Source organism: Panthera tigris, chromosome A2 (genome assembly GCF_018350195.1).
Source record: "Panthera tigris isolate Pti1 chromosome A2, P.tigris_Pti1_mat1.1, whole genome shotgun sequence".
Taxonomy (NCBI): domain Eukaryota; kingdom Metazoa; phylum Chordata; class Mammalia; order Carnivora; family Felidae; genus Panthera; species Panthera tigris.
Window position 1 is genome coordinate 26291445 of NC_056661.1, and position 141609 is coordinate 26433053.

The 141609-nt window shown below is 46.8% G+C and overlaps 4 protein-coding genes across 17 annotated transcripts in view; 1 reads left to right on the forward strand and 3 right to left on the reverse strand.

The window, feature by feature from the left end:
* The first annotated feature begins 2470 nt into the window (after positions 1-2470).
* On the forward strand, positions 2471-30092 carry KCTD6 (potassium channel tetramerization domain containing 6). 4 transcript variants are annotated; one of them, XM_042979285.1, is made up of 7 exons: positions 2471-2627; positions 8366-8538; positions 13636-13779; positions 16682-16845; positions 19295-19492; positions 27299-27368; positions 28637-30092. In XM_042979285.1, exons 6-7 carry the CDS (start codon positions 27342-27344, stop codon positions 29321-29323), a joined length of 714 nt encoding a protein of 237 aa, XP_042835219.1. In that variant the 5' UTR covers positions 2471-2627; positions 8366-8538; positions 13636-13779; positions 16682-16845; positions 19295-19492; positions 27299-27341; the 3' UTR covers positions 29324-30092. The 4 variants fall into 4 exon arrangements, with proteins under 4 accessions (XP_042835219.1, XP_042835220.1, XP_042835222.1 ...); XM_042979286.1 differs by having other exon boundaries at positions 8366-8441; XM_042979288.1 differs by lacking the exons at positions 2471-2627; positions 8366-8538 and adding an exon at positions 12594-12638.
* A 2315-nt stretch (positions 30093-32407) lies between these two features.
* ACOX2 (acyl-CoA oxidase 2) lies at positions 32408-62761 on the reverse strand. The gene is made up of 15 exons (XM_007084382.3): positions 62737-62761; positions 60171-60353; positions 59610-59772; positions 59244-59395; positions 58722-58829; positions 56599-56718; positions 56170-56285; positions 55328-55500; positions 52936-53098; positions 51589-51779; positions 49969-50148; positions 48377-48482; positions 43321-43538; positions 35792-35924; positions 32408-32617 (listed from the first exon to the last, which is right to left on the reverse strand). Exons 2-15 carry the CDS (start codon positions 60328-60330, stop codon positions 32555-32557), a joined length of 2046 nt encoding a protein of 681 aa, XP_007084444.1. The 5' UTR covers positions 60331-60353; positions 62737-62761; the 3' UTR covers positions 32408-32554.
* Positions 62762-73386: 10625 nt separating this feature from the next.
* Positions 73387-95230, reverse strand: FAM107A (family with sequence similarity 107 member A). 3 transcript variants are annotated; one of them, XM_007084386.3, is made up of 4 exons: positions 95064-95230; positions 78211-78385; positions 76484-76640; positions 73387-75967 (listed from the first exon to the last, which is right to left on the reverse strand). In XM_007084386.3, the coding sequence occupies exons 1-4, from the start codon at positions 95140-95142 to the stop codon at positions 75860-75862; spliced, it is 519 nt and encodes a 172-aa protein (XP_007084448.2). In that variant the 5' UTR covers positions 95143-95230; the 3' UTR covers positions 73387-75859. The 3 variants fall into 3 exon arrangements, with proteins under 3 accessions (XP_007084448.2, XP_007084445.2, XP_007084447.2); XM_007084383.3 differs by lacking the exon at positions 95064-95230 and adding an exon at positions 94592-94713; XM_007084385.3 differs by lacking the exon at positions 95064-95230 and adding an exon at positions 86665-86844.
* A 39823-nt stretch (positions 95231-135053) lies between these two features.
* FAM3D (FAM3 metabolism regulating signaling molecule D) overlaps positions 135054-141609 on the reverse strand; it is a 22251-nt gene continuing 15695 nt past the window's right edge. For 6 of the 9 annotated variants that reach the window (XM_042979294.1, XM_042979295.1, XM_042979297.1 and 3 more), the window contains 4 exons: positions 138753-138837; positions 137926-138052; positions 137087-137225; positions 135372-135447 (listed from right to left, as the gene is read on the reverse strand). In XM_042979294.1, coding sequence (XP_042835228.1) covers positions 137091-137225; positions 137926-138052; positions 138753-138837 — 347 coding nt within the window. In that variant the 3' untranslated portion in view covers positions 135372-135447; positions 137087-137090. Of the gene's footprint in view, positions 135448-136803; positions 136887-137086; positions 137226-137925; positions 138053-138752; positions 138838-141609 lie in introns of all 9 variants that reach the window. The other 3 variants (XM_015538539.2, XM_042979292.1, XM_042979293.1) reach the window with 2 other exon arrangements.

Consider the following 141609-nt stretch of genomic DNA (forward strand, 5'->3'; position numbering starts at 1 on the left):
ACAGAACAATTCTATGACCTCAAAAAGTGCTTCCTACTGTCTTTATGAAGCCTACTCCCTCCTTCCATCCCTGATAACCACTAATCTTTGTTTCTATTGCCATACTATTGTCTTTTCCAGAATGTTATATAAATGAAATCATACAGTATATAACTTTTTGAGACTGCTTCTTTCACTCAACATAATATCTTTTAATTTTTTTTTTTAAATTAATGTTTATTTGTGAGAGAGAGGGAGGGAGAGGCAGAGAAAGAGGGAGACACAGAATCTGAAGCAGGCTCCAGCTCCAAAATGTCAACACAGAGCCCCATGTGGGGCTCAAACTCATGAATCATGAGATCATGACCTGAGCCAAAGTCAGATGCTTAACTGACTGAGCCACCCAGGCACCCCTCAACATAATACCTTGGAGATTCATTCAAGTTGTCTTGTGTATCAATAGTTCATTCTTTGTTCTTGCTGAATAGCACTCTATTGTATGCATGTACTACAGTTGGTTTCTCCATTCACTTGTTGAAGGACATTTGAAGTGTTCTCAGTTTTTGGCAATGATGAATAGAGATAATACAAAAAAATTTTTTACAGAGTTTTGTGTAAGCATATGTTTTTATTTGTCTCTGGTGTGGGATAGAGATTGCTGGGTCATATGGTGTGTATATTTAACTGTTTTCTGGAGTGGCTATACCATTTTGTATTCTCACCAACAGTGTTTCAGCTGCTCCATATCCTCACCAATGCTTGGTATTATCATTTGTTTGTTCTTTTTGCTTTTTTTTCCTTTCTGTTAGGTGTGTAGTGATATCATCATGGTTTTAATTTTCATTTCCCTAATGGCTAATGATGTTGAACATCTCTTCAAGTACTCATTGGCCGTTCATATATCATCTTTGGTGAAATGTCTGTTTAAATCTTTTGCCCTTTTTTTATTAGGTCATTTGAAATTTTCATACAGTTGAGTTATCTACATATTCTGGATACAAGTTCTATGTTGGATATTTAATTTTCAAATATTTTCTCACAGTCTGTGGCATATCTCTTCATTTTCTTAACAGTGTCTTTTGTAGAGAAAAAGGTTTAAATTTTGGTGAAATTCAGTTTACCACATTTTTCTTTTATGGATTATGTTTTGGTATCATATCTAAGAACTCTTTGCCTCACACCAGGTTGCAAAGGTCTTCCTTGATGTTTTTTTCTAAAGTTTTGTAGTTTTACATTTAGATCTATGGTCCACTTTGAGTTAATTTTTGTATAAGGTGTGAGGTTTAGGTCCCGAGTTTTCTTTTTTTGCATATGGTGTCCATTAGTTTCAACATCATGTGATAAAAAGACCATCTTTTCTCCATTGAATTGCCTTTGCACCTTTGCACAGAAATCAATTGGCTGTTTTGAGTGGGTCTATAGTTGGACTCTCTATTCTGTTCCATTGATCTCTGTGTTTATCCCTTCAATATTATTCTGTCATAATTACTGTAGCTGTGTAATAGTTTTTAAAATCAGATAATGTAAGGGCGCCTGGGTGGCTCAGTCAGTTAAGCATCCGATTGTTGATTTCATCTCAGGTCACAATGTCAAGGTTCTTGAGCTGGAGCCCCACTTTGGGCTCTGTGCTGACAGAATGGAGCCTGCTTGGGATTCTCTCTCTCCCTCTCTCTCTCTCTCTCTGCCCCTCCCTGCTTGTACTCTCTCTCTCAAAATAAATAAATAAACATTTAAAAATAAATAAAATAGTGTAAGTTTTCCAGCATTACTCTTCTTCTTCTTCTTTTTTTGATGTTTATTTATTCTTGAGAGAGAGGGCAACAGAGCATGAGCAGGGGAGGGGCAGAGAGGGAGGGAGACACAGAATCCAAAGCAGGCTCCAGGCTCCAAGCTGCCAGCACAGAGCCTGAAGTGGGGCCCAAACCCATGAACCGCGAGATTGTGACCTGAGCCAAAGTAGAACACTTAACAGACTGAGCCACCCAGGCACCCCTTCTTTTTATTTTTAAAGATTTTATTTTTAAGTAGTCTCTACACAACCAGTGCAGGCTGGAACTCATAACCCGAGATCAAGAGTTGTATGCTCCACTGACAAATGAGCCAGCCCTGCCTCTAGTCTTCTTTTTCAAAATTGTTTTACAATCAGCTCATCTGCGTCTCCAAAATAATTCTTGACAGAATTTCTATTGGAATAGTTTTGAATCTATAGAACATTTTGGGAAGAACTGGTATCCTGACTATACTGAGTCTCCCAACCACATTCACAGGATGTCTCTCTGTTTACATCCATCTTCTTTTCTTCATTGGCCTTTTGTATGTTTCGGCATTCACATCTTGCACGTCTTTTATTAGAGTTATGTCTTAGTGTTTCTATCCTTTTTAAGCTACTAAATGCTATTTTAATAATTTTCAGTTTCCAATCATTTACTGCTAGTATATTGAAATACAATGGATTTTCAGGTGTTGACATTATGTCTGCAACCTTGCTAAACACATTTTTTATTTGTAGAAGTTTTTTTTTGTAGGTTCCGTGGGATTGTCCACATAGACAATTTTTTATGTGGGTCTCCAATTATATAATCCAGGCAAAATAATATATAGATAAAGCAAATATGGCAAATGACAACAGCTGTGGAATCTTGAGTGTGGTGAGTATGTGGAAATTCATTGCGGTATTTCAACTTCTCTGTATGTTTGAAAGTTTTTCAGAAGTTTGTGGGGAGGGAAAGTGAGTGTCCCACATACCTGTCTGCCTTGTTACGTTCCCCTTCTGGAAGGTGTGCACTGTTATTAATGCCCTGCTCCTCTTTTATGGGTTTTAAAGGGGATTTTATGGGTGTGTACGCATGCACGCACGCACAGGCACACACATCGGTCCATCGGGTTATTTCCGGTACCGCATTTATAGAATTTAGTTTCTGGAAGCTTTACAAGGGTAGCTGTTGTGGAAAAGCCTTCCAGGTGAATTCGCCCAGTCCCTTTCCCAGGTGTTGGTAGCTATTTTATTCCCGCGGTTCAGCCCTAGAGGGCGCCCGCTCCACTTGACTGGCGGCAGCAAGCGGCAGAAGGCGCGGAAGCCACAGTGTCAGGGCGGCCACGTGACTCATGAAAAGTGGGGCCTCCAGAAGTATAAATACGTCTGTTCTCTGGCCTTAGCCACATTTTCTGTGGGTTGCAAAACTTAGACTAAGAGCCCACATTTTGGCTTCGCAGCAGGAAAGACTGAAAGAGTGAAAGGTTGCCCAGAAACCTTCACCCACACGCTGTACCATGAACTTTTGAAGGATGGATACAACGCCCCTTTCCAGGCACTGCATAGCATCCCAAACGTTTTGCTGCTGATTATGGGACTACATTAAAAAATGGTTTTTGGCTAAAGGAAAGCCATTTTATTTAATACGTTAGAACCTGTTTATAACGCTGGGGTTGGAAGATGTCTCTGAATTAATAACACCAGTCTTATTCTATGTGTAGTTGTTATATTTAGGTAGACAAGATTTCACATTTTCTCCGGATCTGTGTAAAAACGAGCTGTATTGTAATAGTGGGTGTATAGCTTTAAAAACGTATTTAAGTCGACACCAATGGATAAATGACTAGCTTAAGTTAGTCAGATAGAAATGTTTTATTATTAATGTTGAATATGTACAGCAACTTGAAGTAGACTAAAAACTTTTGCCATTAAGAATGTGTACATAAATATCTGTTTTCAGAAATGAGTCTCTTTGGAAAATTTATATTTTTCTTAAAATACAGACTAAATATAGCAATACAGCATAGTTGTTAGGAAAACCAGCTTTGCTACTTCAAAGAATTTGAGCTGCAAACATAGTCATAAAAGAAATGGGTGAAATGATTTATGTATAAGATGATTTGTGGTAACTATTTATAATAATATTTATAATGACTATTGACAATAGCAAAAAATGGAAATAAATATTCAGGTTTTAGATGAAAAAAATATGTGGCACAGACATGAAATGGAATATTATGAAGATACAAAAGGAGTAAAGAAGACTTTTGTATATGAGAGGCATATCCATCTTTCCACTTGACTAAAATTTCTTCAGAGTGGTGTTAAAGGGAAATTTGAGAAATCAGGTGATGTTTCAACCACAATTTTCTTTTCTTTTTTTGAACTTTCTATTTTGAAATAATTATATATCCCCAGAAAGTTGCAAAGATAGTACAGAGAGGTCCTTGTACCCTTCGTCTAGTTTCCCCCAATGGTTATGGCTCAGGGAACATAATACAATATCAAAACCAGGAAATTAATATCACTACAATGTGCATGTCTGCTATTTTATCACCTAGGTAGTATTGACTAACCACCAGAACTGTTCTGTCACCGCAGAGATCTCCCTGGTGCTACCTTGTTAGTACCTACCCTTCCCTACCCCTGGTAACTACTAGTTAGGTTTCCATTTCTAAAATGTCATTTTGAGAACTTTATATAAATAGAATCACATAGCAGGAGATTGTGGGGTTTTTTTCCACTTAGCACAATGCCCTTGAGATCCATCCAAGTTGCTTCCTGTATCAGTGGTTTGTTCTTTTTATAGTTTAATATTATTCCATGTAGTATGAGTGTACCACGGTTTTGTTTAATCATTCACCTGTTGTAGGACATTTTGACTGTTTCCAGTTGGGGGTTATTACAAATAAAGCTACTGTGAACAATCATGTACAGGTTTTTGTGTGAACATAAGTTTTCACTCCTCTGGGATAAATGCCCAGGACTGCAACTGCTGGGTTGTAGGATAAGTGTATGCTTAGTTTTCTAGAAACTGCCAAATTATTTTCCAGAGTGCTGTACCATTTTACATTCCCAAACACAGTTTTCTTTTTATACAAAATGTTATTGACTACTGTTAGCACATGGCACTAGGCCAAAGGCACATGAGAATCGAAGATACTTTTAGTTTCTAGAAAAAATAAATTTTATATATATTAAGTGAAGAGAAAAATACAGGTCAAAAGTAATCTCTGCTGGGCCATAGTCCTATGTTTATTGTGTCAGGTTTTCAAAATGAGTCTTCCCTTACCATCAAGCTAAGCTTTTGTTGGAAAGCTACAACACTTTGCACAGGCCACCTGGGTTTTCCCCGGATCTCTGACCCTTGCTTATATTCTGCCCCAAGGCTCCCCATGAAGCTTAGGCTTATTCTGGAACATTCTACCCCCAATAATAGTCATGTAGAGACCTTAGAGAATCATTTCAGAACCATACCCTGCCAGAGACCTCTGTATCTATACAACCTATCCCCGGTTCCCCAGCACTAAACATCATTAAAACTCTATTGAATAGTCTGTCTACCCTCACCCCACCCTTTAAGCTTTAGTTGTTAGAATACACAGGTGAGGTCACATTCCTCTGTGTTAGGAGCGCAGGCTCCAGGGTCATGCTGCCCTTCCTGATGTCCTTGGACAAGTAACAACTCCTGAGCCTGAATTTCCTCACTTTACATTTGAGGGGATAAAAACGGTACCAGCTAACAGGGCCATTGTGTTATCTGCAGATAGTCACAGAGTGTCTGCTATGGGCTGGGTGAGGATACAGTTAACAAAGGGAAGCCCTGACCTCAAGGATCATAACTAAAAGAGCAAATACAAGTACAGTGTTCAGGTATCAGTTAGGAAGGATGTTGGATGTCACTACCATGACTTCTAGTGCTTTGATTAAACCTCAGAGGTGAGGCCTTCTGGCCAAGTGTCTGCGATTTCATATTGTTAGAACATTCACTGTATCCCTGGGGGTTGCAGCTTTCTATATGTTTGCTATGGCCGAACCAAGAAAGAGGGCATATGCAGACTTCTACAGAAATTATGATTCCACAAAAGATTTTGAGGAGATGAAGAAGGCTGGTATCTTTCAGAGTGCAAGGTGATTTTTGGAATGTAAAGAATTTCTTTGGGTTGAGTTCCATGGAAGTTTGTTACTGACCTGTGTTCCTGAACTATGAAACATGAATACTGGGTTATGGAATAGTTTCTCTTGATTAATAAACAACTAATAAATACTGTGGACAGTAAAAAAAAAAAAAAAAAGAAAGAAAGAAAAACTACAGTGTTCAGCCTGGCTTTTGGCCTGTTGTTGGCCTCTGAGAAATGTTAGTTGTTTTATTATCATAGCCAAACTTAACACTTATTTATGTATTAAATAAGTATTTAATGGACTTGAATGGAATATGAACCCAGTATTACACATTTGCTCTAGTATATTTGTATTCATTGTAGTCAGACATTAATCACCTTTAATTGTAGGAGCTGTGCTTGTCTCATGCCCTTGCTAACGTCAAATCAATTGCTGATCAAGGGACTCCATTTTGTGCTTAAAACTTAGGATTATTCTGAATTTAATACCTGGAATATCAGATTCAATAAGGGTCTCTTGCTGAGCACACAACTTTGAAGGAAGAGTCTTTTTTTTTTTTTTTTTTTTTTTTAAATTCAAGTTAGTTAACATGAAGGAAGAGTCTTTATACAAACTTGTAAAAAAGTCCCTTACAGTGTGTTTGGAAGGTTCATACACTATTAAAAGACTCCAACAACAATAAAGAACACTTTTATTGTTTATAAAAGGTGGCCCATTTCATAAATACTTAATCAGAAATACAAACTTTATGGAGTGCCTGGCTGGCTCAGCTGGTAGAGCATGTGACTCAATCTTGGGGTCGTGAGTTCAAGCCCCACATTGGGTGTAGAGCTCACACACACACACAAAATTTAGCAGAGGAAAAAGAAACACTTAGAGGAAATTTTCATTTTTAAATCTGTAAAAATGCCAAATAATGTGGCCAAAAAAACCTCCAAAAACATGGCAGCCAATTGAATGCAAAAATAGTCCAAAGAGCCTTGAATTTTAGGTAAACTGCATAATGCAAATTGGTAAATGAGTGAACTGGTCACCAGGTAAGTTTATCAATAAAACACATGGCTCTGCTCAGTCTGTTCCTAGGGCAGAACCAACATGGTGGCCACAGGCAGGTTGAACATTATGATGTGCTGGATGAGAGTGTCCTGTTGGCTGAGCTTAGGTTATATCCCTGCTTCCAGGAAGTGGAAAGAGGGATTTGGGGCCTCTCTGACTTATAGGGAAAGTTGAGGCCCTGTTCCCCACTGTGACCCACACAACCACAGCGGTCTCCAAATACAGTTGACCCTTGAACAACATGAGTATGAACTACATGCACAGGTTCCGTGTTGCTTATACACGGATTTTTTTTTATAAATGTGGTACAATGCTGTAAATGTAACTTCTTTTATAATTTTCTTAACATTTTCTTTTCTGTAGCTTACTTTATTATAAGAATACAGTTATATATATAAATATATTATAAAATATGTATTATATATTTATAATGTGTTGATTTACTTTATGTTACCAGTAATGCTTCTGTCAACAGTAGGCTATTGTAGTTAAATTTAGGGAGAGGCAAAAGTTATACTCAACTGTGCAGGAGTCAGCACCCCCAACCGCTGCATTGTTCAAGGGTCAAATATAGTAACCAATAGATGTTCATTATAGTGAATGAATAGTCAGGTAACATGAATTCCAGCCACAGTTCAATGACCATCCAGTAATGTGACTTTGCAAAAGTTCTGTAACCTCTCCTCAGCTTGAGTTTACTCATGCATAAAGTGCCAGAGTGAACTTAAGATGGTCACTACCGTCCTGTAAGCGCTAAGATTTCCTGAGATTTCCTGCTGTTAGAGCTCCCCTCATGTTGTGACCTTTCCAGTAGACTCGAGGCTAGGATGGAGATAAGGAGTACCATTTTTTGTTAGAGGCTTAAGACAGCCAAGACTTCCTATAGCAAAGGTTAATGTTCTGTCTCAAAGATCCATTTCCCCAGGCTCTCTGAATGTAAATGTCAAGGCAATGAAAACAGTGAAATCTAGGCTCTGGTTCCTGTAGAGTCAGAGGCACTCACCTCACACGGTGCAGCCCTAGAGCGAAGGGCTGCCTCTGTGGCCTAAAGCTTCGTAAACTCAGGTTTAGGCTGTCAGCCCTGATTTAAAGAGATTTGGTGGTTCAATTTGCTTCTGGGAGAGAACTGACATTCACAGCAGGGCTTGGGCGGGGGGCTAATAGTGAAACCTGAGCTGGCTTCTTCCCTCTCTGGAGGGGCGGGCAGAGTGAGTCACCTGTTTGCACAGAAGGCTGTGGTAATCAAATCCACAAATTCACAGGCCTTATGCCTTCACCACTTTAAACCATAAAGGTGTCGCAACATAACAGTTTTAATTGCTAAACCGTAGCTGCAAACCCAAATTTCTGGATTTAATCAGAGCTGGGTGTGAAAGGCTGTGTGAATGGTGCCGTTTTTCTGCCAGGTGCATTTATTTGTTCCTCCTCTCCTTTGCTTCCTTGTTTGTCCTCAAGCTCAGACCAAAGGCCTCTGGACATTTGCCATCAGCCTGCTTTCCAACAGATGACGGGCCTATAGTGGCGATGACAGGTTTGCCTTCTTTCTATTCCTTGCTGGAATCTGTGGACCTTGTATCTACCCCAACCTCCTGGGAACAAGCAACTCTGAATTCTTCTTGCCATAGCGGGTATGAATCTCAGTCTACAACTTGGGTGGAAAAGAAATAAGGCTTTCTTTCCTAGAACTCCATTCAATGCATGCCTTCCCCCTCCTTAGCTGGTATAAAACCTCTATCTGCAGTCTTTTCTAGGCGTATATTCCCCACTTCTCAGCAATACAACCATACTGAGCATCACACTGCGCTGAGGGTTTAAGGAAGGCCAAGATAAGGGAGAGGGATGACTCTGGCTCTGAGTCATCAGTCACATGGTTGACGGAGGGATCTGTTGGCCCTGCCCACGTGGTCCCTTTGGCAGGGTCCTCTGCTCCTTTCTTGACATTATCAGTCTCCGGGAATCGTTCTGAGGTTGTCCCAGTGGCTGGCTGTACTACCTTCCACAGGCTTTCAGGTTCAGTCAGTATTCCTAGAATCCGTTCCTTTCTTGAATAGGAGGAAGGGAGAAAGGAAAATATAGGAAGAACCAACAGTGTGGTTTAACACCCTCCTGCATAATCCAGGCTGGCAGCCAGCTCTCCCTTTGTTCCAGCTCTGTGTTTGTACATGGGGTTGTACAAAATATAGATAGTTTTTCAAAAGGATTAGTAAAATGATAAAAAGTTAATATTCTGTAACCTCAACTGAGTAAGTTCTGAACCCAGCACCATCTGATTTAATCAGCATACTTGCCTTTTGAACGAAGTACTATTATTATTTCCATTTGACAGATCAGAAAACTGAGGCTCAATGAGATAGGAAACTTGTTCAAGGTCACACAGCAAGTTATAGGAGAGCTGGCATTTGAATTTCAGTCTTTTGACACTAGAATCCAAATCCTTATTTATAAGCAGTGCATATTAGATGGGGTTATTTTTAATGTCTATTTTTGAGAGAGAGGGAGAGAGAGAGCAAACAGGGGAGGGCAGAGAGAGAGGGGGAGACAGAGGATCCATAGCCGGCTTCATGCAGACAGCAGACAGCAGACAGCAGACAGCCCTATGTGGGGCTCAAACTCACGAACCATGCGATTATGCCCTGAGCAGAAGTCAGATGCATAACCAACTGAGCCAGCCAGGTGCCCCATCTTAGATGCTTTAAAAGAAAATGTCAGACCTGTGACGCTAGTGTAGCATTAGAAAAATCTATTTTCATGCAGTTTGTACCATAGTCCAGCCCTTCTCTCAGTGGGACTATAAAACAGTACCCAGCAGTTATTGTAGCTCAATAAATACTTGCTTGAATTGTATATCTCATAAGCATTTGCATTTTCAAATACTTTTGTGTTTGGTTCAGATGTGGCAAAAAAAATTGAGAGGTCACTGGCAGCATTGTCGTATCTAAAAAAATAAGAAAAACCCTTCTGGGGCAGGCATCTGGCTGGCTTGGTTGGTATAAAGCATGTGACTCTTGATCTTGGGGTGGTGAGTTCAAGCCCCATGTTAGGGGTAGAGTTTACTAATAAAAAAACAGAAAAGAAAAGAGAAAAAACCCCTTCTAGTTCTGCTTAAATTTTTGTTTGCCTACTGAGACTTCTTCAACTCTTCCTTTGACTTCCCAGCTCCCATCCAAACTCACTGAGGATAGGATGCCCTGTAGGGTTTTGGCATGTCTGACCTGGCTTTTAAATCCTGGCTCAGACACTTGCCGTTTGTGTGACCTGACCTGGTTTTCATGCCTCTCTGAGTCTCCACAAAATGTCCATAAAATGAGAGCAATAATATAAGTCTATGAAATAGTAGGCATTCAATGTCTACTTCCTATCTCTGTTAATTATATCAACCACATCAGAGTATTCTATCAATTTAAAGTTATACTTAAGGTCCTTCTGAAAACTCTTAAAGGATGCCATTCCTTTATTTATTATTTATTATTATTATTATTATTATTATCATTATTTATTTTAGAGAGTGTAAGCAGGGGAGAGGGACAGAGGCAAAGAGAGAGAGAATCCTAAGTGAGTTCTATGCTTAGCGTAGAGCCCAACATGGGGCTTGATCCTATGATCCTGGGATCATGACCTGAGCCAAAACTAAGAGTGGGATGCCCCATCAGACGCCCCTATCATTATTATTATTTTTTTAATGTTTGTTTTTGAGAGAGAGAGAAAGAGACACAGAGCACGAGTGGGGGAGGGGCAGAGAGAAAGGGAGACAGAATCCAAAGAAGGCTTCAGGCTCTGAGCTGACAGCACAGAGCCCCATGCAGGGCTCAAACCCACCAACTGTGAGATCATGACCTGAGCTGAAGTCAGATGCTTAACTGATTGAGCCACCCAGGAGCCCACGATTTGTCTTAGTCTAGGTCACAATTTTATTGGCTTTAATCATCTGCATATACCTTTACAATTTTTGTGTTTTCTATTTAATATCTGTGTTCTTACTAGTATGGTTCCTTAAATTGATTAGTTTTTAACTCTGTTCTAGACCTAAGGAATAGTATCTGTGACATCAGTGGCTTGATGTGTTAGGTGTTTTCATATATCTTAGAAAAAATACATAATTAAGATATCAAATAGTTGTCTATGTGCCACCTAAAGTTATTTCATGGGGCACACTTAAGAAACACTAATTTTGTCATATTTACATCTATATTTTAGGATGAAAAACCAGTAATAACACACAAAAAAACTGTGATGGCATATTTACTATTGTATGCTTCTACTTATATGAACATTTAGGAAGGGCAAAACTCTAGAGACAGAAAGCAGATCAGTGGTTGCCTGGGGCTAGGGATGGAAGTGGGGACTGACCTTGAACAGGAACCAGGGAAGTTTTCAGAGTGATGGAAGAATTCTAAGATGACGGTGGTGATGGTTGCACATCTGTATGAATTTAGACAAATTCATCAAGCTGTGTGTTTCAAATGAATACATCCTATGGTTTATAAATTATATCCCCAAGAAGAAAGAGAAAGAGAAAAAGAAAAGAAATGATCAACCAGAAGGGGGCCTGAGGAGGCTCCTGGAGTCCAGGTGATGTTTCGTTTCTTGATCTGGGTATTAGTTACAAGAGTATGTTCACTTTGTGAAAATTCATCAAGACATTCATTTATGCTTTGTGCACATTCCTACATGAACATTATATCCCAGTAACAGGATTTACTAAAAGAGAGAGAGAGAGAGAGAAGAAAAAATCAGCTAAGATGGGGGGGGGGGGGCGGGGGGCGTACCGTAACTTCCCAATAAAAAGTTGCTACTTTCTTATTATTTTTTGTAATGACATCATCCTGCCAACTTAGGTTTATGATGTGAAGGGTTTAGGTTTTATGTGTCTTAGTTCAGAAAGGGTTATGAAAAGATATATTTAGCTAATCACACCAGTGCTATAAGAATGTCAGCGGAATTCATTGTTTCTTAATTATTCATAGCAATTATCAATGTGGACAATATTCAACTTGCAACCAAAACAAATGGATGTTTGAAGAGGCCTTGGTGGAACAATCAAATCATCAGTCTCAAAATGTCCCCTCTCTCAGCCCAGTCCTGCTGCCTGCCAGTGTTTCAATTCTATATTTATCTTTTCAAATCAGCAGTGTAGCAATTAGTTATTATAATAGGAGCTACCAGTTTATTGTGTGCCAACTTCATGCCAGGCACTGCATTATCAGAGTTTTTCATACTTTAATTGCCTCATTTCACTGTCACAACAACCCTGCCAAGAAGTTTTTTTATACCATTTACAGATGAGGAAACTGAGGCTGGGGGCTCCTGAGTGGGTCCAAGCCCATATTGCTGGTGAGTGACAGAGCCAGAGGGCAAGCTGGAGTCCCACCCGTGTGCTTTGCTATGTCTTGGGACCTGACGTCAGTGACAGGAAATAAGTGACATGTGTAACAGAATTCTGAAGCCCGAATCATGGCTCTTCACGCGGTTACTATAGTTACTTCTCTACATGATGCTCTCGTTTTTGCTGGGATAACAATGGATCCACTGTTAGCCATTGAGGTGTTTGAACCCCTACCTTCATCATGAAACCCGAGGGACATTTTAATAGGTTTAAAATAGCATTCCTGCCTTTTAATCATACGCTTTTATTTCAGAAGCTCCTGGAACGTTAACAGATCTCGTACTATGGCAGCTTTACCAATATTATTTTTTTCCACTTTGTGTAAAACATAAGAGCTCTCTAAAGGTAATACAACCATATTTAGACAGAGACCTGAAAAACTCCATGACAAAAGTGATGCATTTGGCTGGGTGGGAGGTGCATGGATGCCCCCTCACTAGGTTGAGGGAGGGTGTGGGCATCTGGGCAGGAAGATGTATGGAAAGAGAGGCCTTGGATATGGTAGGAAGGAGAGGCCATAGGGCCTTGGGAGAGACAGCAGAAGAGGCAAGAGCTGTGTCTTACAAGTGGATATGGCTCTTGCTAAGCTAATAAACACATGCAGAGGACGTGGTTTGGATTAGGAATGAGGTGGGGGTGGGGGGTGTTAGATGGGCTAAATGGGTGATAAACATTAAGGAGGGCACTTGTTGGGATGAGCACTGGGTGTTATATGTAAGTGATGAATCACTAAATTATTACACTATATCTTAACTAACTTGGATTTATTTTATTTTATTTATTTTTTAATGTTTATTTTTGAGAGAGAGACAGAGACAGAGAGACAGAGCATGAGTGGGGGAGAGGCAGAGAGACACAGAGACACAGAATCTGAAGCAGGCTCCAGGCTCTGAGCTGTCAGTACAGAGCCCAACGCGGGGCTTGAACCCATGAACCGTGAGATCATGACCTGAGCCAAAGTTGGACGCTTAACCAACTGAGCCACCCAGGTGCCCCTTAACTAACTTGGATTTAAGTTAAAAATAAAATAAAATAAAATAATCATAATATCTAAAAAAAACAAAAAAGAATGAGGTGGGAAGACAACCAAGGCCTGAAATGTGTTATTGACAGGCATTCAGAGCACTGAGCTGTCAGGGAGAATGAGGACTCAGAATCTGGGGTTTTCTTGCCTCCTGCATGCCAGCTGCCCAGGCTATGGTCAGGCAGCTTTATTCCCTTTGGACTCGTAAGACCCATGAAATTCTCAGATGTGGCACATTGAGACACTCATGGGACTAAAGACAAAAGCCAGAGCTTCTGATTCCTGGTCTAATGTCAGATCCATTCTCTCTAATTACAGAGTCATAATGGTGAAGAGGATGGGGACATCCAAGGACCACAGGGCCTCTCTCTCAACACTGGTGAGAACCAGTTTCCTTCCCCTGGTTCTGTAGCTCCTGGCAGAGTTCTGGAAGCTGATTAAAGAGAAGATCAGAAATAATAGGTAATTAGAAACCTTATAAAAAGGAAAAATGCTCTCATCAAACTTACCAAAGCGTCTCCATGGCTGGAAGTGGGGGAGGCATTGTAAAGTACTGGCTTCAAGGGTCACTTGTGCCAAAGGGGTGGCCTAGAGGCTGCGGCAAGTGTTCAGAGGGACTAGGGCTTGTCCCCAGGGGCTGAGTGGGGAGAAGGTTTAGAAATGTATTTCTCAACTGGCCAGCCAGTGAGTAAAAGGCTAAGGAATGCCTTTTAGCAGCCTCAAGAGAACCTCAGCCCAGTGAAACCAGTGGTACAAGGACCAGAGGGGACTGAGGGCAAGAAAGGGAGACACACACACACACACACACACACACACGAGACTGGATTCTGTCAGCAAAACAGGCAGAAGGAGTGGACTTCTCCATTTGCCAGTTCCTCGGGTGTTCGGAATACTCTAGGAGGGGTAGTTGGAAGGAGCTCAGCAATGTTTTGGGTCCAGATGATCTATGCAATTAGCTGTGATAGGGTTCCTTACCTCTGGGGGTCCCTAGGGACCATCCCCAGCTTGGGAGGGGTGTGGGAGGTATACAGAATGCAACAGGTGGGCTGAGTGTAGGTTTGGCCCCCAGGTGGTCTGGTTGGACTTCAATAGCTCTCTGAGCAATGGAGCAGAACCCCTCAACTTTTGGGGGTAACTCTCTACCCAGGGGATCCTCACAGCCTCTTCCCAATTTAAGGTTGATGTATACACTCCCTCCTACCCCTTTTCCTATACCTTGCTGGCCCTCCCATTTGAAAGTTCAAGAGACTGTTTTGGAAAAACCCCTAAAGGGACACAGACTGTTTATTTTTGTATTTCTGCTCCCCCAATCCTAAGGCTCCCTTTAAAGCTGGGGGTGGGTGAGTAGGGGCTCTAAGTGACAGAGACAAGGCAGGGGGTGGAGGAGGGGTGAGAAGAGGAACTCCCCACTGTGGGTAATCATCCCAGAGATTCATCCTGCATTTTGGGCTCAGTTTCATTTGCTGGTTCCTTTTTTCCTCCCATCTTCTTTACCTTTATCTCCTCTGTGCCCTTTCATTTCTCCACTCAGTAAACCTTACTAGCCATTTCCTGTGGCAGGGCTGAAACTGAGAAAACTCACTTTGGATGAAGACTGAGACACAGTCTTCTCTGTCAAGGAGGTCACATTCGAAGTCAGTTTCAAAACAGAGTGAGCTTTATGCTTAGTGGGGGCAAACAGGAGGGTGGTTTGGGAGCCCAGTTTGTTGGGGGGTGAGCGGACCTGAGACGGTAGGGGTAGAGATCAGGGAGACCTCCCAGAGGAGGGTGGAACTGGTGCTGGTTCCTGCTGGGGCACTTGTATTTAATGCAATATTCACAACATACTTTTCCTAAAACAATTCTTTGTTGTTTATCTGAGATCCAGATTTAACTGGGCATCCTGCATTTTCATTTGCTGAATCTGACAACCCTAGTTTCCTCATGAACATATAGGAGTTAGCTGAATAAATAGAGGGACAGGAGAGAAGGGCACTCCTGCAGAGGGAACGGCATGAGCAAAGACTTGGAGGTGAGGGACCCCATGCTTCATTGAAGGGACTGAACATTGTCCAGTGGCTGGCGTGCAAGGGGGAAGAGAGGGTGTGGAGGAAATGCACCAAACCAGCACATAGTTGTTGAGTGTGTGCTAAGTACCAGGCATGCATTGTACTCACAGGGTGCCCTTCTGAGCCAGATGGACACAGCTTCTGCTCTCAGGGAGCTCACGGTTCAGCTGAGAGGCAGTGAGGTGGGGAGAGAGGACAGGCACTGTGGAAGTTACAGCTGGGGGAAATCAGCTTGGCCAGGAGGTCAGAAAAGGCCTCTCTCAGGAGATGACAATATGCTGAAGGGTGAGGAGACAGGCATGCTGAGGGCTGGGGGAAAAATGTTCTGGTCTAAGGGAATAGCATAATGGAGGGCCCAAATTAAAAAAAAAAAAAAAAAAAAAAAAAAGCAAAAAAAAAAGCACAGTGGGGTCCTGGATACTCAAATGTGACCAGAGGGGCAGAGGAAGAGACTGGATAAGTGAGCAGGGGCCCGATCACACTGGAGGGAATTTGGGCTGGATCCTGAAAGCAATGGGAGCCACTGAAGGAGTTTAAGGCAGGCAGGGTGACATAACCAGCTTTGTGTTCTTAAAGGTGACTCATGCTGGAAAGAAGAGGACGGATGGGTAGTGTGGAGGCAGAGATGAGGGTGATGAGGGAGGGGGCTCCTGCAGATGTCCAGGGCAGACAAGTCAGTGGCTTGGCCCAGCGTGATCGTGGTGGCGATGAAGAAAGAGAGAAGGAGAGGTGGATCCAGGCTGCTCTGAGGAGGAAGACTTGGCAGGGCTGGGTTATCCGGCACTGGGAAGTGAGTGGGTGGGAGGAGCAGGCGTGACTCAAAGCTTCTGGTTTGGACAGATGGGAGGACGGTGGCACCACTTGCTTAGCAGAGCTGGGGACTTGAGAGGTTTGGGGGTGGCAAATTGACAGAGTTGGGGTTTTCACAAGGAGAAGGTGAAAAAACTGGTGGTGGGCCATCAGAGAAGGGTGTGCAGAAGGAGACAACCAGGGGGGAACCAACCAGAGTTGTGTTCAAATCTCTTCTCTCACACTCGGCTGTGTGGCCTTGATCAATGACTTTACCTCTCCTTGCCTTAGTTTTCTCATCTGTATGTCAGGATGATGCGGGTAGTCTGTCCTCAGAGTTGTGAGAGTGTGGTGAGCAGCCTTGGAGGGGGGGAACCCAATGATCCCCACCTCCTGGTACTCACATCCTTGTGTGGTACCCTCCCACACTGTCCTAGAGTTGGTCTGTGAGACCAAGGGACTACATGTATGTCATTTTCAAGGCTATATTATAAAAGGCTTTGTGGCTTCTGTCTTTCCTCTCTTAGATCACTCATGCTGGGGATACCCCAAGCTGCCATGTTGTCAGGAGAGGCTCAGGTGAGGAGGAACTAGTGCTTCCTGCTAAAAAGTACCTGAGTGATCTTGGAAGTGGACTCACCAGCCCTGGCCAAGCCTCCAGCTGACTGCAGCTCCAGCTGACATCTAGATTGTAAGAGGGCTATCTACCTAATCTGCTTCCAAATTCTTGACCCATAGAAACTCTGAGATAAGAAATGCTTATGGTTTGGGGCGCCTGGGTGGCTCGGTCAGCTGAGTGTCCAACTCTTGATTTCAGCTAAGGTCATGATCTCACAGTTCGTGGGTTTGAGGTCTGTGTTGGGCTCTATGCTGGTGGTGCAGAGCCTGCTTGGGATTCTCTCTCTCCCTTTGTCTCTGTTCCTCTTCCCCTCTCCCCTGCTCGTGTTCTCTCTCTCTCTCTCTCTCAAAATAAATAAATAAACATTAAAAAGAAAAAGAAATGTTTAAGTTTGGGGATGATTTATTATGTGGCAACAGAGAACTGACCTGGAGAGTAAAAACACTTAGCACTGTACCTGGCACACAGTAGGGGCCATAGAATATGCAGCATCTGTAGGTCAAGTTCAGGAGAGGGGCCTGGGCTGGATATATGGATCTGAGAATCTTTTGGCTTAGAGACAAGGCTTAGAGACAATAATGGAATCATTGGAGGTGGCTGAGCCAGTCTACACAGATGGGTAGACAGGAGAGGATGGCCTAAGCAAGACACCTGGGCAGAGAGGGGCCATAAAGCAAGAGGAGGAGCATCTTCATGAGAGAAGGAGGATCTGCAGAGAAAGGAGGGAAACTAGAACAGGAAGTGGGAAGAGGCTGTCTCCTGATGGGGGTGGTCAACAGCATCACTACAGGGGTGCTGAGGGAGGGGGTGGGGGGTGGAGATCTGAGGAGGTTCTTTTGGATTCAGCAACAAAGAGATTCCTGCTGGTCCCACAAGAGCTATTTAGGTGGAGAGAGTGAGGCCAGATTGAATATTGTGGGTTGGGGTGTCAGTATAAACACTTTCCACCCCCAAGTCCCAAACCGAGATGGTTTACAGGAGAATCCTATAGAAAATCCAAACTACAGAAAATCCCAGTCTTATAGGAGCTGTAGAGTGAATAGGCACCCACTCCTTAATTTATTTTATGAACTCATGTAACTTTGATAACAAAACCAGACAAGGAGAGAATAAGGGAGGAAATTAATAGGCATATCTCATTCATATGAGATATGGATGCAAAAACCCTAAATAAAACCCTAAACAAAAACCCTAAATAAAATATTAGCAAATGCAATCCAGCGCTATATTGAAAAAATCATCACAAAATCATCACACATCATCAAAGGTATGTTCATTCCAAGAATGTATGGACAGTTTAATATAATAAAATCCACGACTAGATTTGGGGGAAAAGGTCCCACCTTAGATAAGATTCAACAACCATTCATCATAAAGCAGAATAGTGCTTCCTTACCCTCATAAAAGGTATCTATCAAAAATCTACAACAATCACTATTTCGAAGGGTAATATATTAGAAACAGTCAAGAACAAGATAGAAATGCCCACTGTCATCATTGCTATCCAACATTGTACTGAAGATTTTAGTGCAGTAATACAAGGAACAGGAAATAAAGACTGGATGGGGAGATACCAAATGTCATTACTTGCAGACTCTATGATTATTCAACAGAAAATTCAAGAGAGGCTATAAACTTATTAGAACTAAAAAAGAGTTCAAGTTTGCTGAATACAAGCTTATTATATAAAAATGAATCATATTTCAATAAATCACCAATATATTATAAAATACATATTTGAAAATGTAATTTATAATAGCAATAAAAATTTTAAGAGATAAATAGGAATGTTCTGAGAAAACATCTGACACAATTAGTTCCTCTGTTTTTAGTTGAGGAAATAGAAACCCTAAGAAGGGAAATGATTCCTCTAAGGATACCAGTAAGCCAGGGGCAGTTCTGGATTTTTAGCTGCATCGCATCCTAAAGAGCTGAGTGTTGGTTAATTTTGGCATTGTCTTTCTTTTTGTAAAAAAAATAAAATTCATTGTATTTTCTGATTATAAATTCAGTGTCTGTATATTCTAGAAAATACAGAAAATTCAGAAGTACATTAAGAAGTAATAAACCACTGGGGCAGCTGAGGGGCTCAGTCGGTTAAGTGTCCGACTTCTGCTCAGATCATGATCTCGGCATTCATGGATTGAGCCCTGCATTGAGCTCTGTGCTGACAGCTCAGAGCCTGAAACCTGCTTCAGATTCTGTCTCCCTCTCTCTCTGTTTCTACCTGCTCATGCTCTCTCTCTCTCAAAAATAAACATAAAAAAAGAATAAACTACTAGCATTCCCATCTTACCACGGAGAGAACTATAATCAATGTATTTTCTTCAAAAATTTTGTCTATGTATCTTTGTGTTTTTAAACATAAAATTAGGATTATACCACGTATACCATTTTGTGCATGCCTTATTTCATACACATTTCCCTGTATCCTCATCTAGTCTTTTTGAATATAATATAGCACGGAATCATATTGATTAGGCATATGCCATTTATTTAACCTATCGATTTGAATTTTCAGAGAAAAATGAAATCATGAGATATGACTGTGATGATCATGCTGATAAAAGTTAAACCCTAGAGCCAACTCAGGCACATGCAGACATGAAAGCAGGTGCGTTTCTAAGGCCAGAGGTTATCCCGCTGGAGAAGAGGAAAGGACAAAACCAACATTTACCTGGCAGGGGACATCCTGCCTGGCAGGAGACAGAGATCTCTGGTAATTACGCAGGAAGAGAATGGGATTTGGAAGGAGTCTATCAATTAGCTCTGAGCCTTTAGGCAATTCCCTACCCTCAGAAGCCTTGACTTCCTTAGTGGTGAACTGAGGACAATATGGGTGCCAGGCTCACTTAGGGCCAGCTCCTTCGCGCCTCAGAGCCTTTGCACCGGTCATTTTCTTTGCTAAAGTCAGCTCTGTCCTTCTCCTCGCCTGACTGCCCATGTCGACCCTTGGGGCCTGGCTGCCCTTCTCCACTCTGCCCAGCAGGCCGGTAGGGTGAACTTATCATCAGGTGGTTTCTCCCTCCCCACCCCACCTCCATGGACGGCAAGGCCAGAAGGTGCTCTGGCCTCAGGCCCAGCGTCCAGCCACTACGGAGTCTGAGGCAGAGACCCCCTTCCTTATTCTGCCATTCCTCTAATCCTATACCTCTCAACACTTAGACTCACAGCTTGTCATTTTTTTGTCTACTGGCTGTTTCCTTGGGTCTTGTCTGTTTTCTCCTCTCATTAGGACCCCCTTCTGTCTTGGTGGCCGCTGTACACGGTCCGGGCCCCATACACGTTCGTGAAACAAGAGAAACAGCTGTAGGGATCCTAGGTCGGAGGACACAGTGAAAACCGCCGGGGGCTGGGCTGATTCCAAACTGCGGGCGGAGGCGGGACGAAGAGGCGGGTTCTGGGCGGGGCCCAGGGTTTCAGAGGCGGAGCCTCGGGGGCGGGACTGAGGCTTCGGGGCGGGTTCTCGGGACTGCGGCGGAGCCAGCCTGACCGCGCGGCCCGGGCTGAGTTCCTCCGGCCTCTTGGTCCTCTGACCTCCCGCCCGCGCCGCCGGTAGGGGGCGCCCGCGCTCGTGGCGCCGCGGCTCTGCTGGGAAGGCGCCGCCCGCGCCGGGCGGCAGGAGCCGCAACTCCGGGCGCGGGCTCAGTCGTCCGCTCTGCCACCGCCGCCGCCGCTGCCGCCGCCGCCGCCGCCGCCGCCGCCGCCTCCGCCGCCGGGCGCAGGCTCGCTTGTCCTCAGGCTCCCGCTCTCCGGCCGCCGGCGTCTCCCGGCCCGGCCGCCACCGCCGCTGCCGCGCAGTGAGTGGGGGCGGGCCCAGAGCTTGGGGGCCCGGGGCTCGGGAGGGCCAGGCACCAGGAGAAGCCGGCGCGGAGCGGCCGGGGGAGTGGGGTTGAGGAGAATCCGGGCGGTGGCGGGGAGCCGGGCCGGCGCGCTCCGGGGCTGGCACGAGCCCGCGGCGGGCTACCCGCGGCCGAGCGGCCGGGCTGGGCGCAGATTCCCGGGCCCGCCCCGCGGGGACGTGCGGCTTCAGCGGACCTGCGTTCGCGACCTCGGGGCGCGCCCCCCCCGCCAGGGCCCCGAGCATTTTGTGTCCCACACCGGGTTGGGGTGGGGGGACTTTGCCTGTGGGGCAGCAGCGAAGCACGGCCCGGACGGGGACACCTCGAGTTTTGCGTGAAAATGATTGGTTTTTGGGGGGAGGGGGTGGTGGCGCTTATTGGCCACCGTTTGCCCTAATTTAAAGGCTATGACAGGGCTTCTGAGCCCTGCCTTAGGGGGGTTTTCCGCCCCCAAAGACCCACTCTGCAGCTGAGTTCTTTATGCTCAGATTTGTGTGTCTTGGTATTTTTAATGCTTGATGTCAGAGGTGATAAATGACTCTGGTAATGGGGAGCCCCTGAAGCACCTGCTGGGCTGACGGTGGTGGAGGTTGTGTCTAAGGGTGGGACGGGAGAAACGAAACAGAGATCCTCTTTGGATATTCTGCTGAAGTTATCATGTTTCTGTTCAAGTATAGCTGTTCTAGAACAAGTTGATAAATCCAATTTTAGGACTTTGTGGTCGAAGAGGTTTGAGCGGCAAACAGACCCGGGGTGACCTGGCTTGGCCAGGAATGTTGGGGTAGCCCGACTATCTCCTCCCGTTTCCCCTTGGCTTGCTTATTTATTTATTTATTTATTTATTTATTTATTTATTTACTGTCACAAATGCTCAAGTGTGATCACAGAATAGGAAAGAAGCTAGGGGACAGCATTTAGCACAGGCCCGAGCCCAAGATTGATGTTTTCACAGGAACAAATATGTAACGAGGAAAAGGAAAATCTTTTTATCTGCAAGGTTGGTAGTTTGAGACAACTTGCTCTCTGGTTGGGAACTACCAGCCCATACTAATAGTTCATTTTACGTAATGCCATAGATATTAAGGATTGAGTGGGGAGGACTGCCATATCTAAGATTTGTGTGATTGAAATTTTCACAAGTCATACTTTACCCATAGCATTACTAAATAAAGGAACCCTAGGGTGAATCCTTCTACAGATCCCTCAGTGTGTCTTGAATTTTGATATTGAGAGTCTGTTTAAAACGGAATGCACATATTTATTTGGTTTTGGCTCTACCTTGGAGATAATCCTGAGTCATGCTTTAGAGAAGTTCCTTCTGTGATCAACAGCTCGGATGTCTGGTGGTCTCTATAAAAGCCAGACGCTCCTCTACCTGTAATTTTGTCTTCTGGAGCTCCGGAGAAAGGAGGACCCGGGGAGGTGGGAAGCAGATTAAGAGGCCTTCTCTTCCATGTTTGCCTTGTTTCCACACCAGGGCTCTAAATTACTTGTGTTCACACACTCAAGTTTCTCAATTTACCACAGAAATCTTGTTTATGCTACTGCCACTAGTATTTTCACATTTGTTTAATACTTGCCAGTTTACAAATGGTGTTCTATTCATGCTCTTGCTTATTTTCTCCTTTTCTGCAAAGAAGCAGCTGGGTTTAAAGAGGGATTTATTCGGGGTCTTATAATTAGTAATGGAGCAGAAGTGGGATACATATCCTCTCTGGGGAGCAGTTCTCTTTCCTCTGCACTGGCCTGCGTGTGACTTCAGAACCCCTAGTCCTGATCTGTTACCCTGCAGGTCGGTTGTTGCCTTTGTGTTACGACTTGGTGGTAAAACTGTTTTGTGGAAGGCGGTATTATCCCATTTTATTTTGTAGAAACTGAGGGTAAGAGGTGTCTTCTGATTTTGTGACTATTTGTGATAGCTCTTTAGCTTTAAGGTCATGTTTTCAACGTAGAGCGCCTTTCCTGTAGACTGCATGGAGAGAGGAGAGAGAAGAAACAATTCGTTTTAGGAAAAAACCATCTATTTCTGTGTTGGTATGGTTAAGGATAACCTAACACCATAATCACATTCTCCTTGTGTGCCTGGCTACTTGTGTCAGCCTGTATGTGAACATCAACCCAAAGACTCCTTTAGATGTTGCTGAACTAGTTACTATAAAAAGTATTTCACTTTCAAACACCCATGTTTCAAGAACAGAGGAATTCCGTACAAAGGTAATTTTGAAGGTATGTGTAGATGGAATTTATTGGGTCTTTTCTGAATGCCAGACACAGAGATTTCAGTAGAAAGGCATTTTATAAGGGCTACCTGGGAACTTTGGGTAGGCAGTAGTTATAGGTTTTTATTATTTATTCAAGTTTGGAGGTGTGTGTTCTGATGTGTAAGTTGTAATATAGGAGTAGGACTTTTGCTTGGGAGAATTCTTAGTTGTAGTCTGTAGCAGAAATGATAAACTCAGAATGTTTATGTAAATTTAGTTCATCATGACCAAAAGCTTGATTGGAATTCTGCAGTGAGGAGGAGAATGGCTTTCAGGAGTTCTTAGGTTATTCTTTAAGTTATTAACTTGTTGAATTGTGCATTTTTCAGATTTGCAACTTTAGAAAATTCTTAGCAATTTCTTTTAAGGCCTTTAAAAATTCTTCAGTATGTATTTTCCGTAGTTTAATTATCTGCTAGCATTACACCTTCAGAATTTACACATTAGTCATGATTAACCTTTGAAGCTTAAATGTGGGTGAATTTCCAGTACTGCTTCCCCCTCTCCCACTCACTCTCTCTCTCTCAAAATAAATAAATAAACTTAAAAAAAAAAAAAAGTCCCTGAGGATAATCTTAAAAAAAAAAAAAAAAGAATTTTGTTTGCACCTACGGTCAGATATTTTCAGGTGGGACTGATTTTTAAGGGTCAGAAACCTTTTTTTGAACTTTACAATTGTTTGGGCTTGGTTGCATTCATTGTTGTTTAAAATGATCTTTAGTAAGGAGAGTCACTTTAAAGGAAAATTTTTTTCATTGTTACCCTCATAATCTCCATTCCTGGCAAGTATTCTGGAATATTAGATTTTTCTTTGTCTTCATCAAGTAAAACAGGCCCATTTGATGCCCATTTTAAGATCTTCCTTCTGCTGCCTGTCTTGTGGTCATTTAACTTCTCATTAAGCCCTCCACTGGAGATTGTGCCAGAAGGGGGAGAAGATGAAAAGCAAATGAATCATTTTCTAATAGTTAGCAGCTCTGAAAAAATGATTTAGTAGAAGGAATTGCCGCTATTCCAGAAATTCTTTCGGATTATGTTTTATTTCATTCATGTGTACTATATCTGAGATGTTCCTAATAGTCATCGATTTAGAGGCTGATTGTGCAGCTATTGGGTGACCAGGAATCTAACTGCTTGTTTTGGTTTGTTTCTTGCTGTATCTAAGCATCTCCACAGAGAATGTTTAGAAGTAAGGAGTAGGGATAAAATTTAAACTTTATCAATACTATTTTTTTTTCCCTTAGAGCTCTTTAGTGAACAGTGTGATTTTTTTGGACAGTTTAGTCATTGTTTTTGGAAGTGACTAATAATAACTTCATTTTATTTTGATGTATCTGCATCTTATACACAAATGTAGGGAGACTTTTGGGTGCTTTTTAAGAAACATGGGCTTATATAGGTTCCCATAATTGCTTTCTTGAATAATTAGGCTTGAGGTTTCATTACTTCTTTGTATTGGAACAGAACCTTGGCTTTTGCTGTGGAACAGATTCAAAGGCATCATCTAATTTTCTTTTTATGATTGCTAAAGAGTTACCTTGTTTTGGTTTAGCGGTAAAAAGGGGAAAGGGTTAGTAGTGGACAGACCTTGCACAACAGTTGTAACGTTGATGATATCTGATTTTTTCCTTTGTCTTTGGTCTCCCATTTCTCATTTAACCATTCGGATATTCCTGGTTTAAAGTTCTTTACTTCACTTAAGACAGAGGACACCAGTCTTCAGTCATGATAGTGAGTAGGTTCTTGTTATTTTTCCTCAGGGGAATTTTTACAAACCCATTGTGACTGCTCACTTAGACTCAGTTCCTATTAAATTTGTAAATAAAATCTACCTGTGAGGGTGTCTAAAATTAATCCTTTCAGCTTTTTGTTTCTTGGATTCAGTTCTTTCAAATTCCACCCAAAGAGGCGATTGATAGAAAGATCTAGACTAGGAGACAGAAAATCTAAGTTTTTAGTTACTTTCCAACTGTGGAAACTTGAGAAAGTCATTTAATCTGTTTCTCTATTTTGCATCTCTAAAATAGGTACAGTAATTCATGCACTACTTAATTGTATCAAGAATGTTGTGGGAGAAAAAGTTCTACCTCTTTTTATTTAAATTGTTTCTTCACATTGGAATCCCTTCTCTAAGGTTGTCCAAATATTCCTGCAGAGTTCTACTGAGTGAGCTCTTCCTGAAGTCCTCCCATTTGGAAGTGTTCTTGCTCTTTCTTCCCAAAGGCCTCTGCTAGTCCATCCATTATGTAGCACTTCTGAATTCTGTACAGTTGTTGCATGTTGCCTTTCTTCACAGATAGAAAGCTCCATGAAGGCAAGGATTGTATCTTCCCTATTTCTGTGTATCCGCATTGCACACTCCCCCTCCCCCCCGCCCCGCAGGGAACCTATAATAAATGTCTCAGTTGACTGAATTATTTTTTAAAATGTTTATTTATTTCGAGAGAGAGCAACAGTAGAGGAGGGGGGGGGGGGAGAGAGAGAGAGAGAGAGAGAGAGAGAGAGAGAGAGAGAGAGAGAGAGAGAGAGAATATCCCAAGCAGGCTCTGTGCTGTCAGTGCAGTGCAGAGCCTTATGTGGGGCTCAAACCCACAAACTATGAGATCGTGACCTGAGTTGTATGCTTAACCAGCTGAGCCACCCAGGTGCTCTGACTCATCTATTTTTGAGGCTGTCAGGAATAAATACTCTGGGTGATGGGAAGATGCCAGAGATGAGCCTGTTATCAGAACTTTTGGATGACTGGCCTTTTAAATCACTTCATTACTGGAGGGCCTGGATGGCTTAGTCAGTTGAGTGTCTGGCTCAAGTCATGATATCATGGTTCCTGAGATCAAGCCCCGATTGGGCTCTGGGTTGCATAGTGCAGAGCCTGCTTGGGATTCTCTCTACCCCTAACTTACTACTCCTGCCTGCCGCCCCCCCCCCCCCCCCCCCGCCGACTCTTTCTCTCTCTCTCTCAAAATAAATAAACATTAAAAAAAAAATCAGTTATTGCTCTGTCCACTGTATCATGTACTGAATCGGATGCACATAATGTAAATTGGTAAAGCCTGTTTTCTTGTTTCTATTTACTTCAAGTGCTATGAAGCAAGTCAGAGGAATGAAAAGTTGTCACAACAGCCCTGAATTTGACATTTGTTCCATTTCTCACCCTGTAGCATGTGGAGGCCTATCTATATCCAACTGCTGAGTATGGAGAATAAAACCTGACTGCACGTTGTCTGGTCCACATTTTAGCTTGTTTTCTTTGAAGAATGTGCAAGGTGGAAAAATAGATGCTTCAGGCTCTGATTTCAGCCCATGCTGTGCTATGCAAATGTTCTCTACATGCCTGAGTGACCTTTTTGAGAAAGAGCCTTTGTGATCTTCTGCAGCCAGGGCCTGTTCTGGGAATAGTGTGCCAGATTTCTCTAAAAGTGGGAAAAGTGAATCTGTTCAAAGACCATATTAAAAAGCCAGTGCTTTTCCTGGATAAATAACCGATAAGTTCGTGTTTCTGACTGTGTCTTGCCAGAGCTTTTGAAATTTGCTCTGCAGTTTGTTTTGCTGGTTGATTTGGAGAATGATGTGTGTGAGAGGGGACTGACTGAACCAATTCCATAGCTGGGAAAGTGTTTAAGTGCTTTTGAATTGTAGATAAAAATAAATTCAAACAGGCATCATTAGTGTCTGGGTGTTTATCAATGTCTTCAGGCTGCCTCTCCGTAAGTGCCGGCTGAGTAACTCGCAACCAGATTTGTGAGGTTCTTTTTGTCCCAAATTGTGCTCTAATGATTTGGCATTTACATTGGCTTCTGTTTGTTTTATTATTGTACCGAATGAAATATATCATTATTAAAAGTATAATTAATTTTTTTAATGTTGTAAAAGAAATACCATTCTGATATATTTCTCTTGGAAAGTGATACTGGTGTCACTTGAAGTCTTGGAGGTTCATGACTTTTAATACTTTTACTAAGATGTTTACTTTGTATAGCTGGATAGTTTGTATAGTTTGCCTAATGGATGAAAAAGAATTTTCTCTTTCTCCCTTTCTCTTAAACCAGCTTTTCGATAAGGATCATTATAGGTTTGCACCAGAATAAGGCTGTAGAGTTAATCGTAATATTCTCCTGTAGAAATTCTAAAAATTGAATTTTCAGAGAGCATAGGTAGAATTTGAATGACTGGTTTACTAACTAGGCTCTTCCTCCTTCCCTAAGCATAGGATAATTTTTTTCTCTAAAGATGGTCAATCTCTTAGGTATGAGTAGAAGTTCCAAAGGAATGCTTTCTTCTCCAGATCTTTGCCCTATAGCTGGTTTTGGTTGAGCAAAGATGAATAGTTCTCTGGTGGTTGGCCTGCTCTGTTGGGTGGAAAAATCCTTCGCTGTTTTCATGGTTAAATGCTCTATCATATGTCTTTTTCTCTTCCCCAAGTTTCCCTGGAACCTGGGCTCCCTGAGACGCAGCGCTGGAGCAGATGGATAATGGAGACTGGGGCTATATGGTGAGAGGCTTTTGCAGATGCATTTTGAAGGCTGGCAAATAATTTTTGTGTATCTTTTCCTTCGTCTGTATTCTTAGGTATAACACATCTTATAAGAATGAAAATTGTAAATTAGTGCAACCCCCCCTCCCCCCTTAATTAGTTTAGATTATTTTGGGGGTGTTTTTGTTTAGTTTGGTGTTTTTATGTAGGCAAAGTCAGTATGAACTCTCCAGGTCACTTTTTATAATCACTTGAGAAAGCTCATCATCATGAGCTTAGTTTAAGGACCTTTTGGTCTTTAAAGTGTGTTGTTCTTAAAACTCTTCCTTTGTAGAGTAGTGACTATTAAAATAGTCAAGTAGGTAATGGTGTAGAGGATATTTTCTTGTGTTAGGGAAGTTAAAGGTGGAGAATGTGCCACTTCTCCTATCTGTACTTTCTTGATGTGCATGTCTTCCAATTTTTGTTTTCCTTTGGTAAGAAATATTTCACTTGCCTGGTACCTGAAGTCTCTCTGTCTTTATTTTTATTTTATTTTTTTCTTAAATATAATTTCTAAAATGGAAGGTATGTATTATTTAGAAAAGCTGGTAAAGGTCAGATTGCAACGTTAATGTGCAAAAGTGAATATGCTATCAGGTTATAAAATTTGAAAGCTGCCTTTGAATATATGAGATTGTGTTGACTAAACTGTATTCTAATTTAGTATTTGGCACTGTTCTTTCCATGGCTAAATTATAAAGATTAGGACTGCACAAATTTTTATTTTTAAAATAAATGTTACAATTTCTTCTTTTTTGAGTGGGAAAAACAAAGTAAATATTTAAAGTAGGTATCTTTATATTGTCAAATCATTTTTATTATGTGTTAAATTGAGTTAAAATAAAGAAAGTCTCTTTTTTTTTTAATCAGAAAAAAATGAGTATATTTCAGTTTGGCCTTTCTCTTCCCATAGTCTGGTTTGACCTAAAAACTTCTCTGTAGATACTGGGCCTAAAATTAAATGGCTTTGGAAGTCATTTTTAGGGTAAGGCTTCATTACCGTCCATTTTTAGGGTAAGGCTAATGAATTAGATTTAGCCTTTTCCTACTGAAAAAAAATGTTAGATCCCTTTATCTGGGTAGGTTTATCATTAACAGTAAAGCTGTTTTGCCTTATAGGATTGGTAAGTACATTATAGCCTGAAGGAATCTTTTGCTTTGCTTGTTACCATTAATTTTCTTAATTTGTCAAAGTTAAGATTTAAGAAATTTCAGATGACTGATCATTTTTTTAAAAATTTCAGATGACTGACCCAGTCACGTTAAATGTAGGTGGACACTTGTATACAACGTCTCTCACTACATTGACGCGTTACCCGGATTCTATGCTTGGAGCTATGTTTGGGGGGGACTTCCCCACAGCTCGGGACCCTCAAGGCAATTACTTCATTGACCGAGACGGACCTCTTTTCCGATATGTCCTCAATTTCTTAAGAACTTCAGAGTTGACCTTACCCCTGGATTTTAAGGAATTTGATCTGCTTCGGAAAGAAGCAGATTTTTATCAGATTGAGCCCCTGATTCAGTGTCTCAATGACCCTAAGCCTTTGTATCCTATGGATACTTTTGAAGAAGTTGTGGAGTTATCTAGTACTCGGAAGCTTTCTAAGTACTCCAATCCAGTAGCTGTCATCATAACTCAATTAACCATCACCACCAAGGTCCATTCCTTACTAGAAGGTATCTCAAACTATTTTACGAAGTGGAATAAGCACATGATGGACACCAGAGATTGCCAGGTTTCCTTTACTTTTGGACCCTGTGATTATCACCAGGAAGTTTCTCTCCGGGTCCATCTGATGGAATACATCACAAAACAAGGTTTCACGATCCGCAACACCCGAGTGCATCACATGAGTGAGCGGGCCAATGAGAACACAGTGGAGCACAACTGGACTTTCTGTCGGCTGGCCCGGAAGACCGATGACTGATCTCTAAGCCTGGGAGAAGTTCCTGGAAACTGACTCTCCAGGACATGGAAGAGACTGATTTTTTTTTTTTTTTTTTTTAATCACAGTGTGGGAATTTTTTTTAAATATTTGTATTTATTTGAAGGCATTGAGGACCAGAAGGAAGTTTTGTGCTTTAGCAGACTCCTCTACGTTTTGTTCCCTTTACCTTGAGTATGCATGTGCCTGTTCAGAGCCTCCAGATACCTTTTTTATAAAAAGAAGTATGAAAATCATTATGGTATATAATCTACTCTTAACAGAGCTTTTTTTTTTTATTACAGTGCTACAATGATTTCTGATTAAATGGTCCCTAACTTAACTAGAAGGCTAAAAATGCAGGCATGAAAGAATAAACAGAGTACTCATGATGCCTTTGAGAAAAATCAAAACATCATGTAGGGTGACCTAGTTTCCAAACCAATAAGCAGTATTGTAATATTAAAGGAAAACTGTTCCAATCATTTAAAAGTACTTGTTAAGTACTGCTTTTTACAGTTATGACAACTGTTTCTTTCTATGCATATAAATCAAGCAACCAAATATCTGTAGCCATGGAAATGTCTGACTAGAAATATTTATATTGGATTCTGAATACAAAATGTCCCTGTGGTAGAACTCTTAATTCTATGCCTGGTGCAGTATAATTCCCAAGTGTACTGTCTATACCAGGAAAAAAAAAAAAAAAAAAAACCTAATAAAAAATGAAATATGAAAACTGGTTTGTATTTGTTGATTATTGTTACTTAAGGGGGGAATATTATATTCCTTGTGTAAAGTACACATTATTTGGTTTATGTCCCAGTGTATATACTGCCTGTAGCACATTTGTATTTGACTCAAGAGGATTCTGTAGAACCTTAGGATGCAGTCTACAGAACCGTACTGTGTTACTGGAGCAGGAATGGATGGAATTAGTAGTTTTATCTAAAATAATGCATACTTGAACAGTGAGCATAATAGGTTGATAAATTTTCTCAAATAGGACTTAGGTTGAAGATTATAGATTTTTCTTCAGTAAGCCACCAATTGTCAGCACTGAATATGACCCTTATTCTAGCTTCGTACTGAGCACAGGGACAGATTGCCTCTTTAGCCACTTTATTCTCATAGCGTTATGGTGGCCCACAAATATATTTTATTATTACAGTTAAGTCCGTTTCTGAGGAGAAAAACTGCAGTGAGTGGAGACTCTGGAGCAGTTGGAGATACATATGTACTTTTATTTATTTCACTGTAGTTTTATTTTGAATAGTTGATTTGATTGTCTTTCTTGGAGGTTACAGGAAGGATTAGTTTAGCTACAGCGTGACTTCCTAGTTTACCAGAACACCTTATAAGAGAAATCCTGTAATTTCTTCCCTGTTTTCCTTTTTTTTTTTTTAATTTTTTAAATTATTATTTTAGAGAGAGAGGGAGAGCGTGAGCAGAGGAGGGAGGCAGAGGGGGAGAGAGAGAGAGAGAGAGAAATCTCAAGCAGGAATGTGGAGCCCAATGCGGGGCTTGATCCCACAACCACAGGATTGTGACCTGAGCTGAAATCAAGAGTCAGATGCTCAACTGACTGAGCCACCCAGGCACCCCTTTCCTATTTTCTAGGGGAAGTATGGAGTTCTGAGGCTGTGTGCCCTCGAGTAGGGTCCTCCTTATGTCCTCTTTATGAGAACATTCTGAGATTCTGTCCCTAAGAGGATGAGAATACTTACCTATATCCATTTTTGCCCGTGTCTCTCTGAAAATTTATTTTAAGATTTGACAAATGACCAACATCCAGAAACCTATAATTACCCCTTTTTCACCATCTTCAACTAAACTGTCTTCAGTCTGATATCTCTTCATGTTATTGGCAGGTTGCTGTGGTTCCAGTAAATGTGCTAGGATGAGGTTATCTTTTTAGAAAATTGTCTCATACTTCAAGCTGATTAGAGGTTACCTAAAAAAACATATTCAGCCACTTATGTGTTGTTAGCTGAGGTAAATGCAAGACAATGATTTGAATTGAAAATAGATATAGAAATGGGAATAATATTAGTTGTTCCAGAATTTCAAAAGTTTAAAACTTACGAGGTTTCTTCCGTGACCATTTTACTGGGGAGAAGTTTGTTTTTGATAAAATTTCTCAGATTTGTTAATTATTAACAACTGAATGATTATTTTTATGAATAAATTAGAGAAAGTAGCCAGCTGAGATTTTTTGCAATTTTATGTGTCTGGTGGCATTTAATTTTGATTGTTTTATTTACTTGGGCAACATGAAAAATGTAGTTTGATTATATTTGGGTAATTTGAGACAATTATTATCTTCTTTTGGGAAATTAAAAATTTTTTCTAATGTTTATTTTTGAGAGAGACAGAGTGTGAGTGGGGGAGGGGCAGAGAGAGAGGGAGACACAGAATCCTAAGCAGGCTCCAGGCTCAGCTGTCAGCACAGCCTGACATGGGGCTCGAACTCATGAACTGTGAGATCATGACCTGAGCCAAAGTCAGAAGCTTAACTGACTGAGCCACCCAGGCTCCCCTGAGGAAAATTTAAGTTGTTTTCACTGTGAAAGAGTTGATTTTCAAAAACTGATATTTAGTTGTATTCTCAGGACTCTACATTTTATTTAGAGTATTAGGCACTTTCGGAGGATTGTGTGTGCACACATTGTGTATGTGCTTTTAAGCCTCAGATAAATGTGTGCTATAGACGTGATAACTAATAAGTTCATTGAGTTTTTTTAAAGACCTAAAACGCTGGTGTTTAACAAAATAGAAGCTACCAATGGATAGCGCTACTATTTTTTATTTCAAACATATTCAGAAGTAAAGAGAATAGTGCAAACATTCATGTACCCATTGATCATCTTCAACTATTTGCTCTTTTTTTCCCTCCCATGGATTATCTTAAAGTAAATCACAGATGTTTCATTCATTTCAGACTATGTCTCTAAAAGATAATGATTCTCTTTAAAAAAATACATACTTTATTGGGCGCCTAGCTGGCTGAGACGGCAGACTCTTGATCTTGGGGTCGTGATTTCAAGCCCTGTGTTGGGCGTAGAGCTTACTTGAAAAAATCAAAAAGATATGAATGTATATATACTTGAAAATATATAAAGTGTATATGAAGTGTACTTTAAAATTTAATGCTATATATGCCATTAATGCTATATATGCCATTAAATAGTGCCGTTATCACATGGTGGTGCCTCTTGAATGCTGCTGATTATTTCACAGCTTGGCTCTCGAACTTTGTAATAGTGGTCTTAAATACTTCTCATAGGCAGGGTTCCCCTGTTTGTAGAAAAAAGTGCATTGTTAGGATATATCTGTCAGGATTAATGACTTTTACCTTCAAATTAAGTTTTTCATTTCAAAAAAGTATCATTACATAAGATGCTTAATTTTAAAAATTATTTTTTAAACCTATTTTGTGTGAACATATGGGGAACATTTTTTCCAAAGGGCATCCTTCCTTTTCTCATGCAGATTTTAAATTGTATGCAGGTGGCCAATTAAGAAACAGCTTATCATTTGCTTTTGGAATTTAATACAAATAAAATGCTTGACTTTTTGAGGTTCTTTGAAATTGAACATTTACCCACAAAGCAAGGGGCCAGAAGGCGGAGCCAGGTGGGCAAGGTACTCTCAGATCACATTATCGCCCATTGTCCTCTAATGTATGTCTTGATTCTTTCCTGCCCAGCTCTAGCTTCATCTTTTATATTGTTTATTTAGTTTTTTGCTTGTCTAGGCTAAAAACTTTAAGCTCCTCATTGAAGACGGTGTTTGTGACTTTTTTGGCTCCCCTGTAGCCTTAGTACCAAGAATAGTTTCTGTCATGTGGCATATGCTCAACAAATATTTGTTGAATGACTGAATGAATGAATTGGTAAGTATGTTTAATGCATCTAGCAATTACTTGGACACATTTTTACAATAGAATAATTGGGGGAAATAGGATTCTTGTTTTGAAAATATCCCCAGTGATTTCTGCACTGTTTGTATCTATAGGGAATCACTTAAATATGAGTTCATGTACGGAGCAGGAACAACCTTTTGTAGCTCACTTTGGAGAACCTGGCTTGAAATAGCATCCAGATTAGGGGGGGAAAAAAAGCCAAAGAACACACCATGGCTAGAGTGAACCATGAGAGAGTGCATCATTCTGTCTAGGGATAAAGCTCAACACTCAACCTGCCCCAGCTAGAAGAGAGACTGTCTTATGGTTCTAAGACATTTAACTTAGCATAGCACTTTTCTTTTGGTAGAAAATATCAGTGAAATATAGTCCTGTTTGTACTTTTGTGTCTCCAAGGCAGGTTCAACGTAGTTGTTGTTTTAATGCATTTGAAATACCTGCAGTGTGCCATTTTCTACTAGTGCAGATGAGGAAAAATGTCTCTTACTGCAGCTTCAAAATTATAGCAGATTAGAAAAATATACCTTAAAGTGCTATTTTGGCGGACTCTTGAGGAGCCAGTAACATAAGATTATATATATATATATATATATATATATATATATATATATATATATATATTAGCAGTCAACTGGCTGTCATTTTAAATAACTGGAGACATTTCCCCAAGGTCATTTGTAATCTCACATTCCTAAATTGCTGTGCATGGAAGAGCCATGTTGCTGTACCTGTCACCTTTGTAGCAAGGTGATGTAAGCCAAGATGGTCAGAGTCTGCAGCAATGTGTGTGCAGCAGGTTCCTTCATCTTACTGTGTGGGTCATAAAACTATGTTCATTTATTCCATAAATGCAAAGTGTCTACTCTGAGCTAGATCCTGGAGTTAGGGAGAGGAAGAGTCCATTCTGTTCACAGTCCAGTAGCAGGAGGTAGGGAAAAGAGAAAAGTGAATGGGATGAAGTGCATAATGTTTTATCTGTTGGTGCTGTGGGCCAGTCATGCCCCTCATTTACTTAAGCCTGCCCTCATATAGTATCCAGATTAAATGCTTTTAAAATAAAGGTTAGAAAGGAAGTAAAACAAATAAGAACGCTCCCTATGTTCTTTAGTGAAGATGAGGAATCAGAAGAAGTGGCATATTTCCTTGTGTTGCTAGTTAAGCAGGTTTGAGCTAGATACGTCAGCATTTGCTGACAAGTGTTACAGCAGTCAGTTTTTCTCCGGAGCACCAAAGAGCATACACTTATCCTTAGACCACAGGAGCTAATCTGGAGTAGGAGGACTGCTGTCGTTTTATGACAGGATTTAAATATTAGAAAGTAGGGAGATGTAATTATTAGAAAAAGTAACACAGCACAAGTAGATTAACTGTATTAAGAAGTAAATGTATCATACGTTCTTTAGGTAAGTTCTTTATATTGTTGAGTTAAAAGGATGCCTTTTTGGAGACAGGGAATGACCAAAATGGATTGATTGGCCTTCTATCTGACAAGCCTCTTGGAGGTAACCAGTTCTGTTATAACTTTAGATAATTGTGTTAAATTAAGCCATGAGGTATGACAGGATGCAAAATGCAAAGAGCAAGTCTAACACCATGCTAAGTGTGAATGAAAGCCTGAGAGTTGCCAATTTTATAAGGTGTTAAGTAAGACACCTTTTCTGAAATTTGACCTAAGGGGTAAAAAAGTAAGCCTCACTATCTGAAAACATATTTGCACCATAGAGCTTAAAATAATCTGTTGTGTACCTATAGACTATTGTTTTGATCATCTGTATCAAATCTATTAAGTATTAGTTACTGAATTCTGAATATAGGGTTGATTTCTTTACTCTGCTTATTGTAGTCATTGACATTCATAACCTTTCCCAGTGAGGCTTACAGCAGAGAGTCTGGGACGCAGGCCCCAGACTGTTAGGATTTTATGAGTCCTCCCCTTCTGTTAATGACCTAGAGTTCTGGTATTCTCTCTTAGACAGCTGGGGATCTTTTTGCCATAACCCTTGTAATTGTTTATATGGCTTTCCTGGGCTGCTGATGGCAGTACAGCAGCCTTCTTTGTTCCTGGGATTGTGTTCCTCAGAATGGATAGGAAGGAGGCATCTCTAGCAGACAGATGTGAGAGTGATCTCCCCACCCCAAGTTTCCTATCACCCATTTTTATCACCACAAAACAGAGTTAAAGGCTGAAAATAAGACGGCTAAATCACTGCAATGATTTATCTTATTTTTGTGACTTAAAAGCTAGTTTGCCACTATGTGTATATGCTCTTGAGTATGTCAAGCCACGATTTAGATCTTGGGCCTTCCTCCTAATTCCCTTTACCAAATTCTGAGCAATGCATTTTGCTGATTGCAGTCCAGACTCAGAGTTCCTGCCAGACCACATCCCTACTCCTGGTTTCTTTTATGTATTCTCTTTTAAACACGTGCTATGCCAAGCAATTTCCAACCTAATGGGAATCAATTAAAATGAGAAAACATGGAAGTGTATTCACTGCTTGTTCTCCGCTCTCTTACATAATTTATAATGTGTTCTACTCAACTACCTGAGTATTGGTCGGTGACCTCTGAGCCCATTCGAATAGACGTTCATAGACATTGCCATCGTAACAGCCAAGTGCTGAGTTTAAGCTCTGATCCGTGAAGTCAAAAGCATCAGTTAACAAGATGGCATCCTTCCTGTGAGAGAAAACAAGAGTTTGTGAGTATTTTAGATTGCTCTTATGAATCTAATTAATCAGGGATGGTGAATAACAACACCTAATTAGAGGTTGCATCATTATTCACTTTTGAACAACTCAGCTTTAATTTTTTAAACGTTTTAATTTTTGATCAGTTATATATACCATAGTATAAAGAGTCTAGTAGTCTTCAAGGCTTGTTAGTTAAAATCAGTATATCCCTGTCCCACCTCTACTTCCTCCACCCTGCAATCAGTCTTGGTCTTTTAGCGGCTATTTTTGGTATTTACTTGAATATCTCTAAATGTCTTGTTTGGATTGCTACTTCTTGATTGTTCAGTTTTAGATATTGTCTGTTGAGTCTGCATTACAAAAGATGTTTTTAGTCCCCTCCCTTCACCCCTATCTCATCCCCGCTCTCTCCTGCTTCTTCCCCTTGGCCTTCCCGCTCCCAATATATAGTTTAAATACTGGTCAGACTTGCATTTGGTACTTACATGGTTATGACTATATGTCTGCATATTATTGTGACTTTATGTATCCTGCTCACAGTTGAGCTGTGTCCCCACCATGTCTCCTATTAAGAGGGATCTACTTCCTGGCCTGCTATTTCTCTCTCCAACACACATCATCCTTAGTGATTTCATTGTCTACCTGAATGTTCCTCTAAAACGTGGCTTCTCAGTTCATGGATCTTCTCCTTTGACCTTGTTCTACAGCCCCGCCTTGTGATTCTCCACCAGGATCCCACCCCAAGACTTGACGGCAACATCTGTACTTTCTCCGCGATGCAGATGGCATTCCTTTCACCATCCCTGCTCTTTTAGCTTACTCCCTCTAGTCTTTTGACTCTGATAACCCTTTTTTTAATTTTCTGGGTTTTTTAAAGGTTTTATTATTTATTTATTTATTTATTTATTTATTTATTTATTTATTTATTTTTGAGAGAGAAAGAGAGAGAGAGTGAGAGTGAGCAGGGGAGGGGCAGAGGAGAGGGCGAGAAGATCCCACGCAACTCTACACTCAGCTTGGAGCCCCATTTGGGGCTTGATCTCACCACTGTGGGATGATGACCTGAGCCGAATTCAAGAGTCAGATGCTTAACTGACTTAACTGACTGAGTCTTCCAGGCAACCCCCTTTTTTTTCTTTTTTCAAGCAACAAAATGTGCTTTATTTTAGCCTATTGAATGAAATATTTTTTAACCTTTTTTTTTTTTTAAGTTTATTTACTTATTTTTTAGAGAGCATGCACGCGTGCAGGGGAGGGGCAGAGAGAAGGAGAGAGGGAATCCCAAGCAGGCTCCGCCCCGGCAGCGCTGAGGCCAATACAGGGCTCCATCTCACCCATGGTGAGATCACGGCCTGAGCTGAAATCAAGAGTCCAGTTGCCCAATGGATTGAGCCACCCAGGTGCCCCTGAATGAAATATTTTAAAAAATTGTTCACATACTTCTCTTTCTTTTTTAACAAAGGGTAGAAAGCATAACATGCGATTTTTTATACTCTTCCCTAGCCCTCCTTTTGCAAGGCATTTGAGATGACTGGGATACTGTACCTACCTATTTTAATCCTCTCTGGATGACCCTTCATCATCGCTGTGAGGTGATTTTCATTTAGGGCTGTTTATACTTCCTTGACCTTCCTGGCACCTGCCACTTACGTAATGTCCCTCATCCTCCTGGTGGTCTCCCTTCCTTTCTTATTCAGCTGAAATTCCATGGTCTTTTATATTCACTTCCTCAAAAATATATTCCACATTTTTCACTGACTGTGTGACATCACCTTTGTGGCTCTATATGGCCGACCGGAAACCAGTACCGAGCGGTGTAACAGGCTCAAGTGGGCCCTTCCGGCTGCCTAGCAATCCTATGACATTGCTCTCATTCCTGTACTCTTTTATTCTCTTCGGGGATTATTTCACACCTTCTCTCTAATCCTTAAATCCATGCCACCTGCCTCCCTATCTCTCTCTCTTCGATGACTCTTCGTCCCATTTCACTGATAAAATGGAAGCAGTAAGAGCACATCCACAAGTTCTCACCTGTGCACCTATAGGTATGGTGCTTTCTCTATTTTTAGCACAGGTATGCAGTTCTGGCTCCCAGCTCTCGCCAGTCCCTCTCTGTCCAGTAGATGCCTTCTGCTCTTGCCTACCAGAAAACGATGTTCTAGAAATTCTCTTGCCTTTGCCTTACAATGTCAAAGTCCCCATCTCTACTGAATCGTTTTCGCACGTGAACATGGTGTGCTATCCCCCATCTTAACAATAAGCTTTGAGTCTGTTTCCTTCTCCATCATCTATTCCAGATCTTGACTCCCCTTTATGATAAAGCTCCTTAAAAGTGTTGTACTTGTTTATGCTTTGCTATTTCTTCTTCTCCACCTGTTCTTGTAGACTGGATCTGTTCAGGTTTTAACTTCTGCCACTCCACTGAAATAGTTCTTGTCAAGGCCTCCTCTTCTTCATCTTTGGAGGGTCCCAAGACTCAGTATTCCAGCCTCTTCTCTTTATCCAGTCACTCCATGGGATATCCTCATGGCTTTAAATACCAGCCATATGCTAATGACTTCCAAATTGATCTCTCCAGTCTCACTTAACCTGCATTTTAACATCTTCCTTAATTTCTAACAGGCTCTTCAAACTTAACATGTTCAAAACCAAACCCCTGGGGCACCTGGCTGTCTCAGTCAATAGAGTGTGTGATTCTTGATCTCAGCGTTGTGAGTTTGAAACCCGTGTTTGGTGTAAAGATTATTTAAATAAATAAAACTTAAAAAAATAAAGTGCCAAACTCCTGATCTTCTACAGCTTTTCCTGTGCATCCTGCCCAAGCCTGGCACATTTATAGTAAATAGCTACTCTGGCCAAAAACCTGAGCTCCTCTCTGTCGCATACATCCTGTACCTAATCTGTCAGCAAATCCTATTCTATCTTCCAAATATATCCAAACTTTAGTCACCTCCCACCACCTCCAGTGCTGGCACCCAGTCTAACCCATCGTCATCTTTCACTTGGATTATTGAGGTAGCCTCCTAGCTGGGCTCCCTGCTTTTTATTCGTCCCCTGCCCAGTTCCTTACTGTCGCAACTGGAGTGATCCTTTAGAAAAATACATCAGATGACTTCAGACTGTGTCTTATGCTATGTTGAAAACCGTCCCCTTCTCACACAAAGTAAAAGCCAAAGTCTTAAGTCTTTGTGATGATCCCTACCCCCATCGTACCTCCCACCCCCCGCCCCAGTATACCCTTACCTCTCTGCCCTCTGCCCTCACTCTCCACCTAGTCACATGGCTGTAGCCTCTGTGGCCTCTTCTGTGTTCTCTGGATGGATGTGCCAGGCATGCTCTGGCCTTCAACATTTGTACTTCTCTGCCTGGAGTGTTTCCTCCCTGCCCGCCCCCAGCCCATGGCTCCTCTCACCTCCCCTCCACTTGAGATCTTTCCTCCAACATCACCCTCTCTGGGAGGCCTTCTCTGACTTACTTAAAACCACTGTCCCTCCCACTGCACCCCCAGCATTCCTGATCCCCTTCCCTGCTTTCCTTTTCTTAGCAGTACCATTTTGCATACTGTTTGACTTATTTTTTCTGTGTTTGTCTCCTCTAGTCTGCAAGCATTTGTGGCCTTTTCAGTCTGAAACTTCATTTGAAGAGTATTTTCTTGAATTATTTAATCAATGGCTTGTTCCCTTCTGTTTTCTCTGTCTGCTCTTTCTAGATCTGTTTTTTAGATGATGGACAGTTAGGATCAGTCTTCTTACTACTTTAATGTTTTTTCTTAATTTCTATCTTTTTGTCTTTTTGCTTTCTTTTCTGTGCAATTTATGCAACTTTATCTTCCAATCCTTCAATTGATTTTTTTCATTTCCACTATCATTTAAAATTTTTTGTGTGTGTGTTTTATATATTTTTGCTAGAGAGAGAGAGACAGAGTGTGAGCGGGGCTGGGGCAGAAAGAGAGGGAGACGCAGAATCTGAAGCAGGCTCCAGGCTCTGTGCTGTCAGCACAGAGCCCAACGTGGGGCTCAAACTCACAAACTGTGAGATCATGACTTGAGCCAAAGTCAGACAGTCAACCGACTGAACCACCCAGGCGCCCCCCTGAATATTACTTTTTAAGAAATGACATTCTTGGCTTGTGGTTGGAATATTCCCTCTTAACTCTTTGAGGATATTACTTATCTTTTAAAAAAGAGTCCTTCTCCCAGAAGATTCTCTTCTACCCTCCAAGTTATTTCGTTCTTGCTTGTTTGGGCTCTGTTTTATGTCAGGGGCTTCCTGCAGGTGTCTGGTGATCCCTGAGTGTCTGACCATAGCTAAGAGTGGGGCATTAGCTAGCTGCTTAGAAGTCGGTGTGCTTGTACATATGTGGGATTCACTATGGGGTGAATTGGGGGACCGTGGGGTCAGTGCCTTTGGCTCTCTCTCCTTTGGGCTTGTCAGATTCTCCAGAGGAGTGTGCTATCATCTTCCTGTAGGCCACGAGCCTGGCTGCCAGCTTTCTGGGAACCAGGGAAAAGAGGGCTGGGGGAGGGGGCTGTTAGCACGGGGCCTACAAACATTTGTTCAGGCTGCTGTTTTCTGAAGGGTGGCCTCATTCTCACCTATGCCTAATGTTCCCTGGCCCACAGACCCTCTATGTACCCTTCTGCCGGGGTGAGGTCAAGGAAAAGGCTCAAAACCACTCATAGAGGAGGGGAACTGAGGGTTCAGATCCTTCTGAAACAGACTTCCAGCCCATCCTGTGGGTCTTACCTTCATCCCCATTGCCAGAGGTACACAGCACTACTAGTTCTTGGGGTTCTTTGGTATAACTTGTTTCCCACTTCTGATTTATGATCCAGTTTCCCCAGGTCTGCTAAATCACTGTCCATTTACTTTCTTATATTTAGGTTTCCTTTCCTGTTTTCTTTCTTTTTGTGGGTCTATACCTTTTTAAAAGTTTTAATCCCTTTGCTGGTGTTTTGTTGGGTTTCAGGAGAACAAAAGTAAATGCATATGTTCAACGTGCCATCTTCACCTGAACGTCCCCCAACTGAGATTTTACGACCTTACGACCCCTTAAACAACTATAAACTGGGTCAGCTAAGTACCATTGCACACAGAGCTGGTTCTTAGCATCACATGGAATAGCGTGCCATCCTTTATTTGTCATCTCAGAAATCAGGTTGATACCAAGTAATCAGGCAGAGAATTGTGACACAGAACTTTTGTAAGCATGGAGTCTGTAACATACCTGACAACCTTGCAATAATAGGAAGATTACTTAAGTACATATGTGAGTAAGTCAGTTTGTGGGTTCAGTGCATGCGTAAGTTGCCTATTTGTGTCAGTGCTGCTGGTCTTGTCCTAAGTTGTAAGTCTTTGGCACCAAGGCAAGCACTTAGAAATGCCGTTGCAGGTTAAGAACAATCATGCTTATGAAGTGTTAAGGTGATCTTTTGTGTTTCATCATCACTGCCAATCAGGGCTAGAATATTACTGTCTTCATGTACTTTAAATGCTGAGCATTTCCTGGGCTCCTGGGCGGTTCAGTTGTTTTAGCATCCAACTCTCGATTTTGGCTCAGGCCATGATCTCATGGTTGGGTTCTAGCCCCTCGTCGGGCTCTGAGCTGAGTGTGGAGTCTGCTTGGGATTCTCTCTTTTCTTCTCTCTCTGCCCCTGCCCCACTCATGCTTTCTCTCACAAAATAAGTAAACTATTAAAAAAAATGCCAAGCATTTCCAGATTAGATACACTTGGGCTGAACTGTGCAATACTCAGTTCTGCTATTAGTGGTTCCCACCACTGGAGTCTGTACATTAGGGAAAGTTTAATACCTGGGGCATAATTCTATAAAATGTATTTTTGACAGTTTTGATGATTTAATTGAGCATTTACCGACTGCCAAGTATCTGTTAGGTGCTTATGTGAAGCCATAAATGGTTTATAACATGTTGCATGTTGTTAGAAATAAAACTAATTTGATCTAGTCTTTTTTTTTTTTAAACTTTGTCATGAGTAGCTTATTTTTTTTTTTTTTATTTTTTTTTTCAACGTTTTTTTAAATTTATTTTTGGGACAGAGAGAGACAGAGCATGAACGGGGGAGGGGCAGAGAGAGAGGGAGACACAGAATCGGAAACAGGCTCCAGGCTCTGAGCCATCAGCCCAGAGCCTGACGCGGGGCTCGAACTCACGGACCGCGAGATCGTGACCTGGCTGAAGTCGGACGCTTAACCGACTGTGCCACCCAGGCGCCCCGAGTAGCTTATTTTTTAAATTTCAAATCTTTTTCCTTTTTATTATCTTAGTCTTGTAGATTATGTGAGCTATTGGAGGTCGTAGGGTAAGAGACACACACACACACACACACACACACACACACACACACACCATACCACCCCGTATAAAACGGCATCATATTTCCTCAGAAAAGGTTGCGTTCTCAAGGCAGCCCATTTTTCACTTATGGACAGTGGTGACTGCTCTGTATTATTTTAATTTCTTTCTTCCAGTGCTCTGTTCAGGTTGGGGCTTTGGTTTCAATGTGTTTAAAGTGATCATTTACATTATATATAATGTAACAGAATGAAAGTATTGCATTAATATGTCATGACCCTAAACTACACTGCATTATGTTGCATTTAAGAACTATTTGTATTATTGTTTTATGAATCAGTGTATGAATTGCTGAGTTTAAAAAAAAAATCTCACCTTGGAGATGAGGAAGGATTAAAATAAGTTTAGTCAACTTAGTAGGAACTCACTTAAACACATTCAACAAAGACCAGGATGCGTTTGAAATAAACAGTAGCCCCACCTTAACTTTCATACAGTTGAAAGCGCATACTCTGGGGTCAGACAGGCCCCAGATTGTATCTGGCTCCTCCCTGGCTGACTGTGAGACCCTGGGCAAGTTACCTAACTCCCCTCAGCCTGAATTTCCTCCCCAGTGAAATGGGGAGATTAACAGTATTTGTTTCAAAAGGCTATAAGGACTAAATGAGATGAGGTATGTGAAAGCTTTTGGCATAATGCCTGGCACACATAAATGTTCCTTAAATGTTAGTCATGATTCAGACTCATTAAAGTTTACATATTATGAATATGTGGTATGCTTCCTTTAGGTACTATTCCTATTTCCTTTACAATGTTGAAGAGTTCAATTGAGATAGTGAGATAATTTGTTTTTAAGCATTTTTATTCCTAATTTTTTTTCTTTCACTAATCCATAATGCTTTATGTTGATGTAATCATGCTAGAGTGTAAACCTCTCCAGAGTGGTTTGCTGCTTTTGCCAGACCCCACTTAGCAAGATTTTGGAGCTGAAGGTTTTGGAGTTTGAAGTGAACAAAGGGTCTAGGGCTAGTCTCTGAAGATCACCATGGTTTGAGGGCCAGCCACTTACCGGATGACGGGGAGCAGATCCAGGTAGGCTGTTCTCACCGCATCCACTTGGGCCCCAGATAGGAAGCCATCGTGAAGAAAGTCACCCGAGTTTGTCAGGATGCCATGTAAAGCATAGAGGTCACAGAGGCGTTTGAGCACCTGCTGAATTGCTGGTTCATTTTCTAGTTTGTCCAGAGCTTCTGTAAAATTCTTTACACTGACATAATGGCAGTGTGCCTAAAAGACACAAAGATACATTAGCTTCTGATTTCTGACCTCAGAAGTCCTGGAAGCTTAGGAAGACTGCTGGAATAAGCCCCCTGTGGCCATGTGTTTCCCAGCGGGCTGGCAGCTGCCTTTTCTCCTGGCTGTGGGTCTGACTGAGCCTTTTTGATGGTGTGTGTGTGTGTGTGTGTGTGTGCGCGCGCACGCAGGCGTGTGCTTATGTTGGGGGCTTGTGGGCTCTGGAGCTTGGCCCTTAGCTTCCTTATTTTATTTGGGGGAAATTTCAAATAGATTTGAAAAGTAGAAAGAATACAGGGGTATTGGAGGCTGGCCTGGAGACAGTGGAGGACAGTACCACTCTTCTTAAGAAAACAGCTATTTATTGTTTGCCATGTTCAAGGCAGTGGTGTGTGTGTGTGTGTATATGTGCTTGTGTACGTTGTGGAGGAGAGAAAGTAGAGGCTCAAGATAGACACAAAATTTATCCCAGCTAGAGAGTAAACTCTGTGAGGTAAGCAGGGCTGTTATTTAGCCCATATCCAACAATCTTGCTTTGTCACTGGTTAAAATAAAACTTTCAGGCTCCTGGCTGGCTCAGTCGGTGGAGCATATGACTCTTGATCTCAGGGTCATAGTTTCAAGCCCCACATTGGGCACAGAGCTTACATAAAAAGCATAAAACTTTTGGTACAAGTTGGTAAGTGACCACTGCCCTCAACCCTGTGAGAGCCCCTTGGGTCAGCCAGGATCCTTCCCTGGGACTTCCTCCTCCCCACAGCTCAGCAAATAAAGGATGAATGCCTGACCCAGCAGGAGACTTTCAGGCCTCTGCCTCCATTAGGCCTGAAGTGCTTTCTGACTGGCCCTTGCCCCTGCCCTACCAGTTGTTAGGTATTTTGAATATTCCACTTCTCTCCAAGACAAATCACACTATAGTTATCAGGTAAGGTATATGAATTCCATGGGGGCAGGTGGGTAGGGAGGAAAGGAGAGCATATTAAATTCTTCTCAAATCTTTATGTATAGACAGATTAGCTGGTGATCTTGTCAAAATGCAGATATCCGGATAGCTTCCCAGTAAGGCCTTAAGTAGCTAGGCTTAGACTGTCTTGAGGGTTCAAAGAAATTTACTCAGGGGGACGAAGAATGGGAAAGGCCATTTGAGGCAGGGGGGATTTCCTGTGCACATGGCTGTACTTGCAGGAGGCTGCAAGCAGTCTACTGAGGGGAGGACAGACTGTACACATTAGGGCAGGTGGGCCACCCGGGACCTGGGTCAGTAAAGGGCTGTGAATGACATGGTTGGTGATGTGGAGAACAAATGCAAAAGAAATGTAGATGAAATTAAATTTCCTTATAAGTTGCAGCCCATTGACAAGTACTTGAGACAGGCCGAATGTGACATTCCTCCAGGAATTTCCAACTGCCTTAATGTTAATACCTTACTAGAGGAAAAAGCCTTAGCTTGACAACAGCCGGGTCTTCAGGATCCTGTAACTTACAAAAATCCTTTCGGAAACTTCCTTTGTGTCTACCCCTCCCAGTTTAAAAGTATATAATCACTCGCTCCTTACAACCCCACGGCAGCTCTTTCAACACGTGGGTCCTGTCCCCGTGCTTTAATAAAACTACCTTTTTTTGCACCGAAAACGTCTCAAGAAAGAATTCCTTCTTGACCGTTTGCTCTTGAAGCCTGTTTCAAATCACATCAGTCAGGGTTTCATTTTGTGGGGGTCAGAGAACCACCAAAGTCTTCCACAGGGAAGTGACCCCATCAGGTTTCTCACTTTGGGAGGGATCTGGCTTTCCCACGGAGCCTCCGCACGCGTGCGAACACCACCACTTTGCCACCTGGACCTGGTGTCGTCACAGGCACGCAGAGTTTGCAATATTTGGAGGTAGAAGAGGGACAGATGTGCTCTGCTGCCTCTGTGGAGTCAGACAGCCCTCCGTGCTCAAACTGGATAGACCCTGCTCCCCTGTTCTTTTTTTTTTTTTTTTTCCTTTTTTTTTTTAATTTTTTTATTTTATTTTTGGGACAGAGAGAGACAGAGCATGAACGGGGGAGGGTCAGAGAGAGAGGGAGACACAGAATCGGAAACAGGCTCCAGGCTCCGAGCCATCAGCCCAGAGCGTGATGCGGGGCTCGAACTCACAGACCGCGAGATCGTGACCTGGCTGAAGTCGGACGCTTAACCGACTGCGCCACCCAGGCGCCCCCCTGCTCCCCTGTTCTAAGCTGAGGGCCACATCCTTAATTTCTCAGGACCATGGGTTGTGGAGTGCAGTGATCAAAAAAGAACTGCCTGAGGGCCCTGGCCTATGCTTCTGTGACAGGGTGAACCCCACTTTGGCACCATGCTCTGAACACAGTGAACTTTATTTACTTTTTGTATATGTTGGTTTAAATCTTGCATCGTGCCTAATTTGGGTGAGGGGGTGGGATGTGTTGCATTGCCAGGTGCATCTTTAATTTTACATGTATTAACTCATTTAATCTTCATAATCATCATAAAAGGTAGGTACTGTTATGAGCTCCATTTTGCAGATGAGGAGACTGAGGCACTGAAAGATTAAATTCCTTGCCCAAGGTCACATGGCTAGTAAGTGGTAGCAACGAGATCCATATCAGAATAGTCCACCTCCCGGTTAAGAGTCTGTGCTCTTAACTACTACGCTGTGTTGCCAAAGCCATTAGAGACCGAGGCTGGATTATAGTGGGTACCAGCATTTGCTCCAGTGGTGCTAGGGACTGACATCTCTCCGAGGCAGGGTCTCAGATTATAGGGTGAGAGCCCATCCATCAGAGCTTAAAGTTCCTGTCGATGCCCCTTTGTTTTACATACCGGGAAGTTACAGGCCAGAAAAGGAAGGACAACCAGGGGTCAGTCACATAGAGAGGAAAGTCATACAGAACTTAGGCCAGGGCTTGTTCCTTGTCCACCACTCTGCCACTGTCCCCAGTCCCCTTGTGTTGTTGTCACTCTCTACCTGCATATTTCTGGTTTCTAGATGGGACCCGGTGGGTGCTTAATGTTCCTGCAGAGTACATGGTTCTTCCAAAGCACGAAGCTCAGACATTGCAGATTTCTCTGCCCATTATGACTTTGGAGACTTATCTTGGGCACCATCTCCCCAGGAAGCCACTTTTCTTCAGCTTACAATGGCTGGGGGAGAAGGGACTTGCTCTTCTCCTCTAGACTGGCTGAGCTTGGTGCCCCTAGAACTTGGGGATCACCTCCCTCCCTCACACACAGTGGCTCTCTGGGGACACGGCTTGCATCCATGAGGGAAAAGAAAGCAAAGCAAAGCATCATAACTATTTCCTACCTCTGGGACTTCATTCCTTTTAGTTCTGTTTCCTCATCCTTAAAATGGAGATTATGCTACTCTCACCCCCAGGGTTGTATGTGTTAAATGAGGTAACCCTGGCACGCATTGTCTGGTTCTTTGGAAGGCAGGGCATAGGTTTGGAAAATGGATGAATAATGGGTAGCTGTGGTTCCTTTTTTGGTAGTCTGATGAGAGCACAGCCTCGGCTCACCCTCCTCTGTGTTAATAGGACATTTAGCATAGCAGGGAGTGCCCCTGCGGTGGACACAGCCCAGTGGATGGTGGCAGAGTTAATACCAGCACCAGCTGATGTGGGAGGGGTGGTGGGTCACCAGGTGGCGCTCATGCCCAGCCTGCTGAGTGAGGGCTGCTACCAAACACTTCTTTGGGCTTTCCTGCCATTTCCTGGGCCTGATGCCTGAGGATTGAAGTGTTCACCATGGGTTTTCCAGCTGTAGGTAGGGTCAGAGTGCCAGCTGCCTAAGCTCGAGCTCTTTCTCACCCCGTTACTCTCTGAGACTTGTTCCTTACTTCTGCGCTCTTAATATGTCTGCATCCACTCACTTTTCTCCATGCCCTCTGCCAGGTTCATGGTTGGGACCACCCTCAGTCCTTGCCCAGACTGCTGCTGCCTGCTCCTGACTGGCCCCCATTGCTCCCTAGGCAGCCTGCATGTCTCTTCTACAATGAAACTCTCATCACCTCACTCCCCTGATACAAAGTCTGCAAAGATGTCCCATTGCAATGAAAACAAAACCAAACTTCTCGCAGTGATGCAGAAGGTCCCAGGCCTAGCCTATCTTTTCTCCTCCCCAACCTGCCTTCCTCTTCTGCTTTCAGGCTTCCTCCTGTAGCTCCTCCTTGAGGATCTGTATTTTCTCAAGCACCATGCCTTTTATTGCCTCTTCCTTCTTCACCTGCTGTTCCCTTTGCCAGGAAATCTTCGTTTCCAAAACCACAGCCTCTACCCTTTGGCTGGCTAATTTCAGCTCATCCTGGAAGTCTTGGCCTACATGTCACTTCTGGGAGGACTTTGTGGTCCTCAAGCTGGGTAGAGACGTACATCTCTGGGATCCTGTGGCAGCCTGTGTCTCACAGTGCCCAGCCCGATGCCTGGTGTTGAGGGGGTGGTCAAATATTTGCTGACTGAATGTGAATTATGCACAAACACAAAACATAGTAGAAATTGAAACAGACATCTAAGGATTGCCTGTGGGGCTAAGGGGAGACTTAACCTGCTTTTCTATCTGGGAGGAAATATTTGAACAACCTGAAGCAAATCCAATAACACTGCCTCATTACATTTTTTTTTTCCCTAAGAGCTGTCAGCAAGATTGCTTTGGAGTTAAGTCCTTTAATTAAAATACCCTGCACAAAAGCCTTGGAAGTGAAATGAGGGCAGCCACTGAGCAGGGCTGGGGAATAATGGCAGAGCTCAGATTTTCTCAGCATGGTGGCCTGCTGGGGAAACCAAATAGGCCCCTTTCAGTTGGAGCTTCAGCTGATGGGCAGCTCACCTTAGCAGCCTGGACGTGCATGACAGTGGTCTGGTTCCATGCCTCATACCTGTCAGCCCCGGACTGCATCAGAGTCTGCAAGTGATGCACTGAGTCCTTTATGAGCCTGAAGGCCAAAGAAAAAAAGGTTCAGCTTCCTGACTGAGTGGGAAAGGGACTGGTGGAGTTTGGTCTCAGGCTGCCTGGGGTCCCTCAGAAATAGAAATACAGTAATTCCCATTTATTGACTATTTGTGTTATAAGGCTAAATGCTACACATTATCTCTTTAACTCTTAAAAATTTTTTTTGAATATTTATTTGGAGAGAGAGAGAGCTTGAGCAGGGGAGGGGCAGAGAAAGGAAGAGAGAGAGAATCCCAAATAGGCTCCAGCTCGTGAATCATGAGATAATGACCCGAGCCTGAGCTGAAACCGAGAGACGCTTAGCCAACTGAGCCATCCAGGTGCCCCTTTCTTGAACCCTTTTAAGGGTAGGCATTCCCAATTTACAATGGGGAAAACTGAGTCCCAAACTGGTTAACTAACTGGTCCAGGGTCACATAACTAGTAACTAACTGGTCCAGAGTCACATAACTAGCAGCTTAACCTCTGACCTGTAAAGCCTGAGCACTCTAGGGCAGGCACTGACCCTCCTTTCTAATGCAGACACCATCCTGATACCAGTAACTTCTGTGGCTGAGCAAAGACAGTGGTTTTCCTGTAAAGGCTAGTGAGGCCTGTCAGTCACCCAGTCTGTTTCAGGTTCTTCCTAAGGAAACTTAAAAGGCAAGAAAAGAAAACCAAACAAACCCTTGTTCTCCAAACCACTAAATTGGTCATTTGCCATTTACTTAAACTTTTCCTTTTATTTTCTATTTCCTGACCATCCGCTCATGATCCTTGGAATTTGTATGCAAAGCAAACTGTTTATTAAGCGATATTTATTTTTTTTCTTGTCAGGGAATAGATAAACAGATGTCACATTGAGGTCCAAGCAAAAGTCAGTATAATGGCATTTTAATTACCCTGAACAGCCTTATTTTGCACTCTCTACCTCCCCTAACTAAAATATTAGATCTGTGAGGCTTAGGCTTTTCTTGACTGGTTTACTAATAGATCTGTAGTACCTAGAATAGTGCCTAGCACATTGTAGGAATTTAATATTTGTGGAATAAATAAATGAATGTCCAGAGTTGCTCATGATTTTGAAACAATTATTAACTATCCTGGGAACCACAGGTTGGGGTATTAGGGCCTCTATGAATATTGGTGTTTACTTTTATTTATTTGTTGGTATTTACATACTGATGTGGTACTTACACATGGTACATTCGTTGCATTGCAAATCACAGTAAAAACCTATAGATATAAAAAGTTCCTTGCACTGGCCAGAGGGGTGATGTCCCACTAGCTCAATGAGGATGGGGAAGTGATGGTGGCTGATGGATGTGACTTCCCCTTCTCTGCCCACGGTGACAGGAACTGAGAGGACTGAGGTTGGGGAAGGGGGTGCTTTTTAGAGGAGTATGCATGAATGCTCACCCATCCCATCCCAAAGGCCCTAGTGTAGGAAGGAGCCCGTCCCCAAGTGGAATGGCCAATTTCTTGCTCACCTGGCTGCCACGTGTGCCCAGGCCGTGGTGTAGAGTTGTGGGTGGAGGAAGTCAGCTGCTTTCTGGGCTGGGCACCTGGCCAGGTCAGGTGCAGTCAGGTACGCAACAGACTGAGGGAGAGATCTCTGCGATGTGGAGTCTTGGGATGCCTGAGCTAGCAGGTAGTTTTTCTCCAGAAACCTGGGGGTGGGGGGTGGGGGTGGGAGCCAGTGAGCAGCGGGAGCCCTGTGGGATAGACCAGCGCCCCTATCTCCAAAAACACACACTCTTAGACTCCCTATAGGAGAACCAGGACCATGCAGTTTCTTGCCTGGTCCCTCCTGATGGTTATCCTCACCCCAAAGCCCTCCCCCCCCCACCTCCCCAGCTGTGAGGCCCTCAGGGCCATGCACCCTGAGACTGTGGTTTCTTCCACAGTGAAAGGAGGCTGGAACTGCAGAGCTGGGTAGACACTCAGATCCTGAACCGAAACCTTTCTGGTATCTGAGCAAACAGAATTTATTCTTCTGGTTAGGATCTTGTGATTTGGGGATTTATGCTGAATTGTACAGTGGCAGCAGAGATTAAATTTTCTTACTTGAGAAAGGATAGGTGTAAGAAGGCTAACACGAGTGGGAGAATTACAGGTGACTCTCGGCTTCTTTCCTGTGATGATCCAGTGCTTATAGGCTCTGGGCTCAGCCAATCCTGGATTCCCAGGCAGCTCTGTTGAGACCTCTGTGATGTTTGTGGAAGTTACTTCACCTCCCTTGGCCTCAGTGTCTCCATATTTAGATGGGGATAATAATACTCACCTGATAGAAGGTTTGTGAAAACTGAGAAAATATTTGTATTGCTTTTATAATGTGGGACACAGAATTTCTAATACATGATACTGTATCCCCCTTATAATTAAAAAAAAAAAAGCACCAATATACTACATATTATAAATTTTTTCAAGAATATTATATAGCCTGTTTGCTAGCAAGCCCTTTCTCCTTGCATGGGGAAACATGTGCCCTGTTGAGTCACCCGAGGATAGATAAATGTGAAAGGCCTGGTCAGTCCGAGCCCCCACAGACAGAAGAGAATGAACAGAAGCCACCACTTGTCGGTCGCGAATCCTGGGTCCCTTCCTGCCTCTCAGGTGGGAGCTTCCGTGAGCAGGCCCTGTGCTAATCCTGAGGACAGTTGGTGGGCAAGGCCCCAGGAGATCTGGCTCACCGAGAAGAGACACTCGGATGGTGTTGAGTGGGAGGGCCAGGGTGGGCATCTAAGCAGCGCCCCGCAGAATGAGCCGCTTACAGCAGCAGGCCCAGCAGGCCAGGCCAGAGTATTCGGGGGAGGGAAGGGAGCCTTCGTGAAGCCCGTGCTGGGAAAGAGGAAACTTGGCCAGCTGGGGAAGGGAGGTGGGGGGAGTGGGGATGGGGGCGGGCAGTGTAGCATTTTCCCACTAGCAGTGGGGAGCCACCGAAGAATGTGAAGCAAGGGAAAGCTGCACTCTTCTCCAGCCTTCCTAAAGCTCTGGATGGGTGGGATCCAGACTGTGTGGGTTGGTTGGGTGGTCTCCGCATGGCCCTGCCCAGTGTCCATTCCCACCATGGACATCAGCTGCCGCTTCAACCCACGCAGGGGCCTTACCTGGCCATCTGCAGGTAGAGCACAGTGTTGTCACCCTCATAGGTGCAGGCGGCTGTCACTCTGGCGACCAGTGAGGGCAGGCCACTCAGCTTCGAGTAGCCATGGCCGCCGCAGGCTTTGCAGCACAGCTCAGTCCCCCAGCTGCACAAGTCTGACACCATGGCCTTGATTCCTGCGCTCAGTGCGTGAAGCTGTGAGAACAGGGGATCAGGGCAAGTAAGGGGGCCCTCCGGTAACAACCATGCTTACCGCTCATACAACCTGCTATATGTCCATGACAACCCCGTGACATAAGATTGTTTCCTCAGCTCTCAACTTTATGACTGAGAAGGCTGAGACTCAGAGATGTTATGTGACTTGCCCAAGATCACACAATGACGCAATGTAGCTGTAGTAAAGACAAAGGAAAACTGTCCAGGCCAGTGTCTCCAGGATCCCTGGAAGAGGGTGCTTCCAGGACTGGGCTCACCATCATCCAGGAGTTGCAGATTTTGCTGGTCAAGTGGGGTTGTTGGAGAGCTGTCCTGTGAGAGTGGAGGTCCACCACCAGCCCACTGGCCTGGGTTGTACGAGGAGCTTCCAGGCTGCAGACCTGGTTTGAGCTTTTGGTTCTTGAAAGCCTTTAACCTATCTTTCAGACTTTTAAGTCCTTGGGAGGAAGGTTATGTTCCTTAACCTCTCTGTGCTTCACTTTCCTAATCTGTAAAATGGGAATATAAAATGCTGCCTGCTCTACAATTGAGAATTAATGAAGCTATGCTTATGAAGCCCAGGGTCTGGTGGACTAAATGTTACAGTATATCTAAGTCCTTGGTCCTTTATCTGAGACCCTTGGGGCCGGATGTATTTTGGAATCAATGTTTTTTGAATTTTAGAAAGCTAAAGCAGGGCATTTAAGGTAGATTATATATAATACCCAGAAGAGTCTGGGGCAGCCTTAGTGATCAAACTTATTAATATTTCTGCTGCAAAATGTATATACGTCCAGTGGGATAAATCAGATCAATTCAGGTCAAATTGTGTCACCAAATGTGTTCTCAATGACTGTAATTTTGGGGGGCTTTTTAGATTTCAAATACACACCAGGGATTGTGCTCCTGTGTTGTATGTATTATGTGTGATTATTCCCTCTAACATTTTTGGAGCTTTCTGGAGGCCAGATGTAGGTGGATTTATATGTCGAGGTACAGTTCACCCTGGGTGCCCTGGGATGTTGGAAGGCTGAGAGGAGATAGTAGAAGGAGCCCGTGGGAACAGGGCTGTGGCTGCATCCCAGTGATGAGAACAATTTCAGCCATTTCCCAGCTCCTGCACCCCACCCCTCCACCCCCAGCAGACAGCAGGTACCTCAGGCAGGATGCTGAAGTCTCTGTTCAGAATGGCATCATAGGAGCTGTGGAAGAATTCCAAGAGGTTGTTTGTCAGGAAATGGAATGCATAGACTGTGGCCAGCTGAGGAAAGAGTTTCTGCTGCTGTGTCTGGTGGTCCAGGACTTTTGCTTCTGGGTCACTGAGTGGAAGAAAAGAAGAAGGTTTAGAAGATTGCTACATGCCACCTCCCCACTCCCCATATCCCCAGTCCCATAAAATACTTAAAAACTGATAGCTTTTGTGGGGGGGCACCTGTTGGTTAAACATCTGATTCTTGATTTCAGTTCAGGTCATGATCTCATGGTTCAAGCCCCATATGTGGCTGACAGTGCAGAGCCTGCTTGAGGTTTTCTCTCTCCTACTCCCTCCCTGCCTCTCTCCCTCGCTCGCTTTTGCTCTCTCAAATAAATTTTAAAAACCTGATAGTTTTTTATAACTCACTGCAAAACTTGACCTGAACTGACATGAAGTTATTAATGATCTTAAAATTCTATCTAACATGAATATCCACAAAATTCTCTGAAGAAATATTGACATGTTTGCTTATGGATGTTGCCCCTTATGGGGGAAGTTTACAAAATTACAGCATATGCACCATATTATCCTGCTAAAATCTGAAAGTTATGAATTCCAACATATTTGGTCCCAAGGATTTCAAGTAAAGGGTTGTGGTCTTGTACCCCTGATGATTTGAAACTTGACCTTTCAAAGTCCAGGTACACATTGTATGTGCTGGGAGGTACATCGAGCCTAATCAGTAACTCTGAGGATGTGAACTTGGGTCTGATGGAATCCTAAGGTAGGGACTGTATTTGCCTTGTCTGTTGCTGTGTCTTCAGTGCCCGAGACTGTATCCAGCATGAAGGGGCCTGGAGTAACTATTTTGTGGATTAAAAGAAAGCATGAATGTGAGGAGCCTCCCATGGCTCTCTGGGAGGAACCCAGGTCAGCAACCCCTCACTTAGACACATACTATTATAACCATACTTGGGACACTTCTGCAACCCAGAAAACTGAAGTCTGGATGGGACGGCAGCAGCACCTTTCCCTGGCACCCCTGTCCTCCAGAGAAGACTCCCTAACCCCAGGAATCTGAAGCCCGGGCCAGCACAGGGACCCTGGGTTTGCCAGAGGAAAGGGTCCTGGGCTACGGGCCTGGCATGCTTTGTTGCTTTTTACTCTTAGCACTGCCCTGAAAGATTGCTCTTGTCACCCTGTGTCGTAGGTGAGGAAGTTGAGGGACAAAGAGGTGGGGTGACTAGCATAAGCTCCCACAGCTGGCAAGTGGCCTAGCTGTGGTCCACCCAGCTCTGCCTGGCATCTGACCTGCAGTCCATTTTGCTTAGACTGCTGGATCCTTCAGTCCATGGCATGAAACATCGCCAGGTTCTTGGGCTGGAAGTTCTCTCATCTTCACATTACAGGTGAAAAAAATGAGGCCCAGAGAGGGCAAAGGACTTGCCCAGGGTCACTTTGCAGAGTTGGGACAAGAACTGGCAGGTTGAAGCCCATCCCTCAGCACCACTAGTTGAATCAGTTATGGCTGTACCTCCCCTGCCATGCTCACTGGGGCACCATATGCTCAGCTCCATGTTGCCACATCCTGGGTGCATGTCCCCATGTGGGACATAGTGGTTGTATATTATTTTCTGTTTACAGCAAAATTGTTTGCCGTTTACAGGCAGTCCTGTATTTTCTTTTGCTGAATCTGGCAATTGTGTGCATTTCCACAGGCATGCATATGCATGGGTACACATACACATGTTAAAAAACAGAGAGTAGTTGGCTATTTGGTCCCATAGGGCAGAGGGAGGATTAGCTTGACACAGTCACATACAACAAAATGGATCCAGACTTGGACATACCACAGGATGCTGACAGTTCCAGCCAGACAGAACCGACTTCAGCCGTATACTGTCTGGTATGACAGTTGGGCTTTTCCAGACACAATCACTCACATCCTGACAGAACAAACTCAGGAGCCACAATCACCTGCAGTTTGGCAAGCGGCTGACCCAGACACACTCAGCTGGTCATAGCCGGGTAGGACCCAGTTGGACTTGGACAGACAGACTGAGTTAGATCTGATGGTCCAGGCCAAAGACAAATGATCTCACAGAAACCCCATGGGGTCAGACACTGACAGACACAGGATGGGCAGCCAATCAGCCAGGGGTTAGAGGGAGCCAACAGAGACCCTACAGACATGGCCAGATGGGCTAGGTCTGGGCAGGTGTTGCGTGTGTGTTACGGGGGTGATGTGTATTCCCAGCACCCCACTCTGGCAGAGGGGTGGCAGCAGGGGGCAGGTGCTGTGGGAATCAGAGCTAGTTCTGTCTGTAGTGGTCAGCCTGTGGGTGCATCTTGCCTGGGCCGGAGGCAGGACTGCCGGCGGATGACCGAGTAGCGAATGGCGATGACACAGGCCTTCTGCAGAATGGGTAGTACCTCGCCCCAGAGCAGATTCACCCGTGTTATCACCATGGAAAGGTAGTTGATCTGCAATTTTCCGAGCTTGAGGTAGGTGCCATCTGGCAAGACCTGGTGGGCCAAAGGCAGGTGTTGAGTCTGAGCCAAGACTCCCCAGACTGTCCTATACCCATAACTATGGGCTTCATGCCCTGCAGGCACCACAGTCCTCAAACCGCTCACCTGGGACAGATGGCCGACTACCAGCCAGAGCGTGCTGGTGTGGCCGCGCTGATTGTTAAACACACCCGTGCTTTTTGCGAAACAGCCACTGCCCTAAGTGCCTTGGTTCACAGCTCCTCACCTTGGACACCTAGGACCTCCCCCACATCCACAGCTTAAAGGTAATGCCTGGCAAGATGGGGACCTCCAGAACTTCCTCTAACACCTGGCCAGTGTCCGGTCTGTGATTGGCTGTGTCTAGGCCTCACTGCAGGTAAATACGCTTTCACTCTCAGCCCTTCCCTCTTCCCACATTGCTTTGCCACCCTACCCCATGACTGCTCTACCTTCCCATTTACCCGTGGTAACTCTGAGGCTCAGGTAGGCCAAGTGACTTGCCCAATATCACACTGCTTCTAAACTGGGTTTTTACACAGATCTGTGGGATACCAGAGCCTCTCTGAGGTGGGGTCTGCTTCTCTGCCCTATGGGGGAGGACCCAGAGACAGCAGCAATCTGCAGGGGGCCACCATCCCCTCTCCAGGCAGCATAAGTTTGCAGCATCTCCAGGACCCCCACCTGTGTAAAGCGACTCAGCATGTTGTCTCTGGGGATCCGCACATGGTCCAGTCGCAAGAAGCCATGGTCTGTATAGTCAAAGCCCATCTTGGGCCCGATGTCTCCAACAGTGATTCCTAGAAGGAGATGGAGACGGGAACATCTATCAGCCAAGTACTTTGTGTGGGGTACCACACACACGTTCCAGTTCCTCTGAGCCTCACGGCAGCCTGTGACATTGGGGTTTTATACCTGTTTTGCAGGGGACCAGGCTGAGGTCAGATTGGGTGCTGATTCTTGCTTAAGTTCACCCAGCCAGTTAGCATGAGGGCTGTCCAACCGGACTCCTCCCTGACCAAGGGAGACATGTTCTAGCTTCTCCCATGACCTCTGGGGCCTTAGGACAGGGAGGCCGTCCTGGCAGGGGTCCTGGGAGTCACATGGGCTTACCTGGCAGTGGGGTGTGGTCCTCAAGGCTCCGGATGGGCACAATAAAGGCGTGCATTCCCTGCCGGGCTCCTGAGCAGATCAGCTGGGCCTGGACCAAGGCGTGGGTGGCTGACCGTCCCACTGAGGGCAGAAACACGAGAGGCCCAGCATGATCTCTGGTGTAGGAGGACTTGGTGTACAGAGCAGGCAGGCTGACTCTCCTCATCAGGAGCCTGGATGTGGGTCCAGTCTGTAATGGGTTAGGAGGACCAGTGTGGTGGCATGGGGCAGGGCAGGGCACTCTATGAGGCCAGGATAGGGTTTGATCTGCCTTCACAAATGGTGTGGGTCAGAGGAGGATGCACAAGGAGCCTGAAGGGTAAGGGGTATTTTCCAGGGGAGGAGGGCACACAGGGCAGGGAGGGCAAGGCAAAGGGAGCGGTGTGCTCAGAAGCTTGAGGGCTGGCTTGGCTTTGTGGGGCCAGGAAGAGGAAGAGATAGCATCTAGGGTAGCAAAGCAATGCTTTTTCGGGATATCCCTTGACTCACCCTGACTTCTCCTTGGAAGTGACTGGAACAGTCCAGAGCACTTTAATGGGATTGTCTGGCTCTAGAGTGCACTGGGTTGGACAGCCATTCGGTGGCTGGAGGTTCAGGGGTTCTAAGTGTCAGGTTTGTGGAGCAACTACCCCACAGTACACAGGCACAGTACACAGGGTCGGGAGGCTCAAGGAGGCTGCTGGAGATATTGAGTCATTTTCTTGGGAATCTGGGAGATAGGGTCTATACATCAGAGCTGCAGGAGTGCGCATGTCAGGATCCGTGGTGAGAAAACTGGTCCCTTGCCACAGGGAGAGGTGTGCTCTGTTTCCCTCTCCCCATCCCAGCCGAAGGGCGCCTTTGTGGCCTCAAAAAGTCACTGATCCCAGAGAGGGGGAACTGCCCCCCAAAGAGCCAGATAAATCCAGCAGTGTTTTGCAAAAGGCACTGTGGAATGAGCAAGCTTTTTGTTTTTTCTGTCCTCAAAAGTCTATAAATGAATCTATCATCCACCTAATAATAATGAATACAGCTAATTGCCATTTCTCAATATCCAGGTGGTGCCGGACCCTGTGCTGATGCTTTCCAGTTCTTGCAGGGCAGGTATTACCGATGAGCCCCATTTTCCAGGTCAGGAAACTGAAGCTCAGAGAGGAGAGTGATGTGCTCAAGGTCACTGGCCAGGAGGGGGCAGAATTGGGATTTCAACCTAGCCTGATTGCAAATGTGGTTTCTTTTTTTCTGTGGCTCTGACATCAGACATCTGACATCCATTCCCTCCCTCTCTCTCATTGCGCTCTCCTGTAGCTCCCTTATTTCTCGGAATTCTCTCTGTCTCAATCTTTCTCCCTCTCTGCTGATCTCTCGCCTGTCTCTTTGTGTTTAGTTGTATTCCTCATATTCATTGTGTTTTCTTCCCCATGTAAGTGTTCATTAAATGGGTCTGGAAGTGCCATCGGAGGTGTGTTGTCACATCTGGGGAAGAGGGCTTTGGTGGTGCCCCCTCTCAGGAAATCAGAGCTTCAGGGAAGCAAGGTGTGGTCGCCACCTGGTGGCCACCGGGGGCAGTGTGGTGCCAGTGACCCGGCTCTGAGCCTGCCTTCCTCCGTGTCTGGAGCAGCGGCAGGGAGCGATGTTTTTCTCTCTAACTGTGTGATCGAATGGAAGCCTAATCATTAACCTGGGCGATGAGAGGACCTGGGGTTGTGGAGAGTGCCTGGGACTAGGCTGTGGTTCTGTGATGTGTGTGTGTGTGTGTGTGTGTGTGTGTGCGTGCGCATGCGTGGCGTCTGTGTGGGGGCAGCATGCTTGTGAGAGAGGCCTTGGCCCTCATTCCCCACAGTTGAGTTGGTTTCCTCAGCTACTTCAAAGTTCCCTTGGAGGCCTCTCAGCTGCTCGCTGATGAAATTATTCACATCCCACCTGTTTAAAGTGAGACCCTGAAGTTCAAGAAAGTGAATTGATTTGCTCAAGGTCACTAGCCTAGACCAGGGCATCAATCCAAGGTGCACTGGAATCAGAGCCAGTGCTATTCTGCTGTCCAACTTTGTTCTCACTGGGGACGGATGGGGCTGGCGGGGGGGGGGGGGGCGATGGATACTCACGGTCCCCAGGCCACCATTTGGTGGCAGTCACCGTGGGGCTGTGTATCACAAACTCCTGGGTGGCTGCATCATAGGTGGCTTCAGTCTCCAGGCCCTGAAGATATGTCCCTTGGAATCAAGGAGGGGAGTTAGACATGGGGCCAGGGTAGGCATCTCACCTGGGGAGGAGTGTTCTGGTGGGCCTGGAACTGCCAGGCACCCGCCTAGTCTGGGGTGGGGGGAGCTCCCCGCTGTACCCTCAGGCATCTCTCCTCTTTCACCCGTGGGCTGTGAGGGGGACACATGGCCAGCCCATGACAAGGGATGGTCGCTGACATTTCCAGAAGGAATGACTTGCCCATTGCTAGCTCATACAACCTGTTTGTGTAAATTAGAAAAAGGTACCTCCTCCTTCAAGACCCTTGCCTGCCACCCGCTGGAATGTTTTCACATGAAATCTGTACAATGTCTGACCACTGAGATGTGAATGGGCTCTCCGGAACCTTGCACAACCTGTACACGGCGTCAGGAGCCCTGGCTCACCGTGTCCCAGTTCTGTCTGGGCGTATGTTGTGATGATCTGGACATTATTGCAGAGTGGGGCCCATTTGGCAATCTGCTCCTCTGAGCCCAGGCTCCTGAGGGCTTTCAGGAAAAGGCTGTGTATATTTAAGGCCACTTCTCCAGAAACGGCTCTGTTGGGGAGAGATGCAGTGGTTGAGTAGTGCCTTGGAGACAGGGACCCGGTACCATCAGCCTGGCAGCATGCAGGAGGGAAGGGGCACCTGCCATCCTGCTTTCCTGACAGCCACTGCCTTTAAAGTAGGGGAAAATCACTCATGGGGTTAAGGGTTTCCAGGTGATCCCAGGTAGATTCCTCTCTGGTGGGGCTACCCTGGGAGTGAGTACCTGTAAGCGTAAAATAATTCAGGACTGTTTTCCGACCAGCCCAGGCACTTTGCTATTGTCTGGATGTGGAATTTCCTCTGAACGGCGGCCTCATAACATTCATTCTGGGTCATGAAATAATTATCCTTCAGGCTGCATTTTGGATCACTGTGGATGATGCTCTCTTCCAAAAAACAAAGAACAGAAGGCTTAGAGATCTGGGTGAGGTTCCTGGCACCTTCAGATCTTCCCACCCGCTTGCCTCATGGACGTGGAAAGGAAGTCAGACATTACTATCATTTTACAGACACAATGACCAAGCACCCGAGGAGGGAAAGTGACTTGCCCAAGATTACAAAGCTATGCAGTGGCAGAATAAGGACCAGCACCCAGGTCTTCTGCTGCCTAGGACTCTTCTATCCTTCAGGTGGGCTCAGGGAATACGAACAGGTTTAAGACGTCTTTAGAGCCCAAAGGAATGAATCTCTAACGGTGAGATTTTGAGATCAAATTTGTTATTTGAAGTTGGGACTGCTAGCGAAGGGCTCTTCTTCCAAGAAAAGCATCCCAGCCTCTTCTTACCAACTTTCCTCCGGAGTGCAGTGTTCTCGGCTCCGCCATCAAGGATGTTGGTGAGCCGTTCCACGTTGAAAGACTGTATGTTCCTCTCACACTCTATGTCGGGGTGCACTTGCCTGCTCCAGGTATCCCCCAGGGACACTCGGTGCACTGGGCTGCCCATCCTAGCTGGGATCTGCTTGGTGCCTGAGGAGAGATACTTCTGGCCTCGCTGCTCTGAGCCTTGGTGGTTGTGGAGGCGGTGGGGGGTGGGGGGGTTGCTAAGAATGTGTGCAGGGTTTGCTGCGAAGAATACAGGTTCAGCCTGGCTGTGGGGGATGCACAGGGGTCCCAGGGGGAACACAGGAAGTGTCCAGAGCTTAGTGTCCGTCAGGGGCTGCTTAGCATAGGGAACTAACCCCCCTTAAGTATTTGAGTGCCACCGTACCCTACCGTGCTGCCTGCGAGCACTTGGCTGGAATTGCATGCAATAATTGCTCAGTAAATGGTAGTTCAGTACCTGTTTGTCGAGATTTGGGCAAGATCTGATCACAGAGCTCATGCTCTATCCACTGCAATGTGTGTTCACAAGAATTGCCTGGGGGAGTTCTCACAAAAAGTCAGTTAACTTCACACATGTAAAAAATATTTTGGTGAGCTTGAGCGTGTGGCCTCTAGCCACACAGCGGGAGGTGGCCAAGAGTTGGACAGGGTCTGACCACAGAGCACATGCTCTGTCTGTGCTATGGCCCTGCCAAGGGGACTCACTGTAGGGAGGGACCTGTGGTCGTATAAGTCTTGGGCTCATTTGGCCCATTTCTGTGAGCTTTGAGGGGAGGAAGCTTGCCTCTGACCTGGGAAGTGTTCCCCCTGGGACCCTGTGCGTCCCCCACAGCCAGGCTGAACCTGTATTCTTTGCAGCAAACCCTCAGACTCTCAGAAGCTCCTCTCACCCCACTGTAAGACAACCACCGGATATGGTCCATTCTGCTTCTTAGGTATCTCAAATCCATTTGTTCCATCCCCATGTCTATCCCCCAGGCCGCCATCACCTCTCACCTGGTCTCAGTGTCTTGACTGTCTGTTCTCCTGGCTGCCAGGCTGAGCTCTTAAACTGTAGTCACGTTGTTTCCCTCTGCTGCTTGGAATTTGTCCCTTAGTGTCCACTGTTTGTAGAAGAGAGTCCATGCTCCCTGCACTGCCCTTTGTCCTGTTTCAGCTTACCTCCACACCTGGGTGGGGACTACCCCTCTCCTCCTGCCCTGTGCCTCTGCTATTTCCCCCAGTGTTGTTTTTTTTTAAAGGACTATTTTGTTTTTTAAATAATTTTTAATGTTTATTTAGTTTTGAGAGAGAGACAGAGTGTGAACAGGGGAGGGCAGAGAGAGAGCGAGATAAAGAATCTGAATCAGGCTCCAGGCTCTGAGCTGTGAGCACAGAGCCCAATGGGGGCCTCAAACTCACAAACTGAACCCTGAGATCATGACCTGAGCCAAAGTTGGTGGCTTAATGGACTGAGCCACCCAGGCATCCTCCCCCTGGTGTTCCTGGTGAGACCCAGCCTCTAAGGACCCTTCCTCTAAGAAGTCTTCCTGGTGACAGCAGCACCCCTGGAAGAACTGAGTGCCCCTTTGCTGTCCCCTGGGGGCTATTAGAGTAGACAATATGGCTTATTTACTCGAATGTCCCCCTTCCAAGGCAGGGAGTGCCTGGGTGACCACTTCTGCTTTTCCTTGGATCCCATGAGCTTAGCTCTCACGTGGCTTGCTGTAACTCTTTCCTGCAGGCAGCCACTATTTTGATTCCCTTTCTTCTTCACCACAACCCTACAGATAAGGTATTGTTTTTACCATTTTACAGAGAGGTCAGGAAGGGAAGGAAGGAGACCCTGTAAGGTCACGCAGCACATACGGCAAATGGGATTCGTATGCAGGCTTCCAAATCAAAACTCCTGAGTAGATGGCAGGGCCATGGGGGGTCTGACAGGGGGCCTGGAGGGTTCAAGGAGCCCCTATCATCTGCCCCCACAGAACCCCTGCAAGGTTGCTTCAATGGTCTCCTGTCTTCCTGCTCTACACTCTAATGGCTGCTGTCTCTTTGCTGTGCTTGAACAGCCCAGGCCTCCCCAAAACCAGCCTCTGCCAGGCTGTATCCTCTGCCTGGAACTCTTCTTCTGGAACACTCTTTCCACAAATGTCCTCTTGGCTCTCTCATTACATCCTTCAAGTCTTTGCTCAATATCACCTTCTCAGTGGGGCCCACCTGACTGCCCTCTTTAAAATCCCACGCCTCCTCTCCCTGCTCTACTTTTTCTTCTAACATACAAGGTAATTTACTCACTTATGTTCTTGTTTATTGCTGCCTTCCCTATTATAGGGTCAAGTCCAAGGGGGCAGGGGCCATTGTCGCATTACCCTAGCATCCTAGGGCCTGGCCTACAGGCAGGGTCTAGGAAATAGGGGTAGAAATGAAATGAAAGCAGTGCTCAGAGTCATTAGGAGTGCGGGAAGGGTCATTACTCAGGTGGGACAGTCCTTAGTCCCCAGCACTCAGGCTCCCAGTCCCTCCCCTGTCTCTCGGCCCAGCTCACCTGTGTCCTGTGTCTGTCCTTCAGGCTTGACCTGGCCTCTCTAGCGAAAGGCCTAGGTTTCCTATGGGTGGCCCAGCCCCTTTCTCCTCCCCTAGGATGAGCTGGAACAGGAAACACTGAAGGCAACACTTGGCAGGCTGTCCACTCTCAGTTGCCCCTGGTTCACTGTTGCCAAGCTCAAGTTTTTCCCCTGCCCCTCTGTCTTCAAGTGGGTGTGACCATGCTGTGCCAGAGCCAGAGCTGTCCAGGAGGATTTCTCCATGGAGCATCAGCCGCTGAGCCTCATCTTCCTCTTCCTCTCTCCACCTGCCTGGCCCTATGTCTCAGAGCCAGTTCCCAGGAACATGCAGAGATTTGCATTCTGTGCAAGGAAACACCACCGCCCTCCGCTGGAGTCCAGAGGCCTGGGTTCAAATCCTGAAGATTTGACTCTGAGTTACTTCACCTCTCTGAGCTTCCCTTCCCTCGTCTATAATTCACGGGGTATAAAGGAAAGCTCTTGGTAAACTGTGAAGCACCAGGATTTGTAACTTGAGACTATTACTGTTTTCTTGGTTCCCCAGGAGAGAATTTCTTAATTTCCAGGAGTGATGTTGAATGGTGGAACTTCTGATTCGCTGGCAGTCTGCTGGTGAGATATTCCATGGGCAGGCGTGTGAGCGCTTGGGTTGTACCAGAAGCATTGAGTTGATTTGTTATCTATACATCTTTTTAAGTGCCCACAGTGATCTAAGCACTGGAGCATGGCAGGAAGCAAAAACAAAACAAAACAAACCTGTACCCGTCCCCTGACCTTGTGAAAACTTGGGACTAGGGGGCTGTTGGGGAGACAGTAATCACAGTAGGAATGAGCAGGAAAACCTACATGGGACGCACACAGTCACTTCTAATGAGTTTATAACTTTTTTGAACTTAAAGCTTTATCGCCCTCTCCTCCTGCTCCCGCTGTTCCCCAGGCCTCTCCAGCACTACCTGTCTGGCTCCTCTTTATCTTTTCATCTCACCACACTGTTTTAGGAAGTCACCCTGGTCTGGATTAGAAGTTCCTGGACCTGCTTTCTTAGCTCCAAGTTTTGGGTCTTTGTGATATATGTATATATTCGGTCTTTGTCCCCAGTTCCTGGCACAGAGCCCCCCAAACACTTGCAGTCTCCTGAGTGATAAGGACTGTCTTTTGTGTCTATGGATGGGGGCCCATAGGCAGCTTCAGGGTGGGGCCTGGTTGCTGGAAAGAGCAAATCTTAAAATTACAGCATTGGAATTTTTAGTCCTCCCCAGCACACCCTCCCCACCCAAACTCCAGGGAGGGGAGAGGATGCAGATTGAGCTAATCGCCAGTGGCCAATGACCCAATCGATTATGCCTGTGTAATGAAACCTTGGTAAAAATCCCTAAGCAACATGGTTTGGGGAGAGTTGGTGGACACGGAGGTGTTGGGAGGTGGCCCAGAAAGCTCTGTGCTGCCTCCCTTCCAAGACCTCGTCCTCTGCATCCCTTCCAATAGGCTGTTCCCAAGTTGCATCCTTTATAACCAACCAATAACCATAAGTAAAGTGCTTCCCTGAGTTCTGTGAGTCATTCTAGCAAATTACTGAACCCGGGGTGGGGGGTTGTGGGAACCCCTGAATTTATAGCCAGCAGGTCAAAAGTACAGGTGGCCCCTGGGATTTGCACTTGTTGTCTGACATGGGAGCAGTCTTGTGGGACTGATCCTTAAACCTGTGGGGCCTACACTAACCCCAGGAGTTGGTGTCAGAATTGAACTGAATTGTCGAACACACAATTGTTTTGGAGGATTGGTTGTTGGTGTGGAAAAACCACATGTTGGTGTTAGAAAAAGACACCACACCCTTGGTACACCCACTACAGTGGTGGGTATTTTGTCTTTAGCTATTGGTTTTTGTGTAAATCACTAATGAAAGCAAGCACTATGTTGTTCTTGGTCACCAATACAGTCCCAGCCCCAGGGACCCAGACCAGGTCTAGCCCAGGGTAGGTGCTCAACAAATATTTGGTAGGTGAATGAATGAACAAAAGTTGACAGAAGCCATCCAGATTCTCTACCCCAAAGGCACAGCCAAACTTAGTGAAGGACTTTGGAGCTTTGACGTTTTTGGTTTTTTTTAAGGTGGAAATGGGTGTGTGTGTGTGTGTGTGTGTCCACCCTATTTGTACACAGTTGTACACTTTGACCTGAGATCCAGCCCTGCAACCTCAAAGCTGGGGATTCTTCTGGGACTACTTATACCAAAAAATCTGTGTACCCAGCTGGGTTCCCAAGGTGATCCTGGTCTTTCTGCAGCCTTTCCTGATCTTTCCTGGTGGACCTTTATCCTATGTGCTTCAGGAGCATAGTTGTTAATATCCAAGGAGCTCCCCACAGGTGGTCCTTATGTGAAAGGGTAGCTCTGCAAGGTGAATGATTTTTCTCTTTCCCTACTTTTTTGCCCTAAAATTTGGCTTCTTTTATGCTTAGCATTAATATTAGTATTCATTAGTATTCATACACCTCTGACCATCATTCCCTGAACGAATATTTTTGGAGCATGGGGCACTGCTTGTGGTGGGACCCAGAGTGGAGCCAGGTCTCTGTGAGTGGGGTGGGATGTTTACAGGTTCCCTCACTTCCACTGCATAGACAACCCTGGAAAGTGAGATGACTCTTTTCATTTTGCAGAGGTGGAGACAAGCCCAGAGAGGTGTTGTCATTTGACCAGGTTTTCATAGTAAGTAGGATGCAGAACTGGAATTTGGACCAGCTTTGCTGGCTCTTTATATTTTCACAAGGTTGGGAAAGAAGTCAAGAGACCCAAGTACCTGTTCTGGCAGGACTTCTGAGGTGTAGTGACTCTGGACAGGTGCCCTCTTCTTCTGGATCTTGGCTTTCCCCCCTGTGGTGTGCGGTATCTTCTCTTTGAGGGGTCTCATCCCTCCCCACCATGTACTCGAGGTAGTGTCAAGCTTGTGTCTTGAGGAAGAGACTGACCCCAAGCTTTGAGATGTTACTCAGCAGATCCTGCTGGGATTGGGAGGCCTGGACGCTGGATTCCCTGTTGCTGTTAGCAGTGGCTTTACACAAGGTAGTGGCTCCAGGGAAGGAGGTCTTGACCCTACTATTTGGAGGTGAAAGTTCTGGGTCCCAAACTGGCCTCTGCCAAGAACTTGTGCTGGCTCTTTTTTTTTTTTTTTAATGTTGATTTATTTATTTTTGAGAGTGGGGAGGGGCAGAAAGAGGGAGAGAGAGAATCTCAAGCAGGCTCTGTGCCGACACAAACAGTGAGATCATGACCCGAAATCAAGAGGTGGATGCTTAACTGACTTAAGCCACCCAGGTGCCCCTGGGCTGCCTCTTATGATGGGCAGTTACTTATTTTTTCTTGGCCATAGTTTCCACATCTTGATTGTTTTGAGATTAAACTCAATGTTCTTTTAAGATTTGATAAATTCCATGTTTAAAAAGTTTCTTCATCAACCTTGGAGCTGACCCTGCTCTAAATGTTTTGGATGTGATTATTTTATTTTATTTTTTAAAGTTTTAAAATTTATTTTGACAAAGAGAGAGAGAGCACATGCACAGCAAGCTGGAGAGGGGCAGCGAGAGAGAGAGAGAGAGAGAGAGAGAGAGAGATCGGAATCCCAAGCAGGCTCTGTGCTGTCAGCATAGATGGGCCCAACTTGGGCCTTGAAGCAGTGCTCTAGGGAGGACTTGAACTCACAAACTGTGAGATCATAACCTGAGCTGAAATCAAGAGTCTGACACTTAATTGACTAAGCCACCCAGGTGCCCCATGATGTGATTATTTTAATTTGTTGCACCAAACTATTCAATTCTCTAGCTAAAATTTTTTTATTTTGAAAAATTTCAAACCCATATAAAACAATATAACGAATCCATATGTACTTAACACCCAGCTTTAACAATTATCATCTCATCTTTCCCTATTCTTTGTGTTTTAACTTTTATTTTGAAATAACTTTAAGCGTGCCTGGGTGGCTCAATTGGTTAAGCATCCAACACTTGATATCAGCTCAGGTCATGATCTCATGGTTGGTGAGTTTAAGCCCTGCATCAGGCTCTGTGCTGAAAGTGTGGAGTCTGCTTGGGATTCTGTCTTTTCCCTCTCAAAATAAATAAACTTACTTTTTTTTTTTTTAAAAAAGAAATAACTTTAGACTTTCAGAAAGTTGCAAAAAAATAGTAGTTTCCATATAACTTCCCTCAGCCTCCTCCAGTGTTAAATCTTACATAACCATAGTGTAGTTATTGAACCCAATAAATTAACACTGATCCAATACTATTAACTAATCTTCAAAAGTTATTTGAGTGTATTGGAGGGTCCCCAAGATCAATCTCAGGTTCAATGCTTTGCAAGAAGGACTCTCAGAACTCAGGAAAACTTTTATACTCGTGGTTATGGCTTAGTACAGCAAAATGATACAGATTAAAATCAGCAAAGGAAAAAAAATATGTAAGGTAGAGTCCAGGAGGGACCAGACATGAGGTCCCAGTTATCCTCTCCCAGTGGTGTTGTAGGGATAGTTTTTAATTCTCCCTCCATGAGAGCACACATGAAATGCTGATAACCAGGGAAGCTCATGCCAGACTCAATGTCCATGGTTATGGGCATCGGTCACAGAGGAATGGAATGCTGGTTACTCAGTCACTTAGTTACTTAGTACCTCAGTTACTCAACCCCTAGCCCTCCAGAGGTCAGACTGACATAGCGTGGCCCCATGAATCACACTGTTAGTGTAAACTGCCTGGCAAGGCCCAAGGCCCTGGGTAGACAGAGACACTGTTCAGACAGGCCATTCCAAGAGCATAGAGCTTATCTCACGGGGGCTGTGAAGGGTCAGTCCCTTCTTTGGAATGTGCGGGGTTTGAAGTCCTGCTGAGCTAGCCATTTACTGTACATTGAGTTTTGCCACTTTTGCCACTAATGTCCTTTTTCTGGTTCAGGATCCAGTCCAAGATCTTTCATTGCCTTTAATTGTCTTATCTTCTCCAACTTGTACAGCTCCTCAATCTTTGTCTTTTATGACCTTGACATTTGATGAGTACTGGTCAGGTCTTTTCTTAGAATGTCCCTCAATTTGGACTGGGGTGTGAGAAGGTATGGGGTGACACCTCCCCAAAAAGGGGGGTACTGGGAGAAGCAACGGCACTTTGGTTAGCCAGCCACGAGGGAGGGATGGATGCTAGACACGCTTAGGGACTAAGAGAAATGAATGAGTGGAGACATGGCTCGAAGATCAGTGACAGATATGACCAAGTAAGCTAGCAGGGAAATGGAAGATGAAAATGAACTTTTATTTTTCATTTTATTTTATTTTATTTCATTTTATTTTATTTTATTTTATTTTTACCAATGGAATTTATTGTTATTTTTGTTATTTTCAGCAATATAAGTAGCTTTGATATTTTCTGACAAACAGATCACGCTTCAAGTGTCTCCTTTTGATAAAGCTCTTCTGTATCTTTCTTTTTTTTTCTTTTTAATATAACTTATGGTCAAATTGGTTTACATACAACACCCAGTGCTCATCCCAACAAGTGCCCTCCTCCATGCCCATCACCCATTTTCCCCTCTCCCCCACCCTCCCATCAACCCTCAGTTTGTTCTCTGTATTTAAGAGTCTCCTATGGTTTGCCTCCTTCTCTGTTTGTAACTATTTTTTTCCCTTCCCTTCCCCCGTGGTCTTCTGAAGTTTCTCAAGATCCACATATGAGTGAAAACATATGGTATCTGTCTTTCTCTGACTGTCTTATTTCACTTAGCATGATACCCTCCAGTTCCATCCATGAATACCTTCCAGTATTCCATTGTATATATAAACCACATCTTCTTTATCCATTCATCAGTTGATGGACAGAAAATGAACTTTTATTGAGTGCTGGCCATGTGCCTGCACTTGCCAAACATTTTTTAAAATTTTTATTTATTTATTTACTCATTCATACAGTCATTCATTCATTCATTTAGTAATCTCCGCACTCAATGTGGGGCTCAAACTCATGACTGTAAGATCAAGAGTCACATGCTCTATCGACTGAGGCAGCCAGGTGCCCCGTCAGACATCTTATATTTGTTAACCCAGTCCTGTCAGCGACCCAGGAGGCTGGCACTATTGGAACTCTTGTTTAACAGACAAGAAACTCAGAGATGTTAAATAACTTGTCCAAGGTCACCCATCTGGCAAGTGGCAGACATGGATCCCCCACGTGCCAATTTGAAGTCTGACTTTGTAGCTTGGACTCTTAACCAGTCATGCTGTGCCACCTGTCAAGATATCCTTAACGGGGAGAGTGAGAGAGAGGAAGAAGGAACTTCCATCCCTTGAAATGAGCCAGGCCCTGGGCTAGGCACTTTGTGTCTGGTCTCTCACATTTTAGGACCTGCCGGGCATACGGTCAATGCTCAATGCGTGTTTCTCTCTTTCCTGCTCCTTCACTGAACTTCTTGGGCCAAAGGCAGGCATGTGAGCCCCTGTATCCCATTGGCCACTGTCTTTTCTCTGAGCTGTGAGTGGGGTAGGCCTGGATTCTTGTTCCTGGGGCCCTGTCTGCCAGATTGGTGCGGGCTGGGCTACCTGCTGTCAGGGAAGGAGAAGGAAGAAGGCCACAGGGCCTCAGCATGCTTGCAGAATGTTTCTAGCGACAGATGGGAAAACTTGAACGTGGGTGCTTTGCAAAACATCCTCTGCAGCCTCCACCAGCAAATGCTGCCAAGATAAATGTGCAGACTCTGGTCAGGCAGACGTGGGTTCACATCTCGCTTCCACCACCCGCTGATTGTGCGCCTTTGGGAGGTGGTTTTGCCTCTCTAAATTGTGGGATTCTTCACCTGTAAAATGGAGTAATGACAGTCCTGGGGGATTAAATGAGAGAATTTATATGAAGTACTTATCCTACTCCCTGGCACAGACACTGAGTATTCAAGAAGTGTAGATACCATTACCTTTGTCACAGATGTGGAAAATGTGGTCCAGCAAGTTGTCCAGGCTTGTGACAAGTAGGGATTGTCACAGCTGGGGCTTGAATATGGGTCTGGGCACAGGATTAACCTTTTTTTTTGTTTGTTTGTTTAATTTTTTTTAGTGTTTATTTTTGAAACAGAGAGACAGAGCATGTGTGGGGAAGGGCAGAGAGAGAGGGAGACACAGGATCTGAAGCAGGCTCCAGGCTCTGAGCTGTCAGCAGAGAGCCCGATGTGGGGCTTAAACCCACAGATCATGAGATCATCAGCTGAGCCAAAGTTGGACGCTTAACTGACTGAGCCACCCAGGTGCCCCAGGATTAACCTTCTTTACAGGGCAAGCCTGGGTCCATCCTGGGAGGGGGAGCCCTAGCTCGCTTGACTGTTGCTAGGCAGCCCAGGAGAGTTATCAGGGTCCTTCATTAGGAAATCCTGCTCATCTCTCTATGAGTCCTTTCTGAGAAGCAGGTGGGCACTCAGTGACCTTTCTGGGTAAATGCCCCCTAATCGTCAACTCAGATCATCATTTGACAGCTGAGATGAGGGCAAGTAGCCATTGGGAGGTACAGGCTTCTGTTCTTACAATGCCAGCAAAAGGGGCACTGTGAGGCAAGGTCCAGGTGGGAGCAGGGCAGCTGGGGGTTAATGGGTCTGGGGTCGGGTCAGGGACACTGAAATTGGCTACTCCTCAACCATTGGTCCGGTCCTGCAAGGGGGCAGGACTCCCATCACAATGGTAGGTTCTAGCATGTTGGTTGGCCACTGAGACCGGTTGGCTTTGGAGGTGGGGGCATGACATGTAGGCATTCCTCACCTCAGAACTCACATCAGTCTATGTTAGCCTGAGTCTGTTTTTATTTTATTTATTTTTGAGAGAGTGCAAGTTGGGGGGTGCACAGAGAGCGGGACAGAGGATCCAAAGTGGGCTCTGCTCTGATAGCAGAGAGCCCGATGTGGGGCTTGAACTCACGAACAGTGAGATCATAACCTGAGCTGAAGTCGGATGCTCAACCGACTGAACCACCCAGGGTCTGTTTTTATAGGTGGAGATCAGATCCCTCAAGTTCAGACAGAAAGTCTGAAAGTGAAGGTGAAAATAGGTCCTTGTATCTCATGGCAAAATGTCAGAATGGCATAGGGGCTCTTTCTAAGAGCAAAGTCTAGCTATATTGGAGAAAAGGCAGACTTTGCTGACAGACAGCTCTGTGGGAATCTCATCTTTCCCCAGGTATTGTTTTGTGACTTCTGGCAAGTCTTTTAATTTACCCTTTTAATTTACCTAAACCTTGGTTCGTTAGTCTGCAAAATAGAATGATACTGAATTGTCATGGGCGGTAACACTGCTGGCCTTCCATAAATGCAGATATCGTAACTGACACCCATTCACAACTTTTTTGTTCTAAGTTTATTTTTGAGAGAGAGAGAGAGAGAGCGTGTGTGTGGATGTGTGCATACCAGCAAGGAAGGGGCAGAGAGAGAGGGAGAGAGAGAGAATCCCAAGCAGGCTCTGCACTGTCAGCGCAGAGTTCGACATGGGGCTCAATCTCATGAACCGTGAGATCATGACCTGAGCCAAAGTCAAGAGTCGGACACTTAGCTGACTGAGCCACCCAGGCGTCCCAGCATTCACAATTTGGTTGGTACTGTACTGTAAAGGTACTGTAAAGGTAAGCACAGACAGGGTCCTGCCCTCATGGAGCTTAGAGTGAATATAATCTCAAGTGTGGTGAGGCTGCCCAGTGAAAACTCCTGGGTTCTTAGTGCTCCCCTGGAGTACATAATCAGGGAAGAATCAGGGAAGGAGAATCAGGGAAGGAGGGTCCCTTCACCTCCTGAGGTCTTCTGTCTGTCCCCAGGTTCTGTATTTAGCACTGGTCTGCCACTGCAGAGGGCTCTTTCCAAACCCAGACTGGGACTTGTGATCTGGCGGGCGTGGGAGAGGGCGGCCTCCTGTGAGAATGGGTTTGCTGCTCTTGGCTCTCCATTTAGGGCAGGGTCTGATGTCAGAGCTACTGCAGCAGTGCTTTCCTTCTCCAGGGTCCCCAGGACTGGGTGATGGCCTGATCTCGGCCTTCAGGGATGATCTAACCCTCTGGAAGTCCAGTGGAAGTCCAGAAAGTCGTGTGTCCGGGCCACACAGCTCCAGTGTTGGTCTTGTAGGCACAAAGGCGAGTAAGGCCCAGGAGTACTGTCAAAAGCCCCAGAGGCCAAAGGAAAGCTTCTGGACTGAACTGACATCTCTGGGCCAGGGTCAAAACTGTGCGGGAAGGCGGCAGGCAGGTGATGGGGGGTGGGGTGCTGAACCTGGGAGGAGGCTGGATGTATCGCTGTGGGAGAAGGGGTTTCCCACTTATTCATTCATTCAACAAACCTTTATTGAGCACCTACTCTGTGCCCTATGCTCCATGCCCTATTTTTTAAAAAAATGTTTATTTATTCTGAGAGAGGGAACACGAGCATGAGCAGGAGAGGGAGAGAGAGAATCTCAAGCAGGCTGTGCACAGTCAGTGCAGAGCCTGATGCGGGGCTTGAACTTAGGAACCGTGAGATCATGACCTGAGCTGAAATCAAGAGTCGGATGCTTAATCCACTGAGCCACCCAGGAGCCCCACCCCATACCCTATTTGGCCACGGCCTTTTCTCAAAGCCATAAGTGGGATGGGGCTGGATTCTTGTCTGTGGGGCCCGTTCTGCCAGATTGTCACAGGCCGGGCCACCTTCTGTCAGGGAGAGAGGAGGAAGGATGGCCATTTGGGATGCAGCAGTAAACAAGACAGAAAAAATCTGTGTCCTCATGGAGCTGACGTTATTGCTAGGAGAGACACATAAGCTAAACAAGTAAAATATGTGTTTGATGGTGACAAATGGTGAGGAGGAAAACTCAGGCAGGGAAGGAAGGGATAGGAGGGGTGTAGGAGATGTTGAAATTCAAATGGGTTGACCAAGGAGGACCTCATTTAGAAAGAGCATTAAAAAAATAAAAAAAAAAAAAAAGACCTGAAGACAGGGAGAAGACTGTATGACTCTCTGAGGAAAGAACACTCCTGGCTGGGGAACAGGAGGTGAAAAGGCACTGTGGTGGGGTGTGTGTGGTGGGTATGAGGAGGTCAGGCAGGCTGGGGCAACATGAGTGAGGTGGAGGGCAGAGGGAAGTAGGTCAGAGGTCACAAGGAGCTGGACAGGTAGGGCCTTCTAGATGGCAGGAGGAACTCTACTGAGGGCCAAGGGAGGGCTCTGTGCAGAGGGGTGGTAAGACCTGCCTTAGATTTTAGCAGGATCATTTTGGCTGCTCTCTCGAGACTAGGCTGTAGGGGAAGGGCAGAAGCAGGGAGACCAGTAAGGAGGAGGCCACTGCAGTAATCCAAACGTTTTGTTTCCCACCGTGCTCCTGGCACACAGCATACTTCCTGGCACAGAGCAGGCACTCAGCAAATCCTTACTGAATGATGTGTGAATTAATGATGCCCAAATGGTGCGTGGGCTATGTGGAGAAGATATAGAAAAACAGATCTCAGGCATTGATTGCTGCTGGAGATCCTAATCTAATTGGTTTCTAATGGGAAAGAGGAATCTGGATTTTCAGTACAGTCTGTTGGTAATGCTGGGCATCGGGGCTGGCCTTCTGTGTCAGGAATATTCTAGCTGCAAGTAACAGAGACTGACCAACAATGGCTCAAACCAAGAGTTTTCTTTTTATTTACAGTTATATTCTGGAGGAGGATGGCTGCTGGCATCGGCTTGGTCAAATGATAGGGTCAGTGTCTCTGACATTGTCTTGGCTTTTCTCTCATTGTAGCAAGATGGCTGTTGTGGCTCCAGGCATCACATCCTCAATCAAGGCAGGAAGAATGGAGGGGCGGGGAGGTGTTACCCATGTCTGCCTCTTTTATCAGAGAAACATAAGCTTTCCCAGAAGCTCCTGTAGACTTCCTCTTAAATTTCACTGGCGCACCTGGTCACATGTCACCCCCAGCTGCAAAGGAGGCTGGAACAGTGGGAATTGGGATTTACAACCTCTACAGTGGGAGGAAGCTAGGGAGAAGGGGTTGGGACTGACCACTGGGGAGTGGACGAGGGTGTCTGCCATGGCTCCGCCGGATGACGTGGTGCTCGAGGTCCTTCTACTTCCGGGACTTTGTCTCCATGCAGCACCTCTGGGGACCAGTGAGTGGTCTCTCAGTGGACCACTGAGAGAATCCAAGCATTATCCCCAGAGGGGCCTACTCCATCCTAGATGCTCTGTCTTTTCTTCATATGTCTGAACGGCACATAGACCACTGGTGGAGACTTCTTTGGGGAAAATGGTGGTCTTTATTTGGGGGTTTTGCTTTAGCATAGCTCTCACCTGGCAGGCATCTAAAATAGCATCACCATGTTCTCACTAAGACACTCACATTCAAGACCCTTTTAGAGCCCAGCTTACACACACGCAGACAGCATGTCTGTATTTACACTGGCCCTGGCACCCCACCCAGGAAGAAGGCTGCATCTTTGGTCATCCTTAAACTACTCAGGTAGGAGTAAGACCAGGATGACCCCTTTCCCCCCAAATGTCCCACTTTTGGTCCAAGAATGAAATAGCATTCCTGTGGCAGCTTTTTCTGGCAGTTTTGGGGGGGGGGAGGTGAAAGGAAATGCTTTTTTAGCACTGCCCTAGCACCTTAAATGATGGGTCTGCAAAGCCAGAGGCAGGGAAAAGCAGGGCTGGTTTATTCTATAAATCTTTCAGAATGGGATAGAGGCAAAAGGTTAAAACATTTGGTCTCGTGTGGGGAGGGATTTTTAGGAAGAACGGGTGAGTTCACTGAGGGCGGTTTGGGTGGTAGAGACCACGTAGAGAGTGGGTGCAGAGGCTGGAAATGGGGACTCAAAGGAGCCAGTCTGTAAGGGTAGCAGTGGGGTCTTCAAACCACGGTTTGTATTTCCAGAAGCCCACTGGAAATCACTGTATATTTGCTCTCCATAGGCTTCAGGAAAAGGTAAAACAGAAACAATCTTTTTTTTTTTTTTTTTTTGGCCAGAATTACATCAAAACAATGTGGTAAGAAAATGCAGATTGGCAATTATATACATCTCCAGTGACGACAGTTATATAACTGACACAATTTGCTAGGCAAATGTCTTCCCAGGCCTGGGGTCCCTGGAATGGGGTGGGCAATAAGGAGCCCTTGGGGCTCCACAGTCAGGGTAGGGAACCCCCAGGGCAAAGGTTCATGGCAATTGGGGGGGCAGAGGTGGCTTCAGGGATGATGTTTCCAGTATTTACCAGCCCCTGGCTGCTCGAGCCTGCAGCCTAGGGGTCAGACCAGCAGCCTCGGAGCTTGTGAGACATGCAGAGTCCCAGCCCCCACCCCAGATCTACTGAGTCGGAAGCCGTATTGTAACAAGATCCCCAGTGATTTGTAGGCACAATAAAGTTTGAGAAGCACTGTTCTAGACTTCTGGGAGCAGGAAGGCTGCAGCCCTGGTTAGATGTGGTTACAAGGCCCAGGCAGGGAGGCTGCGGAGAGGAGAAAACAAAAGCATGGGTGTGGGGGAAGCTGGCAGACTCTAAGAAGCCGTCCTGGTTAGTACTCTTGCAACCTGGCATCACATGACCCCCAAGGCCACCTTGTGGGTTACCCTGCCCTTCATCACCGAGGACAGCTACCCTTGAACCATATTCCCCTCAGCTGGCTTTCAAGGCAGGTGTTCTGAGATGCTCTACTTAGCTGCCCCACACCTGGCTAGGACGTTTTCTGAGACCTGGGAGCTGGGCTGCCCAGAGAAGCAGGGCCCCATGGGGCCTGGGCAAAATGGAGGGATGGTCAGGCCAAAGAGGTGCCTGTCTCTCCTTATTCAATTCTGCCAGAAAGATCTCCCTAGAGCTCAGAAGCCCCTTCAAGGAGAAGTGCCTTGGGAAAGTTTCCCCCGCAGTAGCTTCCTCTTGGAGCAGAAGCAGTGAGTGCTGAGAAGGAAAAGCCTGGGTCCCAGCTTTTGGTGGGCGGGAAGGAGGGCCCAGGCTCTCTGGGGCATTTTTACAAGAGCAAGCATGAACATGGCAGAAGTCCCCAGGCTTGGGGCCAGGAATGCTAGATACAGAAGGGCTGGAGGAGGGTGTGGGGGCCAGGGGTGGGCGGCGCGGGCTGGAGTTTCAACAGCCTGCTCTACAGCGCTCTCTCTTCACTGGTCAGCGTGGCAATTCTCCGCAGGTTTTCCCTGACTTTGATAAATTCAGGGGCGTGTTCCTCTTCCTTTTCCGGTGGTTTTTCCAGCTGAAGGAGAGAAGAAGCAGACGTGTGGAGTGGGGCTAGGGGAATTTCTGTTCCCCAAAACCAGTGTTTGGGCCAAGGATCCTCTCTGGGGAAACAGAACCCGGGGATCAGTCTTGCCACCAGCCTAGTAGCTGGAGCGACAGAGCCTGAGACTGCATTCTCCCTGTGAAGCCCAGTGCAAACTGTTTGCCTCACCTGGGCCTCAGGATGCTCATCTCTAAAATGGGAATGCTACCTGGCTCACAGGCCGGTATGAGAGTGAAATCAGGATCCGGCATGCACTAGATTGGGCTGATCAAGAAACTGAGGTTCAGAGAAGGGAAGCCACTGGCTCAAAGCCACACAGCAAAGTGCATGGCAGAGTGAGGACTCAGGCCAGCGGTGGACTGCTGGTTTAGTCCTCATTTTGTTTCATCTCCTCCCTCTCGCCAGCGGTGGCCACATGCAGACGTCCTCCCTGGGCCAGGAGACAGTCTTATAGGAGGCTTGGGCCAGGGCTGGGTGCTCCCCACCCACCTGGTTCAGCCTCTGCTGCCGTCTCAGCAACTCCTGCTCAAAGGGGCACTGCAGCCGCTTGGCTTCTAGCTCTTCCTTCTTCTTCTTGATGAGCTGGTTCCGCCTGCGGTGCTCCAGGACTCGCTGCAGCTCCGGCTTGCTGTCCACGCCCAGGCCCCTGGTGCGGAGCAGGGGACCTGTCAGGAGACCTCAACTCCACACTCCCCCTGCCCCCAACCAGTCTCAGGGTTGCACCCGCTAATGACACCAACCTATACCCTCCTGGCAGCCTGGGAGGTGGAACCATTCCTGGCCCATTATACAGAGATGGGAAATGAGGCTCCTAGAACTTAAGACACCTGTCCAAGTCACAGCCACAAAGGGGCTGAGCGATGAGCCCACAAAGGGGCACCCAGGCCTGTCTGACTGCAGAGACCAAGTTTTATATTATTTCTGGTTATGTTCTCAGGATAAGTGTTCTAGAGGTGGAATTGCTGGGTCAGACCCTTTTAAAAGATTTTTAAATCTTTTCCATCTGCCCGTTAGGAAAGGTTATTCAATTTATACTCTGTCATCAGTGTCCGAGAGCATCTATCTCTCCCCACCATCACTCTCCAGTCTTTTTGTATTTGAGAATCTGGTAGGCAAGAAATAATATCTGGTTTTCATTTGTGTGTCTCTGATTATTAGTTCTTTTGTGAACTAACTATACCTATATTTTGTTCATTTTACCCTTATGGATTTATAAGTAGTATGTACATATTAATTTTTTATCTGTATTTATATTGCAGGTGTTTCCTTGATCTGTCTTTAGGCTTTTAAAAAATTGTGGTGGTGTTTGTTGACATTAAAAGGGATGACTCTAAGAAAAACATCTGGAGAAAATGCACAAGATATACTAAGGAGGAAAAAAAGAATCCACGGAGGATACACACAGCTGTAAATAGAATGAAAATCATAGCCCTAGCCAATCCCATAACAGGCCAGTAGAGGGAGCTGCAGAGACGCCGCTGCCTTCCTCCTGGTGCTAGTGAGCTGTGAGGTATTTCCCAGGCCGCCTCCGCGTTCCCTCAGTTACTGAGTCCTGGCCCTGCCACCTCGAGCCTGTCTGTTTCATTGCATCCCTGGCCTCCCTGCTCCACTCATGCCCCCTCTGTGGTTGTGACACCCCTGCTTGAGACCCTTTCCAGGTCAACACATCTCCTCTGACCAACCTCAAAATCTATGCTCCAAACACCCTGAGCTACTTGTGTTTCCTGTCTATTTGCACATGCCCTTCCCTTTCCTAGGAACAGACTTCCTTCCACTAGCAGATTCCCACCTCCTAGTCTGGCTGACTCCTGCCCACCCTTCAGGCTTTAGCTGAGGCATCCTCTCCTCTCTGGGGCCACCCTGGACCTCTCCTAGTTGCCTCCTCTGAGGTTCCGGGCCCATTTATGCCCCCCTCATACCACCTGGTTATGCATAAGGGCAGGACTGGGCTCTGGATGCAGTGTCTGGCACATAGTAGGTGTTCAGTAAATATAGGTGGAGGGCAGGCATGAAGTGGGTAGCTGGGAGGGAAAGCAGGGCTTTTGGGGATTACTGGGGACTAGAACTTCACGGTTTCTGCAGTGACTGTGGGGTACCCTCTGCCCTCCTCAGCCTCTAGGAGACCCAGCACTACCATTAGCCATGCCTTCCACAAGGGGCACCTCCTCAAGCCGCAGCAGGCCCACTGGGCTGAGGCAGCCGAGCTCTGTTCCTACCTTCTGTGGTTCATGAGCAGCTCTCGGTGCAGCTCCTGGTGGCTCCGGGATGCCTTCACAGGGTTCAGCAGCTTCTTGGGCTTGATGAGCTCTGGGTTCCACTCTCTGTACTCGGGCCGGGCCATCAGGCCCCCGATGTCTGCCCGCTCCCTCTGGATCTCCGAGTACATTGACGCTGTAGAGACAGGCAAGGGGGCTGGTCAGAAGGGGGTCCCCAGTCTCATGCATCCCCGTGGGGCACAGTTGGAGGGCAAAGGTTTCCATGCTAGATGGACTTCAGTCATCTGCTGCTATACCGTCACGGGCAGACTACCTGACCTTCTGAGCCTTGGTGTCCTCATTTTCAAGATGGAAATAATTGAACCTAGGCACAGGGTTGTTGGAAGGATTGGAGGTGATGTTTGCAAAGCGGGCTGTAGGGGTAAAATGATACTGGGTTACAAAATACAGGTTGACACATGCATATGTTTTTAGCCTGACTTTGGAGAAAACAATATCCTATAAAAAGAATTAGGAGTTTCTGTTTTTCAGGGAGCTTTTATCAGAAAAAGAAAAAATATTTAAAAAGAGCAGTATATATTTGTTAAATTTCGATAAAGGGTAGTGATCAAAAGAACACATCGCCCCTTATTGTCCAGTTTCCCTATTCCTACTTCCAAATTCTCTGTGGAAGTGTCCATCTTTGCACGTTCTCCAGATCAAAGAGGAGAGTATGAAATCCCAGGATGGCTGTGTCTCTAATTACAAAGTGATGGTTGTCACCTTCAATGCAGGTATCTGGTTTCTTGATGGCCTTACTTCTACCACAGCAGCTTAAAATTTGTCAGTTTACCTGAAATTCAGGCAGAGGGGCTCCCTCCTCTACAAGCTGGCTCTGTATCCTTGAAATGCCCAAAACCAAGCAAGCATGTGTGCATGTGTGTGCGTGTGTGTGCATGTGGGGGGGGGGACAGAGACAGAGACAGAGAGACAGAGAAATACTTCGTAAGGAAAAGTCTCAACAGGGGGCACCTGGGTGGCTCAGTTGGTTAAGCGACCAACTCTTGGTTTCAGCTCAGGTCATTCATTACCTCACAGTTCATGAGTTTGAGCCTCTCATCGGGCTCTGTGCTGTTAGCACAGATCCCGCTTGGGATTCTCTCTCTCTTTCTCTCTCTGCCCCTCCCCGGCTTGTTATCCCCTCCACCACCAAATAAATAAACTTTAAAAAGCTTAAAAAAATGTCTCAATGGGATGACACATCCTGGCATGGACATCAGCTTCTTGTAGTAATTAAAGTGAAAATTGAGGCATTGGCTCTGCTCCCTTCATGAATCCCGCTTTCCTGAGGTTGGGCCTCTACTATATGCCAAGCCCTAGTAGTGTCTGGTCTGGTACGTACTAGGTACTCAGTAAATATGTTGGTAATTGACAATTAAACTTTTGAGATCATACAGATGAGGAAACTGAGTCTCAGAGACGTTGGTCCTGGGGACCCAGTGCCTTAAGTCATGTGGTTTTCATGTGGCAATTAAGGGGAGTGTGTTCCCTCTTCACGCACAAGGCTCAGTCCCCTCTCTTGAGGACCACCATGTTGCTTAGGGATAGACCCTCAGTTCTCTCTCACTGTCCCTCCCACTGGGAAGTGGATGAAAGCCATTCTCTGGTGAGTGGGGTTTTATGGACAAACAGGAGTTCTCCAAGTGAATTAGATAGCGATGGTGGTTTGTGCATATTACCTACCTGGAAGTAGGTAATAGCTCAGTGGGGTTGGAAAATACAGGAGGAGGGGGTTTTATAGGGTGCAAATTGCAAGGCGACATGTCTGGGAACATAGGCATCAAAGGGGAAATTATGTTTTGTGAATGGTGGCTTGCCAGACACATGTTTGGCATTTCTATTATTACCCATTTCAGGGTGCTATTCAGAGGATTAAGTGAGACCACGTTTGTTAAGGTGCCGTGTAAACTGGAAAAAGTGTTAATTGTTACAAGATATTTTGGAAGTAGCCAGATGAAGTGTCAGAGCATAAAAACATATCTGCTAATTTTTTTTCTTGGATTCACATTCTCAGAACTGTTTCTAAAATGAGAATGCTAATTAATTCCCCTTCTTCTCTTTTTTTCATGAGGCTGTTTGTTTTCAGGTTATATCCTTCCCAACTCTTTGGTTTTTGAAAGTTGTGGTAGTATTGAAAGTTAGTTAAAAATAGATACGTGACAAAATAAACAGTTGGCTGTATTAACTCCCTCATCTTTTAAAAATGTGGATGTTTTCCTTTTTTTTTTTTTTAAGTAAACTCTGTGCCCAATGTGGGGCTTGAGCTCACGACCCCAAGATCAAGAATCGTATGCTGTACAGACTGAGCCAGCCAGACACCCCTAAAAGACGTGGATATTTTCTCAGTCTGTGAGTTTCAGTTGTCTGGGAGCTGATGCTTTAGAACACCTTGCTCCAGATTGCAATTTGAGGAATTTTTTCCCCTTCTGCTGCCACTCCTGTTCCCAAGTCCCACCAATCCTTTATCTGAGCGGTTTTCAGCTTTACTCTTTACTTCCTGTGTCCTCAGCTCTCAGCCTATACAGTAGGCTGTTATCACACCACACTGCTGTAGGTCCTTGACTATTCATCCTGCCTCTGTCCCTTTGTGTGCCAAGCCTTCCAGAACTCCACAATTTTCATCAGTCACACCATCTCTAAAATAACGAACTCTATTGTCTGTTACCAAAGCCATAAAGCAGGAAACAAATAAGTTGTATAACTTTAGGAAAGGAGAGGGCAAATTAATTTGCTTAAGATATCACTATTGACCCGGAATTCCCAAGTGGATTAACAGAAAAGCATTTGGAACCAATGAGAGCATTCAATAATGTGGCCAGATACAAAGTAAGTACACAAAACCAAGAGCTCCTGCATAACAGGAATGACCAGGGAGTAAGGACACAATAAAAGCATTCATTTATTCTACAATATATTTTGAGTTCCTACAATTTTCCAGGTATGGTGATAGACACTGGACACACAGAGGTGAACTAAGCAAACACCAGTTCCTGCTTTCCCAGAGTGGACATTCTATTAGGGAGGCACACAGTAAACACATACACAAACCAGTAAAAATAAATGATTGCAAATTGCCAGGAGCCCACTGAAGGAACCAGGGGGCCTGGATAGAGACTAACAGGAAAACCCATCTTCAGTCAGGTGCACAGGGAGGGTCTCTCTGAGGAGGTGACATTTAAGATCTGAGGGTTGAGAAGAAGGAGGGGGGCTGTTTGGGGCAGAGGGAACAGCATGTGTGACTCATGTACCTTGAACAAGCTTGGTCTGTTCGGGGAACAAAAAAGCATAGTGTGTATGGAGTGGTGTGAGTGAGCGACAGGGAGAGTGTTTGGTGTGAGGGTGGACGGGTGGGTTCAAGTCAGGGAAAGATCGCATCTCATTCGATTTTTGAAAAGGTCATTCTCTCTGGTGTCGGGGCGGGGGGAAACTGTCAGCAGGTTTTGGGAAATTTTTGTACGACTTTGGTTTATTTCACTTCCAACAGGCACTCTCTGCCTTTCCCTCCTGTTAAATTCCAGAGGAAAAACATCTTATTAGCTAGGCTGAGAATCTTCACCCCATAGGTCATCAGCCAGCCAATGGGCTGGCTGCCCCCGGCTAGGCCCTACCGCAACAGCAAGGCTCTTTTAGGTTGAGTCTTGCTTAGAAGAGGGGGTCCTGCATATTTTTATAGCCAGTCTTGCACCCAGGTCCAACCAGTGACCAGCCCTGGCTCCAGGCTTTTTTTTTTTTTAAGTGAAATCAGCATTTAGCTGTGGGGGATGGTGTCTTCCTGAGGCTAGAGTAGTGTGGTGGTTCAGGCAGGGGATCCTGAAGGATGTGGCTGGTTCTTCAGATGGGAATGCAGGCTGGGAAAACAGCTGCCTTTTCCAGTTAGTGTGCCCAGCTCCAGAAATGACACGTGTGAGATCTGTGGACACACGTGTGGGGGCCCTCCAGGGCTTAGAGAGCTGCTGAGATAGCCTGCCTGCCTTTTAGTTTAATTAAAAGAGGTCCCCCGTGTAGAAGAGCTTCACATAGGTGCTGGAACAACAGAGGCTGCTTGACAAAGCCCAGATGCTAGGCCAAGAAAGTACTGGCCGCCCTGGGGGTCAGGTGGGCCTCCGGAGCAGAGGTGGGGGTCCAATCCCACGGCTGCTCTGGCCAGATCTCTCAGGTAGCTGGGATCCTGAGAGATCAGAGACTTTCAGGGAAGTGGCCATGATGGGGCAGAGTGTTAGGTGGTCTCTGAAAAGACAGAGATGAATGCCCAAAGGAAGAGGAACAAGCTAATGGAGAAGAAAGTTAAATGGCTAGTGGATATCTTTCAGTGGTTGTCAAAGAAATGCAGAATGAAGCTTAGGTGTATGGACACTGAAGCGTTGTGGACCTGGATTTGGATGTTGGCTCTACCTCTTCTTAGCCTTGGACGAGTTTACCTCTCCTCTGCAGCAGGAGTCCACAAACTAAGCGTTTGGACCAAATTCAACCGCTGGAACACAGCCATGCCCACTCGATACTTACTGTCTATATGGCTGCTTTCTGCGACAAGAGCAGAGTCCAGAAGGTGCAACAGCTGCTCTTGTTTAGCACCCTTCTTCATGACGTTGTTGCAAGATAAATGAGGGGATACATGCATGGTGCTTGGCGAGTGCCTAGCACAGAGTTGAAGATTCAGTAAGTGCTGCTTATCTGGGCAGCCAAATACAGCAAGGCAGGTTGTGCACTGTGCGACTCTAGGGCCTCACTCCTGTAAATTAAACTAGGAATGGAGCCCCCAGAATTGCACAGGGTGGCCATCCCATTAGTTGTTATCAACGATTACTACTAATAAATCCCAGTCCAAGTCTTGGATGGAGCTTTCTCATCCTCTTTAAAAACTGTACTGATTCAATCAGTGGCTCTTACCCCTGGCTGCATATGGGCATCACTAGAGGAAGTTATATATATAGTGATGAAGTTTATATATATATATATATATATATACATATATATATATATATATAATAAACTTAAATATATATATTTATTTTGTTTTATTTATTATATTATAATATATATAATATAAAAATATTATATTTTTGTATTTATTATAAGTTTATTTATTTTGAAACAGAGAGAAGGGGGAGAGAGAATTCCAAGCAGGGCCCACGCTGTCAGTGCAGAGCCTGATGCAGGGCTCATCTCACAAACCGTGAGATCATGATCTGAGCCAAAAATCAAGAGTTGGACGCTTAACCAACTGAGCCACCCAGGCACCCTCATCAGGGGAAATTTTAAAGATACCAATGCCTGGGGGCACCTGGGTGGCTTAGTTGGGTTAAACATCTGACTTCGGCTCAGGTCATGATCTCACAGTTTGTGAGTTCAAGCCCCGCATCGGGCTCTGTGCTATCATTTCAGAGCCTGGAGCCAGCTTCAGATTCTGTGTCTCCTTCTCTCTCTTCCCCTTCCCCACTCATGCTCTGTCTCTCTCTGTCTCCCCCAAAATGAATAAATGTTAAAAAAAAAAAGATACCAATGCGTGAGTTGCACCCCAGGGATTCCAATTTAATTGGCCTGGGAGGCAGCTTGGCCTGTGGTATTATAAAAAGCTCCCCAAGTGATTCCAGTAGTCAACCATCTTTGTAAACTGTGGAGTTAAAAAAAAAAAAAAAATCAATGTTTGCTTTGGAGTGAATGATTTCAGCTGACTGACTGACCTGGTTATCAAGGGTAGGTCTGGTTAAGGTCATAGTTCTTAGCAGCTGTGTGACCTTGGATGGGTCTTTAAACTTGAGGACCCTCCTCCTCTGTAAAATCATGATGCTGTGAAGACTGGCTGAGCTGGGCAGGGGCAGATGCACCCAGTAGGTGACAGTTAAATTGAGTGTCTTGCATGACCACAAGATGGGCAAGTAATTCTTGCTTACTCCTCAGACTATGGGACTGACTTCATCCCTGGGGGCAGGGTGGAGCGGGTAGTAATAGGTCAGGGGAGAGATGGGGAGCTTCTCCCTGGTTCTTCCCTGGTTCTGCTGATAACCCAAGAGGTCCCACAGCTTTCCCCCAGGGGCTCTGTGGACACCAGCCCCACACCAGGCAAGGCTCAACTGGCATCACTCACTACTCCCAGGGTGAGCTCAGCAACCGCTGGGGCGTGCCTGGCTAATGTTAGCGTGGTGGCTTTGAAATCAAGCAATGGTGCCCACCCTGACCACGGAAGAGCAATGAGGAGAGACTGAAGGGAAGTGACAGCGATGGAGACTCAGTTCCTAGGTCATCCTGAGACCTGCAGCACACTAAACTGTTGAAGGCTTTAATGTCCTCTTCTTCTGCCTCTCTGCCCTGGTGGCTCTGGTTCTGTCTCTGATGGCATCAGTTATAACAAATGACATGTGAGCCACTAAAGCAGCATGGTTAAGGCAATGTTTTGGTGGAGACAGACTGGGTTTGAATCACGGAGGCTCCCCTTACTTGCTGTGTGACCTTGGGAAAATACCTTAACCTCTCTGAGCCTCTGTTCAGTGGGGGAGAATGGCAATACCTACTTGTGGGGCTGTTTGGAGGGTGAAGTGATGTCATGTGCATGATGTGGTTGGCCCACGTCTGGCAGAGGGATGCTCACAGAAGGCAAACTGTGGCTCTCCTTTCCTGAGGGGAGCTGTGATCAGCAAACATTTGGTGAGGGCTCATTCATCTGCATCTGGACCACATCATTGCCCCGGGAGGCAGTCAGCGGTACTGTGCTATTGTTCCCATTTTGTAGATAGGAAAACTGAGGCTGAAAGAGGCCAAGCTACTTGTCTCAAGATACACAGAATAAATGGCAAAGATGGGACCTTTAGACTCCAAATTCAGTGCTTTTTCTCCCATGCTCTTGTGTTGTCATCCAGGTACAAAGTGTCTTTCAGTTAACAAAGCAGGTTTACATCCCTTTTCCCTTTCTGGATACTCAAGAAACCCAATGAAGAGGCAGTGTGAGCCCACTTTATAGATGAGAAAATGGAGGCCTGCTAACTGGAGAACTCCTAGCCCAAATGGAATACAAACTTACTGGGGGAGCCCCAGCCCAGTCCTAGCAGCTTTGAGCTGGAGCCAGAATGCACAGGTCTGTCTGCCCAGGGGCTGGTCTTTGTTTAGGAGGGGACTAGGGGTGTTGGTCAGTCTTCACTCCTCCACCCGCCCTCCCCGCACTCTGGTTCCTCATTACCATTCAGAACACACCTGGGGCCTTCTTGGTTCAACGTTTCAAGAGGTGGAAGGACAGAGGAGAACTTTTTAAATAACCACTGGCAAAGGAGAAAGAAGCATTCAGTGAGAATGATAAGCCTGGCCACTAGATTTCCCAGCCCTTCTTGCTCTTTTCCCTCCCAAGAGGGAAAGTGCCCATTTGTATTTCACCAGTCAGCGACCAAAGAACAGTGTTTATGGGAGCCACCTCCAGATCCACCAGAAGCCTGTGGCCGATGCCTAGAATCAGAGCTACTTGTCCATTCGGATGCAATCTCCCCACCCCACGGGAAAATGGCTCAAAAGTCCTAAACATTTTGCCTTGGGTCCACTGTGACCTCCTAGTTTGCGAGAAGATCTGGGTGGGCATTCAGGGTTTTGAGTCAATTCCATAGTGGAGTCTAGAGCTGGCCATGGGAGGTCCTTAGCAAGGTTGGTGCAGTGTGTTATGCAAGGAAAAAGTATCAGCAGACCAGATATTCCTGCTAGCCCATCAGTGCATGACACCAGCCATTCCACTTGGAATACGCCTCCAGGGGGACGATCCGGCAGGTACTTACCATCAGCGGAGCTAAGAGTCACTCAGGATCCAAGCCACTGAAGACACAGGTACCCCGTGCTGCCTCACAGCAGCCGTGTGGGGCGGGGGGACCAGCCAGGTTTGGCAGCATTTCCAAAAACTGATACACTGTAGCCCCTGATTTCCAGCAATCTCAGACTTGCCTCTTTTGCAAAGTGCTAAAGCCAAGTTCCCCGGAAAGGCAGGCAGTTCACATGTTAACGTGCACCATGTGTCACATACCCTGCTAAGCCCCTCACAGCCATATCTCATAACATTCTCACCACAGACTGAGGAGGTGGGTACTATTGTTACCCCTTTTCATAGATGAAGAAATTGAGGCTGGGAGGGGCCATCTAATTTCCCCAAATCACACAGCCAGTAAACGAAGGAGCTAGAATCTAAGCCTAGAGTGTCTGATGCCAAGACGTGTCTTCTCTCACTTGTGCCCTGCAGCACTCTGGCCTTTTGTCTTTCAGTAATGAGGAGGATTAAAACCGCTCTACCAAGTGGTAGTGGACTTGGGTGGGGGACACAGGCCAGGACCCAAGCTCAGACAGCTCAGCTCCCCTGACAGGCTGCTCCACAGCTCTCCTTCCCTTGCACCTCCTCCCACAACTGCACCCAGCTCGACAGCCCGTGAAACAGAAGAGAGATGGTCTTACTTCTCAGTTGCGTCTTCAGGAAGGGACCTCGGGAGCAGTGTGGCTGGGTCCCTCGCTCCACTGGGAAGTCCCAGGCTAGCACGGAGGGCCGCCTCTGAAGGGCGGTTCTTAAACCCCTGGGGATCGCAGGCGACTGCAACGTGCCAACGAGAGTGAGGCAGCTTTGCATTCCTGTTTATTCTGGTATCAATAAAAAGGAACTGTTACTATAGTAACAGATATTTCACTTGGTGCGTGGCCACTTCCACAATGCGGAACACCGTGGCCAAGCCACACGCTCCAGAGGCACAAATAAATACCTATTTTGTCAGACTGCTGAGGAGTAAGGGACATGCCAAGCTTTGTCTGAGCTAGGCGGCTCTCAGAGAGGCATTTCCCTTGTTCCTGATGGGAGGGTCAGCAAGAATGCATTCCAGCACTTGGCCCCGGGAGGGAGGGAGGGCCAAGCTTCCTGCTGCAGTGGCCAGAGAGCACGGGCTCTGAGGTGTGAAGGGAGGGGGAGACTACACTGGGTCAGCTCGGGGTCTTTCACTGATGGGTCAGAATCTCCAGACGCGTCCTGTACTCCTTACTCTGAGCTCCATCTGAGCCTCAGAGAGGAGCAACAGGGCCACCGTGCACAGTTGCGAGTGTGTGGATAACGGACGTTGATGGGCTCTGGGCCGGAGCAGCCCCTTCTGTCAGCCCCGCTGGGCTCAGGCACCAGCCCTGTCGGCAGCCACTCAGTGGACCTCATTCATTTCTGTGTTTGTCAGATGTGGAGAATAGCCTCGTGGTTGGGAGATAAGGTAGTGAAATAACATTAGTGAAACCATGTAGTCAGTGCTCAGGAGACAGGACTTTTCCTGCAGAGATGGCTGGGCCCTATGTGACCCGAGGCCAGGGCCCCAGCATGTGGCATCATGCCTGGCCGAAGCTGTGCTCCGTAGATCTTGGCTCAGTGTGTGAACGTGGGAATGTTCTGCCTACCTAGAACACATGGAAATGCTGAAGGCTGCCCCGGGTGCATACAGATAATGGAAACATTCTCCTGATTTCAGAACTGGTGTTCACTTGAACATTTGGAAGTGTTTTCTAGTTTTATCATCATCCTTAGTCCCCTAGTGAGGAAGCTGGCACGTGCCAGTTAAACTCGGCTCTCTTCCCACATTTACCTCCTCGGGAAGGGTCTTGGTTGGCTGGAAGGCCATAAGGCCCAGGACGTACATCAACCACGGACAGGAACATTCAGAAGACAACCTGTGTCTTTTTTGGCCTATGTTAGTAATTTAACCGACATTTATTGAGTGCCTACTGTGTTCCTGGCAGTGTTCCAAGTGCTGGAGCTATGGTGTGAATGATATCCTAGGGCTTAGGTAACCTGCATTCACGGGTGTGGGGAGCCAGACAAAAAATAAGGAGACAAACAAGAAACCTTGACCTGTAATGAATGCCAGGCTGAAAGTAAGACTGGGTGAAGTGAAAGGGAGGGGCTGAGCTGGGGAAGGGTGGACACTGAGGAGGTGACCTTTTAGGGAGGCTGGGTGATGAGAAGGAGTCAGCAACATGATGTCTGTTCCCATACAAGAGCATTCCAGGGAGTGGGAAGAGCCAGTGGAAAGGCCCCAGGGTGGGAATGAACCCGATATGGTGGAGGAAGGCCGTTGGGGATGGAGTGTTGGCATGAGGGGGGACATGGGGCTGGACAGGGAGGCAGGGGGTGGGCCGTGCCTGGCCTGGGAGCCTTGAGCAAGCCGGCCATCCTGGAGCCTCTTCAACTTGGAGGGTCACCAATTCTTGGGTGTAAAACAATTTTCTAGAAACAACATGTGTTCCTTTTTGTTCCTTCTTCCTAAATTCTGCTTCTCTTGAAGTACTTTGAATGGTAGCCTCCCCCAGCTTCCCATCCTGCCTCGGCTTAATTTCACTAAATTCTGATGGGTGAAAGACTACCACTAAATTCTTGCCAAACCACTCTTGGCTGCCACATGGTGTTCTGCTGTGCAAAAGACTCTTCTGGGCATTTCCCAGGGCCCACAGTGGATTATTTGAACCAATCTCAGTGCCCTCTGACAGTGGGGAAATAGGAGGGATCCTGGGGAGCTGACAGCTTCTGTTTACCCCTTGGAGAAGACAGAACCCCCTCATCCAGCTTACTCCAGAGGAGCAGACTCTGAGAGTCCCCGTGCCAGTAATGACCTTCATCTCCACTTTCTTTCCCCTTTATTGGAAGACTCTGATGGCAGCCCCAGAGCAATGGAAAGCCAAGGAGAGCTGGGCAGGCATTGGCTGAGGTTGGGCACTATTTTCCCCAGGCCACTTTCCGCCATTCTTATACATCTTCCAGTAAAGCTCTTCTCACAATCCAGCCTGTGTAAAAACCCATCAGGCTCACCCACCAGACTGCCAGGCTGATGGCTGAGGCCTCACCTTATCCTTCTTAGTATTCCTGTCTTAGTACCAAGGTGCTCAATAACTATTGTTGACTTATAGATACCAAAGACATTGATACTTCTGAGCTTGTTGTAGTACCATCTTGATGTGTGTGTGTGTGTGTGTGTTACTGTTTATGAGATCAACAGCTACCATTTCCCAAGCCACACGCATCAGTAAGAAATGATGCTATACTGCATAACAGGATGCAGTCAATAGCATGTCTATTTATTGACTTAAAAAGATGTCTGGTACATGTTTGGTGAAAAATCAAACTTCAAAATCACATATAGAATGATTCTTCCCCTCCCTTTTTTTTTTCAAGATAAAAAAGTTAGTATAGTACCTTTTAGTAGAGGACCAATCTGGAGGCATATATCCTGAACTGTTAAAAGTGGTCAGTTCTAGGGGCGCCAGGGTGGCTCAGTCGGTTAAGCGGCCGACTTTGGCTCAGGTCATGATCTCGCAGTCCGTGAGTTCGAGCCCCACGTCGGGCTCTGTGCTGACCACTCAGAGCCTGGAGCCTGTTTCAGATTTTGTGTCTCCCTCTCTCTGACCCTCCCCTGTTCATGCTCTGTCTCTTTCTGTCTCAAAAATAAATAAACGTTAAAAAAAAAATTTAAAAAAAAAAGTGGTCAGTTCTAGATCAATGTATCTCAAATGTCATTACTAGCCATTATTTGTCAAATGAGTGTTAAAATGGAATCAAAATGGGCCACGCTCCTGGATTGATGTATTAGAACCTATGAGAGAGGGGCCCACTAAAATCTGGATTTTTAACATGTCCCCCTGGGGATTTGTTTATAGCTGGGAGTTTGAGAACCATTATCCTACAGCATAATATTACAGGCCCTTCTCCTTTAGTCACAATATTTCTGTGATGTTTGTGGCTTAAAAACAAAACTAAACTTGGGGTGCCTGAGTGGCTCAGTCGGTTAAGCACCTGCCTCTTGGCTGTGGCTCAGGTCATGATCTCACGGTTTGACAGCCGCACTAACAGCATGGAGCCTACTTGAGATTCTCTCTCTCTCCCTCTCTCTCTGCCCCTCCCCCTCTTGCTCTCTATCTCTCTCTCAAAATAAATAAAAATGAACTTAAAAATAAAAACAAAAACAAAGCAGGCATTGCATTTGCTATCAGAAAACAATAAAGATTAAAAATTTGAGAAAGAGCAACCTTTGCCAACCAACTATAGTTATGGTTCCCATCTGGTTCAATCATGTCCATTGCGCATATTGGAAAACAGAGGCCTTCTGGGCAAATGAGCCTTTTAGGAGTTTACTCCAGGTAATGCCCAAATTCAGCCCCACTTGCTGCCTCCTGCCTTGGTTGGTGGAGCTTTCCCTGGGGACCTTCCCATTCTCCCAAAAGGATGGACTCTGGAACGCCAGGGGCCTGGAGGTCAGAGTTCTTGCTTGGCCCCATTAGAGCTGAAGGGGGATCCCAGAGGTTGAACACACCCCTCCCACACTCCCTTCTTGTCCCTTTGAAGTTTGTCTTCTTGGGAACTTAGAGGAGCCAAAAGGAAGGGAGATGGTGAAGACCTGGAGAGGCAGTCAGGAGTGGGAGCTGGGGAATGTTCCTGCATCCATAGTGGGCTACGGCTGCAGCTTGCATTAAAAAAAAAAAGAAGAAGAAGAAGCCGCCTCCAAAAACATCTTTCATTTCATTTTTTCTCCCCTTTCTCCAAGCTCACAGGCGCCTGGAGCAGCTTATCTGGGCGCACAAACATCAGACAAGAAGTTCCCATGGCAACTCAAAACTTCCTCCTCGGCCCTGTATTCAGTCTAAATCTCCAGGGTCCCTTTTCAAGGCCTCAATGAGGTTTCTGAGAAGCCACCCACAAAACAACCTTAGGATCCAACCTCTTCCCCACCCCAACGCTCGGCTGAAAGGACACAGAGTGGGGGGAGAGACTGTATTGGCAGAAAAACTTGTCATGGGATCCACGGAGAGATTATAAAAGGAATGAGAGTTGCCTTTACAACAAGTTTAAACCAGGAAGAATTTACCCGGTGGAGGGATTTCAAGTGTGCAAACAGGAAAGCACCAGGGAGTGGGGAAAAACTAAGTTTTGTTTCAAAAAGCTGGCTCTCCACTCAGCTGCGGTTAGGCATGGCGAATCTGGTCTCTTAGCTGCAGAGGGGTCCTGGGGTGCCCCCCATCTCCATTTTCACTCACTTGTAGCCAGATAAAAGAAGGACAGCATATCTAGGGATGGGGAGAGGAGTGTGTGTGTGTGTGTGTGTGTGTGTGTGTGTGTAGAGAGAGGTCCTTGGGCAGACGATAGCTTGTCAAGCCAAGCAAACTTCTATGACTGCTGGTTTGGGGTTCCCAGATGTAGCAAATAAAAATGCAGTATGCTCAGTGAGATTTGAATTTCAGATAAGCAACGAATAAGGTTTTAGTATAAGCATATCCATACAATCGTTGGATTATATTTACACTAAAATATTATTCATTGGGTATGTGAGGTTTAAATGTAACTGGGAATCCTGTATTTTAGTTTGTAACCCTGCCTGGCAGGCAGGGACGGAGGCTATGGCTGCCCTCTCTGGCTGCAGGGAAGAAGCACAGTGGCTGATGTCCATAGGCACCTGGAGTAGTGTCCCTCTGTCCCTGCTGCAGAGAGATGCCTCCCTTCCTGCTAGGAACCTGGCCTGAGCTCCAGGTAGGATGTAGGTAATGAACCTCAAGTGGGCCTTTACTACAGCACTGCGCAGCTTACCAGGTATGGCCAAGCGTGAGTTATTCCCCAAAGGTGACTCTTCCAGCTCAGTGGTTAAGAGCATGGGCTGTGGTGTCGATACAGACACTGTTCCTCGCTCTACTGTTGGGACAGCTAGGTGATCTTCAGCTTCTTGTTTCCTCATCTCTGATATGGGGCAGACAGTCTTGTGAGGAATAAAGGAGCTACAACATGGGAGGTCCTTCACACTGACTGTCACAGAGTCTGGGCTCCAAAGTGATAGCTGTTACTTTGATAATCCATTTAGAAGCAAAAAGATTTTGGGTGCCTGGGTGGCTCAGTCGGTTAAGTGTAGACTCTTGATTTTGGCTCAGGTCCTGATCTCATGGTTCAGTTCATGAGATGGAGTCCCACAATGGGTTTGCACGGACGGCACAGAGCCTCCTTGGGATTCTCTCTCTCTCCCTCTCTCTCTGCTCCTCCCCCCCACCCCCAAATAAATAAACATTAAAAAATAAAAACAAAAGGATTTTAATCCACGTGAAAAAAGTGGGATTGAAGACTAGAGTTGGCAGGGGTGCCTGGGTGGCTCAGTTGGTTAAGTGACCAATTTCAGTCATGATCTCATGGTTTGTGAGTTCGAGCCCCGCATCGGGCTCTGTGCTGACAGCTCAGAGCCTGGAGCCTGCTTCGGATTCTGTGTCTCCCTCTTTCTCCGCCCCTCCCCCACTCACTCTCTGTCTCTCTCTCTAAAAATAAATAACCATCAAAAAATAAGAAAAAAAAAGACTATAGTTGGTACAACCTCAGTGATGTAAAACAATGTAAGACAGGCACAAACTATGCATAGCAAAGATAGGAAGGAGACATCTCCAAATGTTATCAGTAGCTGCTTATGGTTAGTGGGATTGTGGATAAAACTTCCCCTTTGTTATTCTCAATTTCTCAAAATATTAATGGTGAACATGTATTACTTTACCATTAAAAATTATTTTAAAGAATTTGTGATAAAAATTTTCTAAAAGCGTTATATTACTTGGTGCATAGGACTTGAGGCTACTGTAAACGAAGATGGCTACCATCTTGGGTTTGACTCTATGATCCCATCCATGGGGACGTCTAAAGGAGGGGAGCTCTTCTTGCCTATCACTAAATGCTCCAGTTAGATCCTCACCCCAACTCTTACTTCTTACTTTTCCTTGTACGAGACAACCAGAGTAGTGCTTCTACAGGCACATGGCCCTGGGGTTGAATCTCAGCTCCACCCCTGATTGGCTGTGTGACTTCAGACAAGTCATGATATCTTCTGAGCCTAAGTTTCCTCACGTTTAAAACAGGAGTTAATACTATGTACCTCCCTGAGAGGAGGGACATATCTGTTGCATTTATGAGTACATCCCTGTGCCTTGCATAGAGCTGGTGCGTAATAGTGGTCAGTAAATATTGGTTGGAGGAATAAATGAATCAAGTTGACGAGATGACAGATATACAGCATTTGGCAAAGAGAGTGGCAATAACAAGTGGCCAACATCATTTGCTATCATTGTTACTAGTCTCAGGAGGTGTGCAAACTGTGGCATAGATGGGACTAGGGTCGCATGTGTTTTCTACCCCGTAGTGGGACGGAAAAGTTCTCTTAGGACCGTGGGCAAGCTGCTTAACCTCTTTGAGGCTCAGTCTCCTCATCTGTTAAGTGGGGATGACAATCAGCAGTGACCTTATAGGGTTTATTAAGACGGAATGAGCCAGCAGTGTTTAGCACAAAATAAATGCTCCCTCCATGAGGCCCCAGTCCAAGGCCTTGCTCCCTCCCTGGCTTGTAGCTGTGTGTGGCTTGGGCAAGCATGTGGCCCCTGAAATGACTCTGATATGCCTGCTATTCTGAATAGGTTGCAGGTGAAAGATGCTGCTTTTGGAATGAGGCTAATGGCTGCGGCTCCAGGTTAGAGGGAACACAGGGTCTTCAGATTAGACAGCCCCTCCTCATCTTTGTGAGAAGACAGGAACTGGCTGGGAACACTTAGGAGGAGTGCTCTGATTTGCAATCAGATTGATCTCTTCACAGAGCTCCTCCCTTTCCGCCTGCCCCAGCTCAGCCAGATTTAAGACGCTCCCCCCAGGAAGGCGCCGCTAGTCCTGAAGTCTTGGCCAGTTCTTGCTTTTGGACTTAAGAGAACCGTTGTTTCAGTGTCCCCAGCAGTAGCTCCTCAGTGGGGAACTCCCGGGGGCGGAGCCAGGCTGAGTAAGAAAGGCAGTCAGTCCCAGAACGGACGTCGGGCTGGGGCAGAAGCTCCCGCCAACGGCTCGCCTCGCACCTTCGGCTCCAGGGGTCTGCGGGCAGGACTGCTGGGTGGGGGCGTGCTCCTTGCCCATGGCCCATCGTGGCTGTCCCGTGGGCCCGAGTCCCTTGACACTTTCTATTCCCGTACCCCCAGCTGGCAGGGACCACGTTCGGGCCCGATTTTCACCTTCCCTAAAACTCTTTCCAAGCACAAATCTGGAAGGAAACGCTCCGAACGCTCACTGCAGGCATTGCTTTTCTTTTTTCTACATCTGTGGTTTTCCAAATTATTTTTACAATGACCGTATACCACGTTTGTTTCATTTTCCTAAATAACAAAAATCTCTTATCGTCCTGGGCAGGAAAGTAGTATGTGCTTATTGCAAATAAGTAAACAAAAAGACAAATAGGAGAAAGAGGAAAAAAAAACCAAAACAACCCAAAGCCTTGTCATCCAACGTTTATCCTTGAAAATAACCAGCCGTGTGTTTCCTTCTACATGTTTTTCTCTTTACGCGCATATATAGAGAAAACCGCTTTCTCACCTTCCCCTCCCTTGGCTCTCTCCTGCCCTTCGCCCGCCAGTGGGATACCTCGCTGGACGTCACCAGCGGCTATGCCTCTGTGCTTCTTCATGCGGGGCGGCGGGCCACCCGGGTCTCACTCATTTTCCACTCTCCCACGCCTCCACACCCTTCGCGCGCTTAAGAGACCCGCCAGGGGGTGGAACGTTGCGGGACTTAAACAGTTGGGAAAACGAGTGAGTGTGTATGGGCGGGCGCGCGCGCGTGCTCACACATAGGAATGAATCTACGCGTAGGTCCCCAAAGGGAAGAATGTGGGAGGGAATGAAGGACTGAAAGGAAAACAAAAGTAATTTAAACGAATGAAACAAGGGAGGAAGGCAGAGAAGTGAAGAAGGACGGAGGTGCCCGGCGGCGGGATGGCCAGGCTGGGCGCCCGACTGTCCTCGCTGAGTGCACGAGGTGGGGGCCGGGTGGCCTTGCCCTCACTTACCCGACCTGAGCAGCACGGCCCGGTAGAGCCCGGTGGCCTCGGCGGGGCCCCGTGCCCGCTCGCCCAGCCTCTGCGCCATGCGCCCGCGCGCCCGACTGCGGTGCCGGCACTGCGCGGCCGCAGCGTAGCGGCGGATACTACTCCGGGGGCCGGAGTGTCTCCGCGCCGGTGACGCGAACCGAGGCCCAAACCCAGCCGCGGATCGAGTTACCACGGCGGCCGCAGCGTCCGGCGAGGAGGCGCCGCCGAGGGAGGGACAGGGCTCTGGGGCAAGGGCAGGTATCACGCGCGCGCAGTGGGCAGGGCGCGGGTCAGGGTCTGGGGCCCAAGGAGAGCCTATATCCTGATTTCTAGCCTTGGTCTCCCACTCAGGCTTCTCCATTTCCCTGGCCGCTGGCCTCCTGGAACACTACAAGCAGGTGTGCGTTTCTGAAGTGGCACCCTGGGATCACGTCCTAGCGCCACCAGTTTGTAACTGTGTGACCCCACCATTTAATTACCTACCCTCGCAGAGCCACAGTTTTCTCACCTGTAAAATGGGAATAGCCACAGTACTTATCTCACAAGGTTGTGAGATATGAGATTATACATCTACAGTATATGATTATATGTATTATATATAATCTTAGAACAGTGGCTGGCAAAGAAAAACACTATATACTGATATATATATATATATATATATATATACTTTTAAAATATATATACTGGCACTGGTGAGTGGCACTGAGAAGCAGGGGCCTTTACTGTAGGAGGAAGGTTGTGGTAGGGCTCCACAAGATTGATTTTCCCCAATTTGTACAATCCCTTTAACAGCCAGAGATGGGAGGACCAACCAAAGGAGTCCAAAAGTGGAGATTTGGAAGATATAAGAAACTGACAATTTTAATTATCTACTCTGTCTGGTGCTGTGCTAAGTTCCTTCTAAAATAAAAACTGTTTATTGTGTGCTTCATGTCCTCTTTCATTCTATCCTCACAACCCTGTGAATTAGGGTCTATTAGCCTTCCAAGTTTACAGATGAGGATACTGAGGCTCAGAGAGGTTAAGCAATTTATCTGGGATCACACAGTGTGGAGCTGGAACACAGACTCAGGTATTTTGACCCCAGACATGGGCCACCCTGCTCTACTACCCCTCTGTTATCTCATTTACTCTTCACAAAAGTACTGAAAGGTAGGTATTATCTCCAGTTTGGAGATGAAGACATTGGGGCTCTGGAAGGTGAGGTGGCTTGCTCGTGCTCACACAGCTAGTTGGAGGAACCAAGACTCAATCCAGTTCTCCACCTGCAAAACCAGTGCTCCTGAAATCTACAGACCCCTGGAGCTGTCCAGAGTACCAGATGGCCTCTGTTCAAAGCTGTGCCTGTGTGGGCCAGGGAATCTTGAGCTGGCTGTCAGAGCCTCTATCACATGGTACCGTCTCCCTGTGCCCCTGTGTCCTCTCTAGCCTTGGTGCCCCCTAGACCAGCTGCCAGCCAAGTGCTCTCTGGCCGGTCCTTTGCCACTTCCCAAGCCCAGCTTCTGTTGGGACTTGGAGATTTCTGTACTTCTCTGCTCCTTTGTCACCACACGGGGTCCCAAGGATCCAAGTGACGCACTTTGATCTTTGGGGACGTCACTGATTGGTCAGATTGGTCATATGCCTCATCCACAACCAACCACCATGAGTGCCAAGGCACGATTACAGATATTTACTATTGACTATTCCATATCCATTCTTTAGAGGATGAAATTATATACAAGTTATTATTCATCTCCTTTAATCCACTCTTTGATCAAGTATGGTTATGCTCCTTTTAGAGATAAGAAAAATAAGTCTCAAGTGACTTGCCCACAATCACAAAACTAGTTAGTAATGGAGCTGGAATTGGAACCCAGGGGATGACAAAACTTTGCTGTGGAGGGGAAGCAAAGACAGCCGTTGAATAAGGTGAGGATTCAGGAAAATTGTGATGAAGTAATGTGATTTTAAAGAGCAGAAAGAAGGATTAATTTTGGTTGTACCCCTGAGGAATTCTAGGTGGGTCTGACTTACCTTGGCCATTTAGTCTCTGCTTCTCATTTTCATGATGAAATACGGCCTGAGGAGAGTATTCTTTCTGTGAACAGAAAGAAAGTAGGTAGAGGTGAGGACCCTCTCTTCCCTGGCAGGGGAGGAATGAAGTGATATTCACAGGGTTGCTGAGTTCCCACAGGAGGGACTGATCAAGGTTGAAGTCCTCTCCAGAGAAACAAATTACTATAGTCCTTGGAGTGTGTGTGTGTGTGTGTGTGTGCGTGTGCGAATGTGTGTGTGTCCACACACATGTTGAGGGACATTTATAAGACATGCTCTTTTAAAAAAGTTAACTTTTTGAAGAACAGCTATAGATTTAGGGAAAAACTGAGAAGATAGTATAGAGAGTTCCTTACATCATGCATCCAATCATTCTGTTAACATCTTATATGTATGTCGATGTACATGTATGTAGGGTGGCAGGTGTGTTACAATTATTGAGTTAATATCAATATATTATTATCAACTGAAGTCCATACATTATTCAGATTTCCTTAGTTTTTACCTAATGTCCTTTTTCTGTTCCAGGATCCTATCCAAGAAACCACGTTATATTGAGTTGTCATGTCTCCTTAGGCTCCTCTTGGCTCTAATAGCTTTTCAGACTTTCTTTGTTTTTGATGACCTTGACAGTTCTGAAGAGTACTGAGATCCATATTCTTTTATGTTGAAGTCTTATCCATGCTGTTGCCTCTACCTGAACTACCTTCTCCCTACCTTCCTGGCAAACACCTCTTCCTTCAAGGGCCAATTAAGACTTCAGGGTTTGGTCCTCAAGGTCAGTTCTTAGACATCTTTTCTTCTCTCTCTAAACTCTCATGACTTTTTTTTTAATGTTTATTTATTTTTGAGAGAGAGAGACAAAGCATGAGTGGGAGAGGGGCAGAGAGAGAGGGAGACAGAATTCGAAGCAGGCTACAGGCTCTGAGCTGTCAGCACAGAGCCCGACATGGGGCTGGAACTCACAAACTGCGAGATCATGACCTGAGTCGAAGTCAGATGCTCAACCGACTGAGCCACCCAGGTGCCCTTAAACTCTCATGACTTTAAGAACAACTCTAAGCTGAAGATCCCCACATGCATATTTCCAAACCAGACTTTCACTCTGAGCTTAAACTGTGGCTAACACGCTGCTTGACGTATCCACTTGAAAGTCTAATAGGCCCTACTCACCATGGCCCAAACAGAACTGTTGATCACTCCAACTTCCAACATGTTCCTCCCCTGTCCCCCCTCTTGTCAAGTGACTCCACTCGGCTCTATGGCTCAGGCAAGATCCTGGGGGGTCCACTTTGCCCTGTCTTCCCACAAGTGCACAGTCCTCAGATCACCAAGGCATGATGAATCCACCTGCTGACATCTCTTCAATCCATCCAGTTCCAATGCCCCAATCCTACCCCAGGCACCACCGCCCTGTGCCTGAATGCCTGCAGTAGCTTCTCTTCTTTCAAGCTGTTCACCACACAGATTCCAGGGCAAGCTTTTAAAATGTAACTCAGACTCCACTCCTGCCCTACTGAAAACCCTTTGGTGCCTTCCCTTTGCATTTCGGGACACGCCTTCTTCTAGCCTATAAGGCCTTCTCAACCCAGACCCTCCCTGCCACCCTTTCAAATCCCAACAATCTGTTCCTTCAAAGGTTCAAGGGCTTGTGATGGTTCAGGTCCTGACACACAAAGGTCCTGACCTTGTGAAGCTGGCATTCTAGTGGGGGAGCTAGACAATAAGCATAATGAATAAGTAAAGTAGATAGTATGTTCCAAGGTGACGGATACTGTGGAAAAGAGAAATGAGAATAGGCGGGGAGAAGGTTAGTGGTAAGTGGGGGAGTAGGGGTAATAGGTGGCTGCCCAGAGGGTCTCATTGAGAAGGGGAGGTGTGAACACAAACTTGAAGGAAGTGGGGGAGTTAGCCAGACAGATATTTTGGGCAAGAGAGTTGCAGACGGAGGGAACAGCTGGAGCTAGGGTCCTGAGGCTGGAGTGTGCCAGAAGGTTCAGGGAAGAGCAGGGTGCCAGGGTGGCTGGAGTGGAGGGATGCAGGAGTGGTCACATGAGGGAAATCAGCAGAGAACGGGGGCCACCTTCCTCCACACCTCACACTCCACCCACTGAGAATTCTGCTTGGGTTCCTGAAAGCCCTGCTGTTTCTCACCTCCTGCTTCTGCACAAGACATTGCCTCCACCTGTGCACATTCCCCAGCTCTGCCCAGTTCCTCCTGCTTATCCATTAAATCTCAGCTGAAATGCCATTTCCCCAAGGAGGCCCCCTTCGATCATGTGCTCCAGTACCCCAGACTTCACTTATATGACTCCTCACCACTGAGTTATGATTGTTCGAGCCCCACTTCCTCCACCAGACTATACAAGACTTAAGGGGGAAGACCAGGTTCACAGCTGTCTCCCCAGGGCCTACTCCAGAGCTGGGCTTGGCTTGGATGTGGGATAATGATTTGTTGAAAGAATGAATGAAGTGAATGAATGAATGAATGAATGAGTGAGTGCATCCACACAGGGAGCTCTGGTCTGTATGGAGAAAGTGGGCAATTCCAGAGAGTAAGCCAGGACCAGAACCCAGGGAAGTCCTCTGCTGTCTGCTCAAGGATTATTCAGGGTGCACAGAAGGGGCTGGGGTCCTGATATTTCCCCAGGGTGCTCCCATTTTGAACTCTGCCACCCAGGAGGACATAAAAAAGGGAGGGTGTCTGGGATTTGGCCAAGCTTCTTTCGTGGTTTTTAACAAAGGGATTAAGAAAACAAGTAACTTCATCCATGGAAGAAAACTCCAGAGGGCTTGAAGGGGATCTGAGCTTCTTCCCACATCTTCCTACAGACCTGGGAAGTGGGGCTGGGGCCCAAGGGCAACCTTAGACTTACACAGCCAGGATTTTATCAGCAGAAGCTCTAAGACCTGGAGTTCAAAGAGTTGTCCCTTGCACACTCTCCAACCTCCCTTGCACGAAAGACTTGTTGGAAAATCAGGCCATCACGTGTCCAGTAACACGTGATGTGATCCAGGCAGATTCCTCTCTCCCTTCAATGACTAGAGTTCAGTGAGCAAGAAAACACTCCACTTGCATGCAACCCCTTGCAAAGGCAAAGCTGAATCGAAAAGCTGCTTGGATCTTTTGCTGATGCATTACTGGTAACTAAGAGTCTTTCCCAAGGACTGTGCTCATAAATACAGCCAGTTCTCATTTGCTCACACAATTTAGGGACTGGAAGATGCTGGCTTAGTTATAATTTTGGTTAGTGAACATCAACATACATGATTGCCAGAGGAAATACTATTGTGTATGGAATAACATACCCAACTGTGGCTGGGCAAACTCAGTGTGTTTGCATTTGTACTTCTCCTGACTTCTCCGTTATCCCCACCTGCTTCTTTTTCATGTCTCAATTGTTGAGAGAGTTTTTTGGAGTTGGTCCCTGGGGACGTTCAATGAGCCTATCCTCCAAAGTTTCCTCTTCTCCACTTTGCTCTGCTACTTTCCCTGAAGGCTGATTCCTCTATTTGAGAAGTGCCAAGGAGACTATGGACCCATCACACATCCTGCTTAGTGTTCCCCATAGGATACATGCACCAGGTAACACTTAAGTGACCTTGCTTTGTTTGTTAAAAATCGAAGTGTAGGGACTCCTGGATGGCCCCGTTGGTTAAGTGTCTGACTCTTGGTATTGGCTCAGGTTGTGATCTCGTAGTTCGTGGGTTCCAGCCCTGCACTGGGCTTTGCCAGCACAGAGACTGCTTGGGATTCTCTCTCCCTTCCCCTCTCTCTGCCCCATCCCTGATTTCTGTCTCAAAATAAATAAACAAACATTTTTAAATAAATTGAAGTATAGCACACATACATAAAATGCACTAATTTCAATTGTGTGGCTCAACAAAGTGTTACATATGTGTTCACCCACAGAGCCACTCCAAGATTGAGATATGAAACATTCCCTGCACTGTAGAAGACTCCCTTGTTCCCCTTCTCAGTCAATGCCCACCTTTTCCCAGAGTAAGCACTAATTCTGACCAATATCACCGTAGATTTCTCTTATTCTAGAACTTCATATGAATGGAACCATAAAATTTAGTCTTTGGGACCTGGCTTCTTTCACTTACCAGCATGCTTGAGATTCACTAATGTTGTTGCCTGTATCAACATCTCATCTGTGATGGACATTTGGGTGGTTTTCAGTTTAGGCTATGACTAATAAAGCTGCTCTGAACAACTTTCTATGACTTTTTGGGTAAACACAGTGCTTGTTTCTGTTGGGGAAATACCCAGCAGTGGAATGGCAGGTCATAAGATGGGTGAATGTTTACCTCTTGTAGATGCTGTCAACCGTGATTGTATCAGTTTCTGTGTTGTGCTTTTGACATCTTCACGACATAGATTTTTTTTTTTTAAACACCTTGAGATCACTTCTGTGCACAATCTTTGGGATCGATGGGGGAGCGGAAGGAGGTATCAACAAAATTGCATCTTAGATGAACATAGATGCACCTAAATTTTGCCTTTGGAAGAGATGAGGGTAGGACCTCAGAGTATTTGTCCTTGTAACCTGGAGTGTATCAGGTGTGTGTGTGTGTGTGTGTGTGTGTGCCTGTGGGCATCCTTTTTCATCCCCCCACTCCACACCATTAAACTCTAAACACCCTGAGAAACAGGAATGTGACTTATTCAGGAATATGTCTTCAGTGTCTAGCATACCCTGGCACATAGATAGGTGCTTAGTTAAAAAAAACAGTTTAATAATTGTTGCAAATATTTATTGAGCATGTCCTAGAGCTGAATGCTGTGATAAGACTTTACCAATATGGCTTCACTTAAGCCTCATAATAGTCCTCTGAGATTCGGTAAGAGTGGGGCTCTTGTTTTATGGATGAGGAAGGAAGCTGGGGCCTTTAGCAGCTAGGATACAAAGCTGGCAAGTGGCAGTTCTGCGGTTAGCCTGGAGGCAGTGTGAGTCTGTGGTCTTTGCCACATTCACAAACTGAATGTGTGTGTGCTTGCGTGTGTGTAATGGCAAGAGCCTGCACCTCATTGTGCAGAAGAGGAAACTGAGGTTCAGAGAGGTTAAGGAACCCTTCTGCATGGAGTCAGCTGGGCCTGCCTCCCTGCCACGCTTTTTTAAAAATATGTTTTTTAATGTTTAGTTATTTATTTTGAGAGAGAGAGAGAGAGTGCAAGCTGGGGAGGGGCAGAGAGAGAGAGGGAGAAAGAGAGAATCCCAAGCAGGCTCCACACTGTCAGTGCAGAGCCTGGTGTGGGCTCAAACTCACGAACCCTGAGATCATGACCTGAGCCAAAATCAAGAGTCGGATGCTTAACCGACTGAGCCACCCAGGCACCCCTGCCATGCTAACTCTTAAAGGTGGATTTTTTTTTAATGTTTATTTATTTTTGAGAGAGAGAGAGAGAGAGAGAGAGAGCGAGAATGAATGAGCAGGGAAGGGACAGAGAGAGAGGGAGACAGAATCTGAAGCAGGTTCCAGGCTCTGAGCTGTCAGCACAGAGCCTGACGCGGGGCTCGAACTCACAAACCGCGAGATCATGACCTGAGCTGAAGTTGGAAGCTTAACCGACTGAGCCACCCAGGCGCCCCAAAGGTGGAATGTTCTTAACATGGACCTTTGGCTTCTGCCCCCGACTCCCATTCCCCACTCCTGAGCTCATGGCCACTGGTTGTCACAGGACCCTCTGTGAGCCTCTGCCTTAGTGCCTCACTCTCACAAAGTCACTGTGCTGTGTGAGGCAACACTGGCCTCCTCCTTGTCCTTCATCCCCAGGGACCAAGAGAATCAAACCTGGCAATCCTTCCTTTAAAGTGCTGGGCACTGCTTGGAGAGGGCCAAACCCTGGGACTCGCTCCTTTCCAGGGGTCCACTTACATCACACTGGTGTTGGGTTCTCAGCTGAGTGCGGTAACCAGGGCACTGTCTTCCATCAAAGGAAGCCTCCGTGGTTCCGGTCTCCAGGGTCTTCTCACTGCTCCATTCATTTCAACCCCTCAGGCCTCGGAGGCCTGGAACTCTGCCGCTCCCGGAACCCAAGCTAAGGCATTGGGCCAGGAGCACCCCCTCCCCAGCCGCCAGAAGAGCCTTCCTCTCCTGGCCTGAACTTGGTGGCTGGGCTGCTTAATTATCATTGAAAGCTCTTAATGTATTTAAACATTTGGAATAACCTAATTGCACACGAGTTTAAAAGTAGCATTTCTCCTTACTCCCCCTTCTCAAGCCCCATCTCACCCCTTCCCCAGAGTTATTACTGGTTTTGTTTTTTTTTTTTTTTGATGCTGTGTGTGTCTGTTTTGGTCATTTTCCTGCAGATTGCTTTTTAAACTCTATCATATGTCTTCTAGATATTTCTATGTCAATACACATAGATCCTCTCGACTATTTTGATCCACTGCGGTGTATAATACCGGGTGATGCCTACAGTTGTTTGTTTGTTTGCTTGTTTTTCCCCAACAAATCCCTTTAGTTGGACATGTAAGTTGTTTCTAATTTATCACCATTACAAACAATTCTGCTCCAAACATCCATGTGTTTACCGCTCCATGCAGGGATGTGGGCGTTTCTCTAGGGCAGACACTGAAGTGTAAATGCCAGGCCAATGCTAAATTTTAGCAGGTGCTACCAAATCACCCTCCAGAATGGCTGTACCATTTCACACGCCCACCGTCAGTGTCTCAGATTACTGGGTTGTCTACACCCTCACTAAGTCTGGGTGTTATGAATCTTTAAGTTTGTCTACTGAAAATGAGTCTATGATATTAGTGGTTACTGTTGTGGGAGGAGATAGTGGTTGAGAAGGGGCACGAGGGGGCTTTTGGGGTGCTATTGATGTTCTGTTTCTCGATCTCAGTAGCAGCTACACAGATATTTTAAATTTCTCAAAATTCATTGAGTGGTACACCTATGATGGGTTCACTTTTCTGTATGTATGTTATTCTTCAATAAAATGCTCAAACTGTTTCCTCCCTCCCCCAGTCTGATTGGTGACAAACAGCATCCCACAATCATTTTTTTGGAGGTTGTACCTTCTTTTGTTGGTACATGGGCCTTCTGGATCCCTTCTGGAATATTTTAGTTCTGGGTCTTAGAGAATGGTTTTTCTGACAGAAGAAAACCCCTTTAAGAAAGGGGAAAAGATACTTGACCCTCCCTGAGCACCAACCATATGTTTTAATACTCACAGCAGACTTTCAGGATAGATGCCATATACCCCAGGAGGCTGGGGCTCAGAGCAGTGAGGTGACATGCCCAAGGTCATGAAATTGTCTGACTGCAGAGTCCTACCCTCCTTGTTACCCTTTAAACTGCCTAGGTGACAGGCATTGGGCTAACCATACAACAGGCATGATCGCAAGTAATCCCTGCAACAGCCCAGTGAGGTATCTATATTGTCATCCCATTTTACAGATGAGAACACAGAGGCTCAGAAAGGTTAAATAACTTGCTCAGTTCATCCTGTTAGTAAGTGGAGGAGCGGGGTGAGCCCAGGTCTGCCTGGCTCTATCTAATGCTGTGATAAGGAAGTTCTATCCAATAGAATGTTCTGAAATGATGGAAAGGTTTGATATCTGTGCTGATGATATGGTATCCATGAACCACAACTGGCTATTTAGCACTTGAAATGTGGTTCATGCTTCTGTGGAATCGAAATTTTAGTCTTATTTAAATGTCATTAATTTAAGTAGCCTGTGTTGGACAGTGCAACTTTAGAGTCAGGTCAGGAGAAGGAGAAAAACTGTAGGGTGTAAGTGCAGATGACCAAGCAGCTGCCCTTGTGGGAAGCCAGCCAGCCCACCGGGAGGGACCCCCTCCTAGTGGTCCTCACAAAGCCCACACACAGCTACTTCTCTTTTCAGGCACCAGAATCATGCTCTGCAGCAAGGGCCAAAGCTTTGTAATCAGAAGTGGCTGTAACACAATGGAAAACAATGAAATCTTGCCATTTGCAACTACATGGATGGAACTGGAGGGTATTACGCTAAGTGAAATTAGTCAGAGAAAGACAAATATCATATGACTTCACTCATATGAGGACTTTAAGACACAGAACAGATGAACATAAGGGAAGCAAAAGTAATATAAAAACAGGAACGGGGACAAAACATAAGGGACTCTTAAATATAGAGAACAAACAGAGGATTGCTAGAGAGGTTGTGGGAAGGGGGATGGGCTAAATCGGTAAGGGGCTTAAAGAATCTACTCCTGAAATCATTGTTGCACCATGTGCTAACTAACTTGGAGGTAAGTTATAAAAAAATAAATAAATTATAGAAAAAAAACCAGAAGTGGCCATAACAAACCTCTCAACCTAAGACTCCATTTCCTCATGTATTAGATGGCTATCAGAATAGGGCTAGTTTTAAGATTAAATGAGAGAATACATAGTGCCTGGCACATATGTGACATTCAATAAGCTATTTAACAGTTATGCTATTATCATAATTATTGATCACAGGCTCACTTGTAAGGTTTTTCATTATATAATGGTAAAGCATGGGGCGCCTGGGTGGCTCAGTCGGTTAAGCGTCTGACTTTGGCTCAGGTCATAATCTCATGGTTTTTGAGTTCCAGCCCCGCATTGGGCTCTGTGCTGACAGCTCAGAACCTGGAGCCTGTTTCAGATTCTGTGTCTCCCCCTCTCTCTGCCCCTTCCCTGCTCATGTTCTGTCTCTCTGTCTCTCAATAATAGATAAATGATAAAAAAAATTAAAAAATAATGGTAAAGCATATTCATGCTAATAATTTAAATAATGCAGATGGGTATAAAGTGGGACCTAAAAATCCCCAAATACTTTAACCCCAAATCCCCCTCCCAGATGAAACCACTGTAAGCAGTTTCTTACGTGCCCATCCAGGAATTATTTCCACTTTCATAAACATCTAGAATAATTCTGATCTATCCTTTTGAAAAGTACAAAAGGGATCACATGAAATGCACTATTCCATTACTTGCTTTTTTTTTTTATCACTTTATGATATCTCAAGGGCGTTTTTCCACACGTGTAATTCAGATTCACAGCATTATTTCACTGTCTGCACAATGTTTCCTGGTAAATGTCGTTCGTAACTTATTTTGCAGGTCCTTACTGATGGACATTTAGGCTGTTAGCATTTATTTTGCTATTGTGAGCAATATTTCAATAAGTACTTTACACATGTCTTTCTGTATATGGGTAAGTGCACCCACCAGAGGGAAAATTCTTACCAGTGGTATCCCTGGGTCAATGGTTGGGATATTTTCAACTATGATAGATCTTGGCATATGTAAAATCTCTTTTTAAACCTCTCAGGAGCACTGGTATTTAAAAGGAATGTTCTAGTAGTTTCTTCTGAAAAGATTCCTTAAGCCATGCTAATAATCACCCCTGGAATGTATTTGCTGGGTGGGTTTTGAATTTTGGAGAAATGTTTTCTTTAAGTAGATCTAGTTTGTATGGTCTCTGTGATGTAGGATCATGGACAAGGCAGGAGAGGGGACTTGGCCAGGGGGCACCCGGGAGGCAGGGAACTGGATCCCCACTAATCCCACCCCCATCCTCTGGCTGGCTGCTGGAGCCTGAGGGCAAAAACTCTGCCTTCCTGTGAGACCAATCCTATAGGAAGCAGGGCTTTGCTGCTTCTGAACTGACACTCTAGGGGAGCCACTGAGCCTGTGGGTCTGGTGGGGCAGGGGGAGGAGAGGAGACACCTGAAGGGCCTTGCCAAAGATTGGACAATGGTGATTCTCAGCAGGTGAAATCCAAACAGCCCACAAGTGTAAGAAAAGATACTTGGCCTCCCCAGAAACCAAAGAAATGCACACTTGGGGCAACAATGCAGTATTTTTCACCTATCAGATTGGCAAAAATTTAAAAAAAAAAATGATACCTAGTATTGGAGACTGTTGGGATACCTAGTGTGGGGAAACGGACACTGCTGCACTCCTGGAGGGAGTGTTGGTAGTACAGTCTTCCTGCAGGGAAATGTGCACATCCCAATATCTATACTTTTCCATTTCTAGAGATTTGTTTTCAGGAAGTAACTGAACATATGCACAAGGATATGTGCTCAAGGATTTACTTTAACCAGCATTATTTATTCATAATAGTAAAAAGATTGGCAATAGGGTGACTGTCTAGAGATAGGGGATTGATTAAACAGTGTTATCTCCATAAAAAGTAAAACAATCTTTGGCCAGAACTGATGCTGCAGACTTGTGTTTACTAACATGGAAGATGCCCACTACCTCTATATGAAAATCAAGTGGAAAAAAAACAGGTTACAAAATAGTATTTGTAATTCCATTTTTCCTGGTAACAAAATTGGTTATATGTATATTATTACATATGCAGTATTATGCTATGGAGATAGCATATTAGATATACACATATGTTACACATATCAATTATATATATGTTTACATGTATAGATATGTGTGTAAATGTGTCTACATATGTACATTATGTGAATTTATGTAGGAAATGTTTAGAAGGATATGAATGAAAATGTCCCCAGTGATCATACTAAAGGGGTGGGAAATTTTATTCATTCATTCATTCACTCATTTTTGTCATTCTCTGCATTTCCTGAGGGGTTTATTCATTTTTTGGCAATGAGCTTGTATTGTTTTTATAATAGGAAAAATTATATGTTAATATTAACTTATTAATATTAATTAATCAGCAAAGTAAGATGATAAATTTGTCTCAACTGTGTTAGCCAGTCTAAGTGCAACTATCCTCTCATACCAAGACAGTCCACAACTCTTCTCCACTTTAGAATCCCTCTCTGATCCCAGGACTGTCTTTAATTACAATAATAATAATGAGGAAGAGGAGGATCATGATGTCCATTTATTGGGCACACACTGCATGCCAGACATTGGCTGGTACTTCACATGTATTCTTTCATTAGAGATATAGATACTCTCATGTCTTTGGATTTCCTAGGAGAGCCTGAAATGGGGACTTTGTGCAAGTGATTTATTGAGGGAGGGCTCTCCTAGGAGGTCTCCGTGAAGGAGTAAGGGAGGGAAGAGGATGGGGCAGGGTAAGTTCGGCAAAGATGGGGGTTCAGCTGAAGTCTAGTCTCAGCCTGACCCCACGAGGAGGTCTGGACTATATGTGGTACTACGTTGTCCTGCTTTGAGGCAAGAGGACTGGCCTTTTATCCCTCTACATTAGTTGGTCATTGGTTGTAGGACAATGGGAAGGGATAACCAGGCAGAAGGGCTCAAGTTCCCAAATACCTCAGGGAGAGGCACCTTCCATCAGCCAATCGTTCTAAGAGTGCAGCTGTTAGCTGCCAACGCTCACAGTACCTGGCGGCTGGGTGTGCTGGACTACTACAGGGCACCTGGGTAGAGCACTGACCTACATATTATTATCCCCATTTTACAGATGGGGAAACAGACTCAGAGAGGTTGAATGACTTGCCCAAGGTTATTCAGTTGGTAAGAGATGGAGCCTGGTTTTGAACTCCGGTCCAAAGCTCTTGCTCTGAGCCCTGAAGCCAGACTGCTGGTAATTTCACTACCCCACCATGGGCCCCCTCCACTGGCTCTCCGTGCCTCACATTAGCGTCTCTGCCGATAAGCAGTTCCAACCTGGGCTTTTGAAGGAGGGAGCCACAAAAAGCCTTTGTGTTTCTGCAGAGGTCCTTGAAGGTTGTATGTTGGTGGAGCTGGTTGCTAGGAGACATTTCTCAAGAAAGTTTCCTTTGGAAAATGAGCTCAGGCTTTGCCCATAGCCTCACACTGTTATATCTGGGAGAGAGACATCTCAGCCTGTGTTTCCTCTATGGTATTAGCTGTGGATCCGATTCCTTCTCCAACTGGTTTTTCCAGGCCCCAGCTCAGAGTGTATCCTGGCTGAAAACGGCTCCTTGGCCAGACAAACTCAGAATCATGGAGAGAAAGAGCCCTTTGAGATGACCTGCCTGCCCTCCCCATTATGCAAATGGAGAAACTGAGGCACAGGGAGTTGAGGAGCTCACCTTGTGAGCTAGTGGCAGGGTCATGATTTGTGTCTGATTATGGCACGAGGCAGCCCCCCCGGTGTCTGAACCCTGTATGGTGAAGAGAGCAGGAACTCTGTATGTGAGGACAGGGTGCATTTCTCTTCATTAATCCTTGGGTTTCAAAGCCTTCTGTGGACAAATGATTACTTTGCTCAAATGGAGATGAGCAGCTGGCATTAACTGGGCATCTACTCTGTGCCAAAGCCTAGAGTAAGTAAGTGCTTTAAGGTCTTTATCTGCTAAATCTGACCTCTAGACCACCTTGGGGTTCATTTCTACTGGCTGTTTTTTCCTTGACTAGAGATCATGTTTTCCTGTTTCTTTGCATGTCTAGAAAATTTTGATGGTATGCTGGATATTGTGTGTGTGTGTGTGTGATGTGTTATAGAGACTCTTGATTCTGTTTCCTATTGAAGTGTTAAGTTTTGTTTAAGTAGACAACACAATCACTAGCTGATCCTTTTGAAATCCCATGCCCTTCATTTTATACTTTATTAAGGGAGATTCATGCAAAGCTCGAGCTGTTTCCCAAGCCTCCCTAACTTGGCAGGACTCACCTTTAAACTCTGGCCTCTGAGGATATTGAAGGATTTGGCTTTAGCTTTTGTTAGGGCAGGTCTAGAGGGGTCCTTACACTAGAGCATGGTCCTCACTGCGAGGGCACAGCCTTTCCGGTGTCTCAGCTCAAAGCCTGCAGTGAAGGTCTCTCCAATGTCTGCCAGCACTGCTTGACCGGCAGGATCTGTTTGCTCTCCACTCCCGTAACAGCTGGTCTCTGCTAAACCTTGGATGGTTTCATGCTGTGCACGCACAGCCCAGCCTTTGGGCAAGGACTTGTGGGGTGTGGGGGACCCCCACATAGACTTCTGGGGCCCTGCAGCTATGCAGCTCCTTCCTCTCCAGTCCTATGATTCCTTCTTTTTTTATTGTCTCAGTTGCCCAAACTCGAATCCCTGCCTCCTGAGCTCAGAGGGACTGTTGCATTCTGTTTAAGCTCCACTGCCCTGTGCCATGCCTGGGAGATTGTCCTAGGATGAGAGCCCAGGTGATGAGGGGCTCACCTTGTAAACCCCACTCCCTCAGAATCACAGTGTCTATCGTCCACTGCCTGCTCTCTGAAGACAACTGCCTCTGATTTTGAAGTGTTGTTTTTGGTGGGAGGGCTGGTCTGGCACCGGGTCCTTCATTATGGCTGGAAAAGGAAGTCTACCTCATAGCTGGACACTCTCTCTCTACATTTGTCTTGGAATGTTTACTAGGAGCCTGAGAAAAAGGGCTAATTAGCATCATTTAATAAGCAAGGAAATTGAGATTCAGAAGGGTGCAGTAACTTACCCCAATAGCAAAACAGGCCAAGTTACTGAAAAGAGTTTGCTAGGGGCACCTGGGTGGCTCAGTCTGTTAAGCAGCCGACTCTTGGTTTCGGCTCAGGCCATGATCTCAGTTTCGTGAGTTTGAGCCCCACATCAGGCTCTGTGCTGACGGTGCAGAGCCTGCTTTGTATTCTCTCTGTCTCCCTCTTTCTCTCTCTGCCCCTCCCCTACCCATGGTATCTCTGCTTCTCTCAAAATAAATAAATAAGCCTAAAAAAAAAAGAGTTGGCTAGATTTCAGAGCCCATATTTTGTCCTTGTACTTTCAGTGGAAAAGATAAAATAAAAACTAAATTTCACAATTACCATCACCAAAACAGCAGCGCTTTCTGAGCCAGTTCACCTATTTTCCTATATCCCATCTCTCACCATGTACCTTTATTCCTGTTTCTGCCACTGGCCCCTGTTCTGGCTGTTGTCCCCTTTCACAGGGAGGATTCTAGTTGTCTCCTACGGGGCTTCCATTGTATTCTTCCTAGAACACTTTTGCTGTCTTACTCTCTTGCTCCACTGACTTCAGTGGCTCCCTATGACTCATGGCCCTTCCCAAAGTGTAGAATTGGGACCTGCACCTTAGGGAATGCTACACCTCACAGCTCTCCTCTTGGAGATTCACGGCTGGAAGTGTGAACATGAAGAGGCTCTGTAGGAAAGAAACCTGTTTAATTGGGCTTCACCCAGTCTGTTGATCCTGAAACCTTTAGCTCATCTAACCCCTATTAAAATCTTGTGGAACATATTAGAAAACTTTGGACCACAGAGTAAAGGCTAGTATTTTCTGTCTGCATTCCAGTCCTACATTTCAACCTACTCTTTCAATTTCATTTTCCGTGACTTCTTGTCACAAGTCACCCTCCCCCCGTACCTATTTCCCCCTCCAGTCTTCATACCCCTCTAGCTGTAAGAATGATATAAGCCTGCAGCTGCTGGGAGTTTCCCTGGAGGGGGACTGGTCCAGCAATGAGGTCAACCAGAGGAAAGTGGAACCATGAGGAAGAGAGGGACCAGGTCCATTTAAGACCCTGGATGCAGCCTTGCCTGAAGCCATTTCTCCTAGACTTTCAGTTATAAGAACGGATGAATTATTTTTCTTTCCCTCTTGACTCCAGACTCCTGCAACCAAAAGAGCAAACAACAGCCTGAGAATCTTATGCAGGGCTCTTTCCAGAACAGCTCCTTCCTCATGCCTTAAATAACAACAACTAACCTAAGAGCCAGGCACCTCACCTGTACCAAACCTGCAAGGTGATAAAAATATCCCCAATTTACAGATGAAGAAATTGGGGCTCAGGGAGGTTGAGCCACTTGCCCAAAGTCCCACAGCTGGCAGGTGGGAGAGCTGAGATTTGCTTCCTGCATCTGGAATGAACCACCTAGTCCACAGCATGCAAACCTGGCCTGGATTCTACCTCCCCAGACTCTCACGGAAGTGGCATGGGAGACACCTGGGCTTTCTGGAACGGGGCAAAGGCAAGGAAATCAGCAGTGAGACCTGGCCTCAGATCCCATTACGCCAGGGGAGATCACGTTTCCCCTGTTCTGGCGCCATGAGCAGGGCAGAGAAGCGGGCAGGCAGCCACTTCCCTGGTTATTCAAGTAGAAAATTACAGGTGCCCAAAATAGCCTGGGCATTCTTTTATTTATGAATAAGCAGCAACTCTGTGAAGCTGGAATGGGGGCTTATATGTATTTCTTTCCTTTGACCACCTTCCTGAGATCTGCAGAGATCCCTAGTTCTTTCGGGGGGCTCTCTCAGGAGTTGGGGGAGCTGGCAGGATTGGGGTGGAGGTGTTTTCAGGGTACGGTGATGAAAAAAGGAGAAATGAAGCCTCACCGTGCAGGGGCTGGGGATGCCCCAGTCCTGAGGCTTGAGTTCCCAGAGGGTGCAGGGGATGGGATAGCAGACCTAGGTCTGTCCCAGCTATCCTCATCTTGCTGTGTGGCCTTAGGCAAATGGCTTATCCCCTCTGGGCCTCTATATCTTCTTCTGTAAAATTGAATGAGTCCTAAATGCACAGAAAAGTGTATTTTCTTTTGAGCATAAAATTAATACTTGCTCATTGTAGACAATGTAGAAAGTGCAAAAAAAAAAAAAAAAAACCACCAAAAAACAAAAAAAACCCAAACCAACACAACCCCACACAAAAGTGACCATTATATCCCCCATTGTCTCTCCCTAATTAAGATAATCAGGATTAACCTTTGGTATATATCCTTCCAGTCTTTCTTTCCATGCATGCATTTAAAAAATGGTTGGTAGAGCACAATACCTGAGCCACTGTGCTCTGAAAATGGAACCCTCACTTATATTACAGTCAACAAATATTAGTCAACAGACATTGTTGAGCACTGTCCTTGGCCCTGGGTGGCTTGGAGACAGTTTTACTCCAACATCCCCTACATCCTCTTTCTGTTTGTCCAGCCCTCTGGCAACAACCCCAACCCTGGGTCCTCACTCAGAAGCACCTGAGGGGTTGGTGAGGCGGGAAAGTCATTTTGCAGGTCTCAGACGTGGATGTGGGGCCCAAGCTGGGGCCTACAACCTGCTGGTGCGGACATCTGTGACCTTGCCCTCCGGCAGGCCTGTGCACAGAAGGGTTGGCCTGGCCATGGCGTCTGGACCTCTGACTGTCCTCCCTGCTGCCCTCTCCCGGGGCTGTGTGTTGACTAGTTGATATGTAAAGGGTGCCTGGCACATAGTGTACAATCAATAAGTCTCAGCTGCTGATAGGACTGTTACATCATTACTATTCCTAGTGGGGTCTAGGCAGCCTGAGGCCATTCCCTCTCAGAGACTCTGGTTGGTAATGAATCTGAGGAGACAGCTGAGTCACTTGCAGGATGGAAATAACAAGAGCATTAATGACGACCGCTTCCATTTATCGGGGCAGCACCTCGTTGAATCATTCCATTTGCTGCTTACAGCCACCCGAGTAAATGAGTGTCATCAGTGCCCACGCACAGGTGAGGAAACCGAGGCTCAGAGATTTCAGTTAACTCTCCCAAGGCCACACAGCTGGCAGGTGGCAAACAGGGACTTTATGCTAGATTTGTCCTGTGCAGGATCCCTGGTCCCTGAGGCTCAGCCTGTCGGGATGAGGAAAGCCTGGTCTCTGCCCCTGGGGCTCTCACCTGCTGGTGGCAGACGCCCTGATTTGGAACTTTAAGTTCCCTGTGTTTGCTGAGGGGTAGAGGGAGCTCCGGGGTCAGAGGGAGCTCTGGAGCCCAGCTCTGGCTGGGGGCTCCGGGGCCAGACGGCCTTCGTATAGATTCCTACTCCGACACCTTTGAGCTTTGTCACCTGCCTAACTTCTCCCCACCTCAGTTTCTCACCTGGAAAGTGTGGATAATCAAAGCATTGGCAGAGGCTGGAGCTGGATGACATGAACCTCTTAGCACAGGTGTGGGGCGTAGTAAGTGCTCAATAAATACAGCTGTTAATCACTTTCTCACTGATGTTATTCCCAGGGGACTTACTGAATTTCCAAAGGCCACCTTCCTTTGCACCAGAGTGGTGGGCAGGGCTGTGGCTGGTGTAGTTCAAGGAAACCCCAGCCTCCCGCCGGCACTTGGGGTTGGCTTCTTTGTGCCAGATGCTGCCCTCGGGCTGGGCTACTGCAGACACGAGCCCCAGTGTGAGAGGAGGTGGCAGGAAAGAGGGGTTCCTGCCCAAAGGCTCCCCTTCACTCACTCTACTTCCCCCTCCCAATCTGGAATCAGCAGAATTTTGACAGCCAGCTTTGCCCTCCAGAGATGGTGCTGTTCTGAGCTACGGCGCTGTAGCAGGGCCAGCCACGATCGTGATGTTTGCCCACCCTGGATGGCTCTTTCAGCCCGCAGGCACTCTTGATTTTCTGCAGTGCGTGTTTATAGGTGGGACCCTGACACAGGCTCAGCCCAGAGAGCCTTGACAACCTGACGGAGAAAAGCGGGGGAACTGCTGCTTCCGGGCTTGATTCCCGGGCTCTGGGTGGCCCACGCATAGCCCTGGGCAGTGATGTTCGGGCAAGTGTGTGGTTCAGACGGTGGGCTCTGAGGCGGCCTCCTGGGTCCGATCCCTAGGTTCACCACTGACCTATTGCGTGGCTTGGAAAGGCCCCTGACCTCTCTGAGCTGTTTCCTGTCTGTAAAATGGGGGTAACTGCAACACCAACTTAATGGGGTTGTTGTGAGATGGTGCTGTGTAAAGTACTCGGATGGTGCCTGCCACGTGATGATTAACTAAATGGGAAATGATTATTTCCTTGAAATGAAGTTGTTGGAAACCCTGTGGTCCGAGGTGCCAAACTGCTCTGCGTGAGAATGAAGAAATCCAGGAGACAAGTCACACTGTGTGGGTTGTGTTTCCTGCAGCAGTGATTCTCGACTCTGGAAACAACCTCCCATAAGGGTCTGATGGCCACGTTCCCCCTCGCTGGAAAGTCTGTCCTCACGTACACACAGCGTTTTCCACCCAACTTCATAGAAACCCACCCAGGAGCCTAAATGTGGAACTCATCCCAGGGAAAGGACATAGGATGTCTATCAGGGCGTGGAAGAATAAAAGAATAACTTAAATTCTCTCAAATCAAAGATTGTTCAAGCAGATCGTGGCATGTCTGTATCAGGGGAATACTATGTACCCACGAAGAAGGGATTGACATGAAAGGATGCCCTCCACCCCAAGGTTGAGTGCCCCAGGGCCATTACCTCCCTGTGAATGGGGGAGGGAGGAAACTGGGAGGAGGCCCTGCTCTCTGGAGACCATCTCTATCCAGCCCTCCCAAGGAGCTCAGCCTCCCATGACTGTCGAATCCTCGCTCTGGGGTTGTGGAGCCTTTGCTGGGCAGGTGGCAAAGGCAGGAAAGTTTAGCTCTTACAGCCGGTCTGAGGTCTACATGTCACGCCTGCCGCACACAGCTTGCTGGCTCGGCTCCTGCTGCGCTATGGCCCAGGGAGGCAGCCCGGAGGCTCCTGGCTGCAGCACATCAGGCTGGGGGCAGGCAGAGGGGTGCCCGCAGACCACGGTGCCAGTGGGCAGGACTGGACCCATGAAGTCACCCCAGGATGTCTCTTCCTATCTCCACTGTTAACCTGGCTGAGACTGATGAGACATCCTTGGAAAAACTGCCACTGGAACTTTCCACTAACCTGGCTCTGGAATGACAGGAGTTGGAGGAGAGGGAAGCCCATGGCCATTTCATGGCCAACTTCTTAGCTGACTGTCTGTGAGTCAGACGACACTCACAGAGAGATGTTTGTAGTGCACAGGTTAAAAATAATTCCAGTGCCTCCAGGCTGTGGGATCTGGGAGTCCTGCTTAGAATTTTTTTGCACCGATATTTATGAGTGGATTGGACTGTGATTTTCTTTTCTTTAAGTGTCCTTGTTTAATTTTGATATCATAGTTATTTTATCATAGGGGCACCTGGCTGGCTTTCAGTAGAGCATGTGACTCTCGGTCTTGGGGTTGTGAGTTTGAGCCCCACGTTGGGTGTAGAGATTACTTAAAAATAAAATCTTTGAAAATAAAATGCAAAAAGTTATTTTATCATAAAAAAGGTGGGAAGTGTTCTCTCATTTTCTGCTGTTTAGAAGACAGAGTATAAAACCAAACTGATGAATTACTTTAAAGCTTAATAGAACACACCTATAAAAATGATGATCTGATGGTTTCTTTATGGGGAGATTAACCCATGGCTCAATTTCTTAAAGTGTTACTAACTACTCAGTTTGCTTATTTCTCCTTAAGCCAGTTGTTCAGCAATGTTTTCTAGATGTTTCTAGAGAGTTTAAAATTTTACAGGCGTAAAGTCAGCTGTATCATTTTCTGCCATCTTCTTCAAAGAACCAACTTTGAGCCATACTGATCTTTGTTATCACATATTTGTTTTCCAGTTCTTTCATTTCTGCTCTAATTTTTATTTTCCAGTTACTTCTGGAAACTACTAGAACTACTTCCTGTTACTAGTTTTTTAGATTGGTCTGCTGTTCTTTTACCAACTGCTTAACTTTGACATTTGGCTCATTAAATCTCAGCCTTCTTTTCTATCTGCTTTTAAGGTTATAAACTTCTCCTTAAATACTGGGTTATCTGTGTTTTGATATACAGTATCTTTATGACCACTGAGGTCTGAAGATTTTCTTGATCTCTTCGTTGATCAATCTAGAAGTGTTTCCTATCTTCCAAATATATTTTAGTTTCTTTTTTGTTTATTATTGTCCTTTAATTATGTTGTTGACCTATACCATGATGGGTAGGATACAGATGCTTTGGTATCCGGATTTGTTTTGTAACCTAGAATGTGGTCAACATTTGTAAATACTCCATGAGTGCTTGAAAACGTTTGGTAGGTTTCTAAATATATCTTTTAAATCAAATCTGCTTTATAAAAAAAAAAAAAAAGAAAGCAAAATCGTAATGAGACACTAGTATCTATCCATCAGGGTCACAAAAAATTAAAAAGCGTGAAAAGTAGAAAACATTGGCAAAGATGTGGGGTAGTTGAACACTGATACACTGCCTGTGGGCGTGTAGTTTGCTGTAACCGGTCTGCTTTATCTAGAAAAGGTGTGAAGGGCGGCAGCATAGGTGACCCCAAACTATGCCACTTTGGCATAAGGATTATTTTGAGCTAGAGACACTTGAAAAACAGCGGGTACAAGAAGGGTACTCTGCCCCCACCTCGTCTTCATGAAAGCAGGAGATAAGACTCCGGTGTCAAAGATGCCTTCCCTACACCAGGAGGAAAGAAACATTTTTATCACCAGAGACGGGATGGAGCTGAGAGAAATCTATACAAACAGATCTTGTTAAGATAACCCTTGTCTTCCTTTAATCTCTCCATATGTTTCAGTCACTTTCCCACAATTGCTATTTTTTGTTCAACTTGGTGTAGAAGCACTTGGGTCTGTGTGCTTTTGGGGGCTTTGTTTTCCAATGGGGACTCTCATGAACCTGTGAAAATCTCTAAGCTTTTCTCCTATTAACCTGTCTTAGGTTGATTTAATTCTCAGTCCTAGCCAGATACCCTAAGAGGGTAGAGGTAAAATTTGCTCCCTCGGACTTAGTGATCCCACTTCTGGGTCCACAGCTGAGGGACACATGGGTCCCCTGAGACAGAGAGAGAGAAAATTCACAGCAACATTAGCGTAATGGCACTTGATCGCTTTGTGGAATACCAGTGCCAGTTCAAGTCCTGAACCTGTGGTTGGCAGAAACATCTCTATCGTTTTGAGATCTTGTTTTTTCTTCCTCGGCTCTGGGGCTGTTGGGGGTAGAGGGCTTCAGGGGTAGAGGATATTAGGACATCAGGAAGGGGGCTGTTGGTCTGTGGGGACATTTCCATGCTGGCATCTCAGTGTAGTCATTTGTAGATAGCATAATTTGAATTTCTGATTTGCTGGCAGCTAATGGTGAAGCCCTGTGAGGAAGGATGCCTCTTCCTAATTCCTGTCAGTCAGTCACTGTGGCATGTACTCTCTGTCTCCCTGAGCACACTGTGACTGCCTCAGGCCTGACGCAGCATCTGGCTCGGAGTGGATGCTCAGGAAATATTTATGGAATGAAGGAGTGAGTTCCCTCTATGACAGCTATGGATTCATTCATTTATTCACTCATTCACTCATACCTATCGTATGTCCGACCTACACTAGGTACTGAGTGTCCAGAATGAGTGACAGGTAAGGTCCCTGCCCTCAGAAAGCTGACAGGCTGGTTGGGAAAGCCAGGTATGAAACAGTTAAAGAAATAACCAATGAAGGTGATTTCAGATGGTGTTAAGTTCTGCGGAGCTCCTACAAGACTGGAGACAAAGATGGGGGTACTTAGCTAGGACGGGGGGTGGGGGGCTGGGGAAGGCCTCTCTGAGCTGAGCCCTGCACAGGCCAGCCCTGGGGAGAGCCAGGGAAGAGTGCACCAGGAAGGAGGAACAGCAGAGGCAATGGCTCTGAGGTGGGGAAGAGCTTGGTGGGTCGGAGAAACACACAGAGTCAGTGTGGCTGGATTAGAGTGAGTGAGAGCCAGTGTCACAGGAGGCCACAGAGGGGGCCACATGGGGGTCACAGAGGGCCTGGTGGTTGTGGATTTCCATGTATCTGCTCTCCAAGGATTTTACCCAGGAGAAGGGAGGACTAGGCCTGGAATCAAAATGACATGTGGGAAGTCACCCACTGGACAGGAGCTAAAGGGAACTGAGGCCCCAGGAGAGCTGCTGGCAGAGGATGGATGGGTTCCAGCTATGCTAGTGTATAACTTTAGATGCGTAAGAAGAGTAGAGGTCCAGTGGGGTGAGGGTCACAGTTATGGGTTGAATTGTGTCCCCCCAAAGAGATATGTTGGAATCCTAGCCCCTGTACCTGTGGAGGTCACCTTAGTTAGAAGTAGGGTCTTTGAAGACGAAATCAAGTTAAAACGAGGTCATTAGGGTGGGCACTAAGCGAGTATGACCGGTGTCCTTATAAGTAGAGGAGACGAGACACAGACAGACAGGAGAATGCCACGTAATAGTGGCAGTGGCAGAGACTGGAGTGATGTATTTACAAGCCACAGAGCAACAAGGGTGGCTCGCAGCACCAGAACTAAGAGAAAGGCAAACAACAGATTCTCCCCTAGAGGCTTATGGGATCACAGTCCCTCCAACAGCTTGACTTCAGGCTTCTAGGCTCTGGAACAAATTTCTGTTGTTTTCAGCCACCTAATTTATGGCAGGTAGGTGGTCGGGGCGGCCCTAGGAAACAAGTATGTCCCTCCACGGTCCCCGGTTGTGACCACAGCGTCACCATGGGCCCTTCACAAACTGACTGCTTTGGGGCCTGCTGATGGCAGGATTCTCCATGAACATCTGCCACATCGTATACCCCAATATGACCCCGAAGTGTTCCCAAGAGTTCAGGTGCATAAGGAAAAACTCTTGGGTGGGTCCCCCACACAGCATCTCCATCTGGTTTCTGGCCGAGTTCTGTAGGTTCTGGGTATGACATCCCTTGTGGGACACCCCATGCCCTATCTGAAGCTTCCATGGGAGCAAGATGTCGCTAAGACCAAGCCAGGCTCTCCCGGCTTCCCTGGGGCACCTTGCTGTTTTCTTTGGTCTTGTCTTAGATTTTAGATGACAGAAGGAAAGTTCCAGCTCCTTGCCCTTTCCCTACCCCCCAGGCCCTGAGATCTGATCGCTCACTTAAACAAAGCCCCTCGTTCATGTCAGCTTAGGAGACACAATGTTCTGAAAGCAGATCCCTGGGGCCCAGGGAGGGAGCTGCCTTTTTGGATTCCTGCCTTCTCAAAAGCCGGCTTTTGATTTGGCCCCTCCTGCCCCACCTCCAAGCCCTTTCATGAAGGAAATTAAATTCTTCTGAACTTTAAGGTCGCTCTTCAACCCAGCTCCCAGTGGGACTGGAGCCACCACCAGCTAGTAACTCTACCCAGCAAGGTGAAGATTTACTCTGGCTTGAGCGTCACGGTTTCATCCAGATACTTGAAAAACAAGTCAATGAGCCGTGGAGCCAGAGGCATCTGGGTTCAAGGCCTGGTTCTGGCCATTAATGGCTGTGTGATCTTGAGCAGTGAGCTCAACCTCTCTGAGTCTGGGTTTTTACCTTGGTGAAGTGGGGACATACATATGTACGTGGCCGGGTTTGCAGTGAGGATTCTGTGGGAGTTCAATGACTGGAAAGCATTCATATTTTTACCTTCAAGAGATGCCCATTTTACAGATGAGAAGGAAGGAGGTCTGAGAGGCCTGGTGACCCCTGAGACTGCTGAAGCATGTGGAGTGGATTCAGTTCAGCTTATGGGTGTAGGCCAGGGTTGGCTGTGCTGTTCAAGGTCTCTGCAAACCTTTGGCTTCTGGAGCGTGTGGGAGGAGCCTAAGGCCATCTTGCATTACGATGACTTCCTCTCACCCCTTCAGGGCTGTGAAATGGGGGAGACAACCCAGGCCAGCCTGCAGAGAGGGGCTATTGCCATCGTGTACGTGGGGTCCTGGCACTGCATCCTTTGGGAGATGCATGTTCTCACCTCCTCGCTTCTCCCTGCCTCATTTTGCCCCCTAAAGCAGTGAGTTGCACAGCTACCAACCCTGCATTGACAAGGGAGGAGTGTGGAAGCCCAGAAAGGGAGACCATCTCGCCCAGGGTGGCTCAGGGCCTTGAGGTGAAGGTTTTTGCTTTCTGGTGGATGAAAATTGGATTAAGAGGATGTGAGTGATGTAAGGAAGGAATGAAAATAATGTCCTGCCCTCTACTGTCCTGGAAGGATTTGCCCCTCATGGTCTGAGCATGAGGTGAAGCCTGCCATCTTGGGTCCTTCTCCCCTTTTCCTGTCTGGAGGCATGAAAACACATGGGAGTGGAAAAGAGGCCCAGAGGGGCACTCAGAGGGTGTGGGGAGCAGAAGGGCAGAGGTTGGGGAGAACAGGCTTGGGGTCTGCTCATTCGGCTCCCAGCAGAGTTTCTCTTGGTGATTTTCATCACTTGTGTCTTTGTCTCTCTTTCTCCCTCTCTATCTCTCTTTCTCTTGCTTTGTTCTCAGCTGTTTTGAATACTTGAGCAAAATAAAGGAGAGAAAAAAAGAATATTCTGCTTGATCAAAGAGGCTGAGGAAGATCCATAGTTGGTTTTTGGGGGGAGGGTGTTACTATAAGGAAGTAGAGGGGTAGGTGGGGCAGTGGTGAGTTAGGGCCTCACTTGACCCAGGCCCATGGCAGGTCCCAACCCCAGAATCAGGGGTCAGGACACTGTGCTAGGCTCAGGAAGAGTGGCTGCAAACCAGAAGATTCTTTCAGTTCCTGGATGTACCATGCCTCTTATACCTCTAGGCCTTGGCAGGTCCTACTGTGTCCCTGGATGTCTCTCCTGGCTCCCAGACCTGCTTATCCCTTCTTCATTCTTTGGATCACAGCTTGGGCCTCTGGGAGCTTCCCTGGCCTCCTCTTGCTTTGTGGACCTCCTTCTGTGCCCCAGCTCCTCTGTGTTTCCCTTATCAGGGCACCTAGTACCTGCTCTGTCATCACCACTGACTTATTTCTCTCTTGCTGGGCTGTGCAGGGACGGGGCCAGAGTCTTGTTCACTGGTCTGTCTCTGGCGCCTGGGATACTGGTACCCAGTGGTGCCCAGTCAGTGCTTGTTGGATGAATGGTGAAAAAAATGGTTGGATGAATGGTGAAAAAGCCCAATGAGGGATTTTGCATTAGGCCAGGAAGTTGTGCAGTTGGAAAATCTGTGTGTGTGTGTGGGCGGGGGGGGGGGGGGGGGGGGTGCAGCTGGAGGCAAGGTGGTGAATGTGGGAATTTGGGTCAGAGTCTTAAAGCTCTTGGAAGGTAAGAAGGGGATGTGTGGGAGAAATTGAGGGACTCAGTCTATGTCCTTCCTCCCAGCCTGAGTTCTGTGTGGATCCTTCCATGAATTTGGCCTTCAGCCCCACCATGGAGTTACCCCCATGGAGACCCAGCCACCATCTCTGTCTCTCTCTCTCTCTCTCTCTCTCTCTGTCTCCCTTCCTCAATCTGTTGGGTACTTATTATCTGCTAGGTGCTGGGGACACAACTGTGAGCCACAAAGTCAAACACAGTCTCCCTCCTTGGGGAAATCACAGAACTAAATCCGAGATTACAGCCTCGATCAGTGTGGTGGGGAGAGCGTGGGGAGCATAATGGGATTTGCCCTAGTCTGGGGAACTCAGGGGGAGTGGTGGTGCCATGGGGTGTCTGAGGGAGCTTTACCCCCTTCTAATCTCTCTGGCCCCTTCCCAGCACCGCTGGTGATCCTCCAGGCTTAGCGAAACCTGCAGCCTGTTCCTGAGGATACGGCTCTGAGACAGGCTTGCCCTGCCATCCTCGCCTTAGCCTCTAGCCCTGCATAGACATTAGAGATCCACTTGGGCCAGGCTTCCGAGGAGAAGTGTCAGCTGAGCTGGCATCTTCCTTTCTTTCTCCTTCAATGTCTTTCCCCCATAAGCTGGGCTTCCTGCCATAAGGATGGACAGGAGAAGTTTTAGTCTTGGAAGAGGTGATTGCAGGACTGTAGGTGATGGCACTGTGCAATCACAAAGCAGCATTCCTTCCTCTGGGCAGACCTAGTCAACACCTGGGTACCAGGATCTGCTGGTAGAGAGTGGGCTGGATTCCACCCCTGCTCACCCATCCACTCATTGCTTTTGTGCATTGCCCAGCCTGTGCATCTGTTCGAGGCAGCCCAGGGCATTCAGCTTCTGAATTCCATCTTGGCTTGGGGAAGCCAGGGGCAGAGGAGGAGGAAAGCCCCATAGGGAGGCCTCAGGGAACAGGAAAACTGCCCTTTCCCTGCCTCCAAAGGTCACTGTGCCTACTTTCAAATGCCCCTTTCAGTTGTTGCCAGTACATAGCCCTACAGCTCCCAGACCTGGCCCTCTGTCCTTGGGCTTTCCCAGGGAAGAAATTTTAGCTCCAACTTTTTCAAGCGTGCCAGGCGAGGCTATTCTGAGAGTAGAGGATGAGGTGGAGAGGACAGTTCACAGTGGAGGGGAGCACGGGGTGTTTACCGGTTTGCTCAGGCTGGGAAGGAAAACATTCAGGGGCTTTCAGATCCAGGGGGTGAACAGATGGAGTAAAAGGGGGAGCCTGGACCTGAATGACAAAGTCCAGGGTTTGGCAAGCTGCTCACAATGGCAGCATTTGTGCTAGTGCCTAATCCCAGAGCCCCCGGGAGTGTGCCCTGCATGCCCAGATGAAGCCCCAGCTCCCGTCAGGGAAGCGGTCAGAGGCGGTGGGCAGGGGTGGGGGGGGCGCATGGCATGGCACGGGCAGCGGGCAGTGAGAGCCTTCTAAAGAGGTCCTCCGGCCCCACTGAGTGGCGCCGGGGAGAGGAGCCATCCATCATCGGTGGGGATAATTGTTCAGGGAGCCAGTGGGGCCCGGCCAGATGTGCACCTTTCGGACTCCATAAGAACGAACACTCCCTTTCAGGCCATTTATCAAATTTAGCTGGATCTCTCCTCTTTTATTCCTTTTGTTTCAGTCAAGGAAACTTCCTTCTAATGAAGACGAATAAAAAGCGACGAGTGACTTGGCAAATATCAACAGAGTCAGAATGTAGGATTCGTTCAGTGAAAAACCTGGGTGGTGCTGAGTTTGGAGACATGTCTTGCAGCATGCTGAGTGTTGAGGGCTTCAAGGGGTTCCACTGTGGGTCTGGGGGCACAGCCAGCCCCCTCTCTGCTGAATCTCCACCTTCAGCTTCTAGAGCAAGGGTACCATTGTGTGCCACCGTTTCTGACACCGACTCTGTGCCAGGCACCTCTGCTCATCCTAGTGTGGAAGGGGAAATCATGATCCCATTTAGCAGATGAGGAGACTGAGGCTCGGAGAGGTTAAGCAGGTGGCCCTGACAGGGGTCCCAGGTGGGATTCGAACCCTGTTCTTCCTGCTCCAGAGCCCACCTTCACACACGCCAGCAGTGGGGTTCAGTGGTCAAAGCTCCTTAGACCGCCTACTTCAAATCTCGACTCCACTGCTTACTGGCTGGGTGACCTCGAGCCTCTCATTTAATCTCTCTGTGCCTCTGATTGTTTGGGTAATGAACCTATCCACCTCAAAGAGCTGTGGGCATACTGAATGAGAGAATCTTTGCTGAAGCGCAATGCACATGGGCTGTTATGAGTAACGTTTTCTTTTTAGTATCAGGGTATCATTTAGTATCTGTATTTAGCATTGGGCACTTTAAGGGTAGAAGTAGGATCATGCCTGGGGTGCTGGACTTGTGTGGGGACTGCCTGTAAGAGCCTGTGGGCCTGTGCCCTTCCTGGGGGAGGGGCACTGGCTGCTGAGTGGAGGCTGAGGACGGAGTGCCCAGACCCCGGTCGTCTGGTGTCTGAGGGCCGTGAGAGTTGCTGTGAGGGCACGTATGCCTTTCCCTCCTTGGCCCAGCTCCCGGCACAGGTGCCCAGTTGATGGGTGTTTATGGGAAGCTGGGCTGGGAGCCAATGAAGATGTGACAGACAGTTATATACCAGGAGAGAGTGCACTAAGTGGGCAGGGGTCGTCTCCAAGGGGCGGCTTGGTCCTGCCCTGCATGGTGCTGGGGAAGGAGACCCGCTGCCTTCCTGTATGCTTCTGGGGCTGGGCCTGGAGCTGCCAGGCCTTGTGGAAACGGTCTGACCCTGGCTGCATGGCCCTGGCAAGTCCTCCCGCTCTCTCAGCCTCAGTCTTCTAGCTGTACAATGGGGAGAGGATTGGAGCACATCACCAGGGGTTTTCCAGAGCTGTTATTTTATAACTGTGAGTAAGCCACCAGCGTGGGAGGGGTCTGAGAAGCCCCCAGGGACAGCAGGGTGACCTTTATAGGACAGGCCAGTGGGTGCTGGACATCATGTTCTGCGTGGCTGGGCCTGTCATAGACATCCCACAGAGGCAGCTGGGCTGTTTGCCTCCAGAAATGGAGACAGAAGTAGGCATATGGGGGGTTTGGTGGGGTGATCCATGGTTGGGGGAGCCCCACAAAGGGCCTGGCCTGGGCATGCTCATAACCTATGCTCCAGGCCGGCTCTACCACTGACCAGCTGGGGGAAGTTATGTTTGCTCATGACTCAGTTTTTTCATCTGCTGTTGGGTGTGATATTAATGCCCTCATTGGCTCAAAGGGAGGACACAGGTGTGAGAGGATCAAACGCAGAGAAGAGAGAACGTTGACTGAGCACCTATTTTGTCCCAGGCATGATATCATTTAGGTTTTATGACAATGTGAGAAGGATTATTATCTTTAGTTTATCGAGGCAGAATCTAAGGCTCAGAGAAGTGTATTGTCTTGTCCAAGGTCATAGAGCACGTGGAGGAACTGACTGAGGTCTGTCCGACCCCAAAGCCCATGTTCCCAATCACTATGCTCTTGCTGCCTTCTCCCCGGGAGGCCTTTCCCTGCAGGGCCGGAGAAGGAGCTGGGCTCAGGGTAGGCATGGCTTTCAATGTGGGGGCTAGTCCTGGCTGACTGGTGGGGGAGTCCTGGGATGCTGTGCTGAGGGGGATTTTGAGGCCATCTACACTTAGTGGGAAAGGGTACTGGGATCCGTTGGTGATGTCTGTCACAGGTGGGGGAAGAGAGGATGGCAATATGTGAGCTGTATTTGCCGTTGCTGCACGAGACCTTGTCGGGGTCTTTTCTAGGCCTGGAAAGCTATTCTCCAAGGTGACTCTCAGCACAGGTAAGATCTAGAGGCTGAGCTCATTCCCCCTTGGGAAAGGAGAGGAGCTGGAAGACTGTTCCTGAAAGAGGGGATGGGTGGGGCCAGGGCGCAAAGCGTGGCTGGGACGGCCGCTCTGGGCTGCTCAGATAATCTACCTGTCCTAACTGCGGGCTGGCTCGAGGGAACACTGCGGGAGGGAGAAGGGACAGCCACAGGACATCAACCTTGTAGGATAATGCTGCTGGGGTTGCTGAGGGGTGGCAGAAGCTCCCAGGTCTGACTGCTTCTGAAGCGAAGGAGGTGGGAAGCAGAGGCTGGCACTAGGAGGCCCCAGGGGGTTATCTAACCCAACACTCATTTTCCTGATGGGGAAGCTGAGGTCCAGAAAGACTTCCTCCATCAGGTCCATGATGTGTTTTAAGTTTGAAAAATGTGGCATGGGCTGGGTTGGCAGAAAATTTGGAGCCAAGCACAACCATGAGGTGTTTGAGGATTAGAGCCCCTGTTTACTGGGCCCTCTGGGTGTTAGGCAGTGTGCTAAGCACTTTATAGGTATCAGGTCATGGAACCTCCCAGGAGGTGGGGACTGGCCCTACTTTGCAGGTGAGGAGCTGAGATCCGGAGGGGTTCAGCTCCTTGGCGCAGTGGGTAGATGGGGGAGCTGGGACTGGGCTGCCTGACCACACCATTGGGATCACTGTCCTGGACAACCTGGGCTGAAAGCATGCAGGAGAATCCCCAGGGAGCCCTGCCTCCCCTTCTCCTCCATCCAGGAGGTCTGGGCCGGCTCCAAGAAGGCTTGTGGAACAAGCCCCCTCACATGCCCCATCTCTAATGCAGACACAGGGGGTGTATCGACCACATTTTCAGAAACACGCATAGGCTTTGCTGTCTACAGATCCCCTACTGGGAGCTCAGATGTAGAAGGTGATGCATAATAATATGAAGAGAATTCTATAAGAATATATAATAATAATATATAATACAATATAATAAATATATATGTATATATGTATAATTCATTTAATTCATTTAATATTTCACTGAGGTAGTGACTATTGTCCCCATGGGGAAGTGAGTTACAGAAAGCTTTGATACCTTGCCCACAGACACTCCCCTGGTGCATGCGGAGGGGTGGCCACAGAGCCTGTATGTAGGAAAGCAGAGAGGCGTATGTATAAGACCAGAGAGCCCGTGAGATTGGGCAGCCCCAGGTCTGTTCCAGAGATGGAGAGATCAGATGGCTTTGTCTTAAGCCCCAGCCAGGTTTCTAGATGCAAATCTTGGCTGTGAGCTCAGGGAGGGATGCCGGGGGGCAGTGACTGGGTGAGGCCCCCCAGAGCCGGTGGGTAGGTGGGTGAGGGCTCCCACTTGGTAAATGCAGTCTCCCTCCCCACGTTCAGGGACCCAACAGGACCCTTGGGGGCTCTTACCTTCTTCCCCTGGACTGTTCCCATGGCACAAAGTAGGCACCAGGCCTGGGTGGGCCTCGGGGGCCAGGCTGGGGGTCCTCCCTGCTGATGTTGATCTCAGGAACCGGGGCCCAAGGGGTTCCCCGGGCCAGGGCCCCCTGTCCTCTCGCGGCTCATTCTCCTCAGGCACAAAGGAGGCTTTCACAGCTGTTCCTAAGCCCAGAGCTCCTCAGGCAGGCTTAGAGTGATTGATCCTGTCAGAGGCGCACGGTGTCCGCATGTGGCCCACACGTCCTGTGGTCCCTGTAGCTCCTCACTTCCTGCACCCCTGCCTCTCTCAGAAAGGGAAACTGAGGCATCCAGGGTTGGGGGGAGAAGCAAAGCAGTCCTCTCACCATGCAGCCGGCAGCTTGGGTGCGGCGGGTGACCTCTGGCTGGCCTAGCAGGCAGGACTTGGCCTTCTTGCCAGGCCGGGCACCAATCCGCAGACAGGGCCCAGACAGTGGAGACTGTGTGGGACAGCTGGGGCATGGGGCTCAGGGCAGGCTTGTGTGGGCACATAAACCTCGGGCTGGACAGCCCCATTAATAAGACACTTGGGGGCAAGGGCTGTCCCAGAGCAGAGACTCTGAGAGCAGAGCACTTCATTCAACAGGACAGTTACCCAGGCGGGGAGGGTAGGGGGGAGGGCTGGTCTGGGCTCAGGCCAGGAAAATATCTGGAGGCTGGATTCCAGGCCCAAGGCCAAGTTCTCCAAGTTACCCCAGCAGTCACCCTCCTTCTCACTTGCTACCACCTTCCTTTTTATCACCAGCATGGGGTGAGGTTAAGGCCAGAATCACTTTGGGCTTCCGTCCTAGCTCGCTCTTCACAGTTGTGTGACCCAAGGGGGCATGATTTGGCCTCTGGGAACCTCAGTTTCTTCATCTGTGTGTGTGTGTGTGTGTGTGTTCCTATAATCATACTGCACAGTGTTGCTCTGAGGGCCAAAAGAGGTAGGTGTGTACAGCCAAAGCCATTGTTCTGTTAAAACAAATCAGATGATGTCATTCCCTGTTTTATCGTCTCCCACTTGACAGAAGAGGGATATCAACTGCCTCACCCCATGGGGCAGTAAGGATGAAATCTGGTGACTTGTGTAAAGCTCTGAGCAGAGGATGTGGACAATAACAATTCTCCAGAGAAGTTTGGTGCTGCTGTTATAATGCTGTTAATAACACTGATGATAAAATCACTGCCTATTGGCAAGTCCCAGGTAACCAGTTTGATTAAGCTTAACACCCTTTCTTAAGAGGTGGCTGGGCAGGGAAAATCTTGCCACCCTCACTTGGCTCTAGTATGGTGCCTCACTGGGAAGTGGTGATGATTTATGACACAGATGATTTATGAAATGGTAGTTGGCAGTGAAGGCTCAAGGATTAGGCATTCTAGACCCAGCTTTGCCCACAGAATGAAATTCCTCGTGGCCTAAAGTTCTGATCTATCAAGTTTTTCTTGCTTCTTGGAGATCATTTCCCATTCCCTTTTCTCCTTGACAATTCCTGGATCATACCACCTTTCTCCTCACCCCAGGACCTTTGCACTGGTTGTTCTCTCTGCCTGGAATGTTTCCCATCTCTCTCCCTCAACTCCATTTTTTAATCCTGCATAATTCTTTTCTTTTTATTCAACAGACTCAATTATTTCCTCCTCAGATAAGCCTTCCCTGACCCTCAATGCAAACTAGCTTCCTGGGTTCTCTGTTTATTATTTTTTCATTGTTCAGCTCCTGCACCTGAATGGCAGTTCCACAAAGCCTGGGACCTGGTCTGTCTTGTTTATTAGTTCACCTCCTGGGTCTAAAATAGAGCTTGGCACATTGAAGTCTCTCAATAAATATTGGAGGAGTGGGTGAATAAATGATGGAGGATGAAATGAAATAGTCTAAGTACGTAGAGTGCCCAACACAGCCCTGACTCATTGTAAGAGTATTAGTACTGTCCCCTCTAGGCAAGCAAAAATGTGGCTTCTTCCTTTGCTCCTTCTTCTGGTCCAGCCCCTGCCTCAGCTGCCCCCCGTTCCTTTTCTCCCTGATTCAGTCATGGCTGGCATACCGCTTCTGATTTCCTGCAATACAGAGAGCATTCACGACATTGTAAAGGGCAGTGACTAAACTGGCCGTCAGCCAGAGCAGTAAAAATGCCGTAAGTCAGCCCTGAAGATCAAACTCCTTTGGCAGCCATCCCATAATTATCTACCAGCTTGGCTCTTGGTGGGATGGGAGGAGAGAAAAGGAATTTTACCCGCTTATTAATTTTTCCCCATCTGCTTGGAGTCCTGCTGAAATATGACTTATGAGCTGCACTAAAAGCTTGGTTGCCTGGAGGTCTTGATTGGCTGAAGGTCCGAAGCCTGGCTTCTGGCAAGATGAGGGTCTGAAATGCAACATTTGGACCTCATGCCATGGGCAGGAATGGGGGTGGTGGACCCAGAACCTAGCACAGGTCTTGGCACCAAGGAGTGCTTGGAATGCAGACACAGATGATTTATGAAAAGACGGTTGGTGTTGCAGGGTCAAGGACAGGGTCTAGACCTGGCTTTGCCTTGTCTCACTGTGTGGCCTGGGCACAGCTCGTAGCCTCTCTTTCTCCATGTGCAAAATAGGCTGCAAACATCTGTTCCTTCCTGACTCACAATCTTGTAGAGGGGAGCAAGGCTTACAAAATGTGGGACGGTTTTGAAAAGAGGAGTTGCATATCACTCAGACCGACTCCCTCATCGTCTCTCAAAGCAATGATGGTAGATTTTGAGAATGTTGACTCAGAGGTTCTGGGCAATTTTCAAAAGTCTTCAGAGGCATTCAGGAGGAGGAGGAGGAGGAAGGGGAAAAGGAGAAGGAGGGGAGAGAGGAGGGAGAGAAAAACATTGTTCATCCCTGAGGAGTTTTAGGGCAAGTATTTCTGAAGGATTTGTTTCCTATAGTGACGTAGATGGACTGGGATTCCAATCCTTAATCGGAAGCTTTTTAGGCGTGTGACTTTGGACAAGTCCCTTGGCCTCTCTGAGCCTCATTTTCCTCATGTGTAAAAGGAGGTAACAATGGTCCCCACCACATAGGGCTGTGAGGATGAAATGAGGTAATTCATAGAAACCTCTCCACAGAGCCTACAGCAGCAATTCCTAAAGGGGTTGGGTGCTGCTCTTATGCTGCTATTAGTGTAATAGTAAATTGACTGCCCATTGGTAAATCCCAGGCATCCTGTCTATTAAGCGGAGCGCCTTTCGCCAAACTGGGTGGGCAGAGGTAACTTTGCTACTCTTCCCCTTTCTGTCTTGGTCTGCCACCTGCTGGTGAGGACCAGAATTACAGCTGCTGGAAAGCCCTCCCCCTTACCTCCCCTTACTTTCCCCCTCCTCAGTCTTGGGAGAGAGGAGTGGCGTCTAGGTGGCGAGAGGGTAAGGAGATATGAGCCCCACATTCTGAGGCCACGAGAAGCTTGCAGAGATTCCTAAAGGCTTGTCCACCGCAATGATGAGAAAAATCAGTTCTCATGTCTTATCCGTTTTACTTCCCGAATAACTGCTACTGTTCCCCTTTGTTCCATCCCTCTGCATCTCCTGGTCCAGGCCACCTCTTGGGATGATACAGCAGCCTCTTCACCCTGGCCTCGCTTTCTCCACACGGCAGCCAGGAGGAATTCTCAAAAACTGCAGATCTGGTCGTGTCATTCCCCAGCTTCAATCTCTCAGTGTGTCTGCACAGCCCCTGGACAAAGTCCTAGCCCCGTCCCCCAGCCCACAAGGCCCTTAAGGCTGTCACCCCTGCCTGCTCAGCCCTTGTTATTCATCTCTTCCCCTCCCAGGCCTCTCCAGCTTGCAGGCCTTGTTCATGCTGCTCCCTGGCCTGGCCTCCTTCCCCTCTTTGGCTGGGGAACTCCTGCAAACTCCCAAGGCTCAGTGTGGATGCTGCTTCCTCCAGGATACCTTCCTTGATCCCACAGTCTTTCCCAGCATAGTCCTTATCAAGTCATATTGCCTTTTTATCTGGGTTCCCCACGGGGACTCTGAGCAGGGACTGTGCCTGGTCTTCTTCACTGTGGTATCCCCTGTGCCTACCCAGTCCTTGATGCATAGTGGGTGAGTAATGACTGATTCAACTCTCTCCAGCCATTTTCTTGGACTCTCTGTCTTGCCCCAATCCTGAGCTGACCTGGAGGTCCCTGTAGTGGCCACAATGCCCTGGCAATGATGTTAAGAACCTCATGGGTGTTTGGCATTTTGTGATGCCCACCCCAGGGGACTCTAGGGGGGCTGGTTCTAGAATGCCATCTCCTTGGTGGGTTTTGGTGGTACGCCTGATGGTCATCTGGGCTCCCTTTCATCATTTGGAGGATGTGCCAGCAGAGACCTGCCCCTGGTTGAGGAGGAGGGGAGGCGGGAGGGGGCATGTCCCATAGTCTCAGCCTCATATTCTCCAGTATGCAACAGCACATGCCCTTTATTCATGGAGACCTGACCCTGTGGGTGACAATTCCTACATGCTGGGTGTCTTGTCTCCTAGCCCAGGCCCAGGCTCAGTCCCTTCCAGTTGGCCTTGGCCGCTGCCTCTCTTGGGATGGTTCCCCCAGAAGCCGACTTTGGGGTGAGGATTCTCATGCAGGTGATTTAAAATTTTTTTTAATGTTGATTTATTTTTGAGAGAGAGAGAGAGAGAGAGAGAGAGAGAGATAGAGAGACAGAGAGAGGCAGAGAGTGAGCAGGGAGAGGGCAGATAGAGAGGGAGACACAGAATCTGAAGCAGACTCCAGGCTCTGAGCTGTCAGCACAGAGCCTGATACGGGGCTCGAACTCAGGAGCATGAGATCATGACCTGAGCCAAAGTCGAATGCTTAACTGACTGAGCCACCCAGGCACCCTGCAGGTAATTTATTAAGGATGGGCTCCCGGGGGACACACGTAGGGGAGTGGAGGAGCAGGACAGGAAAGGGGAAACAACCAAGCAAAGGGACACTTTCAGGCCAAGTTCCAGCTCTGGTTCGATCCCATGGGGAGCCCTGGAGTGTAAATTGCACCTCATTGCTGTCCTGCTGCAAGACAGGGAGCTGGGCTTTCTGGTTCCCAGCCAGGCGGTCAGGAGCTGTGGACCATCCTGTAGTGATGTGAACTCCCACACTTGCTGGCCTCTCTTTTCTGCCCCAGTGAGCAGAGGAGGTATGAATAGCCTGAGGGCAGTTCTCCAAGAGGAGTGCAGACTGGTGGAGGGGACCTGGGTGGGGCACCAGCCATTCCAGTGTGCTGCCTTTCCAAGCTCCCCCTCTCCAGGAGACGCTGTCCCCAGTTCTCTGATTCATCTCATTGACGTTTTCTCAATCTTCTTTAAAGTGCTGTGCGAGACAGCTTTTAGAAGAGTACCACGAATCTTCTCTCACAACCAGGTGGCCATCCCATGTCCTTTTATTTTTTTATTTTTATTTTTTAAAGTTTATTTATTTTGAGAGAGAGAGAGAGAGAGAGAGAACACAAGCCAGAGAGGAACAGATTGAGAGGCAGAGAGAGAGAGGATCCCAAGCAGGCTCTGAGCTGCCAGCACAGAGCCTGATGCAGGGTCTGAACCCACGAACTGTGAGATTGTGACCTGAGCTGAAGTCAAGACTCGGCCCCTTAACCAACTGAACCACCCACGCACCTCCCATATCCTTTTAAAATAGGGACCACTGCCAAGAGCTCTGCCTAGCCCTGTTTCTGGCCATGGACTTACTTTAGAAGTCCTGGGGTGCCGGGGTGGCTCAGTCGGTTAAGCGTCCGACTTCGGCTCAGGTCATGATCTGGCGGTACATCAGTTCGAGCTCCTTGTCGGGCTCTGTGCTGACAGCTCAGAGCCTGGAGCCTGTTTCAGATTCTGTGTCTCCCTCTCTCTGACCCTCCCCCATTCATGCTCTGTCTCTCTCTGTCTCAAAAATAAACGTTAAAAAATTTTTTTTCAAAAAGTCCTTATTGTTTTTTTTAAATAAAAAAAAATTTTTTAATGTTTTTATTTATTTTTGAGACAGAGAGAGACAGAACATGAGCAGGGGAGGGGCAGAGAGAGAGGGAGACACAGAATCTGAAGCAGTTCCAGGCTCTGAGCTGTCAGCACAGAGCCCGATGCGGGGCTCGAACTCATGGACCGTGAGATCATGACCTGAGCCGAAGTCAGATGCTTAACCAACTAAGCCACCCAGGTGCCCCTGGTTTTTTAAATTTTGTAAAGTATTCTGTGAAGTGAGTCAGCTAAGCGAAGAGGAGTGGTGCGGTCAGGGTCCAGGGCCTGCAGAAAACCCGCATTCAGCTGGCCTCAGTCAGTCCTGGGGATGCGGAAGGAAGGGCGACTGGGTTCAGCGGGAGCCCTTTGTTAGCACTGACTGTCAGGTGTGAACAGAAGGCCCTGCCACGTGGAACAAAATGGGAGGAGTTGGAGCACATCCAAGCTGCCAGGCATTCTCCACCGGAAGAGTCAGTTGGTGGCGGGGGGGGGGGGGGGGGGGGGGGGGGGGGGGGGGGCGGTCACCTGGGTCGCTCAGTTGGCTGTGCATCTGGCTCTTGACTGTGGCTTAGGTCACGATCTCCAGGTTTGTGAGTTTGAGCCCTGCCTTGGGCTCTGTGCCGACAGCACAGAGCCTGCTTGGGATTCTCTCTCTGCCCCTCCACTGCTCATGCTCCCTCTCTCAACTAAACTTAGAAGAAAAAAAAGAGTTAGGTGGGGCCACCAGCAAACTCCCGCTTTAATCCCTGAAGAGTGATCTGCACTGGGAAAAATGGGGGAATGGGATTGTGTGGTGGGGGTGGGGGGAGCGGTGCCTGGCTGGGTCCCCTCTTCTGACTTCCTCAGCCAAGCCTGCTCAAAGTTGTCCTCTCAGGCTTTGAGCTCCGATCTTCACCCTACTGGGACTGCAGCCCAAGTCCCAGCTGCCATGGCTCCTGGCCAAAGGTTCCCACACTCTGTCCCCTCCACCCCAGGCTCTCTTGGCACATTTGAAGCCCTGCTAACCCCAGGGCCCCCACCACTGGTTTACACAGGACTTGAGCTGCTGCTGGTCTGCTGCATAGGGTGTTCGCACCTCTCCGTAGGTTTTGCAGCCTCTCCAGTTCACGCTCCGGGAGCCAGGGTACCAGTGCTTTCTGCTCCCATGACCCCCGCCCAGGATCTGGTCTAGGCACTCCCTGCTTGGCCCTTCTCAGAGACCGCAGGCAGGGTCTTTGTACATGTCCCTTGGGCCTTACCACCTCAGGGGGCTCCAGTGGCTGGTATCAATGCCTCTGGGCTAAGGACTCTCTGCAGAGCCACAGATGGCCACTCTGTCCTCTGTAGGGCAGACAAAAAGTGCTCAGGAATTCGCATCAGCCCCAACACGAGCAGCACCCTCCCTAGCAGTGACTGACAGGACTGATGCAGACGCATCTCAACCTCGCCCTGGCTAAGAGATCTCTGGTGTGTGTATTCTACACGGATTCCTGGGGATCCTTGTGGGACTGAGCTCCACTTACCCACAGCTGTAGCAGAGCCAATAACACACCCTTTACTGGCTACCTTCCTCCCGTGTCTTCCACACCCCCATTGGTGTTTTCTAGAATCACTTCCCAAATAAGTCTCAGGGGCTGCTTCTGCAGAACCACTCAGAAACAGCCAGAAGGTCTTTCCTGTAGCCTGCCTCTTCCTCCCAGTCTTCCTTAGGAACCCCCCCTCCCCCGCCCCTGCCCGCCCTGCTCCGGCTCTGGATTCTCCATCTCTCATTCAAGCAGCAGATCAAGGCAACATGCTCTGTGTCCGTCCTCTGGCTCTCTCTAGTCCTGTGGGTCTTACAGCTTAAGCTGAGAGCAAAGGATTCATTTACCCTTCAGCAAAATCTCTATGAAACCAACCTCCTTTCCAGCTGCCTAACCTGGTGCCCGAGGCTGTCATCGACCTGTCCCAGCTTGTGGCCCAAGCAAACCCGGCCTGGGCCAGTTTGATCTCAGGGAGAAACACTGCACTTCGGAAGGTCAGAACGTTCATTCAAAGTCAGCAAAAATAAAATTTAATTGTGCGCCGCAGGTATGGGCAGTCTGTCCTTCCCCGGGAGTGACAGCCAGCCTGTTCTCTCCAGAGCAGACGGGCTCTGGAAGGATCCCTGAGTCTGGCCACCTTGGGTGAGCCGCCTCAGCCCATGAGAGGGGTCTGCTTCCAAACAGGGGAGGTGCACAGTGCATGGGGATTCCCCCAGCACTTTCCACAGGCCTCTTGGCCCCCTTCTCGTCGCCGCAGCCAGCTCTGACTCCTAGAGTAGCCAGGAGCTTCTTTGGTCCACAGCTACCCTATGGTATCTTTCGGGGAACACAGCCTTCCAGCTCCAGCAGCTCCGGCCAGCCCTCGTACTTGTTTGTGTCTGGGTTGTTCTTTAAGAACTAGAGAGAGAGAGAGAGAGAGAGAAAGAGAGACGTGGCCCACAGGGGAGGCTGTTCAGAATTCACACCTGAATTTTCATTGTGCTTTTAAACCTCATGCCTTCACTCACTTTGTTCTGGCTTTGGCCCCATGGGGAGGTGGTGGTGTTGGATATAACCAGCCCATTTCATAGGAGGGGAAACTGAGGCTCAGAGGGACTACAACTTGTCCAAGGTTTTACAGAGGGGATCAGAGCTCAGTCATCCCTCGGTGCCTTGGGGGTGGGGGGCGGCGGGGAGCACCAAGCGTGGGAGGTGGGCTTGCCGAGCATTAGCTCCTCTGCCAAATTCTCTATCAGCCCCTCTAGGACACCCCCAGACAACCAGAACAATGAGAAGAAGCATCCTAGCAATTCGTGAACACTTGTCCTATGCCAGGCACAAAGTACCTTATGTTTTTATTCCTTATGGTAGCCCCAGGAAGGGCATACCATTATCATCCCATTCTATAGATGGGGAGCCTGAGGCACAGAGGCCCAAAGTAACTGCCTGTGGCCACTTAGTTGGTAAGTGGCAGAACCACTTTGTAATATTAATTAAAAGTAAATAGAATAAAATCAGTTAAGATTGTGTTTAAAGTGCCTGGGCTTAGTTTACGGAAGAAACGAATGTAAGTGGCAAAGTCTACCAGTGGGATAATCGTGGCTCACCCTAGGGAATAAAGTCATTCTAGATGCTGCTTCTCTAACGCCCAGCGCCCCGTGTGTGGGAACAAAGGACTAGGTGGTTTCGATCACACCGTGGCCTCCGATTCATTTCCGGGTGATGGGTCGACTTGCGTGCTTCTTCTTTGCTGTCTTGGCCCGGTTTTGATGGGTTTGGAAGCTGGGCTTTATGAAGAACCGCGCCTGTGGCCTGAAGCCTCTTCCCTGCCTCCTGCCCTGCTCCCTCCCTGCACCTCACACAGGGATGCGCTGGAGCCCCCCACCCGATGTCTGTGGTCTTCACCCGGGGGCTATCAACAGAGGGCTCCCTCCTTTTCTCCTCCAGCACAAGCTACTTTGTACAGTCATTTTTAAAAAGTAATTTCTAACGACCTGAATTCATTCTCTTAGAAACTCATGCATACAAACAAGGCCAGCATTTTCTAGACAGGGCAAAGACCGTTGCAGCCCATTGTGGTCCCCCCCCCCAACCTGGAGTTCAGCCTTCTGACGCTGTCCCTCCCTGCCACCCATGGCCCCTTCCCTGCAGACTGCTGTGCCTCTTGTCTGCTGCCTGGGCCTCCTCCCTGCCTTCTCCACACTTCTCCGTGCTCAGCCGGGGAGGCTGTGCTAAAAGCATCAGGACGGGAAATCTTTGTGGAGGCAGGCTGACCTGATGACAGCTGCATCTGCATCGCTGAGTAGCTCAGACCTGAGCAAGCTGGTTAAAACCTCTCCATGCCTCCGGATCCTGGACTGTGAGATGGGAGGATAATTGTACCTGCTTCATGTGGGAATCAAAGAAGGCGCTGCAGGTAGCTTGCTCAGCCGAGCCTGCACAGAGCAAGTGCTTGCTGAATGCTAGCTAGTCTTTCTTATATATCAATCTGTGCTTGTCGCTTTCCTGCTTAAGCCTTCCATGGCTCCCCACTGCCTTCGGGATAGAATTCACTCACCTCGCTAGACCTTTATGCCTGAATCATCGACTCTTAGCTGCTTCTGGGCAGAACTGAATGTTGTCACCTCCAAAGATGGGGCTACTTCATGCCCGGGGAAGATCTGGCTAGTTCTCCCACATTTTGGAACTGCTCTGAGCTGGGGACGCACAGATGGGGGACAGGGAGAGAAGGTGCAGCATTTCCCTGCGGGTTCCCAATGCTGCCTTAACTCCCCTTTCCTCCTCTGAGCAATCCTGAGACTCCATTGCTGGGGGGCATCCCAGACCCTGCTTGGGGACACCCCTGGGTAGTGACCGTAGAGCCACATGTCATGGACCCCTGCTGACCCCTTCCATATCAGGTGGGCTCTCCTGTGTCCTCCTCTTGATGCAAGTTTACTCTCTCCACAGGGAGCTTAGAAGGGGACAGCTCCTCTGGTCCAAACCTCTCTCTTCAGGTGGGGAGCCTGAGCCCTTGGGGGGAAAAGGGGTGTGGCTTAGGTTTCCATTGGGACCAGAAGCTAGGCATCCCCCCTTCTCTGGGCTCCCCTCTCTGCCTGTCATGCAGGCTTCATCTCTACATTCCTTTCTCTTTTTTTCCATGCCTCTCTTGCCTTCATCCTTCTTTTCTCCTTTTCCTTCTCTTTTTTGGTACTTATCCGATAATTTATTATGACCCACCTCCTTGCAAAATAGTCAAGGCCACTTCCTGCTGGGGGATTACCCAGTCAGGCCACCCTGACCTCTAGGGGTCCCCACACCATTCTTCCAAGCCACCCCAGTCCTTGTCCATCTATCCCTGGCAACTTCCCCCCACCCCACCCACTTCACTGGGATGGGATGCCACCAGGAACCCACCTGCTCAAAGGGGCTTTTGTCCTTGAGGTCTTTGGCTCCTAAAAAGACCCAGCTATCTCTGAAGCCCAGCTGCTTTGCGTAAGAACTGCCCAGGCTGGAGAGGAGCTTCCTGGTCTCATCATTCAGTCTGCAGAGGAGCAGAGAACACGGTGAGGTAGAGGGGTGGGGGAAGGGTCAGGTTCTCAGGCCCTCGGCCTACGAGCAGAGTTGTGTTCAGGAAGAACAGGGCTGAGTGGCAAGGACTTCTCTCAAGAAGCCACTTGGAGGGGGCTGGAGAGGTGTTAGTACAATTTTGCTTCTGTTTACAAATATACATGTTTATTTGGAAAATATGGAACATCACAGAGGAACTAAAAATTAGAGTCTCACCCCGCTTGACATAATCATTATAAAATTTTAATATATTTCCTTCATGTCTTTTTTTCCCCCAGGTACTGTGGGATCATACCAATGCTTTTACAAACTGCTTCTTTTTTTCCTCTTAATGCTAAAAGGTGAGCATTCTTCCATATCCTTAAATTATTTTCTACATCATTTTTGATGCAATATATATATATATATATATATATATGTATATAATATGTCACCTACCAGCATGTGTCATAATTTCTATAACTAGTAGGTCTTTATTGGACAGGGACAGTGTGTCCAGTTTTTTACTGTTGTAACCAAGGCTGTGGTGGGCCTCCTAGAACATGTACACTTGTGTGGTTATTTCCCTAGGAAAAGTTGCCAGAAGATAGAGCCAGCAGGAGAGTGGGAAAAGGCACTTAGGGCTTGGAAGCATTTGGTTTGCCATGGCCTGGCAGGTGGAGGTTCCCACTTACCTGGTTCCTGGGTCGTCATAGGAAGCCACCAGCACGAGTGCGCCCTCTGGAATTTCTTTAAGGAATTTCACCAGCAGCTTCACTTCTGCGGGAGGAAGGAAAGGAGGGTGCTGGTCATTTAGGGGAAGTGGCCACTGGTCATTCTCATTCTCTGCTACTGCTCTGATGAACCAGGAGTGGCCAGCAGCAGGCTGACACTGAGCTCCGTCTGAAGCTCTGGAGCCGGTAGGAGGTGGCATCCGGGGTGGAGCTGTCTGCAGCCCTTGTCCAGGGGAGAGCAACGTGCACAGAGCAAGGGTAGCCTCATTCAGGTGGTTAAGCGTGGACATTGGAATTTGAAAATTCCACAGGCAATTCAGATGTGCAGCCATAAGTGAGAGACATTGCCCTAAGGGCCCTTGGGGACCTACACCCAAGGTATGGAGGTCTTTGGCCCCTAAGAAATCATCTCTCAACATCTCTGGGCTCTTTGCATACCCTCCGCCACCTCCTTCTACACTAGTTAACCACCTAACTTGTCTGTCCTGACTTTAGAGGATAGACCCACTGGACCACAGGCAACTCAGGTCACTGAGAGAGAACATTAGTGTCCTACAGATCCCAGCTTACACCAAAGAGCAAGCTTCCCTTTGCATCTTGAACACCGCACTGCAGGTGCAAAATCTGTGCATTTAACAGAGACAGGCCTAGCTGCAGCACGTTGGGGAGGGATCAGCACCCAGCTGGAGCTTATCTTTATGGCCATCTTTGCTGCATAAAAAGTGATAACTTATGGCAGCGATATAGGTTCCTTTTTAAGATTATTTAGGTTAAAAAAGTGAGCTGATTCAAAGGAAAATACTAACAATTCAGACGGTACCCTGGACATGGCATAAAGTATGCAAGGGGCTCTTGAATGGCTGAAGAAGTATGGGCAAGACTGGCCTAGTGGGAAAATCAGGGCTGTATCTGTCACACAAGGATGATCAGTAGCACTGCCCAGAGAATTTTTGTAAAGAGCAAATGTGACGATGACTCTCGGGCATACAGAAAGTGCACTATAATGGAACTGCAATTCTTAGCAGCATCTGTAACATAATTTTGGGGGGCCAGTGCAAAACGAAAATGTGGAGCCTTTTGGGGCACCAAGCTGGCTCAGTCGGTAGAGCATGTGACTCTTGATCTCTGGGTTGTGAGTTTGAGCCCTACGCTGGGCATAGAGATTACTGAAAAATAAAATCTTAAAAAAGACAAGGAGACTTTTGTTAAAAAAATATTAAGAATTTCAAGATGGCAAAACTAGATTATCAAACCAAACCTGAATTCGCTCTAAGCACAGGGCCCTGTATGGCCACTCCACCCATAGGTCCATGCCCATGAAGACAAGCCAGTTCTTATATTCCCTGAGGATCCCTTGGACCTAGGGGAAGAATCAAGTCCTGAAAGCCAAGGTCAGCTGTCAACCAGCTCGGTAACACAGAGGCCTGTGTAGTCCATGACCACAACCTGTCCTCAAATGCTTCTGTTTTTGGGTCCCCGTCAGTCATGGTTACATTCAACTTGATAATAGGGCAATATAAAATTTAGTGTTTTTCTTAAATTATTTTTTCCCCCTTTTCATTCTGACAATGACCTCCTTGCTTCTGAGTCCTGTGGATGGAGTGAGGGAGAAGGGAAGGGAAGGGAGAACACTGAATGAGCCCCCCATGTCCTTTCTCCAGCCAGGCAGGGCCCCTCCCACTGATTAGTGTGGGTTACCATTCAATCCCCACGTCAGTCTCATGAAGGGGACACTGTGGATTCCCTCCATTTTACAGATGACAGAACTGAAGTTCAAGAGGTGTCATTGCCTCACCCTGAAGTCTTTGACTCCAAAGACTGGACCTTGTCCATAAACCTGGCCCCTGGCCACCCTGAACACCTGGGGGGGGGTGGGTCCTGGACAGAGAACAAATGACATCCTCTGGCCCTCGGCCAATAGTCTACCCCACGTTCTTCTCACCCCTGTCTTAGCTCTGTCCCACACCAGGAGGGGACTTGCGTGCCTGCATGTGGACACCCCCAGTCTGCTGTTCCAAGCTCTGTCCACACCACCCTCCCCTCCAGAAACTGCCAGGCCCTGGCCAACCTTCAGTCCTAAAGGTGTATCTGTGGCTTCTGCCCAAGGGGGTCACACCTCGAAGACGTCTGCGTGGGCCCTGATGCAGGCTTCCAGTCGGCACCTCCTCTGGCCTTGCAGACCCTACCTGAGAGGTGGGACTCAGGTGGAGGATGGCCATCATAGGGCCCATGGGATCCTCTGAAGCCCTGGGCACAGGACAGGGTGCCGGCTCGCGTCTCTAAGTGTGGTTACCTTGCAAACATTCGCAGCTGTGACTTCGGGCACCAGACTCCCATTTCAATGCCTCCTTTTTTTGCAAGGCCAAGAGGGCTTCCCACTTTCTCGCTGCCTGGCTTTGTCTCCTCTTGGGCTTGTGCGGTTAGGTGGGCACAGTAGGGGAGTGAGGCCCGAGCCTGGAGCTGGGCCCTGAGGTTGCAGGCACAGGGGAGGGTAGCCTAGCTGAGCTGGGCTCTGAGAAGGGGGGTGAGCTCAGTTCACCTATCCTGATGGAAACCGGCTTTTGCAGGACCAGGACTCCTGCTGCCTGCAAGGGGCCGCTCAGCTGCTTTTCCAGTTCTTATTGAGGCTCCTGTGTCAGAGGGAGGGAGGTGGGTTGCCAGCTGGGCAGTGGGTGGCATAATGGGTCTGGGACTTATTCCACCATGTTTTGGAAGATATCGGGATTGTTGGGTGAGAGTCCTGCCCCCACCATGGCTTTGCCAGTCAGCCTGTGGGCGAGGAAGCTGCTGGTGGGAAATTTCAGCCCAGGTAGGTCAG

What these genes read in the sequence shown, in the direction of transcription:
- FAM107A (XM_007084385.3), bottom strand. Translation starts at nt 86,833, where the DNA reads ATGCAAAGCTGCCTCACTCTCGTTGGCACGTTGCAGTCGCCTGCGATC. An exon ending in CCTGAAGACGCAACTGAGAA is followed by an intron (nt 78,386 to 86,664) that starts GTAAGACCATCT and finishes CTGTCTCTACAG; the next exon opens with CGTCAATGTACTCGGAGATC. An exon ending in GGCAGCAGAGGCTGAACCAG is followed by an intron (nt 75,968 to 76,483) that starts GTGGGTGGGGAG and finishes TCTCTCCTTCAG; the next exon opens with CTGGAAAAACCACCGGAAAA.
- ACOX2 (XM_007084382.3), bottom strand. Translation starts at nt 60,330, where the DNA reads ATGGGCAGCCCAGTGCACCGAGTGTCCCTGGGGGATACCTGGAGCAGG. An exon ending in TGCACTCCGGAGGAAAGTTG is followed by an intron (nt 59,773 to 60,170) that starts GTAAGAAGAGGC and finishes GTTTTTTGGAAG; the next exon opens with AGAGCATCATCCACAGTGAT. An exon ending in CTCTACCTGCAGATGGCCAG is followed by an intron (nt 50,149 to 51,588) that starts GTAAGGCCCCTG and finishes CCCCACCCCCAG; the next exon opens with GTTTCTGGAGAAAAACTACC.
- KCTD6 (XM_042979285.1), top strand. Translation starts at nt 27,342, where the DNA reads ATGGATAATGGAGACTGGGGCTATATG. An exon ending in ATGGAGACTGGGGCTATATG is followed by an intron (nt 27,369 to 28,636) that starts GTGAGAGGCTTT and finishes TAAAAATTTCAG; the next exon opens with ATGACTGACCCAGTCACGTT.